This window comes from Choloepus didactylus, chromosome 14 (genome assembly GCF_015220235.1).
Source record: "Choloepus didactylus isolate mChoDid1 chromosome 14, mChoDid1.pri, whole genome shotgun sequence".
Classification (NCBI taxonomy): Eukaryota; Metazoa; Chordata; class Mammalia; order Pilosa; family Megalonychidae; genus Choloepus; species Choloepus didactylus.
This window is the reverse complement of record NC_051320.1, coordinates 98,370,939-98,487,271: the sequence shown is the minus strand read 5'-3', so window position 1 is coordinate 98,487,271 and position 116,333 is coordinate 98,370,939. Positions and strand designations below refer to the sequence as shown.

Here is a 116,333-nt window from a genome sequence, read left to right as displayed (position 1 = left end):
TTTATTGGGTTGTCTTTTTAAAATATTGATTTCTAAGAGTTTTTTTTATGTGTTTTGGATGCCGCCCCTCCATCAGTTTTGTGTTGCAGGTATCTTTTCCAACTCAACATCTTGCCTTTTCAATCTCTTAAGGGGGTCTTTTTTTCCTTGTTTTCTTATTAGCAAATTTCAATACAAAAGTAGAGAGAATATAGAACAATGAGCTACCATTACCCAACAACAGTAAGAATTAACTCATGACCTCTCTTGTTGAATTTATTTATTTTATTATTTATGGCTGGGGTCACACCTTCATGGAGATAATCTAATCAAAAGGTCCTACATCTCCATGGAAACAACCTAATCAAAAGATCCTACCCACAATAAGTCTACACCCACAAGAGTGGATTAAAAGAACATGGCTCTTGTGGGGTACATAATAGATTAGAACCAGCACAAGCTGGAAGCGTGGGAGCTCACCATGAAGAAATCCAGGAAGGGAGGATCTGTGCTGACCCCCGCCGGCCACGTCTCAGATGCCCCAGTGCCACGGACGAGCCACTCGCTGAGGGTGCACACCCCCTGAGGGCCGGCTCCGGAGCGGGGGCCGAGTGGGCAGCAGCTCGTGAAGCCAACCTGTGCCCGGCCCCGACGAATCTCACAGTCTGGCTCATGAGGCAGATGTTTCGTTTGCTAAAGCTGCCGGAATACAAGGTACCGGAAATGGATGGGTTTTAACAACGGGGATTTATTAGCTTACAAATTTACAGTTCTAAGGCTGTGAACATGTCCTCACTAAGGCAGCAAAAGGAAGATACCTTGTCTCTGAAGACAGGCAGCCAGCATCGGGGGCTCCCCTGGTGTGGGCAGCCAACTCAGCACCCGGCAGTCGGGCTAGTGGACGGTCCCTGGGCCTTCAGCACATGTCGCGGTGACCGTTCCGCAAGGCGGAGCGAGTGGCGCCTGTGACTCCTGCCTAAAAGGAATTTGCTTCTTGCTGCTGTTTCTTATATTCATGCTGCCTCTTTCTCTCATTTGGCGTCTTCTGGGCTCTGTGGTGGTGGTGCCCCCACACCTAGCTGCATTAATGAGCCAGCGACTTACCCTGCATTAGCGTCAGCGTAGTGGCAATGCCTGCTCCTTCCTTAGAAGACAATAGGTCACCCTTTCTGCTCAAAATCCCCCTTCCCAAGCTTTGAAAGAGTTAGCTAGAAGAAACAAAAAGGTAATGATTAACAGACTCTAAAACATGAACACAAAAAATAGTTATAGGTTGCTGGGTGCTAAATAACAGGAACTGCTCTGCCTGTGCCGAGCACTGTGTGTTGCTGCGCTCCAGGGGGTCTGTCCCTGCTGGCCCATTGATCACTGTGTGAGAATAAATCATGCCTGAGATTTAGCCAAACTCTTCCAGTATTGTGTGCCTGAGTTCTCGTGCGTATGTTACAGAGAATTATAAAAATACAGCTCTGATGCTCTGCTTGGTCGGAGATTCCATCTTCGTACCCGGACACAACAAGGTGTCTGTCTCCTTCCCTCGCCGACTCCAGCCCCCCATCAGGACCCTGCCCGTTGCTGAGGCCGGCCCTCGGCACCCTGGCACATGGGAAGGCACGTGGGCAGTGTCTGCTGGTCCTTCTCTCCCAGATTTTGTTGCTTTCAGCTTCTGGCTTCAGTGGCCTCCTCTCTAGCTCCTTGGGGAGCTTTTTCTTTATATGCTTCCAGGCTATTTCTGTCCTTGATCCTCTCATAAAGGACTCCAGTAAGGGAATCAAGACCCACCTTGAATGGGCTGGGTCACAATTGAAACAACTAAATCAAAAGGTCCCACCCGCAATAGGTCTGCACCCGCAGGGATGGATTAAAAGAACATGGCCTTTTCTGGAGCAATAACAGCTTCAAACCACCTTAGGAGACAGTACACAGGTAAATTCATACATAGAAATTAGATATTGAAAAAAGTGCCATGAAAGAAAGAACACCATGAAAGCACAGTGGATGTGCCCAGCTTGGGGAGAAGGGGTGAGATGGAATTCCAGGGAACACTGGATGTCAAGTCTCGGGCAGAGGAAGCACAAAGAATGGAGAAGGCACCTGCTTGAGGAGGTAGAAGGAAAGCAGGGGGGAGGGCTCAGTAAGCATTGGTCCACCGAGGAACCTGGGGGCTGAGGTCCACTCTCGCAGTTAGTCCTCAGCACACCTGCTGTCCCCGTTGCACAGGTGAGGAATCTGAGGCTCAGAGAAAACGTGGTTTGCCCGGGATCAGAAATGCCACTGAGTAGTGAGATGGGCTACAAAGAGCACACGTTTTTATGTCACAGTTAAGGGATCCAGTGAGATTCAGACAGAATGAGTCCATGAGGACCGGGCAGCCTTGTTGTGGGCAAGTTTGTGGGGACTAGTTTCAGAAGCGTGGAGAGCAGAAGCCATGGGGTGGTGCAGGGGGCTGTGAACGGGCTTTGGGAATGCGGAGACACTGTGTGTAGATTCCATTTTTAGGAATTAGGGTGAAGTCAACGGGAGGCAGCAGCTGGACAGGAAAGAGCATCTCCACATCTAGAGGGCGTCTCCTCAGCCCCTTGATGGGGGAGATCCAGGCCACATCCCACCAACACTCCGTCCCGCACACTTCCGTGGTCGCCCGTCTGCTGTGCACGAGGCGCGGACCTGTCCTCCAGGAAACAGAGCCGAGGGCATCTGTGGCTGCTCCCTTTTGAGCACCTGCTCTGATGGAGGGGCCTGGGGCCATCTTTTGGTTTCACTTAGTAGCTTTAGATATGAACAAGTTTACACCAAAAATGTCAAGAGCAAATTAATATTTACTTTCTCACATCTTTTAAATTCTAAATTAGGGCCTAAGAATAAGCCCCTGCTGCAAAAGCAGCAAGGAGAAACATGAGTTTTGGGGTGAGAACATCCTCTGAGGACCCTGGAGTTGGAGGAGCCCCTGGAAGTGACTCAGGAGGCTGGAAAGGAAAGGTGGGGCCTGCCTGAAGTTACCAGCAAGTTACCACCCCCCAAAGATTAATTTCATCAGAAGACCGTCCTCTGGGATGCAATAAATTTGAGAGAAGTTTCAGTCTGAACCCAAACTTTGTTACTTGTCAGCAAGAACATGAGGTGAAAGATTCCATAAGTGTAAAACATGTGGCAAAACATCACCTACATCTCAGTCCTAACTGGAGAGAGCCACACTGATGACGATGGGATGGGTGTGGGAAACCCTTCATGGGGCTCACATCTGATTCACTGTCTAACTGGCTGACAGGACCAAGATGGTCCCAGACAGTGTGATGGGAAATGTCTGGGAAAACCTGCTGTCCAAGTGCTGGCCTTATTCAGAGTTCACAGGAGAGAATCCGAACGAAGGCATGAGTGTGGGAAAGCTTCTGGCCAGAATTCAAACCTTATTCGACATCAGAGAAGTCACACTGGGCCGAAACCATGGGCGCAATAACTGTGCGCAAAATCCTTTTGCCAAAGTTCAGAGCTTACGCGACAGCAGGGGACTCACACCTTCCGTGCATAATGAACGTGAGAAACCCTTTAATTCTCTCTCAACTGTCCCAAAGCACACAAGAACTCCTACTGGAGACAAGACCATGTGAATGCCGTATGTGAAAACGCCATCAGGGCTCACAGCGCACCCAGCGTGAGGACACACGTCAGACAGGGTGCCCAGGACTGTAACAGATGTGGGATGTCACAGTGACAAATCGCACTTCGGTGAACACCAGAGAAGTCGCAGAGGAGAGAAGCCGTATGAGTGCAACGAGTGTGGGAGGGGCCTCCACCCGAGCCCTGCCCTTGTCCTCCACCAGGGGACACACCCCGGTGGGACCTGAGATGTGCAGTGAAGGTGGGGAGTCCCTTCACGGATCACAGCCATTAGCATATGAAAATCCACGCCTGAGAGGGTCCTGGGAATGTCACAAATATGGGAAAAATATGGGGAAGTTCAACCCCCCTGTTCGAATTACAGAAAATTCACACAGAAAAAATATGAAGGCAATAAATGTGGGTAAATCTTCAGACAGAAATCAAATCTTATTCAGCAACGGAGTTCATGTTGGAGAAATTTTCCTTAAGTAGTAGTTTTAGAAAATTAGAAAACATGGAAAGTCTTCAATGGCTGTGTGAACTGAGGCTGTACATCATGTGCTGTACATTTTCTTGCTGTACAAGGAAATCAACATAAGTTGAAAACCTACTGTGTGCAAAAATATTAACTGTCTGCTTATGTGAAAGCGTAAATATTTATGCCTAATTTTTAGCACAACAGTGGTTTTGTCCATCATTAACGTGTCAGATTAGCTATTCAAAATCTATTAATGCTAGATCCTAATACTCTTTTTGTCTTCATATTTCATTTTTCTGCAACAATGATTCACAGATTGAAAAAACAAAACAACAGAGGACCTGTATATTAGATTACAGAAGGAAACAAGGAATATGTGAGAATGGGATAACTAAAATATGATTTCTCAAATTATATTAAGAAATGATTGAATTTTGCAAAGCAGTTCTGTGGCCTCCAGTTGAAAACTGTGTGGAAACATATGTATGTGAAGATGAGGATGGATGTCTGTATATAACTGAAATCACTTAACTAGAAGGAAGTGCAGATTGCAAAACTGCTACCGAAGAATGTTCAGTTGCACAGATAAACGAATTTTAAAATGAAAATGCCCGATTACATCTCTACAACCGGCAGACAGGTCACTGAGATGTAGCTGTTGAGCCAGGAGCCGCCCTCCCGGCGCGGGAGCCCTGTCGCTGCGGCACAGGGGCGGGCGGTGCCGGAGGAGACCCCGAGCACCCGCGGCCTTCGAGGACTGCGCGGCGGCCCGTCGTCGGGGGCAGCTGGACGGGGCGGCTGGACGGGGCGGCGTTGGAACGGGTCTTCCCGTCGCACGAGCTGTAGGAAAGCACTTTTTCAGGTTGGGGAGGCGGCGGTTTTTCTCTCAGGCAGGAAGATTGCACCCGGGGAGTCAGGGGTCGGCTGCGGGAAAGCCTGGAGGGGCCGGAGCCGGGGCCGTCCCGGGACTGCTGAGCTGTGCCGAGACCCCGAGGCGAGGGCGCGCGTCGGGAGGCTCTGCTGTCCCCGCGCCGCCGCCATGCAAACGGCGCGGTGCCCAGGAAGCTGGACGCCGGAGCACCCAGGGCCTCTCCCTGGACTTGCTCGGGTCTCCCGGGACTTGCTGTCCAGGAGCAAGCGCGGGTGGCCTCGGCCTTCCACGTCCACCTGGCGCCCCTCCTTGGTTCGCCGCAGTTCCCACGCAGAGCCTGAGTTGCAGGCCACTCGGGGAAACGGGGGCGTTAGCTCCCCGCCTCTGAGGTTAGGAAGGAATGGATGCCGGGCATCGATCAAACAGATCCAGCCCCGGGGTAGAAGTGACAGGAGATAATGTTTACTCCTCTCCAGTGCAGACTCTGAATTCCATGAGAGCAGGGATTTGCTGTTTTGTTTATCATCCTAAATACAACCTCTAGCTCAGCCTGTAACACAGAGCAGGCATTCAGTAACCATTTGGAAAGTTAAATAGTTAATGATTTTACTGTCTTTTCGGAGTCATCTCTGCCAAGATCCGGAGATGGACATGAGAGCGGGCAGTGGAAAGGGGAGAGGGTCCTGTAATCGCTCTGGGGTGTGCACAGGAGCAGGGCGGTGGGGGCAGCCCGGTGGGCGAGGGGCGGGCGAGGCGGCCGCGCAGGGCAGCGTGGGGAACCTTGCTTTGTTCGCAGTGAGCTGGGAAGCCGACGAGGGGCAGGAGTGGACGCAGCACACCTGGGTTTACACTCGAGGGGCAGCTGCCCAGGTGCGGTCTCGGTGGTGCGGCTGTGCTGCTGGAGGGCGACCAGGTGCGGCGGAAAACCCAGTTCATCCCCCTGAAGGCACCAAATGGCACAAACTCATGGTCTCTCTCTCGGCGTCCAGTCAGGAGACAAACCACACAGTGATCTGAACAGAGGAAGATTAATAGAGGGATTATCAGCCATGACAGAATTGTCTGCGAGCGGTTAAAGACAGCACAGCGGCTTCTCCGGGCACCCCAGGAAGGGCAACCCTGGAAGGGTGACCCCCCAAGCCTGGCACTCCGACCTCAGGGAAGCCTGCAGCTCGCTGGACCAGGCACTAGGCAAGCAGGAAGCCCCCCCCCCCGGGGAATCTGCACCGAGGGCGGGGAAGCCCCCCAGGACTGGTGAGCAGAAAACAGCTCTCTAGGATCTGGGAAGCTGAGGCTGAGGTGCCCAACAGGGAGGTGATCGGCCACAGCTGCAGCCAATTGACTGATGATTTAGTAAACCAGCCTGTTGGTTTATTAACCAGCCACAAATGTCCTCACAGCAACGGTTAGGCCAGTGCTTGCTTGACCAGACACCTGGGCACCATCACCTGGTCAAGGTGACACATGACCCCAACCATCACACCTGGGAATGTGACTTCCGGAGTCATCAGTATGTGCGTGGCATTTCAGCCACGAGGGGAGGAGACCACCCAGCACAGAGAGAGGAGTCGGGGGCTTGCGATGCAGGTGGGCCCCTCCTCAGAACCCTTTCTTGCTCCAGGAGCTGCTCAAGACTGGCCGCCAGCCCTGTCGCCTGACGAGCCGGCTGGAGCACCATCGCCCAGTGCAGAACACGCTGCCTTCTGCACCCAGAGGCACCTAAGGCCGGCACCACTCTCTATGTAGATGGATGGTGTACATAGCTGGTCCCTCATCTTAGAGGGGATCCCCCATAAAATCTCCCTCCTAGGTCTTCCCGGGGCATCCAGAGCACGAGCTACTTTTTGCCCATCAAGTCAATGAAAATGCAGTCACCGACTGAGTGGACCAGTGGGATGTTCTGTGGAGAGGCCACGTGCTCCGTTCCCTCGGACATCACGATGGAAGAGACTTGGTCTAGTTCTGGGACGTATTTGTATAGCTCGTCCCATGTGAATTTGAATGGCTTCTGATTCTCCTTCCTGATGGTTACTGAAAAGAATGCATTTGCCGGATCAATAACCAGAAACCGCATGCAGGAGATCATGTTGATCTGTTCTAGTGGCAATAACATGTGGCCCAACAAGTGCCTTTGGGGCTACTTTTGGTTAAATTTGGGGTAGTCCCCTGTAATCTGCCACGATCCAGCCAGCAATTGTCATGCTTGGACTGGCACCTTAAATGGGGGTGTTGGGGGGCCCACACCCCCGCAGCCATTAGTCTTTGCGGGTGTCACAAATGCCTGCCATTCACCCCCTGGGTGTGGTGTGGTTTGGAAAGAGATTCCGCATGGATTTTCCTCCCGGTGCCGAGTGTGTCTGCTCTGATTCATCACCCGGGAAGCCAGGCAGTGCCTCCCGGGTGGGATGTGGACATGCTGGGAGGGCCCCGGCCAGAGCCCCTGTCACCTGGCCCCGGCTCCAGCCACCCCCGAGGTCTGGGCCTCCGCACGCCCTTCTCCCCCGGTGCCCGTTCAGCGCCTGCCTCCCCAGTCATCGCCCCCATCATCAGTGCCCCCTGTCCCCGGGCCATACTTGCCAGCACAAGGGCGACCCTCCTGTTGAAGCCCACATGTTAAGGTCTCTGGGGCCTGGGGGAGCCGAGGGGAAGTTTTGCTTGATGAACATAGAGTGTTGGTGAATAAAAACTTTTATAAGAGAAAGAAAGGCGTGTGTCCCTTCACTGAGATGGTTTCCTGAAGGGCCACCAGCACACCTCCCTGTGTCTCCCTGCCTGTCACCAGGCCCAAGGGGCCCGCCCAGTTGGGAGGGAGGTGGGAGTCGGGTGTGGCCGGGGCCCCGTTCGCCAGGAGATCAGGGCCTTGGTCCCCGGGAGAAGGAAAGCGCAGACCCGGCAGGCGGCTCCGGCCTGGCCTTCCCTTGTTGGAATGCACGTGCTCCCGGAAGGAGAGGGTCACTCGGACGCATCAGATTTTCAGAAAGGAACAAGCTGCGGCCCTGACCGTCACTGAAGCCCCAGGCTCCGCCGGATCTGAACACGCTGCAGTCAAGGAGCAAAGCCGGTTTTACACAACAGGCCAGAAACAATCATTGATTAAATTCTCACTACTCATCAAATAGCAAGTGACCCCGACTCGGCGGGACCCGCAGCCACATGGAGTGTTTCCTGCTGGAGGCCTCGGCATGCTGCACACCCAGGGGCTCACAGGGTGTCTGATTCATCAGCTCCGATCACACGTAACACACTGTCCCGAGAGCGGCCGTGAATAACTCGGGTGAGCACAAACCCCCATCTCTAGCTGTGCTTCCAGAGAACCAGAACTAAGACAGCCGATGAGAGACGGTGAGTTGGGAAGTCAGCAGTGGTGGTCAAGGGGTGGACGCCCGAGCGCAACTCGGGCAGTGAGGTCACTTGGCGATGGTGAGGTCCGGGGCGGATCCGCTTGGATGTGGTCCACAGGTGAGCGCCGGCCTGCAGCTGCGACGGGTCCACGGCGAGGTAAGTGTGGAGCCTGCGATGAGCCGTGATGTTGCCGCAACACCCAAGCGAGCGAGCGGGCTTCGGGTCCTGCTGGACGGGGTTTAGAGCCGCCGAGGGTTGTCACCCACATGGCGAGTCACAGCGCATGCAGGAGGACACAGTGTGCAGAAGAAACGGCCTGTCACCTCGGATGCTTCAGAAAACAACCTAGGACAGCCGTTGGCAAGCTTTCTCGGTAAAGGGCTGGATAGTAAGTGTTATTTATTTCTAATTTAATTTCATCATAGTCTGAAACATATTCTGTATCATAGCACTTATTATATGGCAGGTTACATCGTCTCGGCCACTGCCCGACACTGCCGTTCAGTCCAGAGCAGCCTCAGACACGGACGGCACGGCCGTGTGCCTTCCAGAAACACTTTATTTATAAGGAAAAGTGGCCGGCTGGTTAGGCCAGCAGGCTGCAGTGGCAACCCCTGGTCTAGCACAGTAGTTCTCAAACACTTTGGTCTTGGGGCCCCTTTCATTCCAACTCTGAAGACCCCGAAGGGCTTCTACGTGGGCGACATCTGTCAATCTTTACCGGACATTTTCCGTCCAGGTGCACAAAGTCACCTCTAATCAGCAAATCCCAGGTGGCATTCGCAGCCTCTGTCCCTCCCACCCCCAGACCCCACTCCGAGTGCCCCTCCTCGGGAAAGGGCATCTGCCAAGCCCGGAGCAGATCGTGAACGTTATCCCTGACTCCCCACCCCCCTTTACACCACGTTCCATCATTAAACTTATCTTGAAGGCTGGAATGATATTTTGTTTTCAGATGTGGTCCAAGAAGTGCTATTATACAGAATATGTTTCAGACTATGATAAAAGTAAATTAGAAATAAATAACAAACATATATGTGAAAACCTCCCAAGTATTTGGATATTAAACAACAGGCCTAGCATATTTTGTGTCATAATTTAGGCCATAAATACTCATTGAACCAGCTTGTACTGGTTACATTATTTGCAACAGTTGGCACTACGTGAGCTTTTGGGCAAAGGAAGCCATGAACTCCCAAGTGCAAGAGAACAAAAAATACCTGAGAAACTATGTGCCTCCTAATCTCTCTGCTCACATCGTTCTCCATTTTTCTGAGTTGGGAGGTGTGAACAATTCTAGTTGACTTGTGCAGCCACACATCACATCTCACACGGTAATCTTTTGGACTTTGAGTTGCTCCAATCCAGAAATTCTGAAATAAGCTACAGGTTCCATTTTTGAAAAAGGGCTAGCCTTGGTGCTTTATCGCTGGGAGCAGTACACCTAGATTTGGGGTTTCATTCAGTGGAACCCCACTCCTTCTAACGATGGCTGGATCCAAATATAGCCACAATAGTATTGGAAAGCTGTGGGAATTCCTAATTCAGAAATCGAGTGGTGATACTCAGAAACTCTGGAGAATGAAATTCACATCACATGTGGGAAAACCATCACAGCTTCCACAGATCAAAATTCATTTTATTTATTCAAGCACACTGACTGAAATCAAGTACAAAATAGCAAATACTGAGAATCTAGTTCTAAAGTTAAATATACCCAGAATATCAAAAGCCAACATACTAGAATTTCAAAGCCTAAAAACCAAGTAGTGCAATATAACATTTTGGCTTTTTCTTAATTACAGCAGTCTTACAAACAGCATGAAGTACAGGAAAAAGTCACCTTTCTAGGATAAGGTGTGAGTGTTTGCAGCCCATTTTCCGATAGACTGCCAACAGCACGGGCAAGTGAGCGGGAGAGAGAGAACAGGCCGGAAGCCACAGGTAGCTGCCTCCACGTTCTGGAGGATGCCAGCACCTCACCAGTTCACCTTTCCTGGTTCCATCAAAAATGGATGGAGGCTTCCCCTGCAGCCATGACACAGTAACCAGCACTGGATTCCCTCCCACCACAGACTAGAGAAATGCACAATACGCATAGAACACCTGCTTTCAGACAGTGGGTACTGCAAGACTGACACCTGCCGGGACAGGAACAGACAAGGAGCCCTCCTGTCACACCGCCTTTCTGCCTAGAGACTTTTCCGCCTGCAGCCCCGAGGGGAAACGCAAGCACGGCACAGAGACCTCACCGAGGTGAGGAGACAGAGACTGGAATTCGGGGAGGGCAAGGACGCTGGAGCTTATGAGCTACGGTTCCACAAGGAGGATGGAACTAAGCAGAGAAATGACTCCAGAAATGTGCGCAGGGGTGCCCTAGAGACTTTGGAATGGACACTAAGCTGCGCAAGCTAGTAGGCCGCTCTGTATGGCCGTGCGAAAACAAAAAACAAAACCAAAAAAAACCCTACTACTGTCGGGTAACTTTAAGCAGAGATGACACAGGGCTGGAAAATGTTCAAACCTCAACAAGACAGAGTGGTGAGACCCTGTTGAATGATAGAAGCACTCAACAGAGACCTCGGAAAGGGCTACACCAACCTAGAGCAAAGGCTGCTACAGACATTACGGAAGCTTAAAAAGACGTCTCCGAAGGATCAGGCTCATCTGCAAGTCATTAAACTGCCTGCCAAAACAAACTTCAATACTTTTTAAAGAAAGACAAAATCCAGACCCTTTACAGTGTAACATTGACAATATCCTGCATTCAAACAAAAATTACTAAACATGTGAAACAGCAGTAAATGTAACCCATGACCCAGAGAAACATCCGTCAATTGAAATAGACCCAGAAATGATAGAGATGATAAAATGAGCAATTATGAACTTTTAAAAGATACTATGAATAAATTCACAGGTTTAAAGAGAAATGTGTACCAATGAGGAAAAGAATGGAAGATATAAAAAAGATTCAAATTGAACTTCCACAACTGAAAAATATAATTTCTGAAGTGAAAAATTCAAGGTATTGAATTAACACCAGATTATACATGGCAGAAGAGCAAATCAATGAGCTTGAAGATATAACAATACAAAATATTCAAATTTAAGCGCAAAATAAAGGGGCTGAAAAAAATGAACGAAGCGTCAGTACCCCATGGAGCAGTATAATGCAGACTATTATGCATAAATGGAGGACCACCAAAGGAAGGGCAGAAAACTATTTTTAAAAACAGTGGTTGAAAGTTTACAAATTTGATGAAAATGAGAAATTCACAGATACAAAATCAATAAACCCCAAACAGAATAAATACAAATAAAACCACAACTAGGCACATGATAATCAAATGACTGAAACCAGTGATAAAGTCTTCAAATAACAACCAGAATTTAAAAAAGAGAGAAAGAAATGTATGTGGGGGAACAAAGATAAGACTCTTTCAGTTTCTTATCAGGAACAATGCAAGCCAGAAGACAATGGCTTCCGTGGCTTCAAGACACCTTCAAGGCAATAAATGGAAAAAAAAAGGCAAAAACTTTCAACCTAAAATTCTATATATATCCTTCAAAAATGAAGGCAATATACAGACATTTTAAGAAAAATCAGAGCTGAAAGAATTTGTCCCTGGAAAATCTTCAATAAAATAAATGACAAAGGTCATTGTATAGGCTGAAGGACAGAAGATATGAACTTAGGCCAGATATGTGGATAAATATAGCAGGGCACTTCTAAATTTTAACTTTCATTACAAGTAATTGACTGGCCTGCCCTGTTCAAGATGGTGCAGTGAGCTTTGAACAACCAACAAGAACTGGCAGAAACATCTTTCTCAAAGCACCAGAAAATGTTTAAAGGACTGCAGTGACAGGGCAAGCACTGGACCTAGAAGAAGACAACTTAAAAGCAGTAGGTCTCCTGGTGCCCTGGCTGGCCCTGCCCCACCCTTCGCTGGCTTGGCGCAGAGTGGGCCCACATTCCCAGTGCAGGGAATCCTCGTGGACATACTGGGAGCACGTGTGTCTGGCCCAGTCTTCCTGCAGGTGGCCTGAGGGACTCGCCATCCCAGAACTTGCCCTGTGTGTGCAAGCGGCTCACAGTCAAGTGGATGCCTGGCTGCAGGAGTACAGTGCAGTGCCCAGGACCATGAGGAAACCGTTTCCTAGGGAAGACGGGAATTCCTATGGTCACACGTGTTAGGAAAATCAGACACCTGCTAAGCGGTCATCACTCAGACCTCACCTACCCATCTCCTTCTCTGAAGTCACAAGCACACACCTTCACCACCTCTGTCTCCTTTTCTATATGTGCCATTCCACAACCCCAGAGATGTTACGTATAATGAAACGCCCTGGCCAGACCTTAAACCCAGAGAGCTGGAACGAGCAGCCCAGATGCTTATCAGAACAAGAATTCTCAGTGGCAGGGCCCCTCCTCCCCAAGTAGATTGAAAACCCACTCTGAGATGGTATAGATTTGTCTCTCTTCTCCAGTGTGAAGTGGGGTGTGCAGACTGCCAGCTACTGGCCCCAACCTGGAGCCATTTTCAGCCACCCCGAGAGTCTGGCTGTGATGGGACTTCTTCCCCTGCTCCTTCGGACTCTCTGTGCTGTGTAAGTGACAAGGAAACTATCTGCCCTTTCTGGACTCTCTATTCTTTGCAAGCAATAAAGGGACCATTTGTTGAAAGTTTATGTGGTGCCCTGAACCTGTGTTCCCACGATTCACCATTGTAGCAACACACTCCCCAACACGTGCATACCCAAGACAAGAGGCGCGCACAGAAAGGCCGAGGGGCCCCTACACTTTGGCCTGGAGCTTCCCCAAACTCATTGTATGGATAAGCCCTGAAGGAGACCCTCGCACAGGTCAGTCTGCAAACCCTGGGAAAGGGTTCTCTCCCCTATTTTTGTTATGACAAGAAAGCTCTGTCGTAACACCAGCAGGATACGCTCTTAAGGAACAGACACTTCGAAGTCTAAATTCCAGTGATATCATATTAAAATATGTCCAGGTTTAAAACAAAAGTTTATAAAATATTCAAAGAAACAAGAAATGATGGCCCAGGAAAAGAATTTTAAAACATTAGAAACGATCAATGAGGAAAATAAGATCTGGGATATACCAAAGACTTCTAAAAAATGGTTCAAAATATGCTCAAGGAGGTGAAGGAAAGCACAGATAGAGAACTAAAAAGGAAATCAGGAAAATGATAGAAGAACCCGAGGAGATTATCAATAGAGATGAAAATTATGAGAAGGAACCAAATAGAGCAGAAGATCACAATAACATAAATTTAAAATTCACTAGAGGAGTTCAACAGCAGATTGGAGCTGGTAGAAGAATCAGTAAACTTGAGGACAATTGAAATAATTCACTCTAAAGAGCAGAGAGAGTGAAGACACGTGTACAAAGCCCGAGGAACCCGTGGGATCCTGTCAAGTGTACCAATATACGTATTGTGGGAGTCCCAGGAGAATAAGGAGAGAATATTCAAAGAAATAATGGCTGAAAACTTGCCAAATTTAATGAAAGTCGTGGATATATACATCTAAGATGCTCAACAAGCTCTAAACAGGATAAACCCAAATATTCCCACACCACACCATGTTCTAATCAAACTGTCAAATGCCGAAGATAAAAAGAGAATTCTGGAAGCCACAAGAAAGAAGCAAAGTTTCACATGCAGGGGAGCCTCAGTAAGATGAAGTGCTGGTTTCTTAGCAGAAATCCTAGTGGCAAGATGGCCATGGGAAGATGTATTTAAATTACTGAAAGCAAAAGAATTACCAACCAAGAATTCTATATTGGGCAAAACTGTCTTTCAAAAAATGAGGGAGAGACTAAGACATTCCCAGATAAGCAAAAGCTGAGGGACTATATAACCACTAGACCTGTCCTACAGGAAATGCTAAAAAGATTTCTGCAGGCTGAAAGGAAAGGATACTGGACAATTGAAGGAGGCCACATGAGGAAATAAAGATCTCTGCTAAAGATAACGACAAGGATAAACAGAAGTGCTAGTACTATTGTATTTTTGCTTTGTAAATCCACTTTTTACTTCCTATAGGATCTTAAAAGGCAAATGCATAAAATGTAATGATGCATCAGTTGTTTTGGATTCATAATGTATAAACATGTAATTTGTGACAAGAACTACATAAATGTGGGGTGATGGAGGAGATTAGGAACATAGTCTGTGTGGACTATTTTAAGTTGGTATCAAAACAAACAAGATTGTTATAGATTTAGAATTTTAAATTTAAGCCCCATGGTAACTACAAAGAAAATATGGGAGAATATGCAAGTTCATAGACACAAATTAGGAGTCCAGTTTGCCAGGGTGGGGGTGACGGGGATCGGGGAGATAATGTGCAATGGGTGTTGGGTTTCTGTTTGGGGAGATGGGAAAGTTTCATTGTTGGAAGGTTGTGGGGCACTCCAATACTGTGAGTGTGATTAATCCCATTGACTGTGTGCTTGGGAGGGGTGAGGACGGGAAAGTATATGCTGTATATACGTTCCTACAATTAAAAAAAGAAAAAGAAAGAACAATTACAGAATCAACAACAATTAAATGCCATGCATGGTCCTGGGTGGGATCTAGCAAGGGAGGAGAAAAGACTCAAAGGGACATACATTTTTGGGACAAACGTAAAAAATGGAGTATACACTGTAAGCTTTATATCAATGTAAAATTTCTTGAACTTGTTAATTGCATTTACAGTGATTACGTAAGTGAAGATCATTGGTCTTAGGAAATGTACATGGCAGTATTAAGTGTTCAAGAAGCATGATGTATACAATCTACACTCAAGTGTTCAGAAAACAGATGATAAATAGCTAGACAGATAGAGAGATGGTGAGATGGACAGACAGAATGATACAGCAGAGGTGGCAAAATGTTAAAATTGGTGGATTTGAGGAGAAGGGATATGTTGTCAATTCTCTGTAACAGTTTGTATTATTTTTGTAACTTTCCAGTAAGTTTGAAAGTATTTCTAAATAAAAAGTTTAAAAAAGATAATTGACTGTTTAAAGCAAACATATTGTAGAGTTGATAACAAATTTAGCAGTAAAATGTATGAGAATATTAGCACAAAGGACAAGTAGGTGGAACAATATTGTTATAAATTTCTTATATCATATATGAATGTAGACTGTGATAACTTAAAGATGGATGCTGTAAAAATTAAAGAAACGGTATCACAAATAAGAAAATGGAAGTGATAAGATGGAACAAAAAATCCCCAACTCAAAAGAAAGCTGGAAAATAGGAAAACAGGAACAAATCATGGATTGGACAAACAGGAAACAAATGGCAAGATGGTAGATTTAAAGTCAACCATATTGATACTTATGTTAAATATAAATGGACTAAAGTCACTATGTAAAAAAACTATCAGATTGGATTAAAAACAGCAAGAGCCACATATATGGCTCTAAATATACTGACATAGATAGGTAAAAATGAAAGAATAGAACATATGATGAAACACTAATCATAAGCTGGAATGGCTATAGTAGTATCAGGCAAAGTAGATTTGAGGTCAAAGCAAACATCAGAGGTATATTTTTAAATGAAAAAAGTGTCATCAGGAAAACATAACGAGAGAGGATCTAAGATGGCGGCATAGAGAGGAGTGGAAGCTAAGTAGTCCCCCTGTAACAACTGAAAAAAAACAGAAACAACTAGTAAATAATCCGGAATAACTGCAGGGGGACAAACATGACCGTCCACTCATCATACACGAACCTGAAGTGGGAGGAATGCCCGAGATCACAGCATAAAATCTGTAAGTAAAAACTGCCAATCCAAATCGGAAGACTGCTCTCCCACAGTCCGAGCTACAAAGCCTCATGGTGCCAGAGAGAAGCTTTCTCCCAGCAAGCGAATATAGCTCAGCTGAGCTCCAACTGGGGTTTTAGTTAGCGAGTGTGAACTGCTCACTACGAGGTACGAATTCCCAACAAGTAGACAGAGGCTTTGGGTGACGACTGACCTTGGAGAGCCAGAGGGTCACCTCGGACTAGCTCTATTCCTTTTTCCACTCAGTGGAGAAAGCCTCAGCCATTTTCAGTTCCCAGTTCTGTGACCCAGACAAGGGTTTAGCATAGGCAGAGAGAGAGCACTGAAATACTAATGACCTCCCCCTAGGAGGTCTATCTTCTCTAAGAGGAAAGGGGTGGGGCCCAGCTCTACTACCTGCCTTTCATTCAGAACCTACACCAGTCAAGAATTATAGGCTGACAGGCACTGCCTGCTGGGCAGAAAAGCACAGTGACCAGAGGCATCAGAGGGTGTACCAATTTTCTAAGGCACACCCTCAGGGAAACCAGATACTGAATATTTCTTTTTTCTGGGACCTGAGCACATTCTGGTCTGGGGAGGCCCGATTGGGGTAACCAAGGAAACCATGCCTAGACAACAGAAAACTACAACCTACACCAAGAAAAATGAGGTTATGGCCCGGTCAGGGGAACAAGCTTGCACTTCAACTGTGATGCAGGAATTGAAACAACTAATAATAACTGAATTCAATAAGTTTAGGGAAGATATGGCAAAAGAGATGAACTGTATAACGAAAACACAGGACGTACATAAGGTAGAAATTGAAAGTTCAAAAAACCAACTGGCGGAATCTATGGAAATGAAAGGCACAACACAAGAGATGAAGGACACAATGGAGACATACAACAGCAGATCTCAAGAGGCAGAAGAAAACACTCAGGAACTGGATGACAAGGCACCTGAAAGCCTACACGCAAAAGAACAGATAGAGAAAAGAATGGAAAAATATGAGCATCATCTCCGGGAACTTAAAGACAAAACAAAAAGCAAGAATGTACGTGTCATTGGTGTCCCAGAAGAAGAGAAGGGAAAAGGGGCAAAAGCAACAATAGAGGAAATAATCAATGAAAATTTACCATCTCTTATGAAAGACATAAAATTACGGATCCAAGAAGCGCAGCATACCCCAAACAGAATAGATCTGAATAGGCCTACACCAAGACACTTAATAATCAGATTATCAAACATCAAAGATCAAGAGAGAATCCTGAAAGCAGCAAGAGAAAAACGATCTTTCACTTGATAAGGAAGCTTGATAAGACTGTGTGGATTTCTCAATAGAAACCATGGAGGCAAGAAGGAAGTGGGGTGATATTATTTAAGATATTGAAAGAGAAAAACCACCAACCAAGAATCCTATATCTAGCAAAACTATCCTTCAGATATGAGGAAAAGCTTAAAATATTCTCTGACAAACAGACAGTGACCGAGTTTGTAAACAAGAAACCTACTCTACAGGAAACACTAAAGGAAGCACTACAGACAGTAAGAAAAAGACAGGAGTGAAAGGTTTGGAACACAATTTTGGGAGACAGTGGCACAGCAATGTAAGTACACTCAACAAAGATGACTGTGAACATGGTTGAAAGAGGAAGGCTGGGACCATGTTGGACACCAGAACAAAAGATGAATGATAAAGACTGGGACTGTGTAACTCAGGGAAACCTAGGGTGCTCAACGATTGTAATAAAAGGTACAAATATGTTTTTACATGAGGTAGAACAAATGAATGTCAACTTTGCAAGGTGTTAAAAATAGGGTAGGATTGGGGGGAAAATACAATCAATGCAAACTAGAGGCTAGAATTAACAGAAACATTGTATTATGCTTCCTTTAATGTAACAAAAGCACTATACCAAAGCTAAATGCATATGGGGGGGGGGGGGATAGGGGAAGGGTATGGGACTCCAGGCATTGGTGATGTTGTCTGACTCTTATTCTACTTTAGGTTAATGCTATCTTTCCTTTTGTCACCTTCTAGCTATCAAGTTTTTTTGTTTGTGTGTTTGTTTTTCTCTCTTTCTCTTGCCTTTTTCTTTTGTCTCCCTGCCTTCTTTGACTCTTCCTCCGACTTTGTGGAAGAAATGTCCTTATATAGAGAGTGGCAATGGTGCTCAATACGTGACTATACGGGGAACAAACGATTGTTTACTTAGGACAGAATATATAGTGTTTGAACAAAACCATCTTAAAAGAAATGGGTTGATGAAGAAACCTTGAGGGCACTGTATTGAGTGAAATAAGACAGACACATAAAGGCAAATATTGCAAGGTCTCACTGATATGAACTGATCATAATATGTAAACTCATAGACATGAAGTATAAGTTACCAGGATATAGAATGAGGCTAAAGAATGGGGAGCGGTTGCTTATTACGAGCATAATCTTCAACTAGGGTGAACTTAAATATTTGGAAATGGACAGGGGTGATGGTAGCATGTAATGAGAATAACTAACAGTGCTGAAAGGTGTGTGAAGGTGGTGGAAAGGGTAAGCTCAGAGCCACGCATGTCACCCAGAAGGGAAGTTGGAGGTTAAAAGATAGAAATGTATAAAACAGTGACTCTTGTGGTGGACAATGTCCGTGATTAACTGTACAAATATTAGAAATCTCTCTCACGAACTAGAACAAATGTATGTCATTGTAACTAGAGGTTAATAATAGAGAGGCATATAGCGAAAAAATATATACCTACTGCAAAGCATATACTATGGTTAGTAGTATTTTAACATTCTTTCATCAACAGTAACAAATGTACTATACCCAAACTATGAATCAATAATGGAGAGGGGGGCATGGTTAGGGGTATGGGAGGATGTGAGTTTTCTTTTTTTTGTCTTTGTTTCTTTTCTGGAATAGTGAAAATGTTCTAAAAATTGGAAAAAAAATAATTGTGTTGATGGATGCACAGCTGTATGATGGTGCCATGGGCAACTGATTGTACACTTTGGATCTCTGGATGGTTATATGGTATCTGAACAATCTCAATTAAAAAAAATTAAAAAAAAGAAAACACAACAATGCTAAATATTTATGCACTTAAAAACAGAGCTATAAAATACATGAAACAACGACTGACAAAACTGAAGGATATACAAATCCATAATTATAACTGGCAAATTCAACATTCCTATCAGTAATTGATAGACACGTAGGAAGAAGATCAGTAAAGGTATAGAAAACATGAACACGATCAACCAACTCGACCTAGCTGACATCCATAGAACCTAACACCCAGACAACGGCAGAATGCGTATACTTTTCAAGCACACATGGAACATTCACCAAAATAAACCACACTCTGGGCCACGAAACTAGTGTCAAATTTAAGAGAATTCATATTATGCAGTATGTTCTTAGACCATGATGAAATTAAATTAAAAATAACAAAAATATACCTGAAAAAAATCCCCAAATGTTTGGAAATTAAACAGCAGACATCTAAATAAGACACAGGTGAAAGAAGACATCACAAGAGAAATTTAAAAAAATATTCTTAACTGAATGATAATGAAAACACAACTTACCAAAATTTAGTGACTGCAGTGAAAGCAGTGTTTAGAGGGAAATTTATGACTTTCAATACTTATAACACCAAAAAAGGGAAGTCTCAAGTAATGACCACTTTAATAAGCTAGAAAAATGAGGGGAAATTAAGTAAGTAGATGAAATGCAAAACAGAGGGAAAACACAAATTACCAGTGACAGGAAGAAAAGAGGAGACATCATTTAAAATATAATTAAATATAATTAGTTAAAATGTAAGTTAGAATGCATTAAATGTAATAATGGAATGTTTTGAACTTTATGCCAATAACTTGATATCTTAGATGAAATGATTGGTTCCTGAAAGATACAAATTACCAAAATTAGCACAAGAAGCAGCACAAAAATCTAAATACCACTCTATCTGTTAAAGAAATTGAATTTGTAATAAAAAATTTTCCACAAAAAAATCCCCAAAGTTTCACCTATGAAATCTATCAAACATTTAAGAAAGAAATAATATAATTGTTACACATAAAACTTCAGAAAATAGATGCGGGCAGAATACTTCACAACTCCTCTTTTATTTTTTTATTTTTTTGAGGCCAACAATACCCTGATATCAAACAAAGACAAAGACTTTACAAGAAAACTATATTCATGAGGGACCAATATCCCTCATAAACATAAATGTAAAAAGCCTTACCAAAATATTAGCAAATTGAATTCAACAATATATAATACCTCATGACCAAGAGGAGTTGCTTCCAGATATGCAGATTTAAACATCTGAAAATCAAAGCATTCAAGATGTTTTTACAAGAAGGAAAACCCATATAATCAGCTCCATGAATGTGAAAAAAAGCATCTGACAAAATTTAGTACCCATTCAGGATAAAACTGTCAACAAATTAGTAACAGAAGGAAATTACCTCAACCCGGTAATAGGCGTTTTCAAAAAATGTAGCACTAACATCCAGCTTCATGGTGGCAGACTAAAGAACAGCATCCCTCTAAGATCCAGAACAAGGCACGGACATACCCTCACCACTTCCTCTGAAAATTGTACAAGATGCCCTAGTCAGTGCAAGAAGAGAAGAGAACCAAATCCATAGATTGGAAAGAAAGAAGTAAAATTCCCTGTTCACAGGTGATATGATTGTCTACATTGAAAATGCTTGAAGTTCTACAAAACAAGCTACTACACCTAGTAAGTTTTCTAGGTTGCAGGGTACAAGGTCAATATACAAAAGTCATATGTATCTATATACACTAGCAATACTACTGGAAAAGTTTTTTTTAAATTTGCAATAGCATTCATAATTATGAAATACATAAATTTAACAAAACTTGTGCAAGACCTGCATACTGGGAGAAATGAGAGTAGATCTACATAAATGGAGAGGAATACCATATTCAAGAATTGGAAGACATAGAATTGTTAAAATGTCACTCTTCTCCATTTCATTCTAAGGCTTTCTTTCTGTGAAAATTGACAAACTGATTCTCAAATTTATATGAAAATGTGAAGGACCAAGAATAGCCAAAAGAATTTTGGAAAAGAACAAAATTGAAGCACTTACATTACCTGGCTTCAACACTTACTACAAAGCTACAGCAATCAAGACAGTGTCGTATTGGGGTAAGGAGAGACTATCAACATATCCACGACAGGAGCAGAATAGAGTCCAGATTAGGCCACCCACACATGGCCAATTAATTTTTGACAAAGGTATGGTGGTTTATCCAATGGGGAAAGTATAGTCTTTTAACAACTGGTACTGAAACCACCAAACATGTATACTAAATGAGCCTTGACCCTTACCCCACACCACACACAAAAGCGAAGTCCATATGGATCATAAATCTAAACATAAAAGCAAAAACTATAAAACTTCCAAAAAAAAGAGAGAAAATCTTCATGACCCTTGAGTAGGCAACTATTATAGACATAACTCAAAAAGCATTAAAATGTTTTTGATAAATTTGACTTCATCAAAATAAAAAACTTACAGTCATCAAAAACACCATTAAGAAAATAAAAAGGCAAGCCACAGACACAAAGAATATGCTCATAATAAATATATATCTGGAAAGTGACTTTCATCTAGAATACATAGAGAGGACTTTTACAAGTCAATAAGCTGACAACCCAATTAAAAATGGGCAAAAGATGTGAACAGGCACATTACAAAAGATGACATATAAATGGCAATAAGCACATGAAGATGTTCAACATCATTATTTAGCAGGGAAATATAAATTAAAAGTATAAAGAGAGATCATTATATACCTTTCAGAATGAATAAAATTTTAAAAGACTGACAATACCAAGAGTTGACGAGAATGTGGTGCAACTGGAAATTGTATACTGCTGGTAGGAGTGTAAATGGGACAATCACTATGGAGTACTGTTTCGCAATTTCTAATGAAGTTAAAAACTACGTCAATCTTATAATCCAACAATTAAATTCCTGGAGAAATAAAACGTATGTCCAAATAAATACTTTTACACAAATGCCCATAGCAATTTTATTCATAATAGCCCAAACTGGAAGCCCAAATGCCCATCAATAAGTGAATGAATAAAGAAATGATGGTTTAGCCATACAATGGAATATTACTCAGCAAAAAAAAAGAAGAAACTACTGAAACACGTAACATCTTGGAGAATCTCAAAAACATGCAAAGTTAAAGAAATCAGACATAAAGGAGTACATACTACGTGATTCCATTTATATGAAGTGCTAGAACAAGCAAAACTAATCTACAGTGACAAAGTATAACCATGGTTACTTGGGACTGAGAGTTGGGATGGGATTGACTGGGAAAGCACAAGGGAACTTTTTTGAGTGACGGAAATATTAGTTTTCTTGATTGTGGTGGGAGTTACACAGATGTAGGCATTTATTACAACTCAAATTGTACACTTAAAATGGGTGATTCACTGTATGGAAACTGGATCTCAATAAAGTTGATGTAAATGGTCTGGTAATATCTGCTTCTTTATCATTTGAAAGCTTTAGCAATAGCGAGTTTACCAGAAGATGGAGTACCATATGTCCTTTTCAAATCATCTGCCCCAAAGCTTCTAGGGTTGCTGGAATTTGGTGAGAACTCAATGGGCAAAATAAAATTGTTTTATGTAACTTTGAAACTGGTTGTTTGGGTTGATGTTCAGAGGAAAGAAATTCAGAGGCAAAGACCAACAGTTTTGCTGGAAGTTACCAAATGTGCAACAAAATCTGCCTGCTTCTGAGCAGCCAGACTAAAAGAGGAATGAATTCCTTCTCCCTGTCTCTGCACACGGGTATCCTCTACCAGCACACTCTTCTTCTCTAACTGATAAAATCTACTCATCTCCCCAGATCGGTTCAAATGTCACCTCTTCTGTGAAGCTTTCCCAGATCCTCCGTGCCAAATTAGTTACTTCCTTATCTGTGCTCCTACACAACTTACAAATAACTTAATTTCAACATTTACTTCATTGTACTGGGACCTTTGTATCCCTGCTAGACTTTTAATGACTTGAGGATGGACTGTGTCTTTCTTATCTGTGCTTTCCCAGTATCTAGCACTGGATCCTGTAAATCCCAATACATTTTCAAGCAAATGACAAAATGAGCAAGAGAGCAGAGAAAGTGACAGGAAAAGTTGAATTCAATGATGAAAATGTGAGGACAGAAGAGAGTCATGTATGTAGTTCATTGGGATTATGTGCCCCTTGAGTGAATCAGCAAGATACAGACAACTAAGTCAAGAGAATGTTCCCCAAAGAAAGCGAACAGCTATGGGTGTGGCCCAAAGGCGACAGACATGAGGGACATGAATCTCCTACTGGCTACTGCCTGCAGCTCGTGAGTTAAGTAGGAGCAGAAGACCTTGGCAGGGCTAAAAGAGAAGACACTTCCAATAGAAGAGTAGATTGTACTGATACAAAACAAAACAACAATAAAAAACACCCAGAAATTTTTAAAATAGCAGTATAAAAAGGACAACGCAGGAGAGGTGCCAATTATATCTAGATTTGGAGGTGTGTTTTTTTAATTGCCTTGCACTAGGCACTGGGGACAACAGATGAATCAGACATGATCATGGTCCCCAAGAAACTAACAGTAAAATGCAAGAGACAGTATATAAAAGCATAATTTTGATATATCACAATAGATACAGTAAGACATGAGCACTGAGGAATGGATGCATAGAAGGGGGGTACCCACCCAAGCCTGAAGGAAATTTTCTTGATATGAGCTCGAGATGAGTTTCGAATGATTAGGAGTTAACCAGATGAGAAGCGGTGGTGGCTTTTCAAACAAGAACAAATGCAAGGAGGTAGGAACCAGCTCGGTTTATGGGGGAAACATTAAGTGGTGTTGCCGGAGCAATGACTATGTGGGGATTAAGTGGTGGCAGATGAGGCTCAAGGAAGCAGAAGGCCTTAGGCTGCAGGCCAGGTAGCCTGGGCTTCAGCCTAAGGTCACCAGGGAGCCAATTCATGTTTATAAATAAGAAAGCGTCCTTCTCCATCTTGCCTCTATGATAGACCATCATTTGCTAGGCAGCTCTTCTAAGTAATAAGATCAGGTACACAGTTCTGCTCTAAAAGGAATTTAACTCAAGGATGAATTGCAATTGTGAAATAAAATATAGAAACCTTCTCTTGACCCATCCCCAACACCCACTGTCCCAGCTCCAAGTCAGTTGCAAAGTCACGTAGCTCTCCTGAGGACAAATGTTCATAGCTGAGGAAGCGGAGTCAAGTCCCATACCACGGCAAATGGTAGGGCTGGTAGCCCACTCCAAAACCAGCCCCATCTGTGACTTGGGAAAATTCTGAAGTGTCTGCATTTTAAAAGCCATCTGGTTATGGCTCATAATACTCATTTCCAAACATCACCCACTGAGTTGGAGATTATTTTATACATTATCTGAATGTTCCCCCTGACCTATAGACTTTTCACCCAAAAGTCTGGGGGCCTTATTCAAGTCAAGTCCCTCTTGGTGAACACCTTGATTATTTTTAAAGTTTGGGGTTGAATTTAAACCTTTTCCATACTGACTACATTCATAGAGTTTCTCTTCAGCATGGATTTTCTGATGTTGAATGAAGTTTGACCTCTGAATAAAGCCTTTTCCACAATGACTACACACATAGGGTTTTTCTCCAGTATGAATAATCTGATGGAGAAGGAGCTTTGAGCTTTGAATGAAAGCTTTCCCACAGTCTTTACATTCAAAGGGTCTCTCCCCAGTATGTATTTTCTGATGTTCAGTAAGATGGGCTTTCTGGAGAAAGGCTTTCCCACATTCTTTACATTCATATACTCTTTCTCCAGTGTGAATTTTCTGGTGTCGAATAAGGTATGAACTCAGAAAGAAGGCTTTCCCACATTCATTACACTCATAGAGTTTCTCTCCAGTGTGAATTCTCTGGTGCTGCGTGAAGTTTGATGTCTGGCTGAAGCGTTTTCCACATTCATTACATACATAAGGTCTTTCTCCAGTATGAATTCTCTGGTGCTGAATAAGTTTTGAACTCCGAATAAAGGCTTTCCCACATTCGTTACATTCAAAGGGTCTCTCTCCAGTGTGAATTCTCTGATGTTCAATAAGGTCCGAGCGATGACGGAAGGCTTTCCCACATTCTTTACATTCATACTGTTTAACTTCTGTGTGGATCTGGTAGTGTCGGATAAGGCTTGAGCTCCGAATGAAGGATTTCCCACATTCATTACATTCATAGGGTCTTTCTCCTGTGTGAATTCTCTGATGTCGAATAAGTAATGAACTCTGACTGAAGCCTTTTCCGCATTCTTTGCATTCGTAGGGTCTCTCTCTAGTATGAACTCTCTGGTGTCGAATGAGGTCTGAGCTGTGGCAGAACGCTTTCCCACACTGAGCACATTTGAAGGGCTTTTCGCCTGTATGTACTCTCTGATGGTCAACAAGGTTTGTATAGTGGATGAAGTCTTTCCCACACACATTGCATACATACAGTCTTTCTCCAGTGTGAATTCTCTGATGCTCAGTCAAGTGAGAGCTCTGACTAAATCCTTTCCCACACTGATCACATTTGTAAGGTTTCTCCCCAGTATGAGAGATCTGATGTCTAATTAGGTCTGAATTAAATGTGAAGCTTTTGCCACAAGTCTCACATTGATGAGCTTCCCCTTCTATAAACTCTCTCTGAAGTATAAGGAGGTTGGAGTTCAGCATTGGGTTTCTTCCTGATTTATTACACATCTGGGCTGGCTCTCCTGTTTGGATTTTCCAATGAGTAACTCTCACCTGCCTAAAACCTCCCTCCTGAGAGGGCAAGTGCTTCAGACCCTGTCCTTCTGGGTTCTGCAATAGTCCCCCTAACGTGGGTTCATAGACTTCTCCAGACTCTGGGACTGAGGGTTCCATCACTGTTTTTTCTGACATCATCCTGTGCAAATTTGCATTCTCAGAAATTCAGGCTTTGTAATTTCCTCCTTGTCGCCAGTTCCTATTTTGGAATCTGAAACGAGAGAATAAAAAAAAAAATCATCTTTTCCCTTTGTTAACAGAAAGGCATCTGCTAAAGCATATGAAGGAAAACACACATATCCAAGAAGTAGAAGAGAAGAAAGTGATTCCTCTGCCCCACACGTCCCAGTACATTGCCACCCACAGCTCTCACCTCACCCCACATCAACTCTTCCCATTTGGAAGGCCTTTGTGCCCTCACCCCTCACCCAGCCAACTCCAGGAGACAGACTGGCCTCTGCTAAATGAAACTCCTCTGAGCCTCCCTGAGTCCTAGAGGGGTACCAGGTAATGCCAACGCACAAGGCTAATCCCCAAACTAGTGGGGAGGATACAGCTTGGGACTCTGTTCAGAAATCAAGACATATTTCTAGACAGAAGTATAAATTCATATCCTACCATCTTTCCCCAGTCCCCCTCATCCCTCCGTGTCTCTCTCCCTCCCCTACCCAGCTAAGAGCCCATGGTCTGGTACAATGTTAAATTCTGGATACATATTATAATCCTTTCCTTGCATCTGATCCTAACTTCCTGGTCCTTTCCTTCCTCTATCAGACCTGCATGGCAAAACACCTCTGCTGAAACCTGCCCGTTTCCCGCCCTGTGCCTGCATCCTGGCCAGCCGAGGTCTTTTAATTCATAACCCCGGATGTTGTGGGGCCCTAGGAGCTGTCAGCCCTCTGCTTGACGGCACTATTACTGTCACTCCTTACTCTCCCGCCTTTTCCTCTCTTCTTGAAAGTTTAACACCCCCTTGCCTCTCCCCCTCAACTGATGAACTTGCTTGTGTCCCCGAGAAGACAGAAGCAATGAGAACACCCACTCTCTCCCCCCCATCTGTGAACCTACCTGCATCTGAACCCACGTCCTCTACCTCCCTCTTGTTACATGGGTTACGTTGCCCTCCAGCCAACTGGAGGTCAGCACCCCGACTCGTGCACGAGAATCTGCCCCCTCTCTCTACTCAAGTACACACTCAGGCCCTCACCTCCCTCTTCTCTCCATCACTCCTCTGCCCTCCACCCATCATTCCTATCAGCACCCAAAATCCTATCATTTCCACCCACCTTAAAAAATAAAAAAATTACTGCATTCCATTTTCCCCTCCAACTACTACCCCATCATCTGTTCTTTTCCACCACAAGTCAGAAGTTATCCATGTGAAATATCCCCATTTTCCCTCCCTCCGACGTCCTTGAACCCACTCCGGTCAGGCTTCACCCCCAGTAGTCCTCAGCACGGCTCCCGTCACGGGCAGCGGTGGCCATCGCCTCACCACGTCCAGGCCAAGCAGGATTCCGCACCCAGCACGGTTCAGCAGCAGCGGCCGACGCAGCGCGTAACTCACTCCTCCCACACCACTTTCTCACCTGGATCCGGGCAGCTGCTCACAGGTCTCTTCCTTCCTCACCAACGGTTCCTCCTCGGCCTCCTTTGTGATCTCTCTCACTTCCCCGGCCTCTAACTGGCGGGCGCTAGGTCTTAGCCCCCAGGACTCTTCTCCATTTCCACTCCTTCCCTGGGCAAGCGCACCCGTTTTCGGATACAAACGCCATCGCTTGCTGACAGCTCACACACTTCTACCTTCAGCCGGTCCTCTGTCCCGAGTCCTCACCTGGCCAGCTGTTCACCTGGTATCTTCACTTGGGTGCTCACATAAGTTTTTGTTTTTGTTGTTTTGTTTTTTGTACTGGGTTCCTAATTTCACTTAAATATATTCTATCCCAGACTAAATGGTCAGTTTCTTATATCATCTTCACCTAGTTGTACAATCCTCATCACTCTCAACTTTAAACAATTATCATAACATAATACATCCCAGAGTTCTTATCAGCTGCTAACCATTCATCCCTAGTATTAGTGCACTGTTAGTGAGATATTTCAATTAAATGTAGTCTTTAATATGTAACGGGTAGTTTTCCCATATACCACTCTGTTGTTAAGCCTCTGCACCTTATAAGTATATCAGCTAACACTTATTTAGGTTTGTGGTGCTGCTCTGTGGGTCACATGCCTTTCAACAACCACTTGCGAACATGTTCGTCTTCAGTGTGTCACTAATAATTATAATCCCATTAACAAACCATAGTCACACCTGAGCACCCCCATCCCTTTTAAGATCACCCTCATTACCATATCTGGACATACTGGGTTATCATTCCCCCTTCACTAGCTTCTGTCTATCTCTAGGTCCCCTATATTCTGCATTATAAGGCACTTATTTTACATTTACATTAAGTTTTTTCAAACTTAATCCCAAATTGAACTTTTGAGTTTCTTCCTTAAATCAGCTCCTTCTATAGTTTTTTTTCCATCTTAATAAATGAGAACTCTCTTATCACCTTTGTTCAGGTGAGAAACCTTGGAAGAACCCAGATTCCTCGTTTGTTCACACCCTACATCTGATCCATCAACAAATCCTAGAGGATGGACCTTCGGGCTACACCCGGCATCTCACTCTGCCTCCCAACCTCCAAGGCCACCACCCTCCACCTCAGTTTCTCAACTGGATCATGGCAATGGCCTCCTAACTTGTCTCCCTACTTTTCCCCTTGTCCCACCCATCTATTTCCACATGGCTGGCAAAATGATCCTTTTAAAACACAAATTAGATGTCATTTTTCTACTCAAAAACTTCCAAAGACTCCCATCCCCCACTAAGTCAATAATCCAACAGCGGCCTGCCTGGTTCCGGCCCTGCTGCTCCCCTCACCCCATTGCCTTCTACTTCCCCTCCCTCCTCTTCCAAAGCCACACTGGGCCCCCTTGCTGTTCCTGGTATATTACAAGCCTGCTTAGGGCCTCTGTACTTCTTCTCTTTCTGCCTGAAATTCTCCCCAAAGATCTGTGTGATCTGCTCCCATAGGTCATCTCAGCATCTGCATGAACGTCAATTTACCAGAAAGCTCTCCCCAGGTCATGCTCTATAATATAAACAAGAAATCTGAACCCCCAAAGCTCCAGCACCCCCTACCTCCTGACTGCTTTCTTCACCAGAGTTCTTACTACCTGACAAATTCTAATTTATCTCTAAGATACCATCAATTACAAGGCATACTACTGGTTTATGCACAATGAGGGAAAAAACTACCAACTTAAACTAAAATAGGACATTGATTCTAAGAGGCAACTCAATTTCAGATATTAAAACATGAAAAATACACACCTTAGAATCAATAAAATGCCTCACATTGGAGAAAAACAGCAAACAGACATAGCTTTTGTCTCTCTCCCCCATGAAAATGTAAGTTCCACGAGGGACGGACTTGGCCCACTTTGTTCTGTGTCCCCAGCACCTTTTGAACAATTCTTAGCCTAGAAAGATTTGTTGCACAAATGAATGTTCCAAACACACTTACATAAAACACACACTCAGTACACGGTAACTTATAATTATGCAGATCCCAGGTAAGGGTAGCTCCTCAAACCACGTTGTTGCCAACAGTGCATGATGGAAATGCCAGGAAATCTGGGACTTTCTGCAGTGCCGCAGCAGAGACTGCTAGTTCTCTTCCAGCACCATTCTCCCCTCCCGGCGAGTCACGTTTCCCAGTCTCCCTTGCAGTTGTCCACGTGACTAAGTTCCGGCCAACAGAACGTGGGTACCGCTCAGGTCACAGTCTCCTGGTACACCCCTTTCGTGCAGGCAGGGATGCAGCAGGTGTTAGCAAACCAGCTCTAAAACACGCAATGAGAAAGGTACTGAGGCAATGAAGAACTGACAAGACAGAAGGAAATGTGCCCCTTAGGTTACCCTGAAAGATGGAGCAGCCACCCACCCGTCCCACCAACCCTTGGCTGGAATGTCATGTAAAAAATAAACCATCCGATTTGTACCACCGTATTTTAATACAAAATTGACACCTTGGAGTATTGCCATAACCAAAACCTAAAATATGGGGCACAGGCTTAGAGACCAGGCAGCAAGGAAATTAGTAATGGCATCCCATGGCAAGGGAGTTGGCAACACTGGAAGGCAAACTATGTGCCTACCGAGCCAGCTTATCGTCAGCTCTAGGGAAACGGGTTAGGAAGCCAGAGAGTTGGTCGGTGTTGCCTGGACGTTGGTGCTTCTAGCAGAGTGGCATAAAATAGATGAAGTGTTAGGAAAAGAGCCCTTTTACAAGCAGATAAAAGAAGCCATGACTCGACTAAGGGGAACTCTCTCTCCTGGCACCTGTATTTATCAGTATAGAACCCGACAGGGTTAAAGAAGCCAACAGCCTCTCAAGAGCCTTCTCGTGAAGTGTCCTTGCAGACAGCGGGGGCCTGCCTGGCTGCGGAGACCAGGTAGGGGGTACTCCCTTCCCACCCAAGGTCTTCTGTTCCAGATGCCTCAAGACAACAGCCAATAAACGAGGGATGAGGAGGGGCCCTGCCCAGAAGGCAGTAAATAAAATAGAAGCTTCTGCAGGTTTTAAAACTAGAGCTGCAGTTGTGGTTCTCTCCCATGGAACTCACAGGAGGAAGCAGCCCAAATGTCTACTATATTTTTGTTCTCTACTTCCTCAATAAAACAAATCTTTTTAATAACACTGAAGTAAAATGGTTTCATTTTTGCATTAAACTACATGCCATGAACTTCTGCAATATAAAAACCACTCTAAAATGAGTATTAGAGTGGTTTTTATATTGCAGAAGTTCATGGCATGTAGTTCTAAATGTAGTTCTAAAATGAGTATTAGAAGATATTTACAAACTATCTTTTAACTCCTGCAGGTTTCTTCTCTCTCTTCCTCCTCCTGGATGTGCACACCCCAATCCAGTTCACCTGCTCTGTGCCCAGGCGGGAGTAAAGTCTTGTTTAATAAACGTAATGTTTCCAACACCCCTAAGGACCACTGACATTTTGCATGAAACATGATAAGCATAACTTTCTGCTGACAAGATTCTTTAAGGGTCTTGTCCATAATAACATACATCCTCTGTCCCTACAACTCATACTTCAAAAATATATAAAATAAAAGCATTAAAAATGAAATTAAAGTTTCATTAAATAGCTATGCAGAGATGTCTTATGCAAACTATTAAAACCTTGTGCTTACACATAATCTGCTATTGAAAATAGCATGCATAGAAGATAATACTTCCCCAACCAAAAACAAAACAAAACAAAGAAACAAAAAAACAAGACCAAAAACTAAAACACCTCAACAAAAACCCAGGAAGAAGCATAAAAGTCCACCCTTTTTTTCTCTCTACCAGAGCTCTTCATTTGCCCTAGGCTTGCCAAACACTGAAATTGGTTGGGAGCTGGGGAGGAAAAGGGGGGCAGGCTTAAGAGCCAAGTCACTTGGAGAAGGAGCAGGGGCCCAGGGTAAGGTTGGCAGGTAAGAACTTGCCTGTGTTTGGACTCAGAAGTCTGACAAGTCTTTTAAATCTTGATTTAAGGAGAGATTGTTTAATTTCTTTAAAAAAAAAAAAAGAAAGAAAGAAAGAAAAAAACATTCTGGATAGGGATAGCCCTGCAACAGCAGAAATGCAGAGGTTTCACTCTTTTAAAATTGTACTTTCTAGTATAAACTTTTAAAACAACTTTTTATGTAGTATTTTAAAAGTACTATTGTTTGTATCTTTAAATGTTGAATTTATTTTTCAAAATCGTTCCCTAGCTGCTCAAGTGTGCTTTTTAATATATAGTCGATATACTATTGAAGGTACTACAAAATAGAAATCTCTGGGGTATAGAAGTTAAGAAAATAACCTTCGAATTGAACATAGATCTTTTTACAAACAGCCTGTATACAATGTCCTACATACATAAATTTTTGAGACGGCATTAAGGCATGAACCACACGAGTGTTTGGAACTGTGTGAACACAGGCCTGCTAACTCCACAACAGTCATAAAAAGCAAATGAGAACTTCACGCATATAAAATACTTCAGTCTAATATTCGATAGCATTTTCCACTTGGAGGCTTCACGATGTGCTCTCCCGACCGTCCTCCAGCGGTCCCCCCGCGGTCTTCTCCGCCTCCGCGGGCCTGACAGCGGCCGGAGCGGGAGCCTGAGCCGCGGCCGGGGAGCACCGAGGTCCACGGCCCGCGGGGCCTCCACAGACGGCGGCAGCCGGGGCGGCGATGGAGCGCAGCGGGCACCGTCGCCCCCGGTGGTGGGAATCCCCGGGACGTTTGGAGCCACCGTGTAGACTGGAGTCACCGGGCGGCCCCGGCAGGCGGCAGCGGCGCTGGCTCCGGCTCCGGCTGCGCAGCATTGGGCTGATCACGAGCGCACTGTGTGGACTGCGCCATCTTCGATCATTTTAGGAGCTGGAGCTGCTTGAAACATGGAATCCTGGCACCCCATGGAAGGGATGGCCACCGCGACGGGTTTAATGGCAACTGGATTGACGGTGCAAGCTCATCTCCCTTTTCTTGTTGGTTTCCTTTCCCGTCATGGTGTCGCTATACCGACCTCGGCCAGCACACGCCCCCGAGGTAGGGACCCCTGTGCGCTGGGCTCTGCGGCCAGCAGCGCCTCGCCCTCGGCCTCTTCCCTGCGGCTTTCCCCAAGCACTCCTGTTGGGTCCGAAGAGCGCGCTGTAGGGACAGCAGAGGCCAGCGCGCGGGGACGGCAGGAGCACAGGGCGCTGGGCGGCCGCGCAGCTCCCTCGCCGCCTTCTGATGGCGGGGGTCCTGCTCCTTGTGCCCGGGCTGGGCCGGCGTCACCTCGAGGCACGAGCCCTCCAGCGCGGTGCCGTGGAGGTGGTTCGCGGCGCGCGCGTCCTCGCGGAGGGTGAAGTGCACCAAGGCGCAGTTGCGGGTCTTCTCAACGTGCTCCATGCAGCCGGGGCGAACGGGCCGAAGCTCCTCCTGATGGCGGCCTCCATCATCAGGCTCCGCACGTAGACGATCTTCACCATCTCCATCACGTCCTCGTCCACGGCGACCTGGCGGCGCGGTGGCTGTCACACTCCAGAAGCCGCGGTTCTTCATCTCGTCGGCCGCGCCGGCGTAGACGACCACGTCGAGCACGCATCTCCTCCAAAACCTCCATGGCTTCTTCGTCTTGGATATGCGGCCAATGGAGGCGGCAGAGGTCGACGCTGCAGCGCACGCGGAGCAGGCGAGCCGGGCGGATCTCGTGGTTTCGAGCTTGGCATGGCGCGCTGGGCTTCGTGCTTGTGGCAGCACAGGAGAGGGCGTCGCCGCGGCTCCTGCCGTCCAAGTCCATCGTGAGGCACAGCTCGCGGATGCGGCCCTGGCCTGGAGCACGCACCAGCTCATCCTCGTGCACGTCCCGCGGGATTTTGCTGGTCCTAGCCGGACCCGCCGGGCGTGCACTGTGCGTTCTCCTGCTCCATCCGCGCCCGCACGCCCGCCGGCACCTTGGCCTCTGCGGTCACGCCAAAGGCATCCGCGGCTTGGGGAAACCAAAACACCAGTTTGATTTGTCTGTTCCTTAATAGGATATAGAACAAGAGGTCACAGGGAAATTCAGGCAACCTGCTTGGGGCTTCTCAGTTTAGTTTCTGGAGTGCCCTTCAAGACAAATCCTTCCCAGTCTTGAAATCTGGATGCAACAGGCTAATAGTAACAAAAGCTTTGCTGAAGCAACCTGCTCTCCCGAAGGCGGAACCCTGGACCTGTCAGACATGGTGCGTGTCTCCTCACTGGCCAACGAGCTCTGGCCACGTCCATGCCTGGGAGTCATTTGCTGAGGACACCTGGAATGAGCTGCCCTTGGACTTGAGTGGGATGGTCTGTATACTGCCCCCTCATTTCCCTCTACTACATTTTAAAGGAAATTCTATTGTTTGAAGAAATCACAAGCCTGCCCTCAGAAGTCTGGAGACCTCCAAGGATATTCATACCAGCCCTATTCATAACCAAAATTGAGTAATACTCTACAATGGAATAATATATAACAAAGAAAAAAGAGCAATCACCACACACAAAAACCTAGAGGAATCTCATGGATGTCATGTTGAGTAAAAGAGCAAAAGAAGCCAGGCACCAAAGAATTCACTCTGTATGATTCCACTTACATAAACTTCAAACAGAGGCAAAACCGATCTATAGTGATAGGATCAAAATAGTGATTATTTTGAAGAAGGAAATGACGGGCAGGGGGCCCATGGGTCTTTTTGGGATTCTAGAGAGCTTCCATATCATAATCTGAGGTGTGTTTACTTTGGAAAAGTTTACTGAGTCAAAGCTTAAGACTTGGGCTCTTTATGTATATTTCAAGGAAACAGTTACCCCCAAAAGTGTTTTTTGGGGAAAAAGCCAGTGGTCACTCAACCTTGTATGGTCACTCAGATCCCCTCTCCTGGGCAGTGCACCCTTCCTGCAGCTCTGTGACTCCTTCAGGCAGGGAACTAACCCACCCAAGGTTATGCCGTCTCCCAGAGAACACCGACTTATCCACTGCTGCAGAACAAATTACAACAGACAGCTTAAAATGACACACTGTTATCTCAGTTCTGGAGGCCAGAAGTCCAGGACAGTGTGACTGGGCTTCAGGTCACACCAAGTGGCAGTAAAGGTGTCAGCCAGGCTGTTTTCACCTGAAGGATTGAGTGGGGGAAATTCATTTCCAGACTCACACAGGTGGGTGTCAGAATTCGGTTCCTTGAATCCTGAAGCCCTGTTTTCCTTGCTGTCAGCTGGAGGCCGCTCTTGGCCGCCAGGGGCTGCCGGGGTTCCTTACCACACAGCCCCTCCATCCTCAAGGCAGCAATCAGTTAGAGAAAATTCTCTGCTTTTAAAGGGCTCATCTGATTAGGTCAGGCCCATCTGGATAATCTCCCCACCTTAAGGTCAATTGACTGGGGACCTTAAGTACACTGGCAAGATCCCTCCACTGTACCACCTACATTAGTGTCTAAATGAAGAAGTGGGAGGTGTTTGTACACTAGGGGCAGGCATCTTGGGGGGTGGAGGGCATCTTGGATCCTGCCAACCATGCCCACCGTCAGTGACTGGCTGGTCACTGGAATCCAAAGGCCCAGGCCCTGGCCTCAATTCAAGACAAGGCTGAAGGTTCACCCCGATCTGAGGTCCTTCCCTCTGCCCAATCCTGCCTTCCTTACAGGTAGACCCTCTGGACACAGCCCCTGCACGGTCTATTTCCAGGAACCTCAACCTAAAACAGCCCCTTAAAGTTGCTCCCAGGTCCAAAATCTGCACCAGCAAGAAGCATGCCAAGAATGCTGGGTACTTCCCATGGTATCTTCTCCAAAGCCCATTTCCAGTGCAGTCAGCAAGGACGAGGGAGCATCCTCCAAGGACGAGGCCAGGGCCGTGGAGGAGAGTGGGTGGGGTAGCAGAGGGCAGAACCCGACTAACCAAGTAACATCCACAGCGATGGCAGGCCACCTTTAAACCCACGTCCCTTCTGATAAGGGCTCTAAGTTGCATAGAGGGCACAAAGCTTAACTGCACAGCTGGATGAATTTTTCATGCCCACACCTCTGTAATCACCGCCCACACAGGGACAGTTTCTGTCACCCAGAAAGGCCCCTTGTGCCTCCTCCTCGTCACTGCTCCCCTGGGAAGGTAACCATCTCTATTACAAAAGGTTAATTTTGCATGTTTCTGAATTTCATTTAAATGGAACCATACAGTATATTCTCTTTTGTGTCTAGTTTTTACTGGATATGTACCCATTTTTGTATTGATATTTAATTCACAAACCATAAAATTCACCATTTTAAAGTGTACAATTCAGTGGTTTTAGTATATTCCCAAGGTTATACAACCATCAATACTAATTCCAGAACATTTTCATCACTCCAAAAAGATGTGCCTGCTGACACTCCCCGTGATGCCCGTGAAAGACATTCGCGCAACAGCAGGTACCAGGAGTCTGTTCTTTTCCGCTGATGTGTAGCGTTCTACTGTGTGAATGTATTAGTTTTTTTTCCCTTCTGTTGAAGAACATCTGGGTTGGTTCTGGTGTAGAGCTAGTATAAGTAATGCTGCTAACGACACTCCTGTACTAGTCTCTTGCAGACGCAAATGCTCGCTTCTGCTGGGTGTGCGCCCAGGACTGTAGCTGCTGGGTTGGGGTCACAGGAACGTGTCGCTTCAGGAGCTCCTGGCGTAGGGCATCTCTGCTGGTTCCCGCCCAGCAGGACTCGACCTGGACCAGCAACTGCCGTGATCTCCCTTCTTCCCTTCCCTTCGTGAGCGAAGGCCTTTACTCGATCTTGCTCTGTGGCCGGATACTGGGGGCAGGAGAAGGGGTGCAGAGAACTCGTCTGGGGTTGGAGTGCTGCTTGCGTGAACTGCACTGCAGCCTGGTGAAGAAGGTCACAAGCCCTCCAGAGAGCCGGGGCCCTGGGCCAGGGCAGGAACTGACCATGCCTGGGTGTGGGAAGGGGGCCCCCGTGACACCTAGGCAGCCAGCAGGTAACCACGGCAGACATGAAAGCTCCCCAGCATCCGTGCCTCTCTTCCTCCTTTTAGTGACAGAAACCCCTCCAAGGCCTTAGCAGGCATGTGGCCACCCAGCAAATGACATTTCCCAGAGTCCGCTGAAGGGGGTGTGACGACGGCCCAGCCAAACGCCGTGGGAACGGAAGTGAGGCGTGCACGTCGGCCTCCACACTCTCCCCGACCCCTGCTGCTGGTGAGCAGACCCCGCCCTGCCAACCAGGGCGGCACCACAGAAGCGTCCCTGGAGGATCCTGAGGAGCAGGGTGGCCACCTACCTTTAAGCTTTAAGAAGAGAAATTATTGTTTCTAGGTTGAAACATTGTATTTTTGTGTCTCTGTTACAGCAGCTTTAACCTATACCTTAATTAATGCAAACACACAATCTAAATGTTCAGAGGCAACGTTCCCTGTGATGATAAAGTAATTTAGATTGCACACAAATAACTGTCAGTAAGAATGAGAAGCAATATAAATCTATGTAAGGCATCTGTATCCATGATATTTGCTTACAAAATTAGTTTAGCATTATACTTTGTTCCTAAGCCAGTGCCTGCTCTGTATGTGATCCATGCTCTGGTGCCGTGACCCAGCATTTGCAATCAGACCTTGACAGTCTTCAGTGAAAATATTTATCTGAGTTAAATGCCCAATAACTTGGTTACATTTTGTTTTTTTTCTCCTACTTATAAGAATCACTTTTAGCTAAACATTTTTTCAAGGTATAAAAGTAAATTATAGCCCTGTCCTGATCAAGATGGCAGACACTTCAGGGCTTGTCCCCCACAGAAACTTGGAACAACGGGCAAGCGCTGGCAGAGACCTCTTTCTCAAAGCTCCAGAAAACAGCTCAAGGGCGGCAGTAACAGGGCGAGCGCCAAGTCAAGACAAAGGCCACTTAAGCAGTAGGCTCTCTGGTGCCCCTGCCCCTCCTCCGTCCCCTCACCGGCTCTGCGCAGAGCCAACCCCACTCCCCGTGCAGGTCCCTGGTCCCGGTTCTGGAGGGAGCAGGTCCCCGTCGTGCACATTCCGGGAGCTTGTAGGTCTGACCCAGTCTGTCTGGTGGTGGCCTGAGGGACGCGTCGTCCCGGACCTTGCCCCGCGTGGGGAAGGCAGCTCAGAGCTCGCCTACAGAACACCCGGGGAGAGCAGGCACGTCGTGCTGCCTGGGGCAGGGGACTGCTGCTGGAGGACACCGTGCAGCGCCCGGGACCATGGGCAGCGGGGGATTCCCGGGGCCACACGCACATGCCCTAGACAAGAGGCGCGTGAAGAAAGGACCAGGGTGGCCCTGCACTGTGGCCTGGGGCTGTTCTCCAACCTCCCTGGACGGACAGACCCTAAGGAGAGCTCGCCCACAGCTCCGTCTGCAAAGACTGGGAAAGGTGGATTTTTTGTTAGCAGCTCCTGGCATTCAAAGACGGCTGTCACATTGCTAGCTGGATATAAGCTTAAGAAACAGACACCTAGGAGTCTGACTTCCAGCAGTAATACATGAAATAATGAAAATGTCCAGCTTTCAACACAAGGTTACAAAACATACAAAGAAACAGGAAGTCATGGCCCAGGCAAAGAAGAAGATTAATGTGTTAGAAACCATTCATGAGAAGGACCGGGCCTGGGACATTCCAGAAAAACACTTAAAAAAAAAAAAAGGTCCTAAATAGGCTCAAAGAGCTCAAGGAAAACACAGACAAAAAACTAAAGGAAATCAGGAAAATGACAGGTGAGCACAAAGCAAGTATCAGGCGAGAGATGGAAATTATGAAAAGGAACCAAACCGAGCTGAAGACTATAAAAACTAATTAAAAATTCCCCACAGGCTTCAATAGCAGACTAGAGCTGGTGGAAGAAAGAATCCGCTAGCTGGAAGATGAGACAACTGAAACTATCTAGTCTGAGGAGCAAAAAGAAGAAAGAAAAAGAGTGAACAGAGCCTGAGGAGCCAGTGGGACACCATCAAATGTACCAATATACACACTGTGGGGGTCCCAGAAGGAGAAGAGAGAAAGGGGCAGAGAATATTCAAAGAAATAACAAGCAAAACTCCTCAAATTTAGCAAAAAACATGAATATACACATCCAAGATACTTAATGAGCTCCACACAGAGTAAAGATAAACATACCCACACCGCAGCATAAAATCAAACTGTCACGTGCCAAAGATAGAATTTTGAAGTCTGCAACAGAGATGTAACGTGTCATGTACAAGGAGCCTCAGTAAGATTAAGTCCCAATTTCTCATTGGAAACCATGGAGGCCAGAAGGCAACGGGATGACAGGTTTCAAGTGCTGGGCACAAAAAATTGTGAACCAAGAATTCTATCTCTGGCAAAAATGTCTTTCAAAAATGAGAGATTAAAACATTCCCAGATAACAAAAGCTAAGGGAGTTTTTCATCACTAGGCTGGCCCTACACTAGATGCTAAAGAAAGCTCTGTAGGTTGAAAGGGAAGGACAATAGACAACAGATCAAAGCCGCATGAAGAAAAATAACATGGATAATATAAAGGCCAGTACTGCTATACTTTTGATTTGTAACTCCAATTCTTACTTCCTACGGGATCTAAATGACAAATGCACAAAATGCAATGATAAATCAATAGTTTGCGATTCATAATGTATAAATGCATAATTGTGACAAGAGCTACATAAATTGGCGGACAGAGGGGTACAGGAACATAGTCTGTGTGGTCTACTGAAACTAAGTTGGTACCAAAGCAAATAAGGCTGCTACAGATTTAGGATGTTAAATTTAAGCCCCATGGGAACTATAAAGAAAATGTCAGAGAATATGCAAGCTCACAGAAACACAAATTAGAGTCCAGGTTACCAGGGTTGAGGGGAAGGGGGGTCAGGGAGCTAATGAGCAATGGGTGTCGGGTTTCTGTTTGGGGAGATGGGAAAGTTTTAGTGATGGAAGGTGGGGAGGGCACCCCAATACTCTATCATTGATCCCACTGAATGGTGTGCTAGGGGGGTGAGGGTGGGGGTTACGATGGGAAAATGTATGTTGAATATCTGTTCCCACAATTGAAAAAAAAAAAAAAAGAGCAACTAAACAGCAAGGACAAAGACAATACCTGATCCTAGATGGGACCTAGCAGGTAAGGGAAGAGGCTCAAAGGGATATTATTGGGACATATGAAAAAACTGGCTTTATACCAATGTAGAACTTTTTTAACTTGTTAACTGAATTTAAGGTGGTTACATACATGAATATCCTTGTTTTCAGGAAATGTACGTGGCAGTACTACGTGTTCAGGGAGCATGATGTCTACAACCTCCACTCAAGTGTCCTGAAAATGGATTGACAGAGAGACAGAGAGACAGATGGACAGATGAACAGATAGAATGATACAGCAAATGTGGCAAAATGTTAAAACTGATGGATCTGGGTGTCTGGGGGGTAGGGGAGTGCTGGAGTATCAGTGCTGGGTTTGTATTATTTTTGTAACTATCTAGAAAGTTTGAAAGTATTTCAAAATAAAAAGCTTTTCAAAAAATAAATTTTACTGAAGTATGAATTTTCCAAGAAGTAATATGAAGTGAGATTAAATTAATAAACCAGTTGCATATATGTAAGAAAAAATATTGCCAAAAATCTAATATGTTGGCTACATTCTAGTTTTCTTTTTATGCAGTTCTAAACACAAAGATTTGAATCAATCAGAAAATAACTTTGAATGTTAACTCAAATATTTAGGACACAAAATTTTGATTCTTAACTATTCTTAGTATTATAAAATACGTACATAGCAAGGATGACTACAAACATAGATAAACACTTTAGTGGTAGAGTCTTGTGGCACATAAATAGTCCTCTTTTAAAATAACATTTAATATTACCATGAAAATTTATAAAAGAATGTAAAATGAAACTATTTAAATACAGTAAAATGTATCAGTCAAAAAACAGATAAATTATGGTAATTGAGAAAAATGAAACAATAGCGAAAACATTTTCAAAGAATAATAAAATTACTTTAACCCCGCCATTCCAATTACCAGTTAATATTTTTCTTTCTGGTCTTTCCCTGCACCAATATTTTATGAAAACAGAATCATACTATCCAATTTTGAATCCTGCTTTATTTTTATACCTTTTTAGTTTTAGTGATTAGAAATATCAGGTACACATCGTAAAAATATTTCAAATGATAAAGGCAAAAACAAAAGATATGAAAATACCTGGCAATTCAACAGATAACAACTGCTACCTGCTTAGTTTAGATGCACCCCTCTGGACCTTTCCTTAAACAGATTCAATTGTATCTGTGCGCTTCCTTCTGTCCCCACATGATATTCAAAATCAAAGCGGGATCACACTGTACCTTCATATCTGCCACCTGCTCCCACTTATTACGATAACCCCTAGGCGCCCGCAAGCTCAGGCCTGTGTGGCTGGCCCGGGCGGGGCTGGCAGCTCCCAAGAGCCTCGCAGGCGTTGGCCGCTGGAGGGATGGTCCACCCGGAGCCTCTGGTTTCCAGGGGTGGGGACTGTCCCCATGGCGTCCTGGCCGAGGAGGTGGAAGGCGTTAGCAGAACGGGCATTTGGGCAAGTAACGAGGCTCGCACGGCCCGACCCCTGCCCTCACTCCCACATCCTGCCCCGCTCTCCAGGGAGACCTGGCAGGTGAGTCTGCTTCCACTGGTGATATGGTGACATTCTGGGCACCACACGCCTCATTCCTCTGACGCAACTGGCTCAGAACTCAGGCGAGGAGGAGGCCCCTCGAACCTCAACGAGACACAGCACTTGTGACTTCTTTATCTCACTCTGCCCGGTCACCCCCTGGGGTAACTGAGGTTTCTATTTACTCTACACACGCGGAAATTGAGTCTAAGGGGAAAAGCTGGTTACCCCAAGTCCCACTGTCCACAGGAGAGACGCTCTTTCCCTCCCCAGCAGGGACTGTCCCTTTCACAGCGTTTTTTGCTTATGATTACAAAAGAAAGGTTATATTTTAAAGTCTGTTCTTTTTTTCTTAATTAAAAAGAGGAGGGGTATGATGTTCGGGTCTTTTTGTTTGTTTCAGAAACCAGTGATATCTTCTGATTTTTATTTTTAAAATGACTATTATAACCTTAGAAATAAGCTTATGTCCAATTATAAGAACACAGCTTAAAAATATGTGTGCTAATATATATTAACCCCAACCTCCCAATGGTTTTCCTAATTTCTTTAACTTTAGAGGAAGTTTTTAAAATTGAATATATCTTGCTTTGAAGAACATTTATCTGAAAATCAGCAATCCTTCAATTTCTCCTCAGCTTCTTTTCCTTCTGTGAATTCAAGTAAAATTAAACTGATACTTTTTCGTTTAAAGAAACCTGAATAAAATGAACAAAAGAAAGTAACAATTTGCAAGACTTCTGGTTCCACAACTTGCGGACCACCTTCCTGTTACTCACACGTAGAATGTGCTGGATAAAACCTAACTAGACCTGTTTAGATACAGCTGATCTTGAGTAGACGCTGGGGATGAGCTGGGAGCTTCGCCGCAGGTGGGAAACCTGCGAGCAGGCAAGAGCAGCTGTGGAATGATGAGGGCACGCCCAACACCTGTTCCAGAAGCTCAGCCTAACACCTGCACAGGTAAAGGGGTGTGGCCTTGGGCCCCCAGGTTAGCCGACGTCTCTGGCTGCTGCTGACGGCCTGAAGGAAGGAAGCGGGAGGCGGCTGAGCTGCACTCCTGGGAACAAAAAAAGGAAGAGCAAGAGGGCCCAAGTGCCACTCAGGTGACAGCAACACAGAGACCTGCACTTCAGTGTCTGTTTGAGCTGCTGCTGTCACTACCTGGGGTCAGTGCCCTGCGGCTATGAGGGGACAGGTGCCTGCTGGGTACCAGGTGCCATGCAACGTGCTCCCATGTTCTCACTGACACCCCACAACAGTCCATGAAGCTCAGGGAGAGGTGGCCCACTCAAGGCAGCAGCTGGCCTTCCAGTCTGCCTCCCAGGCCATTTGATCCCCACTCCCGCATGCTGCTCTCCGGGTCCAGCCCAAGAAGACCAATGAGCTTCTCCTCGTCCTGACAAGCCAGTGACATATCAGTTGTCCTCAGCACCCATGAGCAGCACTGGACATGTCCACTAACACCTTGAAATGGGTCAGCTCCCTGTTCTGGGTCAGCTCCCTCCTGACCATTCTTCCCCTCTCTGGCTCCACCTCTGGCTCCCCACTGTCTCCTCCACTCTCCTAACTATGGGTGATTCCCAGAGAGTTAGCTCCCAGCCAAAATAGTTAAAAGCCTCCTTGCTTATTTTCCCTGTTCCTCTAACCCACTATGTGGTTGCCAAAGTGATTTCTCTAAAAAAAAAACTAGCATGTATCTCTTATTAAGATTCTTCTGTAACTCTTTAATGGCTAGAGAGTAAAATCCAAACTTCCAAGAAAGGCATTTAAGGCTCTTCTTGATGTGACGCCCCCTCAAAAACAGAACTAGTCTCAACCTGACGCACCCAAGGTGGCCCCGGGTGAAAGTGTTCAGGAATAATAAACCCAAACCCCTTTCTCCCCTTCCCTGGCCCAGGCCCGTCCTTCCTGGGGCCGCTACCCCCAGCCCCAGATCACGCATGCCAGGACAGCCACTCCTTGCTCAGGTGGTGACACCACAGCAAGTCTGCAAACTGTGATCACACCACAGCAAAGCAGACAGCACTCGGGGCTTGTGCTGCAAACACTCTGCTCTCCTGACTGTGCTGACAGCCCCCTGGTCTGCAGGACCCGAGGAGGAGACCTGAGCCAAGGAAGAGCCCTCCAGTGGCTTCCCACCATTTATAAAACACCTCCTTGGTGTCACCAACCATACTCCCTCAACCTGTTGCACCCCGCCACTGTTCTCCTTGCACTCTGAGCACACCAGGCATTCTCCCACCTCAGGGCCTCAGCACTTGCCGTGCTCTGCCTAGTGTGCTCTCCTCCAGGTATCCATGCTACTCTCTTCCTTCCTTCTCTGCCAGCTGTCACCTTACCTGACACCTTTCCTGACCACCCTCTCTCAGGCAGCAGCTATCAGTCTCTACCTCCTTGTTGGGCTATTTTTTACGATACCCGTCACTATGAGGCATGTACATGTGTGTCTGTAAATAGCATCTGTTCTGACTCCCTGTAAGTCAGGGTTAGGTTGATGCAGGACCAGCCTGCGAATGGCCTCAGTCCCCAACGGGAAATGCCTTGTTTGCTGTGTGGAGCTGTGCCGGGGGTGGAGAAGTTGTAGGTGAGCACACAGGTCTTGAGTTTATGAAGAGAGCAGTATGGATGAGTCATGAGAAGAAGCTGTAGCTTCTATGTGACCATGCGGTCCACACACACCACAGCTCTCCTCCGAGACAGCCTCAGACACCTCCTGGGGCTAATGGGGCAGACGCTGTGCACTGGGGTAGCTGCTGGACCTCCCAGGAGATGAAGGTTCTGAACCTGCTCGTCTCCTGCCATGTGCGTCTACCAAGCTACATAAACACAGAACTGGGATACAGCTCCTTGTGATTCCTGAGTCACAGTTGGAGCCTAGAAACAGCAGTGCAGAGGCACCGCCATGGCAGGCCACCAGCACCGTGAAGCCCAAGCCTGGGTGAGCCTCACTCCCGGGCACGTGGTAGTGGGCGCTGTAAGTTGAATAAGTGAATGGAGTCTGGGACTTCTGAGCTCTGCCCTCTCCCCTGAGCATCTCCGGGACCTTTCCCGGAGAATCAGGAACCCATCACCAAAACTTCAAGAACCTGGAGCCATGCGTGTGGCCTTGCGAAAAAAAATGGAGCACGCTTCTCCCCCAGTTTCTCCCTTTATCTCCCATAAGAGGGATGCTGGGGTTACTGAAGTCTTGTTTTGAAATACCCTTACACTGTCACATCTATAACAGGAACACACATCTCATATCTGTGGACAGAGAGCAGAAGACAGGAAGGCGGGCTTCTCTCAGATACTAGGTGGGCAAAAGATGAGTGTCTTCCAGGGACCTCAGGGAAAAGACGTCTACAGGCCTGCACGCTGACAGGAGCAGGGGCTCCACAGACAAGCTGCCTGAATTCCAAGGCTGCCTCCATTCAATACTACAGGACAACTCAGGCATGCCCCTCAGGCCCCGGATCCCACACCCACGCTGGAGTCGGAGTGTTAAAGGGGTAAAGGGTCCCTGACCTCAGCCCAGAGAAGGCCCTAGGGTTTAACAAAGACCCCTGGGGGAAAAGGAATCTTCAGGAAAGCGCTAGGACAGAGGATCCAAACCACCTCCTCCTCGGATCCGGGAATCCTCCTTCAGGCCTAAGTCTCAGATGTTTTGGAGTTCATTCTGTCTACGGATTTCCAATCGGGGCTGCTGCCTCTCCACCCCAACCCGACAGAAGGTGCCGGCTCTGCATCTCCTCCGACGCGAAGATCTCTCTAGGCCCCCGGCCACTTTCCCCACCATCACCCGGGGAGTTTCCACAAATACTCTGTCCGTTCACGCCCCATCCCCATCCTCCCCTCCCCCCCAAAAATCAGGAGCAGCCGACTCGGAGAAGCTAGCAGGCCTGAGAAGTCAGCGGCTCTGAGTCTGTGGCGGGTAAGGCCCAGGAGCCAGGAAAAGGGCCGGGGGTGATGGGAAAAGTCCCCGCGAGAAAGGAACCAGGAGTTTACCCTCATGAAGTCCCTCAGGGAGAGGATCCCAGGCTCAGGCCCCACAGGCCGGCGCAGAGACGCTGCGGGCCGGAGCTGAAGCCTCGCGGGGCGGCCGAGGCTGCTGTCAGGGAGATCGGCCCACGGCGGCCCGGGCTCCGGGGCTCTGCCTCCGCCAGCGAGCAGGCCCCGAGGCGACCTCGCCCCGGGCCCGGAGCGAGCCACTCACCCGGCGCCGCGACAGGACAGCGCGGGCCCGGCGACGGAGCGACCAGACGAGAGGCGGCCCTGCGGCTCCAGCAGGCCGGGTCGACAAAGGCCCGCACGGCCGCCCTCCCGCCGCGGCCGGAAGTCGCCCTGAGGCCCCCGCCCGGGGAACTTCCGGTGCCGCTCTAGGAGAGTCAGAGCCGACCCTGCTCTCGGTGGAGCGCACTTCCGGTGGCTCTCGCCCAGCGTGTCCTAGCTTCCGGGCCGCGAAGGAGGCGACGGAGGCGCTGGGTCCCGCCGCGGTTTAGGAGGGGGCGGGTCGCTTCGCTCCTCCTGCACCCCAAAAAGAGCACTGAAATGCAGCCCCTAAAGTTTAAATAGTTGCAAAATATTTAATATGAAAAACAATACCATTACGTTCCTCTTTAAAATGTACCCAATACAATAGTCACTTAGTACATGACTTTAAAAATACACTGGGCCCCTCGTCAACAGTCGGAAATTTTTAAAAATATATCTGTCCTTTACCTCTCTGTGAGCTCATTTTCCCTTCCGTTTTCCCCCACAAAATTTTGCCCTAAAGTAATATTTTTATTTGCTTAACAGTCTTGTCTTGCTTGCCCTATCATAACGTCTCTACAACAAAAATATATATAAAATAGAATTTACTTTTTAAATTTCTTCCTGTAATCATAGGCCTCTAAATATTTTTTAAAACATCCTTTTGGATTGAGTTACTACAATTCTTGCTAGAAACACAACAATATAAATATATTGCACAATATTTAAATTATAAACTTAATAAATGATTATGAACCAAAAAACTAAATTTTTATCTCATAATGAAATGGATGAGCTGCTTTTACCAAATAAGGTCATGTATCTCTGATGAATATATTTTATTGCTAGAAGAAGTCAAGGTTCAGAATAATTATAATCCTGTTTATGGGAGGTTTTTTCTGTTTGCATATAAGCACCGGGAAAATTGTTCACATAAATTAATTGATGGGATTAGGAGGAATTTTGTTATAGAAATGGCAATCAATTGTTTAACTTCTGTGTTACATGCAAAAAAAAAAAATCACATAGCAATTTATTATCAAACATACTCCTTAATGATCTATCAGTTACCACTTGATTAGGTCCTTTCCTAATTTTGTTGGAAGCAGAGTTACAAATCCTCTAATTAGATCTACAACTGCAACAGTAACTTTTTTTTTAATTTCTTTTTTTTTATTAAATTCAGTTTTATTGAAATACATTCACACACCATACAATCATCCATGATATATAATCCACTGTCCACAGTATGATAACATAGTTATGTGTTCATCACCACAATCTGTCTCTGAACATTTTCCTTACATCAGAAAGAACCAGAACAAGAATAAAAAATAAAAGTGAAAAAAGAACACCCAAATCATCCCCCCATCCCACCCCATTTGTCCTTTAGTTTTTATCCCCATTCCTCCACTCATCCATACACTAGATAAAGGGGGTGTGATCCACAAGGTCTTCACAATCACACTGTCACCCCTTGTAATCTACATTATTATATAATTGTCTTCAGGAGTCCAGACTGCTGGGTTGGAGTTTGGTAGTTTCAGGTATTTACTTCTAGCTATTCCAATACATTAAAGCCTAAGAGGTGTTATCTATATAGTGCATAAGAATGTCCACCAGAGTGACCTCTCGACTCCATTTGGAATCTCTCGGCCACTGAAACTATTTCGTCTCATTTTGCATCCCCCTTTTGGTCAAGAAGATACTCTCAGTCCCACGATGCCGGGTCCACATTCATCCCCGGGAGTCATACTCTGCGTTGCCAGGGAGATTTACACCCCTGGGAGTCGGGTCCCACGTAGGCGGGAGGGCAGCGAGTTCACCTGTGGAGATGGCTCAGTTAGAGAGAGAGAGGGCCACATCTGCAACAGTAACTTTTTAAATGTAATCTTAAAACTGAAAGCAAGCTGGAAATTGTAACAGTAGCCATTAAATGTAAGCAAGCTCTGCGTGTGAGCACTTAGTCTCACAAAGGAGCAATGTGTAAATGTAAAGTCTGCACCTAGGTATGAATAAGCTTTCATCTATCTCCCAAGATCTGGAGGCACCTTTCCCAGATGTCACAGAGGATGTAAATTCTTAAGGAAGTAGGAAATAACTGAGATAAAACTACTGAAGTTCTCTAGACCTCTGTTACCTGTTAAGGTGATTATCTCTCTTTGTCTCTGAAGGATATAAAAGCCAATTGAAAAATCCCTCTGGGAGGCTGATTGGGGAAGAAAATTCCCCTGTCCTTCCAACAGCGTAAATAAACTTTTTTTTCCTCCTCAGCCCCATTTGGTGTGATTTTCATTGGCCACACTGAGGACAGATTTGGGACTGCCTCATCTACACAACCACAGATCTTTCCCAGCTGTTTTGGTTTCCTAAAGCTGGCAGAATGCAATATACCAGAAATGGGTTGGCTTTTAACAATGGGGATTTATTAAGTTACAAAAGTTACAATTCTAGGGCCATGAAAATGTCCAAATTAAGGCATCAACAAGAGGCTACTTTCTCTGAAGAAAGGCAGCTGGCATCTGGGACACCTCTGTCAGATAGCAAGGCACATGGCTGGAGTCTGCTGGTCCTTCACTCCCAGGTTTTGCCACTAGCAGCTTCTGATTCCAGTGGCTTTCTCTCTGAGGCTCTGTGGTGTTAGGTTGGAGTCGTTGAAGAATCCACACAATGCAGTGAGTCATGGTTTAAGTAGAGAGTTTAAGGTTTACTAGCGGAAGAAAGCAGGTGGGAGCCAGCAAAAAGAAAGGAAGAAAATGGCTCCAGCTCTCTATCTGAGAGCAGCATTTTTTAAAGGAAAAACCCACGTTGGGATGGGAGGGTGTTGGGGGGAAGGGTGTCTGCTGAGTGTGTCCTGTGCCTTGATTGGGTGGGTGCCTATCAATTTCTGGGCTGATTGGTTGCTAGAGTTCTGACGCATTATTCTTCTTTGAAATGTAGCTGTGTTATCTAACTAGGGAGAGCAGGCCTTTCTGGTTGTTCTTCTTATGGGGGTATCTGATCTTCCCTTATCCGCCTCCTGGGGGTTGAGGCACCGCCATGGCTGGGACAGCCTTGAACAGCCTTCATCCTTTAGTTTATGGTGCACCTGGTTTTTCTGAGATAAGCTGCGGGGTCCCTAGGTCATAAATTCCTTCTACATACTAGATTCTTTTTCTGGAATCTGACATGTGGGTCCTCTCTTAGCATCTCCAGGGCATTTCTCTCTCTAAACTCTCTCCAAATGTCTCTGCCTTTTATCTTCTCTTAAAGGACTCCAGTAAAGGATTAAGACTCACCTTGAATGGGCTGGGTCACATCTCAGTTGAACCAAAAGTTCCTACCCACAACAGGTCTGCACCCACAGGGATGGATTAAAACAACATGGCCTTTTCTGGGGACAAAACAGCTCCAAACTAGCACGCCAGCCAATGGATTCATTTCCTTACTCAAAACCAACCCCCCCGAGTTCTGAATTTTCCCTTTGTTATACGCTTTGATAACCAGGGTGGCTCCTCCTCCAGGGAAAGGGACCAGAGTAAAGCAAAGGAGAGGTAAAGTGGGAGAAGGGCGTGGAACAGAGGGTGGCACATGGGAACACACTGGGCACGTGGCATCCCACAGTTGATCCTCCATCGGCCTCTGTGCACTCGTGGAAAGGTTTCCTCTGTTCCAGGGGTATATTGAAAACAACTGCTGGGGAGGACCCAGACTTTTAATCCAGGGCCAGAGAACACAGCCTGTCTGCAGTCCTATTTCCACATTTCCACGAGGGCCCAGCTCTTCAGGGGAGAGACAAGCTAGGGCCTCTTACCCCTCAGCTCTTACCCACCCAGCCACAGAGAGCTGAGGACACACCTTGAGTAGGTTGTCTCCACCCAGGCATCACTCTTTGCAGCAGTCAGGGTTCTCCAGAGAAACAGAACCAACAGGATGTAAACATAAATGGACAAATTAATGACATTTAGGAATTGGCTCATGTGGTTTAGAGGCTGGAAAGCCCATATTCTGTGGGGTGAGCAGGCAGTCTGGGAATTCAGACAGGATTTCTAGGCTGCAGGCTTTGAGGCAGAATTTTTTTTCTTCCCTGGGAAATTTGTTTGTCCTCTTAAAACCTTCCCCAGATGGAATGAAGCCCACCCACATCAGGGGAGATCGCTCCCTTTACTTACAGTCCACTGACTATAGATGTTCATCACATCTGCAAAATACCTTCACAGCAATGCCTAGACTGGTGTTTCAGCAAATAACTGGGCGCCATGGCCTGGCCAAGTTGACACATGAAATTCAGCATCACACCCTTTGCAGTTCAGCTGACAACTACCACTTCAATAACAGCAGCCACCAACATTTGGCTACATCGTGGCCCCTGATACTTCCTGAATCATGTCTTTGTTGGGCTGCTGACTCCCCCTGCTGATTGTGAGCTCCCTGGCAGAGCTGGCCCATGGGTTATGTTTGCAAGGATCACTCTAGCTGAGGATGACAACAAGCCATGGGGGGCCACTGAAAGGGAAGCAGAGAGCCTGCTCAGGGGCTGTGCGGTCCTACTGGCCGCGTGACGAGTGCAGTGAAGGAGGTGGGGAATGGGCGTCTCCTGAAGCCAGAGTGACAGACCTCGAGGAGGATTGAAAGTGGGGTGAGGGAGCAGCAAGGTGACAGTGAAGTCTTTAGTCTGAGAAAAAGGGAGGGCACTGCCCTCAGCTGGGATGGGGAGAGTGTGGAGAGAACAATTCTGAGGGGAAGAATAAAAGTTTGGGACAACTCATTTGAGAATTTTTGCTGCAAAGTGGGGCCAAAAAATGTGGGTGGTAGCTGGAGAGGGACCGAGAAAAGATGGGTGAGGTAACCGTATGTGGACGTCTCGTGGGACTGGCCCAGCAGAGGAGGTGAATTAATGAAGCATGAGGAAACGGGGAGCTGCTGGACAACAGGCCAGGGTGGGCAGGGTGGGGGCATCTGTGCACAGCAGGGGCTAAACTCTGGTGAGAGAGGGGAAGCTGAGGGTGGGCACAGGTGCAGGTGGGGGATGGGGGGGTGAGGTATGTAAGGTCACTTCTGATCTTTTCAAAGTACATCCAAAAGTAAATTGTTTTGTGGTGGTGGTTACACAGATATATTTGTTAAAATTCATAAAACTGTACACTAAAAGAAAAAAAGACAAAAATTAGTATGCTGGGGAAAAGAGCCAAGCACAAAAGAGATACAATACTCTACTGTATTAGTCAGGGCTCTCTAGGGAAACAGAACCAACTGGAGATATCTGTAAATATGAGATTTTATGAAGGTGTCTCATGCAACTGTGGGGATGTATGAGTCTAAATTCTGTAGGGCAGGCTGCGAGCTGACACTTTCATGGCCTTACAACTAGAAATTTGTGAACTAATAAACCCTCATTGTAAAAGTCAGTCCGTTTCTAGTATATTGCATTTTGACAGCTTTAGCAAACTGGAACAGATTTTGGTACCAGAGAAATGGGGTGCTGCTGAGTTTGCAAATACCAAACATGTTGGAATAGCTTTTTAAATGGATAAGGGGAAGATTCTGGAAGAATTGTGAGGAGCTTGATAGAAAAGGCCTAGACTGCTTTGAAGAGACTGTTTGTAGAAATATAGACTCTAAAGAAACTTCCAGTGGGGCCTTAAGACAGAAATGATGAATGTGTCATTGCAAACTGGAAGAAGGACCATCCTTGTCTTAAAGAGAATTTGGCAAAATTGAGTCCTGGTGTTGGATGGAAGGCAGAATTTGAAAATGATGAGCTGGGATACTTAGCTGAAGAGATTTCCAAATTAAATGTGGAAAATGCAGCCTGTTTTCTCCTTTCAGCTTATAGTAAAATGTGAGAGGAAAGGGACAAGCTGAGAGGAAAGGGACAAGCTGAGAACTGAACTCTTGGGTAAAAAGAAATCAGAAATTGGTGGTCTGGAAAATTCTGGGCTTGTGGAAAGTGAGACCCCAGATGCTACAGCTCCACATGAGGATTTAATGAAACCTGGACCCAGTCAGTTACTGCAGGACAAAGCAGGATTGGAGATACAGCACCCAGGGAGGATCTGTGGAAAGTCCTGTTGTCTGATGGTTGGGACCCTGCGGGACACTGATTACGTGCTTCAACTTGGCGGGCCTGGGCTGGGGGACCTGATCAGCCCCTGGGGAGGGTGGTGGGCACGGGCGACAGCGCCCTCCACAGCCCCCCGGGCCTGGGAAAGTGAGGCCGGAGGCAGGCCCCTTTTCCTCACCCAAAATACCACCGTTAGGGGAGGCTTGCCGGAGGGAACCGCCTTTTCCCCACCCCCTTATCTTGCCCGGACACTCCCCGTTGCCAGTGCAACTCCCATCACCACCAGTGCGCATACATTGTTGCCAGACACCGTTACCGGAGCAACTCTCGCCCCTTTTCAATCAACCTCCGCGCCCTCTCAGAACCAATCCAAGCCTTTAACCTCTACAGCTACCCCGCCCTCTAAACGCCCGATATAAGCTTGTACTCTCCCCTAATAAACTCTCTTGGCTTCTTCACCCTAAAAGAACCGTGTCCCGCCTGTTCCTTTCTCGCCGCCCTCCATACTTTGCACGCCTACGCCGGGGACTGGGCCCAGTCCCCCGCCTCGCCCTCGCCTCCGGGAAAGAGCCCCCGCCGCCGGTACCCTCCAAGCAATCCTGAGAGCCTAGGATTTGGCAACCGGCCGCCACCTCCCCCCCCCAGACAAGTCAACTGCGACCTCAGGACCCCAGTGTGCTGCATGCCCAGCCAACAAATTTTTGCAGGATCCGTATAAATGGAATCACTCCCAGTCTGGACTAAAAGGGACAAAAGAGGGACAAATTGAAGGAAGAACCACTTCAAAGGCAAAACCATGGAAGCTGAGGTCAGGAGTCAAGAAACCTTGGGCCAGACCCGGCATTGTGGGATTGAGGACATCTTGACCAAAAAGGGGATGCAAAATGAAACGAAATAAAGTTTCAGTGACTGAGAGATTCCAAATGGAGTCGAGAGGTCACCCTGATGGACATTCTTACACACTATATAGATAACACTTTTCAGGTTTTAATGCATTGGAATAGCTAGAAGTGAATACCTGAAACTGTACAACTGCAACCCAGTAGCCCTGACTCTTGAAGACAATTGTATAGAATTGTAGCTTACGAGGGGTGACAGTGTGACTGTGAAAGCCTTATAGATCACGTTCCCTTTATCCAGTGTATGGAGGGATGAGTAGAAACATGGGGACAAAAACTAAATGAAGAATAGGGTGGTGGGGGGTGTTTTGGGTGTTCTTCTTTACTTTTATTTTTTATTCTTATTTTTATTTTTTCTGGTATAAGAAAAATGTTCAAAAAATAGATTGGGGTGATGAATGCACAACTATATGATGGTATTGGGAGCAGTTGATTGTACACCACAGATGACTGTATGGTATGTGAATATATCTCGATAAAACTGAATTTAGAAAAAAGGAAAAAAAAAAAAAGCTGAGTGGCAGGACCAGATTTTTTCTGGGAGGGTTGGGGCGTGATGGGGCTCGGCGGGGCCTCTGGGGTGGAGCCGCGCCCGTCGCCTTGCAGCACCGAGGCCGCCGGGGTTGAGACCGGCTCTCCCGGGGCTCTCCTCGCCCGCCCTCCTCCCGGAGGGGACGCCTCAGCCCCGCCGGCTCCCTGTGGGCCTCCCCCGTCCACCCGCAGGGAGCGCAGCCCCGACCCGCTTCGGGGCGACGGCCCTTCCTAGACAGCAGGCTCCAGGCAGCTCCGCGACCCGCAGGTTTTCCTCAGCTCCGGGTCAGACCCGACCCCAAGGTGTCCCCCAAGTTGCAAGACTCGCAGGTGCTGTTTTCCTTTCCTCCCCGACGCCTGCAGCCTCTGCCCCTCCCGGAAGCCGTGTCCCTCCAGGCTAATCCTGTTGACTTCTTCTCATGGTTTCTTTTGGTCAAGAAGATGTCCTCAATCCCACGACGCCGGGGCTGGCCCAAGGTTTCTTGACTCCTGACCTCAGCTTCCATGGTTCTGCCTTTGAAGTGGTTCTTCCTTCAATCTGTCCCTTTTCTGTCCCTTTTAGTCCAGACTGGGAGTGATTCCATTTATATAGATCCTGCAAAAATTTGTTGGCTTGGCACGCAGCACACTGGGATCCCAACCATCAGACAAAAATGCCATCATGCATTTCTTTCAGGTAGCAGAAATTGAAATTTCCTTAGGATAATTAGTTAGTTAAGGGTTTTTTGTTTGTTTTTAATTGAAAGCAACAGAAACACATTCTGGCTAACATAAATGATAAGGAATAGGATTTATAGGGGAAAAAACAAGCCCACAGGGAGGGCAAGAACAGCGATTACTCGAAATTGTGTATAAGTGTGCCAGGTATTAGTCCTTTGAACTCCGTATTTATTAATCATATATTTTTTATTGTAGAATATTTCATACATACATAGAAGTGATAACTTTCCAAGTGCAATTTAACAAGTAGTTAGAGAGCAAATTTCAAAGAATGTTATGAGTTACAGTTCCATAGTTTATTTCCTTATTGTGAAATATAACATATATGCAAAAAGGCGATAACTTTCAAATTACAATTTAACAAGTAGCTATAGAACAAATTTCAAAGGATGCTATGGGTTACAGTTCCACCATTTCAACTCTTTCCTTCTAGCTAATACCATAGCAACTAAGAAGAAGAAAATTATACAGAGATTCAGTATTCATAATCCTTTGTTAAAGTCCATGTTGTCTGTTGCTTCCTCTTCCTCTAGTTTAACCACTTTCCTGATCTTCAGGGATGTCTAGGCAGCGACCACCCTAACCTGCTCATGTAGGAAAGGGGTGTCGACATGATGGGAAAAGGGGACACATCTAGTTAATGTTCTCCAAGAGGCTATTGCCTCTGGGTTTTGAGACTTAGCTGGCATAGGGGTTCTCTGGAGGATTTAAGTTTCTGAAGAATAAAAATTCTTATAGAATCCCAGATAGGGATCTGGGCTTATCATACCATGGCCATTTGGCATATCTAGGTGAAGCTTGCGTAGGATTAACTTCCAGGACAGCCTCTTGACTGTATTTGAAATCTCTTAGCCACTGAAACCTTATTTTGTTGCCTTTCTTTCCCCCCTTTTGGTCAAAAAGGCATTCTTGACTCAGGCTCATTCCTGGAATCCATGTCCCACATTGCCAAGGAGACTTACTCACCTGGGGTGTCCTGACCCACATCAGGGGGAGGGTGATGAATGTATTTGCAGAGTTGAGCTTAGAGAGAGAAAGTCCACATCTGAGCAGCAGAAGAGGTTCTCTGAAGGTGACTTCTAGGCATAATTATAGGTGGGTTCAGCCTCCCTTTACAATCATAAGTTTCACAAGAGCAAGCCTGGAGATTGTGGACTTGACTTATAAAGTAGGGGGTTCCTAAATTCACACAGCACATGTTATGTCCATGATAATCCATCCATATCTCACATTATCATCACTCAACTGTACAATCCTCATCACTCTCCATTTTAAACAAGTCTCATGACCCAAAACACCTTGTAGCTCTTTTCAGCCCTTAATTATTTGTCCCTAGTATTTGTGTGGTACTAGTAAGGTATTCCTATTAATTACAGTCCCTAGTATGCAATAGGTAGATTTCTCCCATATACCATTCTGTTGTCAACTCTCTGTACTAGTGTCATACCTTAGAGGTATATAATGCAAGCACCTATCTATATTTGAGTGCTGATCTGTGGGATACAAGCCTTTAAACAATCCCTTTCAATACTATTCACCTTCAATAGAGCTTGGATACTTATAATCCCATGAAGAAACAATCATACCCCTCTCCATTCCCATACTTTTTTTTTTTTTTGAAGGTTCAGAATTGGTTTTATTTGGAGAACCGACTGAAGGAGTCTTGTTTGTAACCAAGGTGGAATTCACAGTATGTTGTCACAGTCACACTTAAAAAATATATCTCTATGTACAGGAATTTGCAAATGTAAACATACATTACTTTCCGAGTACATTTCTTCCCTTCTCCCTGGAGAAAAAAACGTCACCCAACAAGGCAACCCCTTCAAAATAATTGTAATACAGTGGATGTAAATACCTAGAAATCAGAAAAGTGGTTCTTCTGGCCTCCTGGGTGTCACGGGAGAACCTCACTGCATGAACACGTTAGCAGCCTGACTTCAGATGGAACTGCCTTTCCAGGGAAAACAGGCACGGATTTCCAGAAGGGAAGTCGCTCCTTACCGCAGCAATCGACTGAGCCAGTCGGGCTGGTGAACCTTCCCGGTCACCAGAGTGAAGCAGCCAGTGCGGGACGCCCCGGCCTCAGCTGGAGGGGCGTGTGCAGTCAGGCTGCCCGTTCCCCAGATGTGCACGGCCACCCCAATTTCATTCCACGGTCCCTTTCTTTCCAAACTGCAACTGTCAAGCATTTTACAAGGTACCCTGCTGCTTTACCCACTTAAACTACTCCAGTTGATCAGAAAAACTTTTGTTTAAAAAAAAAAGGGGGTGAAAAAAAAAAGGCGTCATGTTATCTCATCCAGGCTGCCCGCCCCAGGCCCCCCACTGGAGGCATGCCAGGAGGGGGGATGGGGGGCGGCACGGGCGGCTGTCCTCCGGGGGGCACGGCCGGAGGTGGGCAGCTCGCCGGCGGCAGGCCCAAGCCTGGAGGAGGGTGTGGTGGGACTGCATGAGTGGGGGGCAGGCGTGGGGGAGGGGGTGGGAAGTTAGGGTTGTAGGTGGGTGGAGGTGGGGGTAGCCGGGAGTGGGAGGCGGGATGGTGGGTGGGGGGAAGGAGGCTGGCGGAGGGGGCACGGGCGGTGGGGGTGGGTTGGGGGGGTAGACGTGGGGGTGGTAGGGCAGGTGTGTGGGTGGGCCGTAGGTGGGGCCCTCAGTCTTCATCAGGGACTGCAGGTTCTGGTAGCCCTCTCCGGACATGTAGGAGCTGGTGGTGGACATCCCCGTCATGTAGCTGGAGGGGGGTGGAGGGGGGGCCGGTGAGGGAGGGGCGGTGGCTGGTGCACCGGGGCCGGGTGGGCTGGAGAGGGGATCTGGACTTTGGAGAGGTCGCGGGTGTCCACGGGGCCTGGGGGCTCAGCCTCGCCTAAGGCAGCTGCGAGAGGAGGCTTCCGGTCTGGAGGGGGGTGGGCCGGAGGCACTGGCGGGTGAGTGGTCTCGATTTTGGGAATTTTTGGTGGTGGTGGTTCTGCTGCTTTGTTCTCTTCTCTGGGAGAAACAACCACGGCCCGTTTAACCTGTCTGGGAGGACTGGGCTGTGGAGACGGCTTCTCCGGCTGCTGTGTGGCTTGCTGCTGCTGCGGGGCTGACTGCTGGGAGTCCTTCGGCGGGGGCTGGGGAGGCTCGGGGCCTTGGGACTGGTGTGACTGTTGTACTTGTGGCACTTGTGGTGGAGGCTGAAGAGAAGGGGGCTGCTGGAGCTGATGGGGGCTGTGATGAGGCATCTGTTGTTTCCCTTGCGAGCAAAGATCCAGGATTTGGTGGCAGATGTCTTCCAAAATATCAACAGGGACATCTTGAACAAACTGCTCCCACCATCTCCTGTACATGGGTTTGGAGGTTCCACTCCTGTATTTCAAATTTGCACAAACGTCCTGCGAGATACATCACTGCCACTGCAATGATCTCTGGTTCCCACTGCAGTGATAAGGTGGTGCACAGACTGTCATTTACAAATGTCCATGCCATTTGAACCAACTTTTGAATTTTGTTTTTATCACCTTTGAGTTGTTTTGCATATTTGAGTAGGAATTGGTATGGATGTTCCACCTGTAAATCAAACTTTATTGTCTGTAGTAAGATTCTCTCCAAAACCATGACTTCTTCCTTTGGGTCATCTCCAAACTGGCCAAACTGTACATCATTTAGCAAACCACGAGCTGTTTTGATGATATCTTTACATTTTTTTGGTGTTTCTTCTACTTTCCCAGCCAAAAAGAGACAACAAGCTCCTGTCACATATCTTGGGAATTGCTTGAAGGAATGAAACATATAGAAGCGATGAAAATAAATTATTCCAGTTGCCAGGGTATCATAATGTAGCCCCAAACGTGTGCCCACATCAAAGATGAACTGAGCCCCCTCTCGGCGGTAGCGGGCCTCAGTGGCTGGATCAAGTCCTTCTATTTGTGAGGGTGTGTGAGCCAAGTCTTTCTTATCCCAGTACCAACATGGTTTTGTGTGGTCCAGGTTTGCTGAAGCTACTGAAGGGCTTGAATTTTCTTTATTCTCCTTCATTTATTGAAGTAGACTTGGTCTTTTCAGAAGGTTCTCTGAAAATGTTAGAATCCGACTGCGGCCATCTTGGACGTGGAATCCATTCCCATACTTTTGAATTCATCATTATCACGTCTGAACATATTAGATTATCATTCCCCCTCCACTAACTTCTATCACTAGGTCCCCAATATTCTATATCATAAGACACTGATTTTACATTGTTCAGGGAGTTCATAGACGTGGTAACATATAATCTCTCTCCTTTTGTGTCTGACTTATTTCACTCAGCATTGTATCTTCAGGGTTCATCCATGTTGCCATATGTTTCAGGACCTTGTTCCTTCTTACTGCTACATAATATTCCATCATATGTATATACTACATTTTGTTTATCCACTCCTCTGTTGAAGGATGTTTGGATTGTTTCCGTCTCTTGGAAATTGTGCATAATGCTGCTAGGAACACTGGCATACAAGTGTCTGTTCGTGTCACTGCTTTCAGATCTTCTTGGTATATATCCAGAAGTGGAATTGCTGTATCGTAGGGTAATTCTGTATCTAGTTTTCTGAGAAACCGCCAAACTGTCTTCCACAGCAGCTGTACCATTATACATGATTCCACCAACCATGAATAAGAGTTCCAATTTCTCTACATCCTCTCCAGCATTTATTGTTTCCTGTTTGTTTAATGGCAGCCATTGTTGTTGGTGTGAGATGGTACGTCATTGTGGTTTTAATTTGCATTTCCCTAATAGCTCGTGAAGATGAATATTTCTTCATGTGTTTTTCAGCCATTTGTGTTTCCTCTTCAGAAAAATACCTTTTCATATCTTTTGTCCATTTTATAATTGGGCTGTTTGTATTCTTGTTGTTGAGTTGTACGGTTTCTTTATATATGCAGGATATCGGTCTCTTATCAGATGTATGGTTTCCAAATATTTTCTCCCATTGAGTTGGCTGCCTCTTCATCATTTTGACAAAGTCTTTTGAGGCCCAGAAGCTTTTGATTTTGAGGAGCTCCTATTTATCTATTTTTTCTTTTGTTGCTTGAGCTTTGGGTGTAAGGTCTAAGAAGCTACCTTCTTTATTAGGTCTTAAAGATGTTTCCCTATATTTTCTTCTAGGAAGATTGTGCTATCTCTCTCTCTCTTTTTTTTTTTTAATCTTCATTTTATTGAGATATATTCACATACCATGCAGTCATACAAAACAAATCGTACATTCGATTGTTCACAGTACCATTACGTAGTTGTACATTCATCACCTAAATCAATCCCTGACACCTTCTTTAGCACACACACAAAAATAACAAGAATAATAATTAAAGTAAAAAAGAGCAATTGAAGTAAAAAAGAACACTGGGTACCTTTGTCTGTTTGTTTCCTTCCCCTATTTTTCTACTCATCCATCCATAAATTAGACAAAGGGGAGTGTGGTCCTTATGGTTTTCCCAATCCCATTGTCACCCCTCATAAGCTACATTTTTATACAATTGTCTTTGAGATTCATGGGTTCTGGGTTGTAGTTTGATAGTTTCAGGTATCCACCACCAGCTACCCCAATTCTTTAGAACCTAAAAAGGGTTGTCTAAAGTGTGCGTAAGAGTGCCCACCAGAGTGACCTCTCGGCTCCTTTTGGAATCTCTCTGCCACTGAAGCTTATTTCATTTCCTTTCACATCCCTCTTTTGGTCAAGAAGATGTTCTCCGTCCCATGATGCTGGGTCTACATTCCTCCCCGGGAGTCATATTCCACGTTGCCAGTGAGATTCACTCCCCTGGGTGTCTGATCCCACGTAGGGGGGAGGGCAGTGATTTCACCTTTCAAGTTGGCTTAGCTAGAGAGAGAGGGCCACATCTGAGCAACAAAGAGGCATTCGGGAGGAGGCTCTTAGGCACAATTATAGGGAGGCCTAGCCTCTCCTTTGCAGCAACGGTCTTCCCAAAGGTAAAACCTACGGTAGAGGGCTCAACCCATCAAACCACCAGTTCCCTATGTCTGTGGTCATGTTAGCAACCACTGAGGTGGGGTAGGCCAATACCCCTGCATTCTCCACATGCTCCTCAAGGGGGCACTACATATTTTTTTCCTTTTTTTTTTTAACCTTTTCTTCCTTTTTAAATCAACTGTATGGAAAACAAACAAACAAACAACAACAACAAAAAAAAAACAAAAAAGAAAAACATACAATAAAAGAACATTTCAAAAAGACCATAACAACGGAGTAAGAAAAAGACAACTAACCTAACTGCTTTACTTCCAACCTGTTCCTACTTTACCCCAAGAAAGTTACATAATATAGCAACATTTCTGTGAACTTGTTCCTGCTATATGCATCAGAAATTAATAGACCATAATCATTCCTGGGCATCCCCAGAACGTTAAATAGCATATCTGTTCTTCTTGGATTACTGTTCCCCCTTCCTTAATTGCTCTCTATTGCTAGTTCCCCTACATTCTACATTATAAACCATTCGTTTTACATTTTTCAAAGTTCACACTGGTGGTAGCATATAATATTTCTCTTTCTGTGCCTGGCTTATTTCGCTCAGCATTATGTCTTCAAGGTTCATCCATGTTGTCATATGTTTCATGAGATCGTTCCTTCTTACTGCCGCGTAGTATTCCATCGTGTGTATATACCACATTTTATTTATCCACTCATCTGTTGAAGGACATTTGGGTTGTTTCCATCTCTTGGCAATTGTGAATAATGCTGCTATGAACATTGGCGTGCAGATATCTGCTCGTGTCACTGCTTTCCGATCTTCCGGGTATATACCGAGAAGCGCAATCGCTGGATTGAATGGTAACTTTATTTCTAGTTTTCTAAGGAACTGCCAGACTGACTTCCAGAGTGGCTGAACCATTATACAGTCCCACCAACAATGAATAAGAGTTCCAATTTCTCCACATCCCCTCCAGCATTTGTAGTTTCCTGTTTGTTTAATGGCAGCCATTCTAATCGGTGTTAGATGGTATCTCATTGTGGTCTTAATTTGCATCTCTCTAATAGCTAGTGAAGCTGAACATTTTTTCATGTGTTTCTTGGCCATTTGTATTTCCTCTTCAGAGAACTGTCTTTTCATATCTTTTGCCCATTTTATAATTGGGCTGTCTGTACTATTGTCATTGAGTTGTAGGATTTCTTTGTATATGCAAGATATCAGTCTTTTGTCAGATACATGGTTTCCAAAAATGTTTTCCCATTGAGTTGGCTGCCTCTTTACCTTTTTGAGAAATTCCTTTGAGGTGCAGAAACTTCTAAGCTTGAGGAGTTCCCATTTATCTATTTTTTCTTTTGTTGCTTGTGCTTTGGGTGTAAAGTCTAGGAAGTGGCCGCCTAACACAAAGTCTTGAAGATGTTTTCCTACATTATCTTCTAGGAGTTTTATGGTACTTTCTTTTATATTGAGATCTTTCATCCATTTTGAGTTAATTTTTGTGTAGGGTATGAGGTAGGGGTCCTCTTTCATTCTTTTGGATATGGATATCCAACTCTCCCAGCCCCATTTGTTGAATAGACCATTATGACTCAGTTTAGTGACTTTGGGGGCCTTATCAAAGATCAGTCGGCCATAGATCTGAGGGTCTATCTCCGAATTCTCAATTCGATTCCATTGATCTATATGTCTATCTTTGTGCCACTACCATGCTGTTTTGACAACTGTGGCTTTATAATAAGCTTCAAAGTCAGGGAGTGTAAGTCCTTCCACTTCGTTTTTCTTTTTTAGAGTGTCTTTAGCAATTCGAGGCATCTTCCCTTTCCAAATAAATTTGATAACTAGCTTTTCCAAGTCTGCAAAGTAGGTTGTTGGAATTTTGATTGGGATTGCATCGAATCTGTAGATGAGTTTGGGTAGAATTGACATCTTAATGACATTTAGCCTTCCTATCCATGAACATGGAATATTTTTCCATTTTTTAAGGTCCACTTCTATTTCTTTTAGTAGAGTTACGTAGTTTTCTTTGTATAGGTCTTTTACATCTTTGGTTAAGTTTATTCCAAGGTACTTGATTTTTTTAGTTGCTATTGAAAATGGTATCTTTTTCTTGAGTGTCTCTTCAGTTTGTTCATTTCTAGCATATAGAAACATTGCTGACTTATGCGCATTAATCTTGTATCCTGCTACTTTGCTAAATTTGTTTATTAGCTCTAGTAGCTGTATCGTCGATTTCTCAGGGTTTTCCAGATATAAGATCATATCATCTGTAAACAATGACAGTTTTACTTCTTCTTTTCCAATTTGGATGCCTTTTATTTCTTTGTCTTGCCGGATTGCCCTGGTTAGCACTTCCAGCACAATGTTGAATAACAGTGGTGACAGCGGACATCCTTGTCTTGTTCCTGATCTTAGAGGGAAGGCTTTCAGTCTCTCACCATTGAGTACTATGCTGGCTGTGGGTTTTTCATATATGCTCTTTATCATGTTGAGGAAGTTTCCTTCAATTCCTACCTTTTGAAGTGTTTTTATCAAAAAGCGATGTTGGATTTTGTCAAATGCCTTTTCAGCATCTATTGAGATGATCATTTGATTTTTCCCTTTTGAATTTTTAATGTGTTGTAATACATCGATTGATTTTCTTATGTTGAACCATCCTTGCATGCCTGGAATGAACCCCACTTGGTCATGGTGTATGATTTTTTTAATGTGTCTTTGGATTTGATTTGCAAGTATTTTGTTGAGGATTTTTGCATCTATATTCATTAGGGAGATTGGCCGGTAGTTTTCCTTTTTTGTAGCATCTTTGCCTGGTTTTGGTATTAGATTGATGTTAGCTTCATAAAATGAGTTAGGTAGTGTTCCATTTTCTTCAATGTTTTGAAAGAGTTTGAGTAAGATTGGTGTCAGTTCTTTCTGGAAAGTTTGGTAGAATTCCCCTGTGAAGCCATCTGGCCCTGGGCATTTATTTGTGGGAAGATTTTTGATGACGGATTGGATCTCTTTGCTTGTGATGGGTTGATAGAGGTCTTCTATTTCTTCTCTGGTCAGTCTAGGTTGTTCATATGATTCCAGGAAATTGTCCATTTCCTCTACATTATCCAGTTTGTTGCCATACAGTTGTTCATAGTATCCTCTTATAATTTTTTTAATTTCTTCAGGATCTGCAGTTATGTCACCTTTTTCATTCATTATTTTGTTTATATGGGTCTTCTCTCTTTTTGATTTTGTCAGTCTAGCTAGGGGCTTGTCAATCTTGTTGATCTTCTCAAAGAACCAACTTTTGGTGATATTTATCGTCTCTATTGTTTTCTTGTTCTCTATGTCATTTATTTCTGCTTTAATCCTTGTTATTTCTTTTCTTCTACTTGGTTTAGGGATTGGTTTGCTGTTCATTTTCTAGCTTCTTCAGTTGATCCATTAGTTCTTTGATTTTGGCTCTTTCTTCCTTTTTAATATATGCGTTTAGTGCTATAAATTTCCCCCTCAGCACTGCTTTTGCTGCATCCCATAGGTTTTGGTATGTTGTGTTCTCATTTTCATTCATCTCTATATATTTAGCAATTTCTCTTGCTATTTCTTCTTTAACCCACTGATTGTTTAGGAGTGTGTTGTTTAACCTCCAGGTATTTGTGAATTTTCTAAGTCTCTGATGGTTATTGACTTCTAATTGTATTCCATTGTGGTCAGAGAATGTGCTTTGAATAATTTCAATCTTTTTAAATTTACTGAGGCTTGTTTTATGTCCCAGCATATGATCTATTCTGGAGAAAGTTCCGTGAGCACTAGAAAGTATGTGTATCCTGGTGATTTGGGATGTAATGTTCTGTATATGTCTGTTAAATCTAATTCATTTATCAGATTGTTTAGGTTTTCAATTTCCTTATTGGTCCTCTGTCTGATTGATCTATCTATAGGAGAGAGTGATGTGTTGAAGTCTCCCACAATTATTGTGGAAACATCAATTGCTTCCTTTAGTTTTGCCAGTGTTTCTCTCATGTATTTTGTAGCACCTTGATTGGGTGCATAGACATTTATGATTGTTATTTCTTCTTGTTGAATTGCCCCTTTTATTAGTATGTAGTGGCCTTCTTTGTTTCTCAAAACATCCCTGCATTTAAAGTCTATTTTATCTGAGATTAATATTGCTACACCTGCTTTCTTTTGGCTGTAGCTTGCATGAAATATTTTTTTCCATCCTTTCACTTTCAATTTCTTTGTGTCCCTGTGTCTAAGATGAGTCTCTTGTATGCAACATATTGATGGTTCATTGTTTTTGATCCATTCTGCGAATCTATATCTTTTAATTGGGGAGTTTAATCCATTTACATTCAATGTTATAACCGTGAAGGCATTTCTTGAATCAGCCATCTTATCCTTTGGTTTATGTTTGTCATATATATTTTTCCCCTCTCTCTATTAATATCCTTTAATGTACCCATACCGAATCTCTTTAGTACTGAACCTTTCTCCAAGTCTCTCTGTCCTGTCTTTGTTTCTCTGTCTGTAGGGCTCCCTTTAGTATCTCCAGTAGGGCAGGTCTCTTGTTAGCAAATTCTCTCAGCATTTGTTTGTCTGTGAAAAATTTAAGCTCTCCCTCAAATTTGAAGGAGAGCTTTGCTGGATAAAGTATTCTTGGTTGGAAATTTTTCTCACTCAGAATTTTAAATATATCGTGCCACTGCCTTCTCACCTCCATGGTGGCTGCTGAGTAGTCACTACTTAGTCTTATGCTGTTTCCTTTGTATGTGAATTGCTTTTCTCTTGCTGCTTTCAGAACTTGCTCCTTCTCTTCCGTGTTTGACAGTGTGATCAGAATATGTCTCGGAGTGGGTTTATTTGGATTTATTCTATTTGGAGTTCGCTGAGCATTTATGATTTGTGTATTTATATTGTTTAGAAGATTTGGGAAGTTTTCCCCAACAATTTCTTTGAATACTCTTCCTAGACCTTTACCCTTTTCTTCCCCTTCTGGAACACCAATGAGTCTTATATTAGGACGTTTTATATTATCTATCATATCCCTAAGGTCCGTTTCGATTTTTTCAATTTTTTTCCCCATTCTTTCTTTTATGCTTTCATTTTCCATTCTGTCATCTTCCAGGTGACTGATTTGTTGTTCAACTTCCTCTAGTCTTGTACTATGAGTGTCCAGAATCTTTTTAATTTGGTCAACAGTTTCTTTAATTTCCATAAGATCATCTAATTTTTTTATTTAGTTTTGCAATGTCTTCTTTATGCTCTTCTAGGGTCTTCTTGATATCCTTTGTATCCTGTACTATGGTCTCATTGTTCATCTTTAGTTCTTTGAGTAGCTGCTCTAGGTGCTGTGTCTCTTCTGATCTTTTGATTTGGGTGCTTGGGCTTGGGTTATCCATATCGTCTGTTTTTTTCATATGCTTTATAATTTTCTGTTGTTTTTGGCCTCTTGGCATTTGCTGAACTTGATAGGGTTCTTTTAGGATTTGTAGACCAATTGAAGCCTTATGTCTAATTTATCAGATCTACAGCTTCGTGGAGTACACTTTCTCTAACTAACCAGCAGGTGGCGTCCACGAGCCACCTGTTCTCCACAAGACAGTTCTCCCCTGCTTTGCCTTTGTGGTGAGTGGGGGAATGAGTCCTGTGGGGTCCAATTGCTGTACCAAGCTTGCGTGTGTAGTTGGTGTTGCCCGCCCTGTATATGGGGCGTGTTTCTGGGCAGTCAGGGAGTGGGGGTGGCTCTAACAATCAAATCTCCCTGGTGATCCTGGAGTTTTAAAGCTGCTGCAATAGTCTAATCCTTCAGTTCAGTCCTGCCACAGTTTGTCTCTGCCACTGACCCACAAGTCCTTGGTATTGGTGTATGGCTCCTGAGACTTGCAAGTGGGTCCCTCTTCCAGGCCGTGCACCCCCGGGTCCTCTGTTGAGGGATGACTGTGCTAAGTCACAGGTGAGTGCCATCCCCCCAGGGCGGTTCTGGGCTGCTGGGCTGTGTAGGGAGGCTCCCAGTCTGCTGAAATGATGGCTGAATGGGGCTTTGTTAATTCACACTGCTCCACCTTCCCAACTCTGGGACAATCAGCTGAGGTTGCAGGGAAGGCTAATGTCCACGCCCAGTTTTGTGGAGTGTGCCTGTTAGTTGAAGCACTTCCAGCACACTGGGTTGTCTGGGGCAGCTCTGGGCTATGGGGCTGGCGATGGGCAGGAGTGTTTCCTGTCCACCAGGATGATGGCTGTGAGTGGACACCCCCCTTTTCTTGGGAAGTTGTGGTGTTTAGTAAAATTTCTCAGCCACTGGATTATTGCCTTTTGTCTGAGGGCTCTCTTAGTTCTGCTCTTGTCTTGACCTGCCCAAATTGCAAGTCTTTGAAGCTTTCTGTATTGGGCTTCTTAGAGTAATTGTTTTAGAAAAAGAAAAAAGGATTAAAAAAAAAAAGGGCCTTCCTCACAGATCTAATGGGTTATTGAAATGCTAAGAGACAAAGCAAGTAGGGCCATTAAGGAAAGGTCCACAGGGCAGAGAGATCAGCTTTTCTTCGGGATTTGCATGTGAGCCTCAGGGCCTGAGCTCTGCCCTTCCCCTTTCTATGTTCACCAGAACTCCAAAAATCCTCCGCTTTTATTTTGGAGTTTTTCGTGCTGTTTTTTCCTATGTCTGTCTCCTGTCTGCTGGGCTGGCTGCTCTCAGATTCTCTGGTGTCTGGTCTCAGTCTATCTATGGTTGGAGTTTGGATCAGTAGAATGAGTTTCCGATAAGGGCTGCCACTGCAGTTCTCCCTTCTCCTTCCCGGTGCTGACAGCCCCTCCTCCCACGGGACTGAGCCTGGCAGGGAGGGGCGCGGGTCCCCTGGCCGCAAAAACTTACAGATTTCTCTGATCTCAGCAGTTCCACGATTTCATGAGTGTTGTATGAAGTATGCCCAAAGTCAGATTGCTCTGTGGTGTCCAGTCCACGCAGTTCCTGGCTTTCTACCTACTTTCCTGGAGGAGTAACTAAAACATACAGCTCACCAGTCCGCCATCTTGCCCCGCCTCCCCTGTGCTGTCTCTTATATTGAGGTTTTGATCCACCTTGAGTTAATTTTTTATAGGGTGTGAGGTAGGGGTCCTCTTTCATTCTTTTGGTTATAGATATCCAGTTCTCCCAGCCCCATTTGTTGAATAGAATGTTCCATCCCAGTTCAGCAGATTTGGGGGCCTTATCAAAAATCAGTCAACCATAGATCTTAAATTCTATTTCTGAAATCACAATTCGATTCCATTGATCAATATGTCTATCTTTGTGCCAATACCATGCTCTTTTGACCACTATAGCTTTACAGTAAGCTTCAAAGTCTGGAGTGTAAGTCCTTTCACTTTGTTCTTCTTTTTTAGGATGTTTTTGACAGTTTGAGGCTACTTTCCCTTCCAAAACAAAATTGATAACTAGCTTTTCCAAGTCTTCAAAGTAGACTGTTGGAATTTTGATTGGAATTGCACTGTGAGGTGACATCTCACCTGTGAGCAGAATGACCCAGGAGGGAGCCAGCCCTGCACAGGGGGACAGTGTGGATAGAGAAGGCACAACTGTGCAGATGGGGCAGAGGGGAGTGTGACCTGGGAGGCCCTGAGAGGCACAATGACTTGTTCCAGGTTACAGAACTGGTGGGAGAAAGACCAGATCCGAACCCAGCTCTGCCTCCCAGTTGTGTCCTGAGGTCCCCAGGCCTTGGGGCGGCAGCATGGAGGGGTGTGAGCCCTGGTCTGTGTTCCAGTTCTTGGTTCCCAACCTTCCAGCTGGGACATTTTGCACAAGCCCCTCACACTCTGAGCCGCACCGCCTCGTCTGTGAAATGAGGACAATGGCTCCCTGACCCAGCCCGACTCTGCACCAGACCTAAGACCCTCCACATGCTCAGCACAGGGCCAGGGGCACAGGGACACATGAGACAGAAGCAGATCCGTGGTCCCCGGGCTCCGGAGGAGGTGAGGATGGAGAGTGACAGCCGAGTGGGGAGGGGTTCATGATTGGGGGGAAGAAATGTTTTGGACAAGACTGATGATGTTTGCACAGCATGATAATGTACCCCAGGCACTGATATGCACACTTCAAAAGGGTATCAGTAACAAGAAAAATAATTAAATTTGTATGTTAAAACTAAAAAATAAAACAATATAAAAAATAAAAAATACAATATAAAAAATAAAATATGAAGGAAGATGGAGAGAGAGCAGCCTCTGGCCGTAACAAGGGAGCTGGAGATTCTTTGGGTCCCCTTTTCAGAGCCAGTGCCCAGCCCTCCAGATCACCAGGCAAGAACCGCGGTTTGTACATGGTTCTGTGTTCCCCTTTTCATGGGACACAGCCCTTTTCCAGTATTCTGAGCTCAGTGGATTCCAAAAGCCTCTGCTTTTCTTTATTTATGCATTTTTTTCCATCAGCCCCACCTCCTTTCTGTCTCGAAACCTCTGGGTTCCTTGCCTCCTTGCTCCAGGTTTATCTGTGCTCGTAACATATATTCAGTAGTCCAAATTTGCTAATTAAAACCACAATTGGAGCTTGGTTTTGGAGCTATATTCCCTTGTTCCCAGCAGGGAATGCTTCATTTTCCCACACTGAAGTTTTGAACTCAGCCTGCTGTGCTGGTGGGGGAGGAGCCATCTCCACAATTGGGGAGCTCACAGTTCTGTGCTGAGATCTCAGCCGTTCCACCCATTCCAGGCTGGTGTACGATGTTGTCTGATCACAGATGTCCCCCAACAGTTGTTGCAGACTATTTTCTAGTTGTTCCTGGCTGCTTTCTAGTTGCTCTAGGGGACTAACTAAATTCCACACCTCCCTATGCTGCCCTCTTGCCCCACCTCCCTAGTATTTGCTTTTAATTGGAGTATTTAGACCATTGTAATTTAAAATAATTATTAACATATTTGAGTTAATGACTACCATATTTAACAGTTCCTATCTGTTGCACTTTTTCTTTGTTTCTATTATGTCCACTATAGCTGCAATCTCTGGTTTTCATTGAATACTTTATGTGATTCAATTACTCTCCTTTCCTAGCATGTCAATTAGGTATCTTTTATCAAATTTTTATGATGGTTGCCCTAGACTTTGTAATGTAAATTTACTACTTATTTAAGTCCACTTTCAAATAACTACATCACTTCAAGTATATTGTAGTCACCTTATAACATATTATTCCCAATATTCCGTACAATTCCTTATAACATGTTATCCTTCTTTTGAGTTATCCATAAGCTAAAACCTCCCATTATGCTATTGGTCTTATTATTTTAAGCAGACATCTATTAGATCAATTAGGAAAAAGTAATATAAAAGATTTTATTTTACCTTTGCCTATTCCTTCTCTTATGCTCTTGCTTTCTCTGTGAAGCCCGAGCTTCTGACTTAGATAATTTCTCTTCTCTCTGAAGAACATGCATTTTTTCTCAAAAGGCCAGTTTATTGACAATAACTTCCCTCAGATTTGGTTAGTCTGAGAAAGTATTTCTCCTTCACTACTGAAGGAGTTTTACTGGATACAGAATCTAGGATGGTATTTTTCTTTCAACCCTTTAACTATTTGATTTCACTCTTTCTTGCTTGCAAGGGTCTGAGGACGAGTCCAACGATATCCTCATCACGTTCCCCTATAAGTAAGGTCTCCCAAACCCCTCCTGGGGCTTCTTTCAAGATTTTTATTTCTGTCATTGGTTTTCTGAAGTTTGAATGTTATCAGCCTAGGTGTAGGCCTTTTGCATTTATTCTGTTTGGTGTTCTCTGAGTACCCTGGATCTATGATTTGATGGCTGTCGCTATATTTGAAAAATTCTCAACTATTATCTATTGTTTTCTTTTGCTGCTTGTGCTTTGGGCATAAGATCTAAGAAACTACTGACACCACTAGACCTTAAAGATGCTTCCCTACATTTTCTTCTAGCAGTTTTATGTTTCTGGTTCTTATATTTATGTCTTTGATGTATTTTGAGCTAATTTTTGTGCAGGGTGTGAGATAAGAGTCCTCTTTCGTTCTTTTGGTTATGGATATCCAGTTTTCCCAACACCATTTTGTTGAAGAGACTGTTCTGTCCCAGTTGAGTGGACTTGGGAGTCTTGGCAAAAATCACTCGACCATACAAATCAGACTAAAGTGTAAAGGACAATATTGATGGTGTTTAAATATTCAACTTCTGTGTGAGACCAAAGGAAGAGATGTTTATTTGGTGCAAAATCTATATTTTTGGTAGCACACTATATAATTTAACTTGTAGGGTCAGTTTATTCAAACACCATAATTACATGGAACTTTGAATAGGGGGTGAGATCTGGTTGGTTTGTACAGGTTAGCATGAAGCCCCAATGCATCCCAGAGGAATTTGGGGAGAGAATAAAGATGTACTGGCAAAGCCCCCCTGAGGAACTGGGAGAAAATATGGAAATATTAAACTTCCCCACCTGGAGAATTCCTGATATTCTCACAAGCATTGGGAACTACAAATTTAGAAGGCTGAGTCCTAGATTTTGGTGCTTGCCTTTATGAAGCTTGTTACTGCAAAGGAGAGGCTAAGCCTACTTGTAATTGTGCCTAAGAGTCACCCGCAGAGGACCTCTTGTTGCTCAGATGTGGCCTCTCTCTCTAAGCCAACTCTGCAGGTGAACTCACTACCCTCCCCCTACATGGGACATGACTCCCAGGGGTGTAAATCTCCCTGGCAATGTGGGACATGACTCACAGGGATGAGCCTGGACCTGGCATTGTGGGATTTAGAAAGCCTTCTGGACCCAAAAGGGGAAGAGAAATGAAACAAAATAAAGTTTCAGTTGCTGAGAGATCTCAAATGTAGTCAAGAGTTCATTCTGGAGGTTATTCTTACGCATTATATAGACATCCCTTTTTAGTTTTTAGTGTATTGGAATAGCTAGAAGGAAAAACCTGAAACTGTTGAACTGCAACCCAGTAGCCATGATTCTTGAAGACGACTGTATAACTACAGAGCTTACACTGTGTGACCTTGTGATTGTGAAAACCTTGTGGCTCCCACTCCCTTTATCCAGTGGATGGACAGATGAGTAGAAAGAGGACAAAGACGGGGGGGGGGTGGTATGGGATGCTTTGGGTTCTCTTTTTTACACTAATTTTTATTCTCTTTTTGTGGTAACGAAAATGTTCAAAAATTGATTGTGGTGATGAGTGGACAAATATATGATGATACTGTGAATAACTGATTGTACAGTTTGGAAGATTGTAGGGTATATAAACATATCTCAATAAAATTAAATTAAAAAAAGAAAAAAACATCAATTGACCATAGATCTGAGTGTCTATTTCTGAACTCACATTTCAGTTCCATTGATCATTATGTCTCTCTTTATGCCAGTACTCTGCTGCTTTTACCACTGTGATTTATAATGTTTTAAAATCAGGGAGCATGAGTTCTCCCATTTCATTCTTTTTTTTTTTTTGAAAACTTTTTTGGCTGTTTGAGGCCCCTACCCTTCCAAATAAATTTGATAATTAGGAGGCTTTATACTCTTTATTCTTCTGTGTCAGGTTCATCTTTGCTTCCTGCTCTTGCATTTGTGGTTTAACCCTCTGACCGGGGATCTCAGTAGCAATCCACTGGAATGTCCTTCCCCACCTTCTCCCAGCCTCACAGATCATCCCACACAGGACGGTTGTTTTCACACCACAAGGGCTGGGGTTCCATGTATCCACACCTGCCTCACCCCTCACGACCCTCTAGATGTGGATAAACCTACTTTTCCTTTTGTCCGGGAGATTTGAGATTCCATCTAGGGGTCCCATCCCCAGTTTACTGAGAACACAATTCCCCGGGGCTGGCAGACGGCCCAGGTGTGCTGGGATACCTGAAATGATTCAGGTGGGGTTCATTCAATCAAAAACATTTATTGAGCACCTACTATGTGTAGACACATTCCAGGCTCTGAGCACAACACAGTGAACAGATCAAAGAAAGATCCCTGCCTCCAGGGCTTCCATTCTAGTCGGGGGGTCGGACAGTGACCCCAGACGTATCGAGCAGGTCGAGTGCACAGCACATTCCAGGGGACCCCTCATGGCCCTCTAGATAAAATGCACCCCCCATATTGTGAAAGTACAGGTAACCTCCAGGGTCAGCTGAAAAGGTGTGTGGCTTTGCACCTGTCTCCAGAGACCAGGCAGGGATCTAGGGGGACTGTCACTGAGGGAGGCTGGGCAGGACCCTGCTCCCACACATCTTATGATTTCCACTAAAGGCCTGAGGTTTGGGGCTTCCTCCCAATAGGAAAGGAGCCAAAGGGAGCTGGGGTTGGGGTCTCAACCCCCTGGGAGCAGAGGGCAGGTGGGGACCTAGAGACAGCCGCTGAGGGAATCCAGGCCAGCTCTGACATGCAGCGTTGTGCCCACCCTCTCCTTGCCCAGCTGCAGCGCCTGGGGCTCGGCTCAGGAGGGGCAGGGCAGGTCCAGGATCCAGCCCCCACAGTGGTGCCCCCGAGGGCAGAGTCAGGGAAGGTTTGGGCTCTGTCTCCCATCTCGCCTCCCCCACAGGGTCATCCCTCCGACCTGGGCGTCTGGCAGGATGGCTGCTTGGAGGACTTCTGACAGACCCCGCTTTCTCCTGCCTCCAGGAGCTGCTGGGCTACACCCAGATCAAATGCGTGGGTCGGAGCTGCAGTGCCTCGCGCTTCTTTTCCGTGTCCATTTTAAGTGTCAGGATTCAAGGGAAGTCAGAGCGGCTGTGCCAGGCTCAACTTTTTGGTTCCAAGCTTCATTTCTCAATTCAATGGCAGCCAAGCCAGAGGGTGAGGAGAACTGGGGCTGGGTGCTGGTGAGCCCGAATCATGCTCGAATGGCAGGCTCTTGATTATCTCATTTTATTTCTCATGAAAAAAATGACCAAAGGCACTGATCTTTTGCATCATTGCATCTAGATTTTCATCAGACAGAACCATTTTCTGCTGGGGGCTCTTTGTCCCATCTCCTGCAAATGTCCCCGAGGGCTGGGGATTTCCAAGGCAGAAATCCTGCCTCGAACCTCCTGGTGGTCCTGGTGGAGCCGGTGGCAGCGCGTTCCTCCTTCTGCCACCAGTGTGATAATGGGACTGCTGGGGACATGGAGGAGACCAGCCCGGTGCCGACCACTCTCAGGGCTGGCAGGCAGGAGGAGCCGGGCCAGGGCCTGGTGCCCGCCCACCTGGCTAGTGAGTGCACGTCCGTCCTCCCGGGGAACGATGGAAATTGTATCTTCCATCATGTCATGGTTCAGCTGGTCACCAGGTCAGCGTGCTGCTGCCTCTTCCCCCAGATTTAGCCGGCAGTCACTGGGGGTCTTGGGATGTACCCTCAGCTTTCTGAGCCTCAGTGAGCTCCTCCGAGGGGTGGGGTGAGAGGACACACGTCACAGGTTTATGGTGGGGACTGAAGGGGACAGGCCGTGGGAAGGGCTGACCCAGGCCTGACCCTGCATGACGAGCTGCTGGAGGCGCTGGGCTCGCTCACACTTAAACCTCTCCTCTCCCCATGGAGAAGCACCTGGCTCAGCCCTCACCTGCCCGGGGCCCTGGACTCACCCACGTTCCCATTGGTAAAGACGGTTGGAGATTCCATCCCGGAGGGCCCCATCGGAGGTGCAGTCGGAGTGGAGACAGATGGGGGCCGGGAGATGTGGTCCAAATCCAGTCTACACCTAGGAAGGTGCTGGTGGGGCTCAGTCAACAAACAGATCTTTTGTGCCTACTATGTGCAGGACATTCCTAAATTTAGCAGGATCGGGGGAATAAAGCAGAAAAATATCCCATCCTCCTGGGCTTCCTTTCCACTGGGGGTGTCAGACAGCGACCCATGGCCGCAGGGGCAGGGAGAATGCACAGCACGTCAGATGTGACGTCCTCATGGCCCCTCCAGGGATGGCTCCTTATGCCGTATCACGAGTGTGGCCGACGCCGGGACCAGCTGAACATGTGAGTGGGCTCTGGGTGAAGAACGAGGGGCTCCTTCCTCCGGAGTCGATGGGAAATGTGGGGAGGGGGCAGTAGGTGGGAGGAGCGGCTGACGATTCCTACCTCCCTCCGTCACCCCATCGTGGCTGACCTGCCCCCTTTCTCGCCTCCAACCCGAGATCCACGGTCCGAGGCGGGGGCGGTGGTGAGCATCCTGCTCCCCCATCTGCCTGGGTCCTCAGTTGGTGCTGAGCTGCAGGCATGGGGGGCCAGGCTGTGCCAGGAGGACGGTGTCAGAGGATGGGACCCCCTCAGGCGCAGAGCGTTAAGGCAGCGCTTGGTGCACGAGCTTGAGGCTGAGGTGCAGTGAGGGCCCTGGGAAGGCTGGGGTGGGGGACCCCCAGCCACCAGGTGAGTAGGGAGCACCCACTGTAGCAAGTGTGGGGCAGTGAGCTGAGAAGACCCCGCCCCTCCCTGCCCTGCTGGTGTGGAGACTCCTGACAGTGGGGGCAGGGGAGGCAGACACATACATGCGAGCATTCCCTGGAGAAGGGATTTGCTCAGACGATGGGTCACACGCCCCTACGCTTGAATATCTTCCTCAGGCCCCTCGCCGGTGACAGGACGGCTGCTGCCAGGACTACCAGGGAGGGGTTGGGGTGGGACGTAAGGCCAGACCGCTGACCTGCTGCCCGTGCTCCTCCCCCAGCACCATCTGCTCCCTCTCATAACCTGACCAGGCCATGGGGAACTTCTTTCAGCCACCGGGGGCCCCTGGCCTCAAGGTGCTGGGGAGTTACAGGCAAATTACCACCCTGGGATGGGAGCTGCAGGACTGTGCCCACCTTGAGTCAATGGAGGCCACACCAGGGGGTAAGAGGATTGCAGCAGGTGCCTGTGAGCCTGAGGGGAGGACATGGGGGCACCCAGGGAGGAGCCTCAGGGCTGGTGGGGCCAGGAGCCAAGAGGAGCCTCAGTCCAGTCATCTGGGGGACCTCTGTCCAGGGTCCCTCCTGGTTTGGGGCTGGTGGGTGTGGGCTTGGGTTTCTGCCAGGCTTGGGGATATTTCTGCTTGGAGAAGCCCCCCAGAGAGGCAGGCTTGTTGGGGGACACTCCTCCTCTTCCAGCTCCAGTGTCAACATTGCAAACGCCAGCTCCTGCTGCCATCCCAGCACCAAGCAGGGCAACTCCTGGAGAGGTGCGGCCAGGCCTGTGGCCACTTCTCGGGGCACCCCCACACCTGCTGCCAACGTTAGCACAGGTGAGGAGCATGAGCCAGCTGCAGGGCCAGCTACGGAGAAGGAAGCAGCACCACCCCGGCTCCAGCAGCACCATCCCCGGGGTAAGTGGTGGACGAGCTCGAGCCAGTCCAGGCCCCAGAGGAAGCTCCACTTCTCAGGTGCAGTGTGGGCAAATGGCCTGAGCTTGGAATGCGTCCTTGTCCATACGCAAGGGTGTGGACACTGGAACACCGAGTCCTGCCCGGATGGAGCACTGTCCGGGGCAGCACCCGCACTGTTTATGCAAGGAGCGTGCAAGTCTCGAATGGCCTGTCCCTGACTCCGTATCTTGCTAACGTCCCTATCCTGCCTTCTCCGGCCTGTTAGTAACTCCTCTACTTCCTGCGATAAAATGAAGCTAACAAATACGACGTGCAGCAAGCGGAGGCGCTCTGCCAACTAGGCTCTGAGTCCCCTGCTCCCGTCTTCGCTGCAGCTGTTACTCTGTTTCCTAAGTCCTGCGTCGCCTCCCGACGACAGCGCAGCCGGGGCCGGATCACGGCAGGCGGCCTGGACAGTGAGGGGCCGACACGCTGTGAGGCCGGACCTTCCTTCAGCTCAGGGGACCGGGCTGTGACCAGCCTCTCGAATACCGTCCTTCCTTTATGAAGCTTCTTTCACGATGTTGTGCAACAATCTTCCTTATCTCAATCCAGAACATTCCATCGCCCCAAACAGAAATCCTGCCCCCGTCAAGCATTCACTCCCCCTTCTGCCCCTGGAAGCCACGATCTCCCGTCTGTCGGAATGATCCATTCTGGAGTTTTATGTCAGTGGGAGTGTGCAGACGTGGGCCTTTGGGCTTGGCTTCCTCCGTTTAGCACGCCTTTGAGCTCAGACCACATCGCACCACGTCAGTGTACCTCACACTCTTCACGGCTGAAAGATATTTCCGGATAAGGATATGCCACGTTTGGTTCATGCATTCATCTGCTGTGGGACATTTGGGTTCTTTGACAAAATATGGGCTTGCCCATTTCTGCAAAAACATTCATCAGGATTTTGTTAGATTTGCACGGAATATGTATTTTTGTTTGGGGGAATATTGACATTGTATCAATATAAAGTCTCCCAATCCATGAGCATGGGATGTCTTCCATTTATTTAGGTTTTCTTTGTTTCATCAGTGCATTGGAGTTTACACGTAACAACCCCTGGACCTCCTTACATATATAAACTCCTATTTTTTTTATTTGTTTGGATACTGTTTTCAGTGTTAGACACACCACCAGCTTCTGATAACAACGAGCTCCAAAACAACCATGGCACATGTCCACACAGAGAACCAGCTTCTGAATCAGCTCTACCAACAACGCCAGTGTACACCCAGCTGCCTTGCATCTGTTCCAACCATAGCACCAGCCCCAAATCAAGAACAGGTGGAGCACCAAGGCCTGTGCTCAGAGCAGCAAATCTCCAGCTGGTGCCACCCCCGGTTCAAATGCACTAGCCCTGCAGCTGTGACGCTAGCTCCAGAGGCAGAGCCTCCTGCGCTGCCAGTTCCCGACCTAAAGGCAGCATCCATTCAAGTGACAAAGGCAGATCACAGGCCCGCTCCTGCACCAATCCACAGATACACTCCGTGACAGGTGTCATCAGGTGCAGTCCACTCTCGCAGCACCCTGCGAGCCAGAACCAGCTGCAGTGCCCGCTCCAGAGAGAAGGCAGCCATGGCTCCACCTCCAGAGCTGCCAACATCTCCAGCACCAACTCCGGATTCCAGAGCAGCCTGAGATCAGCCTTGACACAAGCTCCCCAGGTGTGTCAGTTTTCCTGTCTTGTCTGCCGTTCTCTTGGATTTTGCTCCAGCTACCCAGAGCCCGGGCATCTCACTATTCAACACCAGCTCCTGACTCTGGGAAAAGCATTCGGGGCATTTTGTAGGAGCTGCCCTTCATTTTGTAGAGTGTACATTTCATAGGACTGCCCGGAGTTGTTTTCAGAAGAAGGGATCTGAGCGTGTCCCCTCGCAGGATTCAGAGATCATAGGACAGACCCTCACCCCCCAAGTGGAGGGTCTGCCCACGAGGCCTGGGGGAGGCGCTCCAAGTTCCGCCCTGCCACAGTCTTGGGGAACACCGAGAGCACCTCCCTCCCGCACCCCTCCCTGTCTCTGTCCTGACTCCAGGAAAGCTCAGCTTTGGAGGCTCCACACACCACCAAGAGGGCAGGGCCCGGGACTCTGGCTGCTGGGGGGCTCCTGCAGGGAGCAGGGCGCTGGGAGGGGAGGGGAGGCGAGCTTGACCTTGCTCCTTGTCCAGGAGGACCCGGATGTGGAGGTTCAGGTGTTGCCCTTGGCGATGGAGGGCTGCAAGCATCACTCCTGGAAGCCTTTGACCTTCAGGGACCCTGCAGGGGACAGGAGGGCCTTGAGTGGGGACAGCTTCCTGCCACCCCACCCCAGCTGCAGGGCCCTGCCAAGCACCACCGGCTCACACTTTGTCAGTTGGGGGGGTCTCTGGGTTTCTCCAGGGCTTTGGGGTGGAAAAGGGAAGAACTTTGCAGATGTGGACCTTGGCCCCAAAAGGCTGAGCTCCCTGTCAGTGCCTCCCTGGAGCCTCCTTCCCTGTACTCGGTGCCCACCTGTGCGTCAGACACGGGGCGGGACAGGCTGGGCTCCAGGCTCACACCCCAATCTGGAGGGGTCACGCTGACGGGTAAGGGGCTCCCCAGAAGTCCCCCAGGGACAGCAGGAAGGTGCTGGGGTGGGGGTGATGGGGGAACCCACATTTAGGACAAGGCACAGACACCCCACCGGCACACACTGCCTGAGGAAGTGGCTAGAGCCCCTCCCCTCCTTGGGGTCCTGCTCCTGAACCTCAGAAAAAGCCCCCTCATCAGTGAAGCTTCAGGGAGGGAAGGAGGGGCCGGTGGAGGTTTGGGTTCCATCTACAGCTGCCTGACTGACCTGAGCCTCAGTTTCCTCGCTTGCAAGATGGGGAATAACAGCCTCTACCTCCAGGCCCTGTTTGCTATCAGGTGGGAGAATATTGGGCTCCCCGGAGTGGGAGATTCTCAGGGGTCACTGCCTCGGTGGACTCAGTGTGTGTTTCCACCCAACCACGAGCTCCCAGAGCAGAACCTTCTCTCCCGTTCTCCCTCTTCCTCCCGGGGTCTGTGGCCTGGTGCCCATGTCCTCCCAGCCCCTGTGCTCCCCTCAGGGAGAGACGCGAAAGGCAGGCCCCAGCCCACGCCTGGAGCAGGAGAATGGCTGCGGAACCCCCTGTACTCATCCCGAGCCAGGTCCCCTCTGGGAACGCACCCAGACGTCAGCCCAGGAGGTTGGTGCGTTCCTCGGCCCATTTTCCAGAGGAAGGCTTGAGACTCAGGGGCTCCTGTGCTAGAAGATTCTTAATTGCTGATTCAATTTCTTTAATAGATATAGGCCTGTTCAGAATATCGATTGCTCCTTGTGTGAGCAAAAAGTAGTCTTGTTGGGAAATGGTGGATGTCTACATGCAAAAAATGGAGGTGAACCCCTACCTCACACCATATACAAAAACTAACTCGGGATGGAGCAAGAACCTTAATATAACTGCTAAAGTTTAAAAATCTCTTAGATAAAAACAAACATTTCATGAACTTGGATTTGCCAATTATTGTGAAATATGATACCAAAAGCACAAGCAACAAAATAAAAATAGACAAAATGGGCTTCATGAAATTTAAAAGCTTTTGTGCATCAAAGAACATTCTCAAAAAAGTGAAAAGACAACTTACAGAATGGGTGAAATGTATCTGATATTTGATTTATTCAGAATGTATAAAATTCTAATAAAGTCACCAACAAAAGTACATACCACCACAGAAAAAATGAGTAAAAGACTTGAATAAACATTTCTCCAAAAAGGAGATGTAACTAGCCAATAAGCACCTGAAAACATGTTTGGTATCATAGGGCATTAGGGAAAAGCAAATCAAAACCACAAAGAGGAAACATTTCACAAACACTTGATTGGGTATGATTAAAAAAAAATTAAAGAGAAATAAGTGTTGGTGAAGATGCAGAAAACGGGTAACCTCGTACATTACTCATGAGAATGTAAAATGGTGCAGCCACTGTGGAAAACAGCCTGGTGTTCCTCAAAAATTCATCAGAGAATGACATGTGACCCGACTATTTCACTTTTGGGGATACACCCTCAAGAACTGAACACAGGGACTCAGACAGACGCTTTCCTGCCATTCATAGCCGCATTATTCACAGTAGCCAAAAGGGGAGGCCCCGAGTGTCCGGCACAGTGTGGAGCAGGCGGAGAATGAAATATTACTCAGCCGTCAATAGGGCTGAGGTTGTGACCACGCTGCACAGATGGGCTGGAAATTACACTGAGGGAAGCGAGCCGGACAGCCGAGGACTAACAGTGAATAATTCCACTATTAGACCTATCTGGAAAAGGCAACTGCACAGAGAGAGATTAGAGATACCCAGGGGCTGGGGGGGTAGATAAATTGGGGTGTTACTGCTCCCCTAGTCTGACATGGAGATGGACACCAGTCCTGTCCCCACGTCCCCCGAAGGACAGAGAAGAAGGTGACTGTCCCGCCCCTTCTCCCTGACAGCCTTCCCCTTCCCTACTTCCTGGTCCCAGGGTACCCCACTCTGCACCCACAAAAGGGTCGGAGAAGCCCACTTCCGGAGCAGAGCTTCTAGAAGCCCTGGAGCTGATCACCCACCTGGGGCCCAGCAGGTTCCAGGGCCTCTGCAGGTCTCACCGTCCCCCGGGTTCGGGGACTCGACACCCTGTTGTCCTGGAGACTCGGGCATCAGCTCAGCCTCCAGCAGCACCTCCTGCTTCTGTCTCCACCTTGCCTGAGGCCACCAGGTGCGCACCTGCTCTGTCGCAGGGGTCTGCAGGGTGACTCCTCACTGCTGCCCTTCAACCAGCAGGGGCGACCGCAGCCCCGTCCTCGTCAGCCTGGAGGTGGACAAGGGGGGCAAGTCCAAGAGCATCCAGGTGGGCAGGGGCTTCCCCTCGGTCCCTGCACGTCCTCTCCTGGAGGCGACTCTGACCAGTAGCCCGTCGGGACCCCCAGGCAGGACGCCCACCCCTGGGTCCCTCTGGAAGGCTGTGGTCCGGCAGGACAGCCTGCTGGATGGGGTCCCCCCAGTCACCCCAAACCTGCAGTGCCCCGACTCCTTCACTGGGCATCACAGCCAGTGTGATCTGGACCAGAGACACCCAGGGGCTCCCCCCACCACACTCCCCCCTCTCTAGAGCCTCCTTCACCCGGGAACCACCCAGCCCCTGCCCACCTCAGAGCCCCCTGGCACAGTGCTCTCCCCGCAGCCCCCCATCCATGCTGCTCTCACCCTCGAGGCTGGGCTCCGGCCCCCTCCTGGGGCTCTTGTGCAGAGCCCAGGTTTGGGGGTTCAAACCCCTGCTCGGCCCCATCAGAGCCCTGTGACAGGCAAATTAGTGGGGTGACTTCTCAGAGCCTCAGTGTCCTCGATGGCAAAGGGGGTTTGTGACCAACCCCCCGAGAGGGTTCAGGGACTGAAGGCAGGCAGGTGAGGGCCTGAGGGGCCTGGACTCAGGGGGGCCGTGGGACCAGGGGCCCCAGCCCAGGACGAGCCCCCGAGTGTCAGCACCGGACCAGGGAAGGACACGGAGCCGTGATCCTCAGTCCACCTTCCGGGTGGGCTCCGCTCCCCAGAGCTGGGGGCCTTTTAGGCGGCAGCCTGTGGCCCTTCGACAAAACGGGGAACAGCCCTGGCCCAGGAGGGGCACCCCGACCACAGGAACTGCCCCCCGCGGGGCTCCCCCCTTACAGCAGCTGGGACGGGCAGGGGTGGGAGGGGGCGACCACCGGCCGCCGCAGGTCCGAGAGACTCCCCCGCTGGTGGCGGGGCCAGGGCGGCCGCGGTGTGTTCCGGGGCTCCCGCGTCTCCAGCGCCCCGGGGGCCGAGGTCTGCGGCCGGGCAGCGCCTGGGGTATTCCAGGGCCCTCAGGGGGGGTGGGGGGGCACAAGGAGGGGGGCGGGGCGTCCCGCGACCCCGGGGGTGGCGCCGTAGGCGCACTGCGCGTGCACGGAGAGGCGGGTCCCGTCCCCGCCCCGGCCTCGGTCCCGCGCGCCCCGAGTGCGCGCCCCGCTGTGGGCACGAGCCTGACCCCCGCGGTGTCCCCTCGGCCCTCGTTAGGGACCCTCGACGTGCACCCCCACCCGGGGCGCAGAGCCCACACCCACCTCCCGGGAAACCGAGTCCCAGAGGGGCAGGGAGAGGCGCGGGGCGCACGGGGCGGGCAGGGCCAGGAGGCCCCGGAAAATTCTGACTCGAGTCGGGGTCCTCCCCTCTCGTGGGGTTTGCTGTGGAAATGGGAGCCCCGAAACCCTGGGGGACCCTGCCGGCTCCTGCCCAAGCGGGGCGGTTCTCTTCTTGGCATCTGCAATTGTGTTCACAGCGCGCGTGCACACGCACACACACAGGCGCGCACACGCACACACAGGCACACACGCGCACACAGACACACACGCCCACGCACACACAGGCACACGCACACACACAGGCACACACAGGCACACGTACAGACGCAGCCACACGCACACACGCACACACACACACACACGCACACACAGGCGCGCGCGCGCACACACACACACACACACACACACACACACACACAGGCACACACAGGCACACGCACACACAGAGGCACACACAGACACACGTACAGACGCAGCTACACGCACACACGCAGGCACACACGCGCACACAGGCACACGCACACACACACACAGGCGCGCACACGCACCCACAGGCACACGCAGGCACACATGTGCACACAGACACGCACACACACGCACGCGCACACAGGCACACACGCGCACGCAGGCACACGCACACACACACACACACAGGCACACGCACGCACACACACACTAAGAGGAGCGGACAATGGAGGGGTCGCAGAGTAGGAGCCGGCACCCGGGAGGAGACCCGGGGACGGAGGACGGGGTGGAGGCAGCTCAGCCATGGGGCAGCGGCATCAGCCTCCGGACAACGTGCCCACGGCCCCAGCAGGAGGAGGGGAGACCCAGGCCGGCGGGCAGGGGGTCCCCGAGGCTCCCGGGGGTCTGACCGCCTGGGGCGTGTGAGGGCAGCCGGGGGAGGAGGGAGCTGGAGTCCTCCCCCTGCGCTCTGGGCACCGGGAGAAGGATGAGCCCCAGTGAGGAGGGAGGACACGGGAAAGGCCTCAGTTTCCACCTCCATAAATTGGGGTGCTTGGACTCGGTGGCCCCGAGGATTCCACAGGCTCAGAGAAGTGTCTTTGGTCTTGTTTTTCCACTGAGGACCCGCTGTGCTCTCAGACCCTGGGAGATGTTTTCTACTTTCTGGGGACCCTACTGCGCACAAACAGGCCGGGGTTTGGGGGAAGGAGGACCCAGGGGAGCACAGAGGACGGCAGAGCACTGGACCACGAGTCTGGGGTCCAGGGACACTACAGCCCTGGTGGGGGCCTCGGGGGCCCCCCTTGGAGGTGGTCAGTGTCGTTGCCCCGGCTGGGTGAGGAGGCCGTGAGAGAGCTGGCACCCAGGGCAGGTGGAGCAAAGAGGGGTCACAGGGGAGTTCTGAGTCCCCTCCTCCATCGCCCAAGGGCCTCCAGCTCCTTTGCCCCAGGGACGGAGAGCTGCTGCCCTGACACCTCGCACCAAGGTGTGGCCTGTATTGGGGTTACTTTTCCTGCCTGGGGGTGCAGTGCTAGCGCCCGTCACCAGGGGGCGGCAGCCCCTGCTCTTGGCTGCGTCCTGCAGTTTTGTGGAGCCACAGGAGCCAGGGAAGTGTCACTCGGGGGTCTTTATGGCCATCCCCCTGCCTCAGACTTGCACGTCCTGTTATTAGCACCAAGCTCCAAGATCTGGGCTGGTCAGAGGCGCGTGGGGGCCGTGATGATCTCATTTGTTCACTCAGCACCTGTGCAGGTGGCAGGTTAGGCCCTGGATCCAGCGCTCAAAGCCACCGACGTGGTCCCAGCCCCCAGGAGCTCAGAGTCTGGAGGGCACAGGTAAGAGCACAGCAGACCCCTTAGAAAAGACACAGAGCAAGTGCTCCCGTGAAGACAAAGCAGGGGGCTGCCAGGGAGGGTGGGGGCCACCAGGTGGGAGGGCCGCAGAGCCTCACTGTGAGGTGACATCTCAGCCGTGAGCAGAATGACTGCGGGAGCCAGCCCTGCACAGGGGGACAGCGTGGAGAGAGACGGCACAACTGTGCAGACGGGGGCAGAGGGGAGTGTGGCAGAGAGGAGGTGAGAAAGGCAGACGTGCGGCTGGACCAGCTCGGAGGGGGAGGGTGGGGCCTCCACACTAGGAGACGGTTCCAGCTGTCGATGAGTGTGGCACCGCATTACCCCAAAACTTAGTGTCCAACAACAACACCCCTTCATTGTCTCCCAGGTTCTGAGGCCCAGGAATGTGGGGAAGGCTTGGCTGGGGCTGCGGCCTCAAGGTCCCCCCCAGGCTGGGCTGTGCCTTCCACGGCGGCTGGACTGGGGAGGATCTGCTCCTGTCCTCTCCCGGGGCTACGGCAGGACCCAGTGTGGACGGAGGCCCTGAGCTCCTTCCTGCTGCCCGGGCCCTCCGGGGGACTTGGCCATATGGGCCTCTGCATGGGACAGATCACAGTTGGCAGCTCAAGAGTGAGCGAGCGAGGGGGGGGGGAGAGGGAGACTCTCTGCCCCCACCCGACCCGGTCTTGTTCGGAGACCAAGCATTCTAGTCCTTTCTGGTTCAAGTATGCCCGGGCCTCCCTCCCCTCCTTCCGGCTCTGCCCTAAGGACCCCCAGCTGTACCGCCCCAGCCCCTCCCTCACTGCTAGGCCTTGGAGGCCCCTGGCTCCCCGCAGGCCCTGCACACCAGCATGATGGGGTCCCCACCACGGCCCACCCGTAGCCCTCCCACTCAGGTGCCTTCCCCTCGCCCGCCGTGCCCCCCTCCCTCAGCCCTGTCACCTCCTAACCAGGCTCTGGGCTCCCTCCCCGGGATGGGGTGCTGGCGTGGGTGCTGGGCCTGGGTCCTGTCCATCCCTCACAGCCCGGGTGATAGTGGGCACCTGGCCTCCCGGCCCCCCACGCCCACCCATGCAGTGGACGAGCTGGTGCTGCCTCCCTCGCTGGCCCAGGAGCTGCCGGGCCCCCTGGCCTCCCACCCTCCGCCCCTCACCCTTTGCCACAGCCCCTCCTGGCTGCCCTGTCCTGTCCTGGTTGGTCATTCTTTGCTGACCGTGTGATGGAGATGGAGAGCAGGTGTCCCCAGACGTGGTCTCCAGGAAGGCCGGGCACATGTGGAAGGCCTGTCTGGACAGAGGCGGATGGACCCCCTTTCCCAGGGCGGGAAGGGCAGGTGGGGGCCCCAGTGCCGTGGCTCTGGGTGAACATCAGGGCCCATGTCTGGAGCAGGGTGGGGGCTCAGGCCCCAGGTGGCATCCGGGACCTCGCATGGCAGACAGGCCCCCTGTGCCCTCGCTGCCGTCCACTCTCCTCAGGCCCCAGAGGGTCGGCATGGAGGAGCTGGACGAGGGCAGGGCCATGGGGGGCCACGCGGCCGTGCTGGGGCCTGCCCATTTCAGAGGCCCCGGCCCAGGCCGTGAGCACATGGCTCACAGACGCTGTTTCGGTTCAAGTGCGGCAGCCAGCACCTGGGGTGCCCCAGGCCCTCGGGAACAGCCTCCGGAAGAGGAAGCAAGTTGAGGCTGGGGGATGACCCCTGTGGCAGGCAGCTGACCCTGCGGGGGCTGGGCCTCGGGACAGAGCAGGGAGAGCATGGGGGGCCCAGGGTGCAGGGTCTGGGGTAGCGTGAGGAGGGGGCCAGGCAGCGAGAGGCAGCAGGGCTCCAAGAAGGGGCCACCGGGCCAAGGCCGCGGCCGCGAGGAGGACCCAGGTATATCCATGGAGCAGTTGGGGACCTGTGGGGCTCCTGAGGGCCTGGTGCCCACCACGAGGCCCCCACCTTCAGGAGTCGCTGTCACGCGGCCACCCTTTCTCAGCCATCAGCGACACATCAATTCCCACGCAGACGCAGACAGCCCCAGGGGGCAGCTCCCTGACCCTCGGGCCTCGCTGGCCTGGTCCCCGTCCTCTCAGGAGCAGCCCCTGCGAACTGGCGTGTGCTTGGCCTCGTCCTGCCTGCACACCAGGCGCTCCCGTCCTCTCTCTGTGCCCCCCGTCTCCCAGGGGCCCATGTGGCACAGGTGCTGGGGACAAGTGCCACTTCCTGCCTCCCAGCCTCTGCTCTCCGGCCTTCTCGCTGGTTGGCTATGGCAGCTGCAGGGGACTGAGCCCCCCACCCCAAGAGCCCCAGGGCCTGAGGGGGCAGCTGGTGGTCTGCATGTGGCCATCCAGGCACTCCAGGACGCCTGAGGGCTGAGGGGCTGCATCGATGTGGTCCTTCTGTGCTGGGGACCCAGGCCGGGGGGACGCGTCTCGGCCCTAGCAGGGCTCGCAGTCTGCTGGGGAGACAGACACCTACGCAGAAAATCCAACACAACGTAAATGGTAAGACAGAGGATGCACGGGGCAGGAGAGCCGACTACGACTGGGCAAGCAGCCAAGACCCCACCCCATGTGTTATGGGGATGCAGTGGCAGGGGCAGAGCAGGAGAGGGACATGGGAGTTTTGCTTTCTGGGTTGGACCCTCTGGCTGCTGTGGGGGGGGAGGCTTCGGGCCTGAATGAAGGTGGCGTGCAGGTGTCCACGTGAGAGGACAGGCTTGAGCTGGGACAGAGGAAGAGGAGACCAGAGGGCAAACCTCAGGGTGGGAGGGGCAGCAGCAGGGACAGAGCAGCAGGGAGGGCCCTGCCTGACCCCCCTGCCCCGCCCCCACCTTCCATAAGCTGCTGTAAGGGGGGCCCCACTCCTGCCACCCTAGACCGTCCCCTCCCCCTGGAGCTCCTTTCCCACCTTTCTGCCCCTGACAAACTCCCATCCTCCCTTCAAACTCAGCTTGGTGCCCCCCCCCCCCGCCCCATGCATTCCTCTGTCTTACCATTTACGTTGTGTTGGATTTTCTGCATAGGTATCTGTCTACACCACAAAATACTCAAAAGCCAGGGACTCATTCCTCTTTGTATTCCCAGGGCCGCCGCACGTGGAGATGTGGAGACCGCGGGTAAGTCCAGGACATGGACGGACACGAAGGGCAGGCAGTGTCGGGGTGGGGCCACGGCCTGCACCCATGCCTGCACTCATTCCACACACCTAGGAGCCTGCCACCTGCTGCACAGCATCAGCCACCAGTGGGAGCAGAGCTGCCCACCCTGGGCCGGCTTCTCCGCAGCAGGTGTGGGGGCAGACAGTAAGCAATCCACTTGATGATAAGCAAATTGTATAGACGTTAGAAAGTGGAAAGTGCTAGGAAAAAAGCATCCAGGGGCAGAGTGCAGTGGCCTTACACAGTGCAGGAGACATCCCCTGAGGGAGCCCCAATGAGCCAGCCCCGGAGTGTGGGAACAGAGGATATGGGCTGTCACACCCCCAATTACATCATGTTCTGTAGGCTCCCTCCCAGCCGAGTGGAGAGACTGTCCCGCAGGCTTTGAAGGAGCAGCAGCTGTGTGTGGGCTCCCACAGAGGGGCCGCGGGGCAGGGAGCTGCAGGCCCCCCTCGGACCCAGTGGCCATCTCCAGCCAGTAAGGAGCTGGGCCCTCAGCCACACAGCGGCCAGGAAGTGAGTTCTGCCAACAACCTGGGTGTGGAAGTGGGTCCTTCCCCAGCCACCAGGTGAGAACGCAGCCCGGCCGACACCCTGTGAGGCCCTGAGCAGAGGCCCCGGCTAAACCAGGCCCAGACTCCGACCCACACAAACTCTGAGGTCACATGTGTGCTGTCTGAAGCTCTAAGTTGGTGGTAATTTGTTGCACAGTGACAATAACAGATACAGGGTGGCCAGGAGGACCTCACAGAGGAGGTGGGCTGGCAGCGGGCAGGGAGGGAGCAGAGGGAGAGCTGAGGGGGTCTTCCCGGCAGAGGAGCCCCGTGCAGCTGAGCACAGGCCTGCATAGGCCTGTGGGGTCTGAGGAACAGCTGGGAGGTCAGGGGGCTGGAGAGAAGTGAGGGAGGGGGTAGCCCGGGGAGGGAACAGATCACCCAGAGCCTGGGGGGCCTGCCCAGTCTTTGGAGTCCACTCCGAGCCAAGCCGGAGCCAGTGGCAGCTCCCAGCAGAGAACAGGCAACCAGGACCAGATCTGCGGTCGCTGGTGGTGCTGAGGGCGGGCACGAGGGCAAGGTGGGGAGTAGGGCACGTTGACAGGCTGGCCTGCGGCGGCCAGGACTTAGTCTCGGTCTGGCAAATAGGTTCTGCCAAAGTTCGATGGGCATGTAAGACGGAAAAGTGAAGCAGGCCACCCCATGTAGCAAAATAGTAGGGGTTTATTAGGGAACTTACAAACCTGGGGCTGGTCCCTGCGGCCACAGGACCTCAGGTACCGCTGCGGAGTAAGAACTGGGAACGCACAGGGCCAAGTCGGGATCTTGAACTTGTTTCTTTGACGTTACTGGTGTGTAGCAGGAGTGGCTCTAATACAGACAGCCCGCCGTGTGCTTTAGGGTGCACTTCCAGGGTTTGTCTGTTTTTTGTGGTCTGTTTGCTTCATCTAGGATTTTAGGGCTTCTCTGCTTCCTGGCCTCACAGCCGGGGAGCTGTGGAGTTGGTGAGGCCTGGTGACATCCGAGTGGAGGCCGGCGGACGCCCGGCCGCTTGGGGCGACACGGAGGCCGGATGGGGGGCCCAGAAAAGCAGCCGGCCGACCCCGGAGCCGCCCGCCCCGCCGCGCACCTGCCGCCCGGGAGCTGAGACACGTGCTCGCGGCCGAAGCGGAGGGCACCACCGAGAGGCCCGGCTCGCCTCCTAGAGCGGCGCCGGAAGGGGCGGGCCCGGCGGCCGGCGCTTCCGGCCGGCTTGGCGGGAGCCGAGGGTCCCGGCCTGAGCGCTGGGTCTCCCGGCCGGGCGGCCCCGCCCAGGGCAAGGGACCGAGCGGACTCCTCCTGGCGGCCGTCTCGCCCCGACGCAGGGGTGGCGATGGCCCCGCTGCCGGCGCGTTCGCCCCCCTCGCTCCACGCTCACGCGGCGCCGAGGCCCACGCTCCACACGGGAGGTGGGGGGCGAGGGTCTGTCGTCGGAAGGCGGCCTCGCGTGCAGCTGTGAGCCCAGAGCGGGAGGGTTGAGCCCGCTCCTGTCCCGGCTTAAAAGCGCCAACACTCGTGTCTCGGGCCTGCTGCAGCCGCGCGGGTCCTGGTTCCCAGACCCACTGAGGATCGGCCAGCGAGTGAGACCCGGGCTCCTGGAGGCAGCGGGTCGAGGGTGGGGGAGTCCCCGCTGCCGCTGGATACCCGAGGGCCCAGGAGGGGAGCGTCCCAGGCACCGGCCGAGGCTGCGCAGCAGGGACCAGCACCGCAGCCTCCGGTCCAGGGCCGGTTCCTCTCCCGACAAGTGCCGACTGAGGCGTCTGTGCCTGCAGCAGCCACTGCCTGACTCCGGGCCTGGGGGCTGCGGGGCCACAGAAGACAACCTTGTTTTCAACAGTTACTTTATTGCTCCGTGTGCACAGTAAGTCGGTGCAGTCTCTGCTGTCAAGGGCCCGCCTGCCTGAGGAGATTTATGTAAAATGTTTCCTCAGCAGCAGTCGGTGCAGACTCCAGCCAAGCCATTAGGGATTCAGGATTGAAAGAGACATGATGGTGTCCTCTGGAACCCCAGCCTCACAGGGAGCCCAGCACATCGATGACATGCCACGCATGGGGCAATGAGTGTCCCGTGGAGGGACAGAGCTGCGGGGCACAGAGGAAGCCCACACAGGCCCCAGGCCGGCCAGGGTCAGGCTCGGTGGGCTCATGGAGTCTGGACACAGAGTAGATGACTTCATGTGCCAGTGCCCAGGAAAAGAGCACGCGGCTTCCCTTCGGCCCCACCCGCCCCCGGCCACCAGGGTTGATCGCACCTTGTATTGGTCCCGGTTTCTGTTAGATCCCAGCCTCGCCCTAGTCGACTGGGGCTGTGAGCCTCCTCACTCCCTGGTTCTGCCGCCCACCCCAGCAGAGACGCCCCTTATTCCCACATCTTCACTTCTGGCTCCCAGCTGATGCTGACATCTCCCTCTTCCCAGAACTCCCTCTGGAAAGGGCCCTTGGATGGTGGTGTTGGCCTCTCATCCGAATCCACTTTTGCTTAAACATTTTCACTGAAAAGAGACCAGACTCCCAGGATCCTTGTTGAGACAGGAGATCCGTACAGCTGTTTTATTTCTTACCTCCCCATGGGGGAGAGGGAAGGAAGCCCAAGTGGTCCCCTTGACTTGAGAAGGAGAATTCAAAGTATTTGTACCTCAGAACATACATCCCTTGGAACACCTGGAGCACCACATTTTGGGGTAAGAAGTGGGTCGGGAGGTAAGACCTGGTGGACGAGAGTCCTCGTCACGGGAAGTGCCTCTGCTCCGCGGAACCCCTCGGCTAGGAACACCTTCCACAAGGGCGGGATGAGGAGTCCGCCCCACCTCCTAGCAGGAGAAAGAGGGTGTGCGCTCTCCTAGTCCAGCAGAGATTTCTCTGCAGTTAAAAGAGCCTGAAGATTTCCAGGGGATTTTGCTGGAATTCCATCAGCATTAAGAGAAAGATGCGGGTCTAAGAAGCTCAAAAGCAATACAGAAAAGAAACAGCAGGTCAGGATTCCTGATAAAGGGAATATGGACATGGAGGGCGAGGCTCCCACCGGCACGAGGGTCTTCCCAGTCACTGCCTGTCACTGGGATTGACTAACTCCCGTTTAAATCTGGGGTGATGCTGGGGTGCTATTACAGGGAATTATGAACCTAGGGTTATCAGCTCTCCCTGCCCCCCACCCCCAAGAAGTCCTTAGGAGAGACGCTGCGTAAGTTAGTGCCTAACCAGTGAAAGCAGAATACTAGTTGACGGTTATGTGGGGCTTTGGCCCTAACTGGATGAGAACTTGGCTCCAGCAGCTGGTGCAGGAAGCCGGCACACGCTCCAGCCTGGATGCTGTGTCCTGTCTGCTTGACCTTGTAGAGTCACGATGACTGTGAGGACTAATTGTACTGAGGTTTGTGACAGCCTCAGAACAGGACCTGGATCAGGGGTGCGTTCTCTGACAGTTTCTGTCATAATTTTTCAGTCACTCAGCAAATATTTAATGTGTACCCTTGCATGCCAGGAATTATTTTAAGCACAGTGAACAAGAAAAAGTCCACATTTAATAGAAAAATAACAAAGGAAGGTCTGGCTCGTGTTAAGTGCTGTAAGGAAGGGCGAGGGAAAGCAGGGGCTGGGGGAGAGGTGTGGGGGGCCAGGAGGGCCCTGTAAGGAGGGGCCACGGGAGCAAGGCTCCAGGTTAGCGAGGGACTGGCCCTCTTTCCAGAAGCAGCCAGACCCTGAGGCAGGGAGGATTGCTGTGCCTGTGGAACCTAAAGGAGGCTGGAGGGGAGTAGGGGGTTGGCCAAGGGGCTGACGCCTTCATGAGCAGAAAGGCCTGTCGGGGTGAGGGTGCGAGCAGGGGCCCCAGCCCAGAGCCTCACCCTTCGGAATCCAGGCTCCCCAAATGTTGGTGGGAGCTTCTGTGAGGGGCAGGTGTGGCGCCTTCTGCCCATCAGCCCCCAAAGCCTGTTGTCTGGTCCCATATGTGGGAAAGTGGAGAAGGAGCGGCCAAGGGCAGGAAGGTCAGTGGACTGCGTGAAGCCACACAGCAGTAGTTGGTCGTGTGTACACATCCAGGTGTTCCCACAGGTGTGGAGAGTCCGTCCTCAGCGGAGCAGTGAGTTCCTCAGGTAGCAGCTGAGTCAGTGGACAATGCCCTTTACTGTGATGAGGAAAGGGGGGAGAGTGAGTTGGGGGTGGAGGTTCTGGGGAAATCAAGGGTTCTGTTTGGCCGTGTTCAGACTGAGATGCCCATTAAACATCCAGATGTAGACAGATAAGCAGGGAAGGGGCCGTGACACCCCGCCCCACCCCAGCTCCCCTTCCCGGCACTTCCTGACCCCTTGGTAGCACAGCCACAGAAAGGGTCCATGGCTGTTCCTTCCAGACGCTCGTCTGACCTGATGGTCAAGGCCTCGCCTCTGTCCGGCAGCAGAAGGGTTGATGGTGCTTTCTTTCTGTTGCAGGGTTTCAGTTCCAGAGCTTCAGTTACTGACTCATAAAGAACCACGTAAAAAGTGAGACATTTCCGAAGCAAGAGAGTTACAAGGTCAGACGTTCATGAGATTTGAGAGCTTTGCCCCTGGCCTTGACCTGCGGGGAGAGGCCGTGGACCCTGAGTCCTTGCTGTCTTCCATGGGGCCCTTCCTCTTCCCAGGAGCACAGCAAGATGCAAAAGCTTCCAGGCAAGAAAAAGAAGACACAGACTCCAAAGGAAGTAGTAGATGTGCAGAAGGACACTCTCCAAGAAGAAAAAGCATCAGAAAAGAAAAAGCCAAACAAAAGGTCCGCCTTGGCCAGAACGCGCAGTCAGAGGCCAGGCCTGAGCCCTGAAGATGAGGAGCACCTGTTTGAGGCCTTTGATGCTTCGTTCAAAGATGACTTCAAGGGGGTTCCTGTGTTCATTCCTTTTCAGAGAAAGAAGCCCTATGAGTGCAGCGAGTGCGGGCGGGTCTTTAAGCACAAGACAGACCACATCCGGCATCAGCGGGTTCACACCGGGGAGAAGCCCTTCATGTGTGCCCAGTGCGGGAAGACGTTCAGGCACAGCTCTGACGTCACCAAACATCAGCGAGTCCACAGCGGAGAAAAGCCCTTCACGTGCAGCGAATGTGGGAAAGCCTTCAACTGCGGTTCAAATCTCCTGAAACATCAGAAAACTCACACCGGAGAGAAGCCGTACGAATGTCAGGAGTGTGGGAAAACCTTCGCCTACAGTTCATGCCTCATTCGGCATCGGAAACGCCACCCGCGGAAGAAGCCCCGAGCTGGGAAAGCCTTCGGGAGATTCGTGCATTAGCGAGCACCAGAGGATTTGTGCTGATAGGAAGTTTTCACGGGGGAGCCTTTCACTCAGGGCCGGTCCTCACGCAGCATCTCCCGGATGAGGCTGGGGCGTCCAGGAGAGTCAGCTCTGCTAACCATGGGGACACCTGGGGGTGGCAGCGGCCGTTCTGGTTCACAGGTCTTTACGTCGAAACCCCATGGCAGGGTGGGCCTCCTCACCAGTTACCTCGATCTGCTCGTCACTCAGCACCAGTGGCAGATGAGGCTCTAAACCGCAGTCCTTGGCGAGACCAGCCCTTGCAGGAGAGGCGTCTGGTGGGAGCGAGCGGCCAGCACCACCCACAGCCACCTCTTCTTGTGCGTGTCCATCAGCCTTTGGCCCTGTTACCTGCACCTTTCCAGGATTTCATCTGCAGACTCTCAGCCCACTGGGTCCTGAGCCCACGACATGCAACTTGGCAAGATTTTTGCCCACACTGGGGGAGCGGGCAGGAAGCCTGTGGCCTCGAGCTGGGTAACGTGCTTCTGGGGTGAGCCCCTGCTGACCGCACCAGGCCCGGCACGTCCTGTGGTCCAGACCCTGAGCTCAACTCCTCATTCCTGGACACAGCAGCGCTCCCCAGGCCTCCCCGGCCCAACCGTCCACCCAGGCAGACACCGGATTCCACCCTACGGACCTCCCAGGGCTGCCGCCGTGGGAAAGCCTGCCCGGCCTGGTGCCGGGCCCCTGGGTGCTGACGGCAGCCTCCCTCCAGCCCCGATGGTGTCCCTACAGGTCTGTTCTCTTCTCCCAGAAAGCTGGCCCAGCTCCTGTGTCCCCCATGTCCATCCTTCCCTGCAGTCATGTCCCCGTGGCAACGCCCACCCTTGCTTTCCATTCAAGTGTGGGTGGCTGGCACTCTGTGCTTTCAGGGGGGTTTTATTTGTCCCAGAATTTCCACACGGCGTGAGAGGGGTTGATCAGGATGCAGTGTGGCTTTCAACTGGGAAGACGTTGACACCTGTGTTTTCAACTGTTTGGAGACAAAAGACTGGTGGCCTTGGGTGTTTGGGGATTTGGTTCTAAAAGTCCTGAGGGACCTAGAGATAGACAACAACTAGTGAAGGGGGAAAAATAACCTAAGAAGAACAGATAAGCTATTGAGAGTAATCTCAATGTTATGGGGAATGCTCAGGAATGATTATGGTTTGCAAATTTTCTTGAGTATGGTAGGAACATGTTGGAAGCAATGTAGTTATTTTAGTTTATGTGTTTTTCTTATTCTTTTGTTTGAATTTTTTTTAACTTATTGGTAAAGTTAAAAAAAAAAAAAAAAAAGCTATTGCATTTAAATAAATAAATAAGAGTCCCGAGGTAGGGTGGAGATGGGCTTCCTAGCAAGGAGCCACCAAAACCGCTGGAGGTGAGGTCCCCAAGCAATTGAGTAGAGAACTGCATTTCCAGTGGAATTATTATTTTTGAGCTCTTTCTAAAGAACTATAAAATCGTAACTCCCCTTCGTGAGCCTGGGGGCCAATTTTCCAAGTCCCAAGGATGTGGGGGGCAGGTCGCAGCTCCTTCCTGGGTGCAGCTTAGTTGTGAGGCTGCCTGTGCGCCCGGCTCAGCTCGGCCTGTGTGCCCTCAGCCTCTGCCGAGCTCCGTGGTGCAGCCGGGCCCTCCCGCTCTGCAGAGCACAGCCGTCCGTCGTCACGGAGCGTGGGGCGGCCTCCCCTGCGATGCGGTGCGGCACACTCCTCCCCCTTCCATCTGGGGCGGCACTTTCAATCCCTTGGCCCACAGATTTCTTTAAGGAATATTCCAGAACATGTACAGAACCTACTTCCTCTCCCTGACTGTTCACACTGGGCGTCCCAGCCCGAGGAGTCCTCTTCAGTGCTGGGCAGGAGCCTGGGAGCCATTGCTGGCTGGCTGGCTTGTGGACGGGCTACTGAGCTGGTCCCCTCCAGAGGGGCCACACTAATGAACACACCAGCTCCAGCCTCCCCCTCACCCCCAAACAGCTTAGAACAAAAAGATAAAAACCCCAAAACAAAATGAAAGGCTGCTGTGGCCCAGCCTCAGCCCAGTTAACTACAGAAGCAGGTCCCGGAGCCCCAGGTGTTGTCTGCCCGTGGCCGCCAGGTGGCATCTCAGCCGCCGGAGCCCCTCCCAGGGCAGGGAAGCAAGGCCGACCGGGAGGGGACACTCGGCACCCGGGTGCCCGTGCCTTGGCTGGGCGTGCCTTCTGGTGTGAACCCAGAATGAAAGCCAGGCCTGTCCACTCGCAAGTCTTGACTCCCCGCTCCCCAGGCTGCCCCGAGCAGAGCCCCCACGGCCCCTCTAGCACAGCACCACTGTCCCTCTGGTTGTGGGCACGTGCTGGGCACAGCTCTGCACCCTGGTTTGTGTGGGCCGAGGTTGTGTTGGCCTTTATTGGACCCGTGTGCGGGGGCATGTTCTGCTGTCCACAGCCACGCTGGAGGGCTGCCCCGGGGTCAGCATTAACAGATGATCCTCTGCTTTCCACTAGAGATGGGCCTTGGAGGATGTGACGTCCTCGCTGTCCTGCAGCTGTGGCCACTTGATGGGTCTGCAGTGTCACAGCGACTGCCCCGTGATGCCTGCGTTCTGTGCTGCGAGGGCACGTTGGAGCTGCTGCCGGGGTCAGTCTCCCCTCGGCATTGGGGCATCAGGGTGTCGGCTCACTGCTCCCGGAACCTGCTGCTGGGGTGGGAGAGCAGCCAGGCCACCCAGCTTAGCTGCTCTGTGGGAAAGAGGGACGCCTGGCTTCACTGAGGGGCCGGGGTGGGGCGTGGAGCGAGGCTGGTACTGCCCCTCCCACAGGACGGGACATCCAGGGGAGGGCAGGGGCCTCCGGTGCAGTTGTCCCAGTCCAGGCCTCGGGCGCTGTTGCCAGGGGAGAAAGTCCCGGCAATGGAGAGATGAGGTGAGCAGAGCCGGCGCTGAGCACTGACTCGAGAGGCTCGACAGTCAGTCACCACGTAAAATCCAGGTGGGACGTCTGCGCCGAGTGTGGGCCGCCCGCAGGATGGCAAACAGCACCGGTGCCAGGGCCCCTGGTTTGATCGCCGTCTACGGCTGCCCAAGACGCTGTCCTTGTTACTGCAGATAGAGAAGTTTCCCGGGCAAAGGGCATGATGTCTGCAGTTTACTCTCAAATAGTCCAGCAAGAAATGATAACAATAGAAAGAGATAGCAGGTAGAGAGGGATTGATAGGGAGGAGGCAGACAGCCACAGAGCAAATGGGCAGGTGACACCCACTCGTGAGCCCAGGTCGGGGCAGACACTCGGGGAGCGGGGCCAGATGGTGGACAGCAGATGTTCTTGACTCTGCAGGCCACGTGCCCCCTGCCGCCACCGCTCAGCTCAGCCTGGACAGCACGGCAGCACGTGAGCCCGGCTGCGCTCCACGGGAACTTGATTTACAACATCGGGCAACAGGCCAGATCCGGTGGTGGAGGGACCTTCACTGGTGACCGCTGTTCTAGATGGAGGCCGCAGAGAGTTCACCGGCTCTTCTGGAAAGTTTTAGGTGAGTCTTAAAGTCCTTCGAAACCAAAGGTTGATGGGAAGAAAGGTAGTCAGGAAACCTGGAGGCAGGAAGCGAAGAGCAAGGGTTGAAAGAACCCACAGAGATGCGAATTTCAGTGTCCATAAATAGTTTGATGGCAGCAGGGCCCAGCTCACTCGCTGACACACTGTGGCTGCTGTTGCAGGACAGGCAGAGCCGGGTAGTGCCACGGGGCCGTGTGGCCACGGAGCCTGAAGTGTTTGCTCTCTGGCCCTTCCCTGAAGTTTGCTGAGCCCCCTGGAAGGTGTAGGCCCCTCGACCAAATGTTCCTCAGATTTTGTGTATGTGTTTTTTTTTTAACAGCTTGATTTTATACATCCATATACTTACACACACACAGAACATATAGATTATATGTGTGTGTATATATGTGTAGTGTGCGTGTACACAGATGCAGGCATGTCTGCGTACGCACACATCCATATATGCTATTTGGGCTTTAATCCAACTGGAATTTATTTTGGTACACTTTGCTAAGTAAGGATCAAATCAGGGTCAACACAGCTTTTCTTAAAGGGCCAGAGCATAAATATTTTAGGCTCTGTGGGCCACAGGGTCCATGGCAGGTTCCCAGCTCTGTGACTTTAGTGCTAGAGCAGCCGCAGGTGAGACGAAAACAATCGAGCCTGGCCATGCTACACAGGTTCCCCCACCCTTTCAGCCCCTTCTTCTTGAGACCCCTCTTTGCCCTTCTCTCTGGCAAATATCAGTTTCAACTTGGTAGCAATTTTCTGGTTAATAGTTCACTTTTTCCCAAAAAAGGAATTCAGTAGTAATTGTACTTCCTTATTTATTCAAAAGGTATGTCGTGTCTTTTTCAGGTTGTTGGAGCAGATCACCCCTGATGCAAGAAGTAACTGCTGAAATATATATAAAAAGGGACTCTTAAAACTACCAAGTAAAATTCCCTGAGTTCAAAGGAGGAGCAGAGATGAAGAGGAGGAAAAAACCCGCTAGGTGAGAAGAAAGGACATTTCGTTCGGAGCAGACAGGTCCCGGCCCGTGACCAACGCCAGGAGCAGGTGCCTGCAGAGCCACGAGCTCACGGCAGTGTGCGCCTGGCCCAACCCCTGGTCCAGCCCAGACTCACACCACAGGGACGGTCAGGTATGCGGCAGAAAATTCACGTGCAAGTACAGCACGTGGGGGTGGGGGCAGTCTTACCTGAGAGGCCCAGGGAAACAGTGAAATGTCAAAAATCCACACAGAATGAAAACTAAAATGCTCAGGGGTGCCCCTACTCAGTCCTTAAACCTCTGGCCTCAGGCCCCTCCCCTGGCATTTCCTGACCACCAGACTGCCTGCTGGACGCTGTCCTGAAGGGCAATGGATGCCGGGAGGGGCCCCTGTGCGCCACACTTTCTGCTGAGCAAGGCCCACCAGAAAGGAGGGTGCTGGCTGTCGGAGAAGTTCCAGGATGTCTGTGGGGGCGTGGGGGGGCGTTAAACAATGAGAGCCTTTCGCTTCAGCTCGGCCTCTGTGGACATCTGGGTTCTTGTCACAAGGAGATGGAGCAGCGGCACCTCCAGGAGCCCCCTGGCCCCCACAGGACCCACCCCAGGCAGCACCACCCCCAGAGCCTCACTCGGGGACCTCATCCTGCGGAGGGAGTCCCGGGGGCCCACAGCAGGTGCAGGGAAACCTTTGACCATAACGACCTCAGGACGAGCTGTGACCGTCATGGCTGCGCTTCCCAGCGGGGACGTGAGGTGGTGTGTCCTTCCGTGAGCATTTTAGGGACTGCCTCACATCTGTCCCTACAGGTCTTATCCTGGGCCCACGGCCCAGGAGCCTCCACTGCCCGGGGAGGATTGTGGTGGCATGAGGGGCCGGGACCAGGGTCTGGGCAGATTTGAACTGGGCTCCGAGGCGGGCAGGGCTCTTCTGGCATCCGGCCTCTGTCTCCTCTGCATTCTCAGAGGGGCTGGCCGCACACTGGGGACCCTTCTCCCTCCCATCAGTTGTGCTGTATTTCCTGGTAAGCTGTGGTCCCCGGAGGCGTCCCCTCGGCTTCCTGGCAGCTGGAGATCCCTGTGTCAGTCCCCAGTTGTGGCCCCAAGCTGTGACCTCTTCTTTGCGAGTGAACGGAGACATCAGGACGTGCTGCCAAGGAAGGACAGGAACGGAGTGAGGTCAGTGTCCTGAGGGCCGGTCTGCGCACCCGGGAGAAAGCCCTGGTGCCACTTTCCAGAAGACCATGGAGGCTCTGCTCCTCAGGATCAGGGCCCTGGACACCCCCAGGTGCCAGGGAGCCTCAAAGTGGGCACCTGTGACCCCGGCAAGCCAGGACAGGGGTCGGGGGTGTCTGTAAGGTCTGCAGGGATCAGGGTGAGCTCGGATCCCAGTGCCGGAGACCTAGGCCACATGTGTGGGGCGCTGTCTGAGGGGAGGCAGTGGCCCCAGTGGTGCCCGTCGGTGCCTTCCAGCCTCCTGGTCAGGGAATGGAGTGCGCCCGCCCGGACCCATGCACCCCTAGAACAGGCAGGAGTTTCATAGGCAAAGACGGGCAGAGCCAGGGCAGAGGCCGGGGCTGTCCCTTGAGGCCTGCAGCTCCTCTGGCCCAGCTGCCCCGCGCCAGGGGCTGGCACTGCCTTATTGGTGTCACCGCCCGGCAGCAGCACTCCCACAGCCTCGTCGCACCTGGCCTGGGGTGGGGTCCCATGCACCCTGATTTCCTGAGCCGCACCTCTGTTTGAATATGTTCCTTTTTCTTGGTCAGGCTGCACGTGCCACCACTTACCTTCTCGCCAGGGAGCTTGCATTCCGCCCGCTGTGGCAGATGTGTGCCCTGGTCCAGTATTCTGTATTGTCCAGAAATTTAAATTTCCATTTAGTCATATTTGTTGGAAATTCAACAAATTCCCACTTTATGAAATTTCAACTTCATGAAATCTTAGCTTCCTTCAGTCCTTAGAAAACATCTACATTTGGGATAAGTATTCCCTATTGTTTTCAACGAGTTTTCTGTGCTATATTTTTTTCCTGTGGTTTTCTCATGGTTTTTTATGACTCCTTAATCCACACGGATTGCGGCAGTGGAGTCCCGGGTCACTTTCCACCTGCCCACAGGTTTATTGCACAGTGCTTCCCTTGCCTGCTGTCTGTCCAGTCTGTCTTCTCATATGATAAATACCTGTTCCTGTGCCGCCTGCCGTGTTCCCTGGAGTTCAGGAGCGTAGCCGAGACCCCCCACGGGCCAGTGACCCCCACCCCCAGGAGAGAATGCCGGTGCCTCCCAGCCCAGGCCCGGCCCTCAGGGATGCTCGGCCAGAAGCCTGGTGGGCCGCGGTGCCCTCTAGGGGCAGCTTCCCATTAGCCTGACTCGTGAGCGGCTGGTAGAGAAAGCAGAGAAGTAACTCGCTCACTTAGGAGGGGTGTTACCCCTGACCGCCCTTCTGGGCCCCGGGGGACGGACGAAACGGGGGTGGCCGCTCCGTGCCTGTCATCGCAGCTGCCCCGTGGGAGGCCCGGGAGATGTCCCCGAGTCCTCCCTCGGCCCCCGGAGCCAGCCCACCTCCAGGCTTGTGGGTTCCCCAGGCCCCCGCCATCTCGCTTGGCCCTGGTTTAGAACAGTTGTTCTCAACAGGGGGCGACTTCCCTGCACAGGGTTTTGGCCATGTGGGTCAACGTTTCCACCAGCTTCTGGTGGGCAGAGGCCTGGGGGTCGGCCCCACCGTGGAGAAGGGGCTTTAGACCCTCGCTGTCCTGTGCGTTCACCTCATTGTTGAGTGCACGTTCCGGGCTGGAGCCAGGAGCCGGTGTCTGCGGACAGCTGCCCCGAGGGGTCCCACCAGCTCCTGGCAGCAGAGGGCTGTGCTCGGGGCGTCTGCATTTACTAAGGCTCAAACAGCAGCAAAGGCACACATGTGTTTTTAAGTGTTTAAAAATATGACTAGTGTGAAAAAGCAAGAGAATTATTCACACACAACTCAGCAGAGGCCAGGAGGGGCTTAGTCCAGGAGCAGCAGAACCCAGAGTGTCCTAGTGCTTCTTCCCAACCCGTGCATGCATTTCATACACGTTTATATGTTCTCCAGATTCCACCCCAAAAGTGAGAAGCAGCGAAGGTGAGCACCCCGTTACCTGTCGCTGTAACTGCTCCAAAACCCCTGGGGCAAGCATGTGCTTGTGCTCGCGGGTCCCGGGCTCAGGGTTCAGAGCAGCCGGTGGGAGGCCCCGGCCTGGGGAACCAACACCCGGGGAGGACCCCGGGGCTGCCTGCAGAGGGGGCTTCCATGGGCCATGAGACCCCACAGGCTTCCTGCCGGCCTGGGCGATGTCGGGGACCCTCCCTTCACCCTCTCCAGGTCGGGCCGGCTCAGGAGTGGAGGCAAAGCAGAGACCAAGAGTATGGCAGTTTCCTGGGGCCGTAGGACGGCGAGGACGCTTAAGGAGCCCCGCTCCTCCCTAAGGGGCCCCCTCGGGGTCCCCGTCCCCTGGGAAGCGTGGGCGCATGGCGGTGGTAGGAGCCGCTCTCCAGGCCTCGGCGCCTCGGGTCATTCCTCTTTCTCTGAGCCCAGGCTCTGAGCATACACCTGCACCCGCAGGTTTCCTCCTCCGTCCGCTCACAATTGCCTTGCTCTGCTTTGCAAAAGGGAGGTGGACGCCCCCATTCCGGGGCCCACAAGGGGCGCCTAGAGTGTCAGCTGCAAATGTGACCCCAGGCCCTGGGTACCGGCCCTTTTTACTTGTTTTGCACAAAATTGAAAGAGGTCAGGCTGGGACACTGAAATGTGAACTACTGTTTGTTCTGGGATCTCGTGTGATTTGAAAAATATAATTCTCTTTTTGCTTATCTGTAGTTTGTTTTTAAATTTTATTTTGAAATTAATTCAAACTTCCAGGAACAGTTGCAAAAACAATACAAACCCCATACACAGAACTACAGCATACCCAGACCCCCCTCCCCCGAGACCCCAGATCCACCAACTTTAACATCCTGTCACATCACCATTTCTTTCTTTCCCTCCCTCCCTCCATATCATCCATCATCTATTGCTCTGTCTTCTGAACATATGAGAGCAAACTGCACACATTCTTGAACAAACAATATAATTCACACATACATTTGCCATGAACAAGAACATTCTTTTATGCATTCCCATTAAGCACAGCTAAGAAGTTCAAGAAATTCAACATTGATACAAAGCTTACATTCTATATTTCCTTTTTTTTTTCTTATGTCCCAACTGTGTCCCTTTGAGCCTCCTCTTCTCCATCCTCAGATCCCATCCAGGATCATCCTTGGCATTTAATTGTCATTATCTATTTAGACTTTTTTTTTTTTTTCAATTGTGGAAACATATGTACAGCCTAAATCTTCCCATTCCAACCTCTCCCAAGCATTCCATTAGTGGGATTAATCACATTCAGAATGTTGCAATGCCGTCACCTTCCCACCATCCATTACTAGAAATTTCCCTTCACCCCAAACAGAAACCCTACACTCATATCTTAACTCCCCATTGCCCCTTCCCCCACTTCTCATAACCCATACTTTACTTTTCATCTCTATGGTCATATTCTCTGATACTTTCTTTGTGTTTACCATGGGGTTTAAATTTAACATCTTAAATCTATAACAATCTTGTTTTTCTTTAATACCAACTTAACTTCAATAGGACACATAAACTATATTCCTATATTCCTCCATTCCCCCACCTTTATGTAGTTCTTGTCAAAAATCACATATTTTACATTGAGTCCAAAACCACTGATTTATCATTATAGTTTATGTATTTTAGATTCTGTAGGAAGTAAATAGTGGAGTTACAAATCAAAAATACAGTAGTATTGATATTTATATTTATCATGTGATCTTTACTGGAAATCTTTATTTCTTCATGTGGTTTCAGTCAATTGTTTAGTGTCCCTTCCTTTCAGTCTGCACAATTCCCTTTAGCATTTCTTATAGGACTGACTGATCTACTGGTGATGAAGTCCCTCAGCTTTTGATTATCCAGGAATGTTTTCATCTCCCCCTCATTTTTACCCTCCAGGTGTTTGTGAATTTTCTAAGTCTCTGATGGTTATTGACTTCTATTTGTATTCCATTGTGGTCAGAGAATGTGCTTTGAATAAATTCAATTTTTTTAAATTTATTGAGGCTTGTTTTCTGTCCCAGTGTATGGTCTATTCTGGAGAAAGATCCGTGATCAGTAGAGAAGAATGTGTGTCCTGGTGATTTGGGATGTAATACTCTATATATGTCTTAAATTTCTCTATATCTCTTTCTCCTTCCTTTGTTTCTCTGTTGGTAAGGCTCCCTTTAGTATCTGAAGTAGGGCAGGTCTTTTATTAACAAAATGTCTCAGCATTTGTGAAAAATTTAAGCTCTCCCTCAAATTTGAAGGAGAGTTTTGCTGGGTAAAGTATTCTTAGTTGGAAATTTTTCTCTCTCGGAATTTTAAATATGTCATGCCACTGCCTTCTTGCCTCCACAGTGACTGCTGAGTAGTCACTACTTAGTCTTACATTGTTTCCTTTGTATGTGGTGAATTGCTTTTCTCTTGCTGCTTTCAGAACTTGCTCCTTCTCTTCAGTATTTGACAGTCTGATCAGAATATGTCTTGGAGAGGGTTCATTTGGATTTATTCTATTTGGAGTTCGCTGGGCATTTATACTTTGTGTATTTATATTGTATAGAAGGTTTGGGAAGTTTTCCCCAACAATTTCTTTGAATACTCTTTCTAGACCTTTGCCCTTCTCTTCCCCTTCCAGGACACCAATGAGTCTTAAATTTGGACATTTTATTTTATCTACCATATCCCTAAGATCCATTTTGATTTTTTCAATTTTTTTCTCCATTCTTTCTTTTGTTCTTTCATTTTTCCATTCTGTGGTCCTCAAGGACCCTGAGTATTTGTTCAGCTTCCTCTAGTCTTATACAATGAGTATCCAGAATCTTTTTAATTTGGTCAACAGTTTCTTTTATTTCCATAAGATCTTCTATTTTTTATTTCCTCTTGGAAGTTCTTCTTTATGCCCTTCTGGGGTCTTCTTCATGTCCTTTATATCCTGTTCCATGCTCTCGTTGTTTGTCTTTAGTTCTTTGATTAATTGCTCCAAGTACTGTGTCTTCTCTGATCTTTTGATTTGGGTGTTTGGGTTTGGGTTCTCCATATCATCTGGTTTTTTCATATGCTTTAAATTTTTCTGTTGTTTTTGGCCTCTTGGCATTTGCTGTACTTGATAGGGTTCTTTTAGGATATGAAGGATTATTCAGACACCATAATTTGTCAGATCTACAGCTTGGTGGCATACACTTTCTCTAACTAACCAGCAGGTGGCGTCTGCGAGTCACCTATTCCCGTCAAGTCAGTTCTCTCCAACTTTGTCATTGTGGTGTGTGGGGGTCTGATTCTTGTAGGGTTCAATTGGCACACTAAGTTTGGGTGTGTTGTTGGTGCTGTCTGCCCTGAATGTGGGGCATGTGTCTGAGTGGTTAGGGAGGAAGGGCAGTTTAATAATCAAACCTCCCAGGTGTTCCTGGAGATTTAAGGCTGTTGCAAGAGTCTAAGCCTTCATTTCAGTCTTGCCACAGATTGTCTCTGCCACTGACCCACAAGTCCTTGGTATTGGCGTAGGGTCCCTGGGATTTCCGAGTGGGTCCCACTTCTCAGCCGTGCTCTTCCAGGACCTCTGCTGAGGGAAGGTTGTGCCACGTCACAAGTGCATGCCAGCCCTCCAGGGAAGCCCTGGGCCACCGGGCCGTGCAGGGGCGTTCCCAGCCTGCTGTAAAGATGGTTGAATGGGGCGTGTTAATTTCCCCCTGTTCTCACAGCTCTGCCTTCCCAGCTCCGGGACAATTAGCTGTGGGTGCCCTAAAGGCCACTGTCCATGGCCGATATTGTGGTGTGTGTGTGGTGCTGCGGGAAACACTCCCTGTCACACTGGGTTTCTTGGTGCAGCTTTGGGCTGTGGGTCCGGCCCCAGGCAGGAGCGTCCCCAGCCTGCTGGGAATATGGCTGCAAGGGGCCTGGTTTCTTTCTCCTTTTGGCTCCCCTCTGCTCCCCTGGCCCCAAGACAATCAGCAGCAGGTGTCGGAAGGGCTATCCTCCAAGCCAGACACCGAGGCGTTGGCACAGCCCATTCCTGCCGCACTTCACTGCACGGTTCTTGCCGCCATATCCGCAGCTGCTCCCGGGTTTGTTTTTTTTTTTAAAGAACTAGTCTGTCTCCAAATGCCAGCCCACAGTTTCCCCACACCGCAGTGCAGCCACTGGACTTTCAGCCAGCTCATTCACTTGTTTCAGAATGGAGACTCCCAGTTTCACCAAATGCACGGTCCCTGTGGATTCAGCAGACCTTCTCCAGCTGGTGCATCACTGGAACTGTTGTTCTGGGTCACTTTCTGGCTTTTGTCTAGTATTTTTCATGGAGGTGTTTTTTTCCCCTGTCTCACCTAGCTGCTATCTTAAGTTCTTCCCACTTATCTGTATTTTTAAGTTTTTCTACAATAAGTTGATTGTGCCTTTACAAAGAACAAAAATTAAAAGTTTTTTTTAAATTACTGTAAAATGAACAAATGCCCAGAGAGTAGAATAAAAGTACCAAACTCAATTGAAAGTGGACCAGGCAATGGGGACAGGACCTTGTCACCTGTCTACTCCAAGACCAGAGCTTTTCTTTTTAGGGTGCATAGGGCCCCCCCCCCACACACACACACACAAACACCTGAAAGAGGACCTGTTCTGGTTTGCTATTGCTGCTGGAATGCAAAACACCAGAAATGGATTGGCTTTTTTAAAAGGGGGTTTATTTGACTACAAAGTTACAATATTAAGGCCATAAAGTGTTCAAGGTAACACATCAGCAATTGGGTACCTTCACTGGAGAAAGGCCATTGGTGTCCAGAAAACCTCTGTCAGCTGGGAAGGCACGTGGCTGGCATCTGCTTGCTCCCAGGTTGCATTTCAAAATGACGTTCTCCAAAATGTCTCTGTGTCTCCTTCAACAGCTGTCTTCAAAATATTTGTCTAAGCTGCAGCTACTCTGAAGTCCTTCTGTTTGTCAGCTGTTTTATATGGCTCCAGTAATTTAATTGACACACCCTGAATGGGTGGGTAACACCTTGATTGAGTCACATCTCCATGGAAACACTCAATCAATAGTTCCAACCTAATCAACACTAATATGTGTGCCCCCACAAAATTGCATCAAAGGACATGGAGTTTTGGGGGACATAAAACATCCAAACTGGCACAGGACCTAATTGTATTGTCAGCCAATAGATCATTAAAAATAATTTTTGTTGATAGATCACTATGAAATTTTTGATCTTTAGCTTAGAAAGGGTTTGAAGAGTGGAAGAAGGCTGGTGAAGTACAGCTCCCTCCCTTCCCCCATTTACCTGTTTACAGGAACAGGTTTTTCAGTGTAAGCTACATAGTTACATGAAGAGTCAAGGCTATGGGAACAGTTTCAGGTATTTCTTTCTAGCTATTCCCATACACTAAAAACTACAAAGGGATATCTGTGTAATGCATAAGAATAACCTCCAGGGCTGGAAATATTTTAATTTAAAATTTAATTTATTATTCTGGATTTGATAGCAGAAAATGATGACAGGGTGATAAAGATGCTCAAACATAAAAATAGATTTCATTTCACTGGGGTAAGACTCTAGGAAGGAAGTGGCATAGGAATAGAGGTCCACGGGGGAAAGGATGGCGTGGGATTCCCTGCCCTGGGAGGGGAGCTTGCTGGTGCCCTGTCACCTGCATGGGGCAGGTGGACATCCAGAGGCGGGACCGTGGCCCCAAGGATGCGGGTCCTAATCCCTGGAGCCGGGGAAAAGGTGACCCCGTGTGGCTAGGTGACGGGCCGCGGAGGGGGACCTGTCCTGGGCCCAATCCAGTCACGCATCCTAAAGGTGGAGCCCCTGTCCCGGCGGCGGCCCGGGAGGAGCACAGCCTGTGGGGAGCCCGCGGTCCCCGCCCAGGTGGGCCTGGGTGCAGGCAGCAGGTGGCCGCAGAGTCCACCGCACGTGCTCCCCCAGGGGAGGACGGTGGAGTTAAAACGCTGGAGAGACCTTTGTCATATCCTTTGCAACTATTTAAACTCAAAGCTGTTTTTAAAGTATTGACGGTTCCCTTTAAAGCGTGAGGAGGGACAGTTTTCCAAAATCAAAGGGAGGACTGAAGTGGGGTCCCTTTCCCTTAATCCCAAAACATCTGCAAAGCAACAGTGCTGTGTAAACGGCATTAGGCCATGAGGAGGGGGGAGTGAGACTGGGCCTGTACCCGTTAAAGGAAGCAAAACTTTACCGTTTAGGGGAGGCAAAGCTGTGGTTGGACGCATCAGCCAAGCATAACCCTTTTAACAATAACTGCTCCAGCTCCAAGTGAAACTTTTTGTAACCCTTTAATAATCAATAGCTGCTCCAGCTCCAAGTGAAACTCTTTGTGAAATTGTTTTTGTGATCAAGAGCTAACTGCCAACCTGCTTCTGTTAGAATAGCTTGCTTGCGTTTCTAGGATACGGTTTCTGTCTATATAAGGCACCAGTGCACACAGGTGGGGGCTGCTTGCTGAACTCCCTGCGCGGAGTGAGGGACGGCAGCCGCCAGCTGGCTGATAAAGGATCTTTAAATTCTGTTTGGCTGTCTCGTACCTTAACTCGCGGGCACCGTAACAGGACCCGAGCAGAAACACTTCCCCCGTGACGTCCAGGGGCCGCCAAGCCCTCGGCGCGGCTAATCCTCAAGCCGGCGGCGCTCGGGATGCGACACCCCTGCCCACCCTGGGGCCCCGAGCCCGTCTTCACCCCCAGGGACCAGGCTCCCCCCGCCGTCCGAGAGAGGAGCATCGCGGCTCCTCCCGAAGACGGCACCCAGACTGCGGGTCCGCACCCCCGCCCTTCTCTGCGAACCCATCCCCGGGTGAGGGCGGGTGGGCCGCCAGGGGTCTGCAGGGGCAAGGGCGGAGAGACGGGGTGCAGGGGCCCCGCCCGCCCTCAGGCTCCCCCCTCAGGCTCCCCCCTCAGGCTCCCCCCTCGGGCCCCACGCCCTGCCCTTCTATGGCCCCGCCCATCCTGCCCTCCCCGCCCCACCTCTTCCGGCCCCGCCCACCCCTCCCCGCCTCCCCCAGACCCCGCCCCTCCATCCAGCCCCGCCTCTTCCACCCCGTCCCAGACCGCTGCTCCGCCCTCTGGTTCCCGGCCCCGCCCACCTAGCGCCGCCCCTTGAGCTTCGGCCCCGCCCCGCAGTGGCCCCGCCCCGCCCGGGAGGCCGCCTGCCTGCTCCCTGCTGGTGGAGACGGAGGACCCGGCGCACCGGGGACCGCGCGGGCGCAGAAGCGGGGCCGCTGGGCCGGGTGCCGGGGTTAGGGTTAGAGAACGAGCACGTGTGCCTCCGGGGGGTCTCGGGGGCCTGGAGACGAACCACTCCCGCGGGTTTAGATGCCGTGGGGTTCGTGGTAGGCTTTGTTTTTCAGCGCAGTCGTAGGTTCACGGAAGGACGCGGCGAGTGCAGGGAGTTCCCACGGGCCGGCTCTCCCCCGCGCCGCACGCGGTTTCCGCCACTGGTAACCTCCTGCACCGCCGTGGTCCATTTAAGAATGAGCAACCCGGGCTGACACGTGATGATAAACTCAAGTCCAGAGTGTGCATGGGGGCCCCCCCTTCGTGTTGTGCACCTCTGAGGGGTTTGGCACCTGCCTCACGTCCCCGACAACCACCGACCTTACTGTCCCTACAGGTGTGCCTTTTCCAGAAGGTCACTTCCTTGCAATCAGAGAGCAAGTACTTTTCAGACTGGCTTCTTTCTCTTAGCCATGTAAGTTTAAGGTTCCCCCGTGTCTTTTCCTGGCTCAATAGTGCAAACCTTGTCATCTCTAAATAATACTCCACAGCATGGATGAGCCACAGTTTGCTTATCCATTCACCTTAAATGCCATTCTCATGCTTCACATTTGATCCCTAGTCCAGACCTCTCTCTCCTCCACACGTGGCACGTCCCCTTGCATCTATCCTAGACAGCATGTCCAAAACAGAGCTCCGGGTTTCCAACTCTGCCCTGGCAGGCGTCCCAGCTCAGAAAACTGCTGGGGGTTCCTGGCAGTCCTCCCAGCTGCCACCCTCCCTCATTCCCCACTTGCTGGGCAGCAGCAAGTGCTGTCACTTTTGTCCTCAGGTTGGGAGTCCAGTCTGCCACCTTCTCCTATCGCAGGGTAATCTCTCCACTGAGGAACCTGACAATGAGGACCCTGCCTCCTTCTCTCCACGCTGCTCTCATAGACCACCTGATGTTTTCTGTTCTGAGGTGAAGAACCAGTTATTCCTTCTGATACAGAAGCATATTTAACAGAACTTTTACCCCAAAACACTCAAGTACAATTTCCAATGATGAAAAGTGGAAAGGCCTCACTATCAAAACTGGGACAGAAGAGTCACACCCTTCAAGTATCATGTTAGAAAATTATACTGAAGGAGAAGCTAAACAGTTAAAAGAGCTGTGACTATTTTCAAGAAAGCAGACAGGCTTCTCAACCTTCTTAGATAGATAACATGTAATCACCTGGTCCTCTGTGAGAACAGGATGGGCTGCAGCTGTTACTTTAATCATAGAGAAGGCGTAAATAATGTAGCAAGGTTGAATACAGTCCTAATCAAACATATGTTTATCAATATGATGTAATGGCTAAACTAATCAGAGAATAAAATGAAAAACTATACTAATAACTTAGAAACAAATGATAGTAATCTCATTTCTAATTTTTGTCTTTGTACATACAAAAGTATATTATATTGCTCTTAGCGAAATCGTAGCTTAATTAGTGAAATATTATCAGTAGAGTTTTATGGGCATTCAAGGCTAAGTCTCTAATAATGTGGACACTCTCCTTTGATCTTGAACCACTCATGGATCAAGATGCTTCGCTTTGTGAGACATTCGTGTTCATGAAGCATCATTTAATGTAAAAATAGAATATGATGGGGAACAGGGCAAGATAGCAGAGTGGTAAGGTGTGGGTTTTAGTTACTCCTCCAGGGAAGTAGGTAGAAAGCCAGGAACTGCGTGGACCGGACACCACAGAGCAATTTGGCTTTGGGCACACTTCATACAACACTCGCAAACATGTGGAACAGCTGAGATCACCAAAATCTGTAAGTTCTTGTGACCAGGGAACCTGCACCCCTCCCTGCCAGGCTCAGTCCCGTGGGAGGAGGGGCCGGCAGTGCTGGGAACGAGGAGGGAGAACTGCAGTTGCAGCTCTGATTGAAAACTCAGACTGCTGATCAAAAATTCAAAACATAAATAGACTGAGACCAGACACCAGAGAATCTGGGAGCAGTCAGCCCGGTGGAGAGGAGAGAGGAGATAGGGCTAGCAAAAACAGAAAAATAAATAAATAAATAAATACATACATACATACATACATACATAAATAAATACATAAATAAAAACAGAGACATTTTGGAGTTCCCGTGGACATAAAATGGAGAAGGGCATGGCTCAAACAGAATCAGGCACATCTGCAAACCCAGAGGGCGAGGACCTTTGTCTGAAGAGCTGGTTTCTCTGCTTTCTTGAATGTTCCTTAATGGCCCTAAACTCCTTGTCTCTTAGCATTTCAATAGCCCATTAGATCTGCAAGGAGGGCCCTTCTTTTTCTTTTTTTTTTTTTTGTCTTTTTCTAAAACAATTACTATAAGAAGCCCATTACAGAAAGCACCAAAGACTTATAATTTGGGCCCAGGCAAGAGCAGAGCTAAGATAGCTCTGAGGGACAAAGCAATAAGTCTAGTGGCTGACAAAATCTGCTAAACACCATAACTTCCCAAGATAAGAGGGGTGTCCCCTTACAGCCATCTTCCCGGTGGGCTGGGAACGCTCCTGCCCGGTGCCAGTGCCACAACCCAGAACTGCGCCAAACAACCCTGTGTGATGGGAAGTTTTTCCAGAAACACACGCACATGCCCCAAAATCTGGCATGCAAGACATAGCCTTTTGTGCACCCTCAGCTAATGTCCTGGAGCTGGGAAGGTGCTGCTGTGTGGAAAGGGGGAAATTAACATGCCCCCTGCAGCCATCCTCTCAGCAGGTGGGGAACACCACTACACGGCCCGGCAGCCCAGAACTTCCCTTGGGGGATGGTACTTACCTGCAACGTAGCACAGTCTTCCCTCAGCAGAGGCCCTGGGAGGGCACAGCTTGGAAGAGGGATCCACTCACAAGTCCCAGGGACCATATGCCAATACCAAGGACTTGTGGGTTAGCAGCAGAGACAAACTGTGGTGAGACTGAACTGAAGGATTAGAATATTGCAGCAGCTTTAAATCTCCAGGAACACCTGGGAGGTTTGATTATTAAAGCTGCCCTCCCTCCCTAACTGCTCAAATGCCCCACATTCAGGGCAGGCAGCACCAACTACACATGCAAACTTGGTGCACCAATTGGACCCCCACAAGACTCAGACCCCCAATCACCACAAAGAGAAAGTTGGGGAGAACTGACTTGAGGGGAATAGGTGGCTCACAGATGCCACCTGCTGATTAAAGAAAGTGTACTCACCAAGCTGTAGATCTGATGAATTAGAGGTAAGTGTTTGAATCAGTCTATATATCCTAAAAGAATCCTATCAAGTTAAGCAAATGCCAAGAGGCAAAAAACAACAGAAAATTTTAAAGCTTATGATAAAACCAGATGATATGGATAACCCAAACCCAAACACCGAAATCAAAAGATCAGAAGAGACACAGTACTTGGAGCAATTAATCAAAGAACTAAAGACAAACAACAAGAGCATGGCACAGGATATAAAAGAAATGAAGAAGACCCTAGAAGAGCATAAAGATGAAATTGCAAGAGTAAATAAAGAAAATAGATGATTTTATGGAAATAAAAGAAACTGTTGACTAAATTAAAAAGATTCTGCTAACTCATAGTACAAGACTAGAGGAAGCTGAACAGTTAATCAGTGACCTAGACAATGACAGAATGGGAAATGAAAGAACAAAAGTAAGAATGGGGAAAAAATTTGAAAAAATAGAAATAGACTTCAGGGATATGATAGATAATATAAAGCATCCAAATATAAGACTCATTGGTGTTCCAGAAGGGGAAGAGAAGGGTAAAGGTCTAGGAAGAATATTCAAAGAAATTGTTGGGGAAAACTTCCCAACCCTTCTAAACAACATAAATGCACAAATCATAAATGCCCAGTGAACTCCAAATAGAATAAATCCAAATAAACCCACTCCAAAACATATTCTGATCAGACTGTCAAATACTGAAGAGGAGGAGCAAGTTCTGAAAGCAGCAAGAGAAAAGCAATTCACCACATACAAAGGGAACAGCGTAAGACTAGGCAGTGACTACTCAGCAGCCACCATGGAGGTGAGAAGGCAGTGGCATGACATATTTAAAATTCTGAAGGAGAAAAATTGCCAACCAAGAATTCTTTATCCAGCAAAGCTCTCCTTCAAATTTAAGGGAGAGCTTAAATTTTTCACAGACAAAAAAATGCTGGGAGAATTTGCTAACAAGAGACCTGCCCTACTTGAGATACTAAAGGGAGCCCTACCAACAGAGAAACAAAGAAAGGAGAGAGGGATGCAGAAAGGTTCAGTACTAAAGAGATTCCATATGGGTACATTAAAGGACATTAAGAGAGAGAGGGAAAAATATATCTGACAAACATAAACCAAAGGATAGGATGGCTGACTTAAGAAATGCCTTCACAGTAATAACATTGAATGTAAATGGATTAAATTCCACAATTAAAAGATATAGATTTGCAGAATGGATAAAAAAATATGAACCATCAATATGTTGCATACAAGAGACTCTCTTAGACACAGGGACACAAGAAATTGAAAGTGAAAGGATGGAAAAAATATTTCATGCAAGCTACAGCCAAAAGAAAGCAGGTGTAGCAATATTAATCTCAGATAAAATAGACTTTAAATGCAAGGATGTTATGGGAGACAAAGAAGTCCACTAAATACTAATAAAAGTGGCAATTCAACAAGAAGAAATAGCAATCATGAAAGTTTATGCAACCAATCAAGGTGCCACAATACATGAGAGAAACACTGGCAAAACTAAAGGAAGCAATTGATGTTTCCACAATAATTGTGGGAGACTTCAACACATCACTCTCTCCTATAGATAGATCAACCAGACAGAAGACCAATAAGAAAATTGAAAACCTAAACAATCTGAAAAATGAATTGGATTTAACAGACATATACAGAACATTACATCCCAAGTCACCAGGATACACATTCTTCTCTAGTGCACATGGAACTTTCTCCAGAATAGACCATATGCTGGGACATAAAACAAGCCTCAGTAAATTAAAAAAAAATTGAAATTATTCAAAGCACATTCTCTGACCACAATGGAATGCAATTAGAAGTCAATAACCATCAGAGACAGAAAATTCACAAACACCTGGAGGTTAAACAACACACTCCTAAACAATCAGTGGCTTAAAGAAGAAATAACAAGAGAAATTGCTAAATATGTAGAGATGAATGAAAATGAGAACACAAAATACCAAAACCTATGGGATGCAGCAAAAGCAGTACTGAGGGGGAAATTTATAGCACTAAACACACATCAAAGAGGAAGAAAGAGCTAACATCAAAGAAGTAACGGATCAACTGAAGAAGCTAGAAAATGAACAGCAAACCAATCCTAAATCAAGTAGAAGAAAAGAAATAGCAAGGATTAAAGCAGAAATAAATGATATAGAGAACACACACACACACACACACACACACACACACACAAACAATACAGAGAATAAATAATACCAAAAGTTGGTTGAGAAGATCAACAAGATTGACAAGTCCCTAGCTAGACTGACAAAATCAAAGAGAGAGAAGACCCATAAAAACAAAATAATGAATGAGAAAGGTGACATTACTGCAGATCCCGAAGAAATTAAAAAAAATTATAAATGGATACTATGAACAACTGTATGCCAACAAACTGGATAATGTAGAGGAAATGGACAATTTCCTGGGAACATATGAACAACCTAGACTGACCAGAGAAGAAACAGAAGACCTTAATCAACCCATCACAAGCAAAGAGATCCAATCAGTCATCAAAAAACTTCCCACAAATAAATGCCCAGGGCCAGATGGTTTCACAGGGGAATTCTACCAAACTTTCCAAAAAGAACTGACACCAATCTAACTTAAACTCTTTCAAAACATCAAAGAAAATGGAATGCTACCTAACACATTTTATGAAGCTAACATCGATCTAATACCAAAACCAGGCAAAGATGCTACAGAAAAGGAAAACTACAGGCCAATCTCCCTCATGAATATAGATGCAAAAATTCTCAACAAAATACTTGCAAATCTAATCCAAAGACACATTAAAAAAATCATACACCATGACCAAGTGGGGTTCATTCCAGGCATGCAAGGATGGTTCAACATAAGAAAATCAATCAATGTATTACAACACATTAACAAATCAAAAGAGAAAAATCAAATGATCATCTCAATAGAAGCTGAAAAAGCATTCAACAAAATCCAACTTCCCTTTTAGATAAAAACACTTCAAAAGATAGGAATTGAAAGAAACTTCCTCAATGTGGTAAAGAGCATATATGAAAAGCCCACAGCCAGCATAGTACTCAATGGTGAGAGACTGAAAGCCTCCCCTCTAAGATCAGGAATGAGACAAGGATGCCCGCTGTCACCACTGTTATTCAACATTGTGCTGGAAGTGCTACCCAGGTCAATCCAGCAAGACAAAGAAATAAAAGGCATCCAGATTGGAAAGGAAGAAGTAAAACTGTCATTATTTGCAGATGATACGACCTTATATCTGGAAAACCCTGAGAAATTGACAATACTGCTACTGGAGTTAGTAAACAAATTTAGCAAAGTAGCGGGATACAAGATTAATGCACATAAGTCAGTCATGTTTCTATATGCTAGAAATGAACAAACTGAAGAGACACTCAAGAAAAAGATAGCATTTTCAATAGCAACTAAAAAAATCAAGTACCTAGGAATAAACTTAACAAAAGATGTAAAAGACCTAAACAAAGAAAACCAGATAACTCTGCTAAAAGAAATAGAAAGGGACCTTAAAAGATGGAAAAATATTCCATGTTCATGGATAGAAAGGCTAAATGTCATTAAGATGTCAATTCTACCCAAACTCATCTACAGATTCAATGCAATCCCAATCAAAATTCCAACAACCTACTTTGCAGAATTGAAAGAGCTAATTATCAAATTTATTTGGAAAGGGAAGATGCGTCAAATTGCTAAAAACACACTAAAAAAGAAAAATGAAGTGGGAGGACATACACTTCCAGACTTTGAAGCTTATTATAAAGCCACAGTAGTCAAAACAGCATGGTACTGGCACAAAGATAGACATATTGATCAATGGAATTGAACTGATAATTCAGAGATAGACCCCCAGATCTACAGCCGACTGATCTTTGAAAAGGCCCCCCAAACCACTGAACTCGGACATAACAGTCTGTTCAACAATTGGGGCTGGGAGAGTTGGATATCCATATCCAAAAGAACGAAAGAGGACCCCTACCTCAAACCCTACACAAAAATTAACTCAAAGTGGATCAAAGACCTCAATATAAAAGACTGTACCATAAAACTCCTAGAAAATAATGTAGGGAAACATCTTCAAGATCTTGTATTAGGCAGCCACTTCCTAGACCTTACACCCAAAGCACAAGCAACAAAAGAAAAAATAGATAAATGGGAACTCCTCAAGCTTAGAAGTTTCTGTACCTCAAAGGAATTTGTCAGAAAGGTAAAGAGGCAGCCGACTCAATGGGAAAAAATTTTTGGAAACCATGTATCTGACAAAAGACTGATATCTTGCATATGTAAAGAAATCCTACAACTCAATGACGATAGTACAGACAGCCGAATTATAAAATGTGCAAAAGATATGAAAAGACAGTTCTCTGAAGAGGAAAGACAAATGGCCAAGAAACACATGAAAAAATGTTCAGCTTCACTTGCTTCACTAGAGATGCAAATTAAGACCACAATGAGATACCATCTCACACCAATTAGAATGGCTGCCATTAAACAAACAGGAACCTACAAATGCTGGAGACGATGTGGAGAAATTGGGACTCTTATTCATTGTTGGTGGAACTGTATAATGGTTCAGCCAATCTGGAGGACAGTCTGGCAGTTCCTGAGAAAACTAGATATCGAGTTACCTTTCGATCCAGTGATTTCATTTCTCAGTATATGCCCAGAAGATCTGAAAGCAGTGACATGAACAGATATCTGCACGCCAATGTTCATAGCAGCATTATTCACAATTGCCAAGAGATGGAAACAACCCAAATGTCCTTCAACAGTTGAGTGGATAAACAAAATGTGGTGTATACACACGATGGAATACTACACGGCAGTAAGAAGGAACGATCTCGTGAAACATATGACAACATGGATGAACCTTGAAGACATAATGCTGTGCGAAATAGCCAGGCACAAAAAGAGAAATATTATATCCTACCACTAATGTGAACATTGAAAATGTAAAATAAATGGTTTATAAGGTAGAATGCAGGGGAACTAGAGATAGAGAGCAATTAATGAAGGGGAAATGATAACCCAGTAAGAACAGATAAGCTATCGTGGGTAAACTTAACATTCTGAGAATGCCCAGGAATGACTATGGTTTTTTAATTTCTGGTGGGTGTGTTAGGAACAAGTTCACAGAAATGTTGCTGTATTAGGTTATTTTCTTGGGGTAGAGTAGGAACATGTTGGAAGTAAAGTAGTTCTTTTAGGTTAGTTATCTTTTTCTTACTCCCTTGTTATGGTTTGTTTGGAAAGTTTTTTTATTGTATTTTTTTTTTTGATATAGTTAATAGTTGATTTTTTTAAAAAGTTTATTTTAAAAAAGCAAAAACAAAAACAATTAAAAAAATATACAGAGTCCCCCGTCCCCCTGAGGAGCTGGTGGAGGATTCAGGGGTGTTGGGCTTCCCCACCTTGATGTTTGCTGATGTGCTCACAGACAAAGGGGATGGTGGTTTGATGGGCTGAGCCCTCTACCACAGGACTTGCCCTTGGGAAGACGGTTGCTGCAAAGGAGAGGCTAGGCCTCCCTATAATTGTGCCTAAGAGCCTCCTCCCGAATGCCTCTTTGTTGCTCAGATGTGGCCCTCTCTCTCTAGCTAAGCCAACTTGGCAGGTGAAATCACTGCCCTCCCCCTACGTGGGATCTGACACCCAGGGGTGTAAATCCCCCTGACAACACGGAATATGACTTCCGGGGAGGAATCTGGACCCAGCATCGTGGGATGGAAAACATCTTCTTAATCAAAAGGGGGATGTGAAAGGAAATGAAATAAGCTTCAGTGGCAGAGAGATTCCAAAAGGAGCCGAGAGGTCACTCTGGTGGGCACTCTTACGCACAATATAGACAGCCCTTTTTAAGTTCTAATGAATTGTAATAGCTAGCAATAAATATCTGAAACTATCAAACTACAGCCCAGAACCCTTGAATCTTGAAGACGATTGTATAAAAATGTAGCTTATGAGGGGTGACAATGTGATTGGGAAAGCCATGTGGACCACAGTCCCCTTTGTCCAGTGTATGGATGGATGAGTAGAAAAACGGGGGCGAAAAAAAAAGAAAAAAGGCACCCAGTTTTATTTTTTATTTTAATCGTTCTTTTTCACTTTAATTTTTATTATTATTTTTTGTGTGTGTGTGATAATGAAAATGTTCAAAAATTAACTTTGGTGATGAACGCACAACTATATAATGGTACTGTGAACAATTGAATGTACACTTTGTATGACTGCATGGTATGCGAATATATCTCAACAAAATTGCATTAGGAAAAAAAGAGTAAATGAACAATGGGGTGAGATGGGGAATGGGATGTTTTGGATATTCTTTTTAATTTTCATTTTTATTTAATTTTTTGGAGTAATGAAAATGTTCAAAGTTTGTGGTGATGAAAGCTCAACTATATGGCGATACAATGAACAGCTGATTGTACACTTTGAATGATTGTATGTTATATGAATATATCTCAATAAAATTGAATTAGAAAAAGAATATACACCGATATGATAGAAGAAAAAACAAAACAAAACTAAACTAATGGCACCTTTTCATGACGATGGTGTCAAAAGTAAAGAAGGAAGCCCCTGCCCCTTCTAAAAC

The 116,333-nt window shown here is 48.4% G+C and overlaps 3 protein-coding genes and 1 pseudogene across 13 annotated transcripts; 1 reads left to right on the top strand and 3 right to left on the bottom strand.

Annotated features, from left to right (window-relative positions):
- Positions 1-19,143: 19,143 nt before the first annotated feature.
- ZNF623 (zinc finger protein 623) lies at positions 19,144-45,442 on the bottom strand. Of its 3 annotated transcripts, none has more exons than XM_037803531.1 (2): positions 45,330-45,442; positions 19,144-26,110 (listed from the first exon to the last, which is right to left on the bottom strand). In XM_037803531.1, exon 2 carries the CDS (start codon positions 26,035-26,037, stop codon positions 24,526-24,528), a length of 1,512 nt encoding a protein of 503 aa, XP_037659459.1. In that variant the 5' UTR covers positions 26,038-26,110; positions 45,330-45,442; the 3' UTR covers positions 19,144-24,525. The 3 variants fall into 3 exon arrangements, with proteins under 3 accessions (XP_037659459.1, XP_037659458.1, XP_037659460.1); XM_037803530.1 differs by having other exon boundaries at positions 45,122-45,437; XM_037803532.1 differs by lacking the exon at positions 45,330-45,442 and adding an exon at positions 27,489-28,658.
- LOC119508926 lies at positions 31,588-40,838 on the bottom strand (annotated as a pseudogene).
- Positions 45,443-55,853: 10,411 nt separating the features above from the next.
- LOC119509378 (cyclin-K-like) lies at positions 55,854-57,642 on the bottom strand. Its single transcript, XM_037803362.1, is given in 4 exon segments — positions 55,854-56,080; positions 56,083-56,316; positions 56,319-56,901; positions 56,903-57,642. Coding segments are annotated over 4 exon segments (1,719 nt in total). The 5' UTR covers positions 57,578-57,642.
- A 29,927-nt stretch (positions 57,643-87,569) lies between these two features.
- Positions 87,570-107,718, top strand: ZFP41 (ZFP41 zinc finger protein). Of its 9 annotated transcripts, XM_037803368.1 has the most exons (9): positions 87,570-89,043; positions 90,790-92,384; positions 94,120-94,252; positions 94,948-95,143; positions 96,004-96,289; positions 96,652-97,314; positions 105,821-106,064; positions 106,881-106,958; positions 107,352-107,718. In XM_037803368.1, exon 2 carries the CDS (start codon positions 90,993-90,995, stop codon positions 91,620-91,622), a length of 630 nt encoding a protein of 209 aa, XP_037659296.1. In that variant the 5' UTR covers positions 87,570-89,043; positions 90,790-90,992; the 3' UTR covers positions 91,623-92,384; positions 94,120-94,252; positions 94,948-95,143; positions 96,004-96,289; positions 96,652-97,314; positions 105,821-106,064; positions 106,881-106,958; positions 107,352-107,718. The 9 variants fall into 9 exon arrangements, with proteins under 9 accessions (XP_037659296.1, XP_037659297.1, XP_037659299.1 ...); XM_037803369.1 differs by lacking the exon at positions 106,881-106,958; XM_037803371.1 differs by lacking the exons at positions 105,821-106,064; positions 106,881-106,958.
- Positions 107,719-116,333: the final 8,615 nt, after the last annotated feature.

Bases quoted from the DNA above. Each gene is read 5' to 3' on its own strand.
- ZNF623 (XM_037803531.1), bottom strand. From the start codon at position 26,037: ATGATGTCAGAAAAAACAGTGATGGAACCCTCAGTCCCAGAGTCTGGA.
- ZFP41 (XM_037803371.1), top strand. From the start codon at position 90,993: ATGCAAAAGCTTCCAGGCAAGAAAAAGAAGACACAGACTCCAAAGGAA.